The 144,179-nt window shown below is 39.2% G+C and overlaps 1 protein-coding gene, 1 long non-coding RNA gene and 1 other non-coding gene across 4 annotated transcripts; 1 reads left to right on the plus strand and 2 right to left on the minus strand.

Annotated features, from left to right (window-relative positions):
- Nucleotides 1–18,274: 18,274 nt before the first annotated feature.
- On the plus strand, nt 18,275–73,754 carry Rasef (RAS and EF-hand domain containing). Of its 2 annotated transcripts, none has more exons than XM_040757310.1 (17): nt 18,275–18,765; nt 34,051–34,197; nt 35,096–35,186; nt 43,514–43,609; nt 47,359–47,436; nt 50,780–50,895; nt 52,261–52,329; nt 53,795–53,879; nt 54,768–54,856; nt 55,544–55,778; nt 56,089–56,226; nt 56,308–56,452; nt 59,891–59,972; nt 61,257–61,371; nt 64,984–65,103; nt 67,735–67,811; nt 70,403–73,754. In XM_040757310.1, the coding sequence occupies exons 1-17, from the start codon at nt 18,425–18,427 to the stop codon at nt 70,506–70,508; spliced, it is 2,130 nt and encodes a 709-aa protein (XP_040613244.1). In that variant the 5' UTR covers nt 18,275–18,424; the 3' UTR covers nt 70,509–73,754. The 2 variants fall into 2 exon arrangements, with proteins under 2 accessions (XP_040613244.1, XP_040613245.1); XM_040757311.1 differs by lacking the exon at nt 18,275–18,765 and adding an exon at nt 30,638–30,747.
- Nucleotides 27,150–29,276, minus strand: LOC110341834. Its single transcript, XR_002383839.1, has 2 exons — nt 29,165–29,276; nt 27,150–27,478 (listed from the first exon to the last, which is right to left on the minus strand). It is a non-coding gene; the product is annotated as an uncharacterized LOC110341834 (long non-coding RNA).
- On the minus strand, nt 28,994–29,097 carry LOC121144231. The gene has a single exon (XR_005881549.1). It is a non-coding gene; the product is annotated as a U6 spliceosomal RNA (small nuclear RNA).
- Nucleotides 73,755–144,179: the final 70,425 nt, after the last annotated feature.

The following is a 144,179-nucleotide window of genomic DNA, read 5'->3' on the forward strand; positions in this document are numbered from 1 at the left end:
GTGTGCACGAAACCGACAGAGTGTAGAAAAGTTCATAGAGTGTAAGAGACAGACACGGAGCTTAGAGACGGCAGTGGAGAAAGCCGAGACAGGTTCAGGCACCAGAGTTTTTGTTGAGTGCTAAAGTGCACCGTTAATAGGGGGTTTGAGTTTTCTGGATGGAGGAAGAATTCTCAGTAACCAGTGGAGACCAGTGAGCAGAGGTAGAAAGACAGGGCATCTCCGTGAGACTCAAGAGACCAAAAGGAATGGTGGGTCATCACTCAGACCTAATCACAAAGAGAAAGGCACAGTTGACCCTTGAAATCCAGAACTGTCCACAGGATTTTTGAAGAGGGCAGCGCATCAGATATCTGTGCAGCCACCAAAAGCGAAAAGAAAGCATGCCAACTACACCAAACTGAATGGAGTGTGCTTATCAGAAGTGTGAGGATGTAGGGAGGTTAGAGGAAAACTTACCAATTAGCTGACGTTGGATGGAGAAGGGTGCTTCCTAAATGTCCAAATGTGCAAAAACTGGACTAAGCAGGAACCGGGGAGACCAGGGAGTGTGGTTAGGTCAAATATATGCCACAGAACCAAAGGAAGAATTGGTGTCTGCACAAGATAATCTGAGACCAACTTCTTAGCACAACGGAGATTTATTTGCTCTAGAGGGACAAAGGACAGGGAATATGAGACAAAACAGGAGATACAGGATGAGGGAGAAGGGGGGAAGGAATGAAAAAGAGAGACAGACAGAGAGAGATAGAGAGACAGAGGGAAACAGAGACAGAGAGAGAGGGACAAAGGACTGCCTCTGGACAGAGAAGAGACACATGTGGCCCATAGGCAAATGCTGGTTAATAAAGGTAAAAGGGGAAACCCGATGTTAGGATGAGGTGTTTATTCTAATTGGGCATGTTATCTATCTAGGGTAGCCACAAGGGGGCTCTGATAGCTAGACCATAGTAGTCAACCTGAGGGAAGAAGTGGCAAAATAAGGGGATAGACCTTTGTGGCTAACTTTAAGAACCTGATCTAATAGCTTGTTTTTTGTCATTGTTGTTGTTTGTTTGTTTTTGTTGTTTTTTGCAAAGATGGGAGAACAGGGGAAGGACATGACCCTCCAGAGCCATGTTTGCCAAGTGTGGGCCTGTTAGAGTTCCTTGAACTCCAGCAGGTGGTCTGATCGAATGCTGGGGATAAGACTTTGGGACTGGACTTGGAAGAGAGGAGAGAGAGGTGAAGATCGGCAGTTAGCTTACTTGCTAATCTTGAAGAGTGGTCTGCAGGTTTTCAGGGACCATCTGTCACAATTGTGAACTTGGATAATGCAGAGAGTCTGTGTGTGTGTGTGTGTGTGTGTGTGTGTGTGTGTGTGTGTGTGTAGGGGTTAGGAGGAAAAGATCTATGTGACACACTAGAGATGAGGGCCTGAGGAAGGGAGACCTCAGCAGGTGTTCTGCTCTAGTGGTCAGATTGGTTTTGGAGGAGCTGAAGGAGTGGCAAAGACCAGCAGTTAGCTTACCTGCTTCCCTAGCTGGAGTGTCCCTGCCTTTTTTCCATTGGAATCAGGTATCATGCCTTAGTTTAAAAAGGCCAGAGGGGAGCTGCCTGAGGCCTGCGGACTGTGCACTGGGAACCCATCCTAGCAGTTCAGCCCACCCAGAGACTGTGAGTGTCCTAGTGCCACCTCCACCTATGGGACAAGGAAAGCATGGGACTGTTTCTGGCTCACCTTCTATTGCTCTGCTTGGAGTTGCCTGAGGCCTGGGGACTGCACACTGGGAAACCCACCTCGGGGGTCCAGCACACCCAGAGACTGCCAAGGCCCTGGTACTATTCCCACCTCCACCCACAGGAAGAGGAGAGTCGTTGGAGTATTGGACCTGCTTGCACCCAACAGGAGAGGAAGACACTCTACCTGCACCCACTGGAAGAAGAGATGGGAAGAAGATAATATAAAAACACATTCAACAACAGAAAAAAACCAACATGACCCCACCAGAGTCTAGGGGCTCTACACTAGTAGGTCTTAAACATCTCAGTGCAGATGAAACAGAAGAGAAAGACCTTAAAAACAACTTCATGAAAATGATAGAGGCCCTCAAAGAGGACATGAGAAAATCCCCTAAAGAAGTGGAAGAAAAAAGAAACAAAAATACAAGAATTCTACAAATCTCTTAAAGAATGCCAAGAAAAAATAATCAAACAGATGAAGGAAACAGTTCAAAACTAGAAAACTGAAATAGATACAATAAAGAAAACACAAACTGAGGGAATGCTGGAAACAGAAAAGCTACTCAAACAGTCAGGAACTACAGATGCAAGCAAAACCAACAGAATACAAGAGACGGAAGAGAGAATCTCAGGTGTTGAAGATACATTAGGAGAAATAGATTCATCGAAAAAAGACAATCTTAAGTCCTAACACAGAACCCTAACACAAATCCCTAATACAGAATATCCAGGAAATATGGGACACTGTGAAAAGACCAAACCTAAGAGTAATAGGTATAGAAGAAGGTGAAGAAACCCACCTCAAAGATGCAGAAAAAATATTCAAGAAAATCATAGAAGAAAACTTTCCCAACCTAAAGAAAGACATGCCAATGAAGGTACAAGAAGGCTAAAGAACACCAAGTAGAGTGGACTACAAGAAAAGTTCACTCGCTACATAATAATCAAAGCCCCAAACAACAGAATAAAGAAAGGATATTAAGAACAGCTAAGGAAAAAGGCCAAGTAACATATAAAGGTAAACCTATTAGAATTACATCTGACTTCTCCATGGAAACTGTGAAAGCCAGAAGGTTTTGGATATTCTCCCAACAGTAAGATATCACAGATGCCAGCCCAGACTACTATAACCAGCAAAGCTTTCAATCACTATAGATGTAGGAAACAAGATATTCAATGACAAAACCAGATTTAAACAATACATATCAATTAACCCAGCCCCACAGAAATTTCTGGAAGGAAAACTCCAACCTAAGGGAGTTAACTACACTCACAAAAACATAGGCAATAGATAATGCTACTTTACCAGCAGCCAAAAGAAAAAAGGGTAGGAAATCCACACACAATTCCACCACCACCAAAACCAAATCCAAAAGAAACAAGAAAGAGCAACCAATGGTCATTAATATCCCTCAATATTAATGGTCTTAACTTGTCTATAAAAAGACACTGGCTAACAAAATGAATACGAAGACAGAACCCATCCATCTGCTGCATACAAGAAACACACCTCAGCTTCAAAGACAGATGTTACTTCACAGTTAAAGGTTGCAAAAAGATTTTCCAAACGAATGAACCCAAGAAACAAGCAGGGGTAGCAATCCTAGTAGCTAACAAATTAGATTTTAAACTAAAATCAATCAAAAGAGATGAAGGAGGTCATTTCATACTCATCACAGGAGAAATTCACAAATTGAAGTCTCAATTCTGAACGTCTATGCCCCAAATACAAAGGCATCCATGTTCATAAAAAAAAACTTTACTAAAACTCAAATCAGACATAAAACCTCACACATTTATAGTGGGAGACTTCAACACCCCATTCTCACCACTAGACAGGACCATCAGACAGAAACTTTACAAAGAAACAAAGGAACTAATAGAAGTTATGACTCAATTGGGTTTAACAGACATCTATAGAACATTCCACCCAAACACAAAGGGATATACCCTCTTCTCAGAGCCACATGGAACCTTCTCAAAAATTGACCACATACTTGGCAACATAGCAAACGTCAAAAATACAAAAAAATTAGAATAACTCCATGCATCTAATCAGACCACCATGCTTCAAAGTTAGAATTCAACAACAACATAAATTGCAGAAAACCTACAAGCTCATGGAAATTGAACAATGTGCATATCCACCATTCCTGGGTGAAGGAAGAAATAAAAAAGAAATTAAAAACTTGTTAGAATTCAATGAGAATGAAGACACAACATACCCAAACTTATGGAACACTTTGAATGCAGTACTAAGAGGTAAGTTCATATCACTAAGGGCCCACATGAAGAAACTTGTGAATAGTCACACAAGGGAGTTAATAGCACAACTGAAAGCTCTAGAACAAAAAGAAGCAAACTCACCCCAGAGGAGGAGACACCAGGAAATAATCAAATTGAGGACTGAAATCAACAATGTAGAAACTAGGAAAAAATATAAAGAATATATAATGAAGAGGTGGTTCTTTGACAAAATGAAAAAGATAAACAAAACTTTATCCAAACTTACAAAACAGGAGAGAGAGAGAACATGCAAATAAACAAAATCAGAAATGAAAAGAGGGATATAACAACAGACACTGAGGAAATCCAAAGAATCATCAGGTCATACTTTGAAAACTTGTACTCCACAAAATATGAAAATGTAAAGGAAAAGGACAATTTTCTGTATAGCTATCACCTATCAAAATTAAACCAAGAACAGATAAGTAATTTAAATAGATCTATAAACCCTAATGAAGTAGAAGCAGTCATCAAAAGGCTCCCAACCAAAAATTCCCAGGGCCAGATGATTTCAGTGAAGAATTTTACTAGAAATTCAATGAACAGCTAATATCATTTCTACTCAGAGAATTCTGCACAATTGAAGCAGCAGGGTCATTACAAAACTCTTTTTATGTGGCTTCAATAACCTTTGCACACAAGCCACACAATCTTACAACTAAGAAAAAGAACTACAGACCAATATCCCTCATGAACATCAATACAAAAATACTCAATAAAATGCTGGCAAATCGGATCCAAGTAAACATCAGAAAAATCATCTAACATGATCAAGTAGGCTTCATCCTAGGTATGCAGGAATGGTTCAACGTATGAAAATCCATCAATGCAATCTACCATACAAACAAAGTGAGAAAGAAAAATTACATGATCATCTCACTAGATGCTGAAAAGCATTTGACAAAATTCAACACCCCTTCATGATAAAGGTCTTGGAGAGATCAGGGATAACAGGAACACGCCTAAACATAATAAAAGCTATATACAGCAAACCAACAGTCAATGTCAAACTAAATGGACAGAAACTCAACACGATTCCCCTAAAATCAGGAACAAGACAAGGTTGTCCACTCTCTCCATACCTCTTCAATATTGTACTTGAAGTTCTAGCTAGAGCAATAAGACAAGAAAAGGAGATCAAGGGGATACAAATTGAAAAAGAATAAGCCAAACTTTCACTATTTATAGGTGATAATGTTAGTTTACATAAGTGACCCAAAAATTCTAGGAAGGAACTCCTACAGCTTGTAAACACCTTCAGCAAAGTGGCAGGGTAAAAGATAAACTAAAAAAAATCAATAGCACTATTATATACAGATGATAAATGGACTGAGAAAGAAAATCAGAGAAGCATTACCCCTTACAAGTGCCACAAACAGCATAAAATACCTCGGGCTAATGCTAACCAAACAAGTGAAAGACCTGTATCACAAGAACTTTGAGTCTTTAAAGAGAGAAATTAAAGAAGGTACAGGAAAATGGAAAGATCTCCCATACTCTTGGATAAGTAGAATTAACATATTAAAAATGGCAATCTTGCCAAAAGCAATCTACAGATTCAATGCAATCCCCATCAAAATCCTGGCACGATTTTTCACAGACCTTGAAAAACAACAATCAACTTTGTATGGTAAAACAAAAGACCCAGGGTGGCCAAAACGACCCTGTACAATAAAGGTACCTTTGGAGGCATCACCATCCCTGATTTCAAGTTCTATTATAGAGCTATAGTCCCCAAAATTGACAGGTAGACCAATGGAATTGAATTGAAGACCCTGATATGGACCAACAGGCCTAGGAACACCTTATTTTTGACAAAGGAGCTAAAATGGAAAAAAAGAAATCATCTTCATCAAATGGTGCTGGAAAAACTGGATGCTGGCATGTACAACACTGCAGATAGATCCTTATCTTCTTCCATGCACATAACATAAATCCAAAAATGGATCAAAGACCTCAACACAAATCCAGCCACACTCAACCTCTTAGAAGAGAAAGTAGGTGGTACCTTCAAATGAATTGGCACAGAGGACTGCTTCCTGAACATAACACCAGTAGCACAGACACTGAGACCCACAATTAATAAATGGAGCCTCCTGAAACTGAGAAGCTTCTGTAAGGCAAGGGACACAGTCATCAAGACAAAAATGCATCCCACAGAATGGGAAAAGATATTCACTAATCCCATGTGTGACAGAGGGCTGATTTCCAAAATATACAAAAAATTCAAGAAGCTAGTCACAAAACACCAAATAATCCAAGTAAAAAATAGGGTACAGTACTAAATAGAGAATTATCAGTAAAGGAATCTGAAATGGCTGAAAGACACATAAGAAAGTGCTCAACATCTTTAGCCATCAGGAAAATGCAAATCAAAACAACTGTGAGATACCATCTTAATCCTATCAGAATGGGCAAAATCAAAACACCAATGACAGTTTATGTTGAAGATGATGTGGAGAAAGGGGAACACTTCTCCACTGTTTGTGGGAGTGCCAACTTGCACAATCATTTTGAAAATCAGTATGGGGTTTCCTCAGGAAAATGAAATCAGTCTATTACAAGATCCAGCAATTCCACTCTTAGGCATATACCCAAAGTATGCACATTCACACAACAAGGACATCTGTTCTACTATGTTCATAGCAGCATTATTTGTAATAGCTATAACATGGAAGCAACCTAGACAGTCCTCAACTGAATAATGAATTGAGAAAATGTGGTATGGAGTGCTACTCAGTGGAAAAAAACAATGGAGTCTTGAAATTTGTAGGCAAATGGATGAAGCTAGAAGAAATCATCCTGAGTTATGTAACCCAGTCACAAAAAGACAAGTATGGTATATACTCACTCATTTATGGATTTTAAACATAGAGCAAAGGACTACCAGTCTACAACCTACACCGCCAGAGAAGCTAGGAAACAAGAAGGACCCTAAGAGAGACATACATGGTTCCTCGAATAGTGGGAAAGGGACAAGATCTGAGCAAATTGGGAGCATGAGGGGAGGGAGAGGGAGGTAGGAGAAAGGGAAGGGGAGAAGAGAAGAGAAGAGGAGGACATTAGGGAGCAGGAAGATCCAGTCAGGGAAAGAATAGAGAAGAGCAAGAAAAAAAATGTACCATAATAGAGGGAGGCATTATAGGTTTTAAGAGAAATCTGGTACTAGGGAAATGTCCAGAGATCTACAACGGTGACTCCACCTAACAATCTAATAGTCGAGAGGCTACCTTAAATTCCCTTCGCTGCTAAAGAGATTGATGACTACCTTATATGCCATCCTAGAGCCTTCATCCAGCAGCTGTTGTAAGCGGAAGCAGACACCCATAGCTAAACACTGGGCTGAACTCTGAAATCCAGTTTCAGAGAGGGAGGAGTGATGAGCAAAGGGGTCAAGACCAGGCTGCAGAAACCCACAGAAACAGCTGACCTGAGCAAGGGGGAACTCATGGACCCCACACTGATAGCTGGGAAGCCAACATAGGACTGTTCTAGACCCTCTCAACGTTGATGTTAGGTTTGGGGTCTAGTTAGTATATGGGGCCTCTGTTAGTGGATCAGTATTTATCCCTTGTACAGGAATGGACTTTGGGAGCCCACTCCACATAGAGGCATACTCCCTCAGCCTAGACACATGGGGGAGGGTCTAGGCCCTGCTCCAAATGATATGACACACCTTGATGATCCTCAATGGAATGCCTTACCCTCCTTGGTGAGCAGAAATGGGATGGGATAGGGGGTTTTTGTGGGGCAGTGGAGGTGGGGAGGGACATGGAACTGGAATTGACATGTAAAACAAGCTTTTTCTAATTTAAATAAAACTAGGTGTAAAATGAAAAGGCAACACAATCCCAGTATGGAAAAAGACTACAATAGGCCACCTCAACTGAGGAGCCACTGGAATTTTTGATAAGTGCTGAAAGAGAGTAAATCCATTTTCTTTAAAACTGTTATATCTGATAGGATGATCACACCCCAGTGGATGGGTCCATACCCAGGAGCAAGGAATACTTATATACAGCAGCATAAATTGGAGTTGGAAATTTATAAAAAGTAAAAAAGAAGACCTGAAGTTGAAGGAGTTGGAGATGTAGGTTTTAGATATAGAATTGAGGACATACAGACAAAAGGGACCTTGTGGAAGTTAAAAACCTCTGTTTAGCAAGGGAAATGATTGAGTAAAGAGGAAACAGAAATTGGCAGAGAATCTTTTTCATGTGTCTTAGTTACTGTTCTATTACTATGAAAAGACACCATGACCAAGTCAACTCTTATATAAAAGAAAGTATTCAACTGGGGGCTTGCTTACAGTTTCATAACTTTATTCCATTATCATCATGGCGGAGAGCAGTCAGACATGGTGCTGGAGCAGTGGCTGAGAGCTTTACATCTGATTCACAGGCCCAGGCAGAAAGAGAGAGAGAGAGTGAAACACTGGGCCTAAAGTGGTCTTTTGTGACTTCAAATCCCACCCACAGTGACATACCTTCTCCAATAAGGTCACACATCCTAATCCTTCCCAAAACAGATTATCAGCTAAGCACACAAATACATAAGCCTATATCGGGGCTATTCTGATTCAAACCATCAGTGCAAAGGAGAAAATAAAAAATATGAGGACTGGAACCAAAAAGATATCTATTTTATCTTTAGATGACATGACTGTATAAAGGAAATTTTCTGATACTGATTTTTCTTAGGATATAAGTATGTTATTATAAAGTAAGCAATTGAATTTTTATACACTAGCAACAGAAAATAAAGTTTCTTCCAAATGTTTAATGTGTCCTTTAATAGCATTAAGACACCAGATATAATTATGGATATATTTAACAAAACACATAGAAGGAGCAGGTCTACATTATAAGCTACAGAGAACTGGTATAGGGAAGTAAATAGTATGTAATGAACAAAATGTAGCATCCTCCTCACCAACTGGCAAAGTTAAGAGTCAGATAGCAATCTTCCAATCGATCTATAATATTTTGCACAACCAACAATACCAAGAAGATATGTTTCATATGAGTCAGCAAAACTTCACCTCAAAAATCAAATGCAAATACCCCGGGCCAGGAGTATTCAAAATCACATTATTCTCTGTGTACACTTCATTCTCTTCTGGTGTCCAGATCCGCTTTGAAACTCACTCAGTTTGCTGCTGTGCTGCAGTTGTAGGAGCAAGATTAGTTTTGATCACCAGTCTTAGAGCTCTGCTATCACATACCATTCCCTGATCTGAGCTGTGTGTCTTTCTTCTAACACAGGAGCTCTCTTCTGCTGAGTCAACAGAGTAAATGAATCTTCTGTAATCTAGTGAAATAACAGAAGTGAAATGAGGTCCATTTTCTTCCTACTGTGTTAAGTTTCTCTCCTTTTTCTATTCCATGATTCATCATGTGAAATACAAACTTCTGACCCAACTGAGAAGGATAGTGTGCCTAAGATGCAACTTTGCTAACTTGGGAAAAAATCGCACATCAATTCTGCTTTATTATCACAAGTAGCATAAGAAGTTTGAATGTACCACTCCTCCTGCTGTTCTTGTGACAAGTATCATGCTGCTGTGGTTGAGATGTGAAATGTTACTCAATACCGTTGGGAACATTGTGAAAATATCCGTCATTAAAATTTTTTATTTAAATTATTATTAGTCTATATTTGTGTCGGTAGAGGTAGACAAACCTATAGGCCACAGTACACATGTGGGGTCAGGGGACCTAATTCACTTTTTCCTTCCACTGTGGGATCTGGGGATAAAGAGATTTTACCTGTCATTTCACCATCCCAATATCTATGTTTTTTTTTATAATATCAAGAGGTTTACTAAAGTTTTGCAATTGCTAACACACTCACAATATTATATCAATTACAGAAATAAAATGCCATCAAATGGAAAGGTGTATAATGTTTTTATTTGAAAACTAGCCCAGAAGCAAATGTCACATAATGTTCACATTTGATAATTTTCAATAGGGGGTATATTAGTATCAATTTATTTTTCATGCTTTTAATCATATAATCATTCATTCTTCTTTGTAAATCTTCAACATCTTTTCTTTCAGTTCCTGGGAATGTTAAGTCATAAGTATATACTCCTGAGAAGTAAAACCCATACAGTAACTCAACTTTTGTGAGCATTCCTGAACTTACTGAGGAGTCCCTTGATGGTGTAGCATTTGTGGGATACTTAGTTCTGTCTTAATTGGCATATCAGATCTTTCTAGGACAGAGTAAGAACAGAATTAAGTCATTGTAGCCCCTTGTGCCTGATGGAAACTCTACACTGTAGATTACAATGCATTTCCATTAAAAGCTTTTCCCACTTACCAGTTTTATAAAAAGCAGGTTTCATGGATGGTGTTCCCTTCTGCTATGGGTAACTGGGCTAATGTACTACAATGAATCATTTATTGTGACTCCCTACTTTTACTAATGTAAAGTGTCACAAAATACATTTTAAGAATATTTATTCTACAGTCCATAACTCCAGAGAAGCTAGAAAACAAGGAGGGCCCTAGGAGAGACATACATGTGCCCCCCCCAAGGGGAAATGGACAAGATCTCCTGAGTAAATTGGGAACATGGGGTGGAGATGGGAGAAGGGAAGCGGGGAGGAAAATATGAGGGACCCAGAAGGTTGAGTTGGGGGAAGAACAGAGAAGGAGAGCAAGGAAAGCAATACTTTGATAGAGGGAGCCATTACGGGCTTAATGAGAAAATGGAACTAGTGAAATTCCCAGGAATCTATAAGGATCACCTCAACTAAGAATCTAAGGAATAGTGGAGAGGCTACCCTTCCCCTATAATGAGACTGATGACTACCTTAAATGCTATCATAGAGCCTTCATCCAGTAGCTGAAGGAAGCAGAAGCAGAGATTCACATCTGGGCACTGAGCCAAACTCCTGGAATCCAATTGTAGAGAGGGGGAAGTAATGAGTAAAGGGGTCAAGACCATGCAGGGGAAACCCACAGAAACACCTGACCTGAGCAAGTGGAAACTCACAGAGCCCAGATTGACAGCTGGGGAACCTGCACAAGACCAAATCAGGCTCCCTGAATGTGGGTGTCACCTGGGATGCCTGGGCAGTATTTATCCCTAGTGTATGAATGGGCTTTGGGAGCCTATTCCTTATGGAGGGATACTCTTTCAGCCTAGATACATGCGGGAGCACCTAGAACTTGCCCCACATGGTGTGATAGTCTTTGATAATTCCTTATGGAAGGCCTCACCCCCCTTGAGAATGGGGAGAGGGTGGGGGGCATGGGAAGATGGGAGGAAGAGGGTACTGGGATTGATATGTAACTAGGATTGATATGTAAATTAAGATTGTTTTTAATTTAAATAAAAATTAATTAAAAACCTATTTATTCTGTAGGAATTTATTTGAGTAAAGACCAAATCAAACTCCAAACTAAAGGTTTTGGTAATCAAATACAATTAGGAGTTATTAATAGTTTCATATCATTCCAGAAAGGATTCAGTAGAATTGCTTTCCAAATTCCTTTGTGTTTGCAGAATATCTGATCACAAAACTCTTGCGTTCTAAGGAAGTCTTTAAGAAACTTGCTCCAAGTTTATCTCTGATTTCTAAATTTCTCCAACAGCCAGGGAGCAAGCTGTCCCTAGAAGCCATGGTTCCGACTTTGGCTGTCAAAGGGTCCTGTGTTGTCTCCAATTCCTGGCTCGCAGTTTTTGTTTGTAATATATTAATAGAACCTCTGTGTCTTTCTTGGCTTTCCCACATAGCACTACTAGTAACCTTCCAAGGGTTCCTTCAGCCTGTTACATGATATGAGGAAAGAGTACGATAAACCTTGAACTTGTAAGAGACAGATTGCAATGAAACTGTGGGAAACTGGATCCTATTTCATTGGCACCGGTAAATGGTGTAACAGGTGAGAGAGAGAAAAACCCAGGTTTATGCCCAGATTCATCCTCATAATTAAGGGCTAATAATTTAGTTACATGATAAATATGGCTAAATGGAGAAAGATTTGGATTTCTATAATAGGACTTGGAATGTTCACCTGAACTGTTCCCTTGGGTCTCTCAAATTAAAACACAATGGAATCAGTTTTGAGTTAAGGTGCCTTTAAAAACTTTTGTACTATTAATATTTTCACCATATAATTTTATGATGGGTTCAGGTTAATCTGAGCATTACAGAATATTTAGAGCCTTACTGACCTATCTACTAGATTCTGGTATTATTTCCCTTCTCTCAAATTAAGGCAAATGTCAAAACTGGTTTCCAGGATAGTGCCAAATATGCCAGGAGGAATAAAAATGCTGCATGATTAGGCACCATTATCAATAAGAGTAACAAGTGCATAAAACTGGTAGCGTAATGATATAAAACCCAGCTGGAGAAGACGGAGGGTATGTAATAGCGATTGTCATGGTATCCTTGATATGAGCTGCTGTTCAGTTATTGGCTACTGAGTAACACGTATCTCAATATCCGTGACTTTGTGTGGTTCAATTTCACATTGACTTAGGTATTTCTTCCAGGACTTGTTCTGGTTTATGGAACAGCACCAACTATGATATATGCTGAAATTAAAACCAAACCAAACCAAACCAAAACACTAATGCATAGGGACTTAACTGTCTTGGAATACTGCCACCATGTGGGACAGCCAGTGCCAGCCTTCCAAAGGCATGGGCCAGCCACCACCAGCACCTCTCTTCACCTTACAGAAGCTTGGTAAATGACCAGAGACAACAAACACTAAAACCACCATGCTGAACCTTGCCCAAATGAGTGACAAAGAATTTATGTACAAACAAATGACTACTGTTTAAAATAACTGCATATTGGCTATGTTACTAGGAAATGGCAAAAACAAAGCAAAACAACTCATCTAGCTGTTCTAGAATAGGTTAATACTAGTGGAAATAAGGTTGTTTGCGCGCGCGCAGCATTTGTAATATGTATGTTTTGTGACGAATTTTTAAGGAAAAGGCTGGGGAGAGGGAAGAACAGGTAAAAGAAGACAGGAAATGCTGGGTGCTAATCAGCAAGTCTGAACAATCTGTAAGAAAACACTTCAACCTAAGTAGTGTAAAAACAGTTCCTTTGTCTTGAAAACACGTCCACTTCTATCTAACTACATGAGGTTGAGTTACAAAGATTCAGTTTAATTAGCATTGGTGTAGAACTTTAAAGGTATTACTGAGCTAAGTCACTTTTTATATTACTTTGAAAAAAATCAATCTTTAGAATAAACAGGAAAGTCCATTGCAGTAATTATAAAGCCAACTGGTGTATTAGCTTCTGATCACACATCGCTACATCCAGTAAGTAATGAAGCTGCTGAGACCAAACTTCTGTTTGAATGGCTGTCATAATTACTAGTTACATCTGTGCATGGCTGTATAGTTCTTACACCTCAGACCTTTCTGCAAGTGTGGCCACACTCAGGCTACCATTCAAGGAGGATTAATCCCTGTGAGTGTGGCCACACTCAGGGTGCCATTTAAGGAAGAGGACTATCTGGGAAGGTCAGCAATGGGCTTTATGTTTAATGGCCTTTGCCCAGAAGGAATTCAACAGGCAGACCCCTCCACAATCCCCATGTTTTAAAAACTCCAGTGATAAATAATAAACCAATCCACCCTGAATAAAAAGTGAAATGTTGAGTGTGATCATTAATACTGACAACTTGACAGAATCTAGATTCCTGAAGAGACAGGAATCGGTGAGGTCTTATCTCTGAGGGGTTATCTAGATTAGATTGAGATGAGAAGATCCGCTTTAAATATGGGTGGCAACATTCCATGGGCTGAAGTCCCACTTCTGTACTGAATGAAAAAGAGAAAGAGTCAGAGCACAAGCCTTCGTCTGTCCTTGCATCCTGACTGCAAAGGCACTATGAGCAGCTGCCTCACCCTCTTACTGCTGAGCCTTCTCTACCATGGTAGTCTGTGTCCCTTGGACCTTTAAGCCATGGTAAATCCTTCCTTCAGTGGATTTTGTAAGGCATTGTGTTGTGGCGGTGCTGTGTAGCGGTTTCCTCTGAGATAGAAGCATTGCATCCTGCAGGGAAGCTCCTTAACACAGAAAGTAAGCAACTCAAAATAACTCTGGGACATCTCTGAAACTGTTCAGGTTTGCTAGGAGCCTCCCTCTGAAGAGTAAACAACAAAGATTACTGAGAGTCATTGTCCTGCAAGTTAAGCCATAAAGAAGGAGCAGACACCAGGCTAGCCTCCAGGAAGAGGTATTGATAGTCGAGTGACCTGGTAGGGATACTGTCCAACCTGATGACAACTTGTAGGCTTTTCAATGTGCTCCAGGTTTCCAACTTTGGTGAGCTGTCACTAGTGCTGGAGTGGGCTTTGTTGATACAACTGACTTTGAGCCATTTCTGCTCTTGTAAGTAATCCATCATCCATTAATTGTCTTAGTCAGGGTTGCTATTGCTGTGAAGAGATACTATGATGATGGCAACTTGTATAAAGGAAAACATTTAATTGGGGCTAGGCTACAATTTAGAGGTTTAGTCCATTATCATCATGGAGGGTGCCATGCAGCCAGACATGGTGCTGGAGAAGGAGCTGAGAATTCTACATCTTTGATCCACAGGCAGCAGAAGCAACTGTGTGACACATTGAACATAGGAGATATCAAAGTCCTCCCTCACTGAGAAAGACTTCCTCCAACAAGGCCACACCTACCCCAACAAAGTCACACCTCTTAACAACACCACTCCCTTTGGGGGCCATTTTCTTTCAAATCACCACACCTATATTCCCGTAAATAACACCAATAAAACTTGCTAGTTCACCAAGTTGAACTTTGGTGGCATCAATATTTTGGTCTGTTATGGACTCCCTATCTGGGATGAGTAAATCAGTGAGTTGCATCTCCCCAGCAAAAGTCATTCAACAGGGAAAATAACCAGTAACTGAAAGAAACTGAAGATAATCAGTACTGTTGCTATTGATCAAGTTCAAAGGGCGTTGGCAATGGCTTCTTAGTTTAAATGGAAGAATTTAGAATTCTGGACTAAAAAAGCCCTTGAATACTGTGAGGTGAGCTTAATGGATATTCCGGTGAAAGGTTAGAAGACTAGAATGACAAGAGAACCACAGATAGTAAAAGCCCATCTCAGGATGTTTCAGAGGAAACAGATTCTATCAGGAACTGACCTAAGAGCCATTTGTGTAATATTCTGGCAAAATGCCTGGCTGCCTACTGCCTTTGCCTGGAGCACTTGATTGGAGAAGAATTTAAAGGCAAGAGACAAGTTGTTTGATGATGCCAAAGTTATTGCCCAACATTTTCAGATAAGAGGACAGCAAGAGAGCAAAAATGGAGAAAAAAAGATAAGAAAAATGTGAAGGTTGGAGTGGAAAGTTCTCTGAACGAGTTTAAAAGGGAGTGCAGACGACAAAGCATGTGGAGCATTGAAGAGGCCAGCCATTTCTGTAGCATTGAAGAGGCCAGCCATTTCTGTAGCATTGAAGAGGTCAGCCATTTCTGTAGCATTGAAGAGGTCAGCCATTTCTAAAGAGGAATCCTGGGCTCCACACTGGAGCAATAGGAAAGGTTCTGTGAGGGCCAGACCTTATCCAAGAAAGGTCCATATTGTAAAGGAGGAAACCTAAACTGAAACTATGGTTTGAAAGAGTCCCCTACTCACAAGTAGCCACCTAAGGAAGTGTTGCTCAGTGTTGGTTCACAGAAGCCCTCTGGCCTTAAGGAGCCAGGCTCCAACAAGAGCTGGTAATAGCACTTAGCAATATCATCCACATTGTAGGATTCTTTCATGTAGGCATGAAAGATGTAGGGTTGAGACTGAATCCAGGACTGAGTAGAAAGGAGAAAGCAAGCTAAGTAGAAGCATTTATCTTTGCTTCCTATCTGTGGATGCAACGTTATGAGACCCATCCTGCTCTTGCTGCTCTGCCTTCTCTGACATGGTGGAATGTATATGCAGACATTGTTAGGTAATACCGTTCTTTCCTTAAGAAGCTTTTGTAAGTCATGTTGCCATGGTAGCAGATAACTAATATACAGTGTCACAATGAAAAGAAATGCCAATACGTAAAATACCATCCCAGAGGTAGAGGAAATGAATTATATGTCTACTACGAAAGTAATCCAAATATTGTCTCAGAGTCCAGGAGCTTGACACAAAGAATCCTTTAAATAAGCTTTATGACAGACTAAAGGTTTCCTGAAAATAGAAACCCAGGGGGAGTTTTCTTTGTTAAATAATAACAATTATTATTATTTTGTTACATTATTGTTATGTTACTAGGTAGGTGTTTGTCTACAACCAAAACTTGCCTGAACTCATGGAAATCCTCCCTAGTCAGAATCCCTGGTGTTGGGATTAGAGGCTTGAGTAACTTCTTGTCTGGGCAAGAAGGAAATGGAACAGTTTTAAAGATGCTATGCATAAAGGAATTAGTGCCAGATAAACAATGTTGTCAGTAAAAATGTTTATAACTGAAAGAATATGCAATGTCCATATGTTTTGTTTAAAGAAAAAGACAACAAAAGCAAAATAGTTCTGCTTTTTGTTTAAAGAATATGGTCTGAACCCTGTGACTTGTACAGTTGTTATAGTCCTGGCTCAAATGTTAGGGGAGTAACCAGCCATCTTTTGATTGATTTTAATGACCACTTCCTGAGATGGAAGCCATACCTGACACTCCTAAATTGGCTTAGAACCTACACCATAGGCTTAGGGGAAAACTCACTACTCTTATTCTGCTAAAGGGCTTAGCAATACAATGACTACCAATGATATATTGCTATTCTTAGAGATCAGCTCCTTACTCAATCCTCAGAGCAGCTTCTGCTTGCAGTAGATGGTAGTAACTGAAAAGCACAGAGAGTGATTCTGCAAGCATTCAGCCCTAAATGGGCTGCCATTATCAAATCTGTCTCCTCGGGCTCTCTGGGGATCTATGTGGAAGAGATGGCACCAACATTGTTACGAGCCAGGAGCAGTAGATGACTGATTCCAAGGCAGCAGTGCGTTCCTGACACAACAGGAGGGATGCACAAATAAACTAAAGAGACTGGGTAGTACACACAATGTCTGTACATGTCCACACCTGACAAAATCGCAGCACTGTAAAAGGGAAGACGATGCAAAGTGTCCCATCCCCAATCAAGAAACTACATGCAGTTGCTAGCTGGTGGCAGAGGGAAAATCAATTTGCTCCAATGCAGTGTCACTGGGTTTATCCACATCCACCACACTCCAACACAGGATGTGTTCCCAGGAGCACTTGGCCAGCACAAAACAAACTCTATGCCTCTTGCCCTGCCCTGGTGCTTTTTGATGTGTGTGTGTGTGTGTGTGTTTGGATGTTTTGTTTGTTCACACACAGACACACAGACAGACAGACAGACAGACAGACAGAGAGAGAGAGAGAGAGAGAGAGAGAGAGAGAGAGAGAATGACAGAATAAAGCTGGGTGCAGAGGGAGGTGAGGAGGGGAGAAAGGGGAGAAGATGAGGCAGGGGAAAACATGATCAAGACTATCAAACATACTTTATATAAAAAGCTTGTCAACAATAAATTTAAAAGAAGCTGGGAGTGCTGGCCCATGCCTTTAATCCCAGAACTCAGGAGGCAGAGGCAGGTGGATCTTTTTGAGGCCACCTGTTCTACAAAGTGAGCTCCAGGGCATCTAGGACCTAGGACTGTTAACAGAGAAATACTTGGAAAGGCAAAAGCAAAAAAAAAAAAAAAAAAAAAAAAAGCTATCTCTAAATGATTTTGGTATTAGCTTTCTCTAAAGCTCAGGAGTCAGTCGCAGAGTGACAAAAATTGTTTTATTTAGGCATATGTGAGACCAATGGGACTGTGCCAATTTACATAAAACTAGAGAAAGGACTTCTGGAACTTTTTTCTCCGCTGTTTAAAAAATAAAGTTGTAGTTAGGCAAAGTTACCACGTGTCTGGAATTACGAGAGAATACAGTCCCAATAACTTTAGCCAATTTGGCATCTTAACCTCTCCCCATTTTTCCCCCTTTGTCAGCGAATTAGCACTCCATTTGCAGGCACAACCACCCATATCTAGGTTGCAGGAAAGGATAATTTGAATAACAGTCCTCTACAGATCCGGGCAGAGTGCCCTTAGTTCCTGCTCACTCTCCCAAAGCCAAACCGAAAAACCGCCCAGCTGCTGCAAATGAAAGCCTGGGAGCCTAGCGTCTTTGTCCCACAGTAGGGTGGAACCGACCCACTGGGAGGTGCCAAGTGACACTGGTGGCTCAGGGCAGCAGTCAGGCGGCTGCAGCTGGAGGCCAGTGCCTCATTCTGCCCGCGCCCCGCCTCATCCGGACATTCCCGCCCGCGGCAGGTGAGCCGGTGGCAGAACCGGCAGGACCTGCTCCACTGGCCGAGCCCGAGAGCGGGAGCTCCGCTGTGGCCGGCGGCGCCATGGAGGTGGACGCGGACCCCGGGGAGCTGGCGCGGCTGCGCTCGGTCTTTGCCGCCTACGACACGAAAGGCTCGGGGCGCCTGGAGCGTGCGGAGTTCGGCGCGCTGTGTGCGGAGCTGCACGTGCCCGAGGCCGAGGCGGAGGCGGTGTTCCTGGGGCTCGACACCGACTGCGATGGGGCCATCACCTTCCCGGAGTTCGCGCACGGCTTCCGCGGAGCCTTCGGCCGGGGCGGGGCGGAGACCCTGGGCGCCTGGGACGAGGCAGACTCGGAAAGCACGGGCCCGGCGTGGCGGGACTTCCATGCGCGCCTCGGAGACGAGGCTCAACTCATTCCCAGGTGCGTGGTCCGGCGAGCGCGGCAACCGTGCGCTGTGCAGCCGGGATACCCAGTCTGGGAGCGGCTTTTTTTTTTTTTTCCGCCCGACACCAGCCGGTGACTTTTCCTGAAAGGAAAAGCGATCTGGAGTTCCTGGTAGGGAAGACTTGGCCAAGTGAGGTTTGAGCACTTCCTGCAGGAACTGGGGTGACTGACACCTGTAGCCTCCCTCTGGAGCGGCCAGGGCTGGCACACTCCTGGTGGCTCACTGGGGCCTGTCGGGTCACCTACTGCTGCTTCTGTGCAGCATTAATTAAGAGGCTAGTCGAGGCAGTTTGCCAGGTGGGCATCCTGTATCATAGCTGTGCGTTTGATGTTTGTTGAGGCCGCAAACCAAGCTGCAGTATTACTGAATACACTCATTGATGTGCACTACATCTTTCGTTTTATTTAAGGATACCTTGGGAAGTAGGTTTGTCTGCTACTGACTGATCCTAGAAATTTAAATTCAGGAGCCCCAAGGGTCTGTCTCATTTAATTAAAAACAGAACATTGATCCCAGGTCTTCTATGTTGAAAAATTGTTTTTATTCAGTGAATAAAATGACACAGTCACAACATATATCCCCCGACTTTACAGATAGGAAAAGAATAACTTATTGTCAAGCTATTAACTTCATTCTTAATTGGAGGGGATTACGAAGGCTATTTCAGTCCTTTTACTCTCGCTGCATTTCCGCTTTTCTCTGGAACTTTTTCTGCGCTGTGGTTGTAATTTGGCTCCAGTTTTGTTGAGCACTGGCTGTTTTCATTAAGACCTGAAAGGCTTCATTTGAAGTGGCATTTTCTATATCTAAGACTTGGTTCTCAGAGAAGGGAAACGGTCCTGGGAGGTGTCAGGCTCCCTCAGATTGCTTCACAGCACATGCCTCGTCATCCTGCTTTCCACCTGCTGTTGGATAAGGGAATTCCGTGAGGGAGGTTGAGTGACTCACTGTGACACTGTTGAGAAACAGGGTGTGAGGGCTAATCCCTCCCATACACGTGGGGGAAAAACAAACCACACAGTTTCTCATCCAGGGAAGTAGAAAAATTTAAACACTGTTGCTGTAGGTGCTACGCCTTTTCTTGGAGCGAAATTTTAAACACTGTTGCTGTAGGCTAAGCTGTCTTTCCAGCACATCAAGTTATTATTTTTTAAATAAGATGTAAGAAAGAAGTAGGGAGAGATGCTGTGTGAGTTTGCTCCTTCTTTCTCTTTCCTGACTACATTTCAGCAGCAGACGTTTGATACTTAGCCCCTCAATCATTATATTGACTTTTCTAGACTCAGAGGACAAACCAGGACTTAACATAAGTAGTGGATGATTATCACCATATCTCTCCAAAGGCTGTCAAGGGTTATTGAAGGTATCGGTGTCACCTGATAGACTTCCGTCTTAACCTTCTTATGGGGAAGGTTAACAAGTACAATGTTTGCCTTTCTGTTTTGTTCAAGTGAAAAAGAACCAAACTTAGTTGACCCGCCTGATTGTTGCCATGGCAGCAATACACTGTTTTGGTAAGTTAGAGAGCTGGCACTCTGCTTCCTCAGACATCTGTTCACTTTTTCTTCCATCTAGACATGATTAAAAAAACACAACAAAGCAGAAGCCGCACAGCTTTTTGTTATTGACATTCTGCTGCATTAGTACAGGCAAATTCATCCTACACACTTTATTGAATGCCCCACAGATGCCTACTACTATCTTTGGCATTGTTCCACAACCCTTGGGGTAAAAGGAAAAGAAAGATAACAAGCTTAAACTGTGTCGGTTACATTTCTTTGATATTTCTTTAAGTAATATGTAAAGACTGGTGGGCTTTTTGTAGATTTGTAGAGATCACAATTTTTTTTTTACTGCTATAAATGAGAATTTTCTGTGTTGTCTTCAGGTTTTTTTTAAAAGACTTATTTTAATTATTTGTATCTCCCTTTGGGTATTTGCACCTGAGTGCAGGTCCACTCAGAGGCTTAAAGTGTGTTAGAGATAATTGTGAGTTGCCTGATGTGGGTTGTTTTGGTTTGGTTTTTGTTTGCGGTTTTGTTTGTTTGTTTGTTTGTTTAGCTGGTTAGTTGGGTTTATCACCTGCCAGGACAGCCTTCCACTGGAATACGAGTAACTCTCCAGTGGCTACATCATTGAACACAATGATGTCTTGTCTCCTTCTGCCCCTTCTCCGAAACCCTCAACTGCCATCGGCTCCCCTGGTCACAGTGAAGCCCTAGAAGCCTCTGTGAATCCCTATGCACCTATGACTGTATGTTTACTGGCCCAGTATTGTGTAGGAACTATGCAGGCAGCCACAGCTGCTGTGAATTTGAGAGCCACAACCATGTCATGTTCACAAAACACTACTCTATGGTCCATTTCCCTATAGTTAAACTTTTATTCTTTTGTCTTCTTTTAAGAAATGTGTACTGGACTTTGGAAAGGGAAATGTTGGTGTCTCCTTTAATGCTGAGTACTCAACATTCACTTTTCTCAGCACCTTGAACATGTATCTACATTAACAACTAGTCACTGCATAGAGACATCTTTAATCAAGGCTGAGGCCAGCACTAATCTATGGGTTTAAAGATAAATGTTTGAAAGGCAGTTTGACAATATGTCTACTTAGCAAAATGTATTTGCAATCTTGGTGGTTTGATTATGTTGTCCCCTATTATCATGGAAGCTGGATACTTGGTCCTTAGTTGGTGATGCTACTTGGGATGTTTAGGAAGTGTGGCCTTGTTGGAGAAGGTATGCCATTGGAGACAAGTTTTGAGAGTTTGAAAACCCTTGACATTTTGAGTTTACTCTCAAGGCTTCCTGCTCGGACTTCAAGATAGGAGATTTCAGTAGATTGTTCCAGCTGCCTTTCTGACTTCCTTGGCTCTGATATCGTGAACTTAACCCTCTGAAACCACATTCACAGATATACTCTTCCATCTATAAAATGCCTTGGCCATGGTGTTTTATTACAGCTATAGAAATGTAACAGGAATGGTCAGGATGTTTTTCAGGGGAAGGAGGAGGGCAATACTTAGGAAGAGAGGGAGGAAGATAACTGTATTGGTTACCTTTCTATTACACTGATAAAGCATCATGACAAAGGCAACTTTTATAATAAAGTGTGACTTGGACCAACAGGTTGTTCTTTAGTGACAAGTTCCTAAGGTGGAGGATGACAAAATGACGATAGGAAGGTTGTGACCATGAGATCTTGCATAAGTTGATGACTTATACCAAACTAATTTATTAAGAAATATAGCACCTTCGATACAGTTTTCAAGACAAAAGAATGGGACAGACTCACAGCAAGCTATTCAAGTAATGGTGCACAAAAGGAAGGCAGGATCTCAAGTGCGTCACCAAATCAGGAACACAGTGGTTTTGGTACTGATAACTTCATCATCGTTAGGGGGAAATTCAGGTTCCCAGGAATTGAACCTTTACTGCTTTGAGGCCCTGGCCCCAGGCCCATTCTAGACCTTGCCAAATCTGCTCCTGGGCAAAGACACAGAACTAGCATTCTCTTTGTGCTTTTGTCAAGACCTCTGAGAAGTAAGCATCTCTTGCAAGAAAGTTGGTATTCTAGAACACGGGGTTAATCTGGGGAAGACTATTGTTGTCTTTTATCCCCCCAGATACCAGAATAGTGACTTCCTACAGCATGAGGTTAGTTCTAGCATGGTGCCCCTGCATTCTGTGACCAACTGCGTGATATCCTCAGCAGTAGGATCTCCTAGTTACGGTGAGCAACCATTAGCAATGGCCATAACCTACAAAATTTGAGGGACCCCTGGGAAATCATATCTCATTAGCATCATCTATCTCTATGGAGGGGTGTGAAGTTTAGTACTGTAATAGGTCACCTTCAGAAAGTTTGGAGTGCCTTTGTTCGAATTGTTTGTTTTATTTCCTTCAACTGTTTGTTTTCACAGTCATCATTTAGGCATTTGCTCATATTGTCTTTCATATTATGGAACGTTGTTTTTTACCATTTCTCCTCCTCTTAACTTTTTTGAGAATTATGTTCATGCACTATATTTTGATCAGTTCCCCTTTGATAATTCCTCCCAGATCTTCCCCACCTTCCTACCTACCCAACTTTATCTCCCTCTTTAAAAACAGAAAAGAAACAAAACAGTAGGGAAAAAAAAACCCAAGAAATCAAAAACTCCACAAAATGAATAACAAAATAAAAAAACAAAAGACCCATAAGACAAAAAAATAATGTGAAAACAAAGCAAAATAAAACAAAAAGTCCACAAAAGTACCACTGAGTTTATTTTGTCTTGGCCAACTAACTACTCACAGACATGGTGTCTTTCTCTGAAGTATGGTTAATATAGTCAGGGAGAAAATTAATTTTCCTTTGTTAGGGGTAGGGCCCTGTGCCCGCTTACTTCTCTCAGTACTGGGACCCTGTCTAGCTTGAACCCTCTGCAGGTCTTGTGCACACTACCACAGTCTCTGAATTCGTGTGCACATCAGTCCTGTTGGGTTCAGAAGACACCGTTTGCTTGGCTCTTACTTCTGGCTCTTAATATCTTTCTGCCTCCTCTTCGTAGCTCCTTGAACCTTGAAGGGAGGGATTTGATAAAACCAAGCCATTTAGGACTGAATGTTTCAAAGTCACTCATCTGTATATTGTCTTGTGGCTCTCTGTGTTAATGTTCATCTACTGTAAGAAGAAGCTTCTCTGGTGTGGGTGAAGTGAGCCACCGATGTATGGGTCTAGCAGTTTGTCATTAGAGGTCATCTTATTGCTATGTATCTTTAACGGAGTGATTGTAGTAGTAAGTTTTCCACTGGGCCCCAATTACCTATCAAATTCTCAGATTCTTGGCCATTTTAGCAGTGTCAGGTATGGGGTCCTTCTTATGGAGTGGGCCTTAAGTCTATTAAAAAAGGGGTTGTGCCACCCATGTGCCAGCATATCTTGCAAGCAGGTCACTGTTGTTGGTCACAAGGCTTGTAGCTGGGTGGTGCTGACAATTACCTTTCCCCTCTGGTAACATGCAGTATATTGTTGTACCATGAATGCTAGTCATAGGGGTGATGCTTCTAGTTAGGCTCCAGTTTGAGCCTATGCCTTTGAACAGATTTATAGTCACTGTCTTGTAATAACTGTTGTAGAAGTAATAATTATCAAGAAGTTGCTTTACTCAGAGAATATTAAAATGGGGTTGCTAATCTCTGTAGTAGACACGTTGTCTTTGTTTAATCATTTTGTGTGACTTTTTGTGATGTGTCTTAGGCATCTAGAATTTGGTCATTGACATTGTTTTCTGGTCTGGATGTCTAGTCTCGCATTTGTTGAGTGCTTGCTTGGGTTCTTGTTTGCTCTTACTCCGTATTGTCAGTTTGTGGTTCATAAATGGGTGCTTGCTGCTCATTCCATGGGCCGTTGTGTATTGGTGTGGGATGGGGTGTCAGAAGTGGTCTCAGTGTGGTTAGGGACTGGTACAAAATCTTAGCCCAGTATTAAATCTTCTGTAGGCTTAGAAGATTTCTCTAAATATCTTTAGAAGTTCGTGTGGGGCTTATCAGATTTTGTGGGTGATTCTGGAGGTCATGATCTGGCTCCATGAAATGCTGATGGAGGGCAGGTGGTGGATAGGGGAGCGTGCATTGGACTTTCTCATTCTTAGGTAATGAGAGACTTAAACCAGACTCCAAGATAGGGGAGCTCCTTTTCTCAGTATTTTCCCCCTGGTGTTTTTTTCCCCCTACCTTTGCCTTGGGCTGTCTGTACACTTCTGTAACCAGAATACTCAAATAAACATTGACAATCTAAATGACAACACAATAAGAAGTCATGGTAGTTGCTTAAAATTCAAAATTCAATATTCTAAAAATCTTGTAGATATTTTAATAAAAATGAAAATATAGATTTTGCTGACCATTTTCTTTTTTCTTTAAGGTGAAGATAGATTGAAGGAAGGTGGTATTGAATTGTGGCTGCTTAGTCATGGCAAGTAGAAAACCAAGCTCAAGAGGTGTCATCCAGCGTGGCCTTCATCCATACACTACTACATATAGCTATATGTGGCCTGCCTTCTGTGGGTGCCACCCCAGGCATAAAGTCCTAATGTCCAGAATCTCCTCTCTCTCTCTCTCTCTCTCTCTCTCTCTCTCTCTCTCTCTCTCTCTCTCTCTCTCCCTCTCTCTCTCTCTCTCTCTCTCTCTCTCTCTCCCTCTCTCTCTCTCTCTCTCTCTCTCTCTCTCTCTCTCTCTCTCTCTCTCTCTCTCTCTCTCTCTCTCTCTCTCTCTCTCTCTCTCTCTCTCTCTCTCTCTCTCTCTCTCTCTCCCTCTCTCTCTCTCTCTCTCTCTCTCTCTCTCTCTCTCTCTCTCTCTCTCTCTCTCTCTCTCTCTCTCTCTCTCTCTCTCTCTCTCTCTCTCTCTCTCTCTCTCTCTCTCTCTCTCTCTCTCTCTCTCTCTCTCTCTCTCTCTCTCTCTCTCTCTCTCTCTCTCTCTCTCTCTCTCTCTCTCTCTCTCTCCCTCTCCCTCTCTCCCTCTCTCTCTCTCTCTCTCCCTCTCTCTCTCTCTCTCTCTCTCTCTCTCTCTCTCTCTCTCTCTCTCTCTCTCTCTCTCTCTCTCTCTCTCTCTCTCTCTCTCTCTCTCTCTCTCCCTCTCTCTCTCTCTCTCTCTCTCTCTCTCTCTCTCTCTCTCTCCCTCCCTCTCCCTCTCTCTCTCTCTCCCTCTCTCTCCCTCCCTCTCCCCCTCTCCGTGTGTTGCCCACTTCAGGCAGGAGTTAATTGATATCACAGGATCATGATTGAATGCATTAGGTCCTAAGATTGGATTAGACCCAGATGAGGTTTGAAGTTAGGCTAACAGACAGAATATTTGATTGATTCTGAGTGAAAATTTGAGGGTTTTGTGCTAATGTGAAAGGACAGGGCATCCGTCACATCTCTCTGGCAGGGGCGCAGTGAGGTGACTTTAGGTTTAAGGTTGCCAACCTGTTACCCGGTTGGTATAGTGACTAAAATTCAATTTATTAAAAAAAAAAGAGAGAGAGAAACTGGTGTTTTTTTTTTTTTCCAGTTCCTGTAGTTAATGGAACCATGCCCTGAGAAGCTGGTGAACTTGCTTAGTTAAGCCTTAGACAGCATGCAGTGACGTACACTACTTTACTATTAGAGTCTTTAGGGAGAAGCAGAACCTGTGTGTGAGTAAACAGACTTGTCTATGTTTCCTGTTCTGGCTTAGTGTGAGGAGTCTGGCTGAGTTTAAAGAACTCACTTGTTTTGGAGGCAGGTTCAAACTGCTTGAGGCTGGAAGCCAGAAGGAGACTCTGGGAGGAGTGAAGGTCAACAGTGTGATTCTGTCTTATCTGGAGGTCAGTATTGTGTACTAAAGGCTTTGGCTGCTTGGTGGAGCCCCACCTTCCCACCACTGGTGCAGAATCTGGTTTCTCCAAAATCTCCTGATCATGTGGTGCAGAAATAATGTCTACTTGCTGTCACTGTGGCAAGATACTGAAGATGAGGGTAGCTAACATATTTTAAATTACATGATTTTATTGGAATACTGTTTTCTAAACTGACAAATTACTTTTCTTATTAAAGGTAGTTTTATAAAATGGTTCTACCCAAAATGCGTAGTTATGATTACTACTGTTACTATGATTAATAAATTTGCAGACATTAGCAGCTGACTGTACTCTGTAGATGAGACTGTTTTGGGCTAAGAGTGCACTCCCGTTGAAGTGTAATTGCAGAAGGGATGAGCACCCTTTTAGCTTTTTTGCTCTTTTGGTCTGAAAACCAGTTCTTGCGTGGGGACCTGTAGTCGCCACTGCAGTAGTCATTGTTTCCCTTCAATGTTCTTTTTTGATAAAGACTTTATTTTACCTTCTGGAGGACAAGACCGATTAAAGAAAGTGTCTTCACTTATTATGCTTATGTTTTATCATACTTAGATTCTTCAAAATCTATTGACTTTTTAGGTTCATTCTATTCTGCCATGGAATATAACTGAATATAAATCAAATCAATGAAAAAATAGGAGGCCCATCAAAGCATTGGTTGAGATATATTCAATTTTAATGACTGGATTTTATAGTCAAATTTAGTCAACAAGGTTTCTTCATCAGTATGCTTAGCTCCTTACTGTTTTTTGCTTCCAATTTGCTCTGGCTTTTAAAATTGATAATGCTTGGGAGACTTTACAGAAATAGATGCTATTTGAACTGGCTTACTGGGTTATTCTTCAAGGATGCAAATAGCTACCAAGCAAAGAAAAAAAGAAGGGTCCTGCTTTGATCCTGTTATTGTGAGTAAAAACTTTGACAATCTGTGTCCTCATTGGGCAGAATATCTAGATTGCTTGGTTACAGGTTATACAATATCACCTCCAAGCACATTTCTACTGCATAGAGATCTTTTCTTTATTAGGAATTTTGTTAATTGGGTACATTTATTAGGTAAAGGCTGCTTAGTACACATAAGACATATATATATAGTATATAATGGTCAAATCAGGCAGTTAACAATTCAGTCTCCTTAAATATTAGAATTGATCAACACTCAGGTGTGATAATTTTAACATATGCCTGCAGTGTGCTGATCAATTTCCATCTTCTTGTCATTACTTTGTGTCTGGAACCTTCCATACCAGTTTGTTCTGAGCTGTGACCGCCTCTTTTGTGATGGAACATTAAAAACTTCCACTTCTTCTGACATCCGCTTTTTGCATCTGTTTGAAAATATAAGGATCCAGATAAAGACTGTGCTTCCTCATACATTTCTTAATTACTAAAAATATTTCATTTATTACCGTTATTGTTATTGTCATTATTACTGTGTATGTGTGTAGGTCAGAGGACAGCTGTGGGGGTCACTTCTCTTCTCTGAGCCATCTTGCCATCACTATAGCCTCGTGTCCCTCCTTGACCTAATGAACATCCGAACACTTTAATTCCATTCAGTGGATGGAAAAGATCAAATCTTTATTGGCATTAGCACACATGATCTTTTAAAGCATTTTCTTATGCCTCTAGGAAAGTAACTCATTTACTTCTGTGACGGAAGTTACTTCTCTTTCTGGAGAACACATTTGTAGTTTTCACCTTATTCTTCGAATTTGTACAAGATCATCTGAAATCAGAAATGCATGAAACCGAGAGAGGCAGTCCCTTGATTTTGTGGAATAGTCACACTTCACAGAGAGTTTAAATGAACCTCTAAGACTTAGATGATACCGCTTCTTCAGATTGAAATCTCTGCTTTTCATGTCATTAATTATACCACCACAGCACACTGTTGTAGATAAATTTTAACTGAGCTTTTGTTTTAAAATACACATCCCCATGCCCCAGGAGTCTTCAGACATAGTGAAAACATGGAGAGGGTAGTTTCCATGTAGCACATATGTGCTTTCCCTTCTATGATCCTGCTGGGGGTGATATGTTCCATTCATCTGTCTGCTATTACCAGCTAAGTCTGTAGTTTCTCTAGGTGTCTTCAGTGACCCTTCTTGGAGCCAACATTACCTCTATGATTTAGCTAATTGTTCTATTCTCTTCTTGATTATGACAGTAAAGTTTAAGAGCGGTTAGTACTTTATCAATTTTTTTTTAGCAAAACAGAAGTTTGATGCTTTTTTTCCTTTATTAAGAGATTGTGCTTTTTAAAAATTTAATCCACATATTTTAACTACTTGATTTCTTTCTAATAGACAGTTTTATGATGTTTGCATAAAACACTTTATTTGTACTGTTTCAGTCCAGGCAAAAATGAAGTAAATAACTAAAAAGACATTTCTGCAACCCCCCCTTTTTTTCAGATCAAAATTTAGCTTTGTCAATGTATAGGGAAATTACTTTTTGCCCTTTTTAAATAAAAAAGCTTTTACTTTTTGAATTCATTTTACATTCCAGCCACAGTTCTCCCTCCCACTCCTCCTCACCCCCTCCCCAGTCTACCCTCAGTCCTCTCCTCGTGGGTAAGGGCTCCCATGAGAGTCATCATAGTCTGGCACAATAGGGTGAAGCGGATTCGGGTCCCTCTCCCATGCGTTCAGAGTGAGCATGGCATCCCACCATAGCGAGTGGACTCCAACAAGCTGGTTCATGTGCCAGGTTTGTGTCATGGTCCTACTGCAGGGACCCTCAGCTAGTTCAAGCTTCACAACTGTCTCTCACATATGGTGGACTTAGTTTAGTCCCTTGGAGTCTCCACAGTTGTAGGTCTAAAGTAAATGAGTTTCCACAAAAGTACGGAATGCTTCACGAACTTGCATGCCATCATTGCTCAGGGACCTTGCTAATCTCTCTCTCATTCCAGTTTTAGTATGTGTGCTGCTGGAGTGAGCACTAATTAGGGTTTTTATTGCTGTGATGAACTACCATCACCCAAAGCAAGTTAGGGAGGAAAGGGTTACCTGGGCTTACACTTCAGCTTTGCTCTTCATCACTGACCGAGGCCATGGAGGGTGCTGCCTACTGACTTCTCTCCCATGGCTTGCTCAGCCACATTGTCATAGAACCCAGGACCACCAGCCCAGGGATGGCACCACCCACTATGGGCTGGACCCTTCCCCATTGATCACTAAATGAGAAAATGCCTCACAGCTGGATCTCAAGGAGGCATTTCCTCAGCTGAGGCTCCTTCCTCTGATGACTCAAACTTTAGTCAAGTTAAAACACAAAACCAGCCAATACAGAGATTAAACCTTTTGTTTGTTTTGGTTGGTCTGTTAGTGAAAGAAGGGTGTACTGCAGAATATAAATGAACTATCATTTAATTAAAATGTAACTTGTAAATATAAACAGTCTGAGAGCTGACTGAATTGCTGGAGGCAGAGGACTAAATCCTCAGGTGTTCAGGGTCAGGACAGCCTCTTCTGTCCTCTGTGCTTGCTGCCTACAATGCCCCAGCTTTTCTGGACACCATTTGAGCACAGAAAGAGTTGTCTGTCTCCTTTTTTTGTCTGAATCTTAATTATTTCACTAACCAGAAGCAGGAAACGGAGTATTTACACTGTGAACTTCAGCAAAGGTTTGACCGTACAGCACACAGAAGTGTCAGTTCCCCTGTTAAAGTCACTGTCCTGTTGGGTAGTTGCGGGAGCTGAAGAAAGGGAGATTAGATGTTGGCTCCTCCACGTAAAACTGTGGTGGTGCAGGAGGCATTTATGTCTGGCTGAGCTCTATTACTCACGACGCAAACTCTTCATCCATGACGTCAGAAGACACCTTTGTCTCCTCTGAACCTGTAACACCTTACCTTCTGTTCTTTGTGTGTTACTGTTTCCACTGGCAAACTCCCAATACTAAATGTCACTGGTTGTGAATAGGAAGTCATTTACAAACTGAATTCTTCCTATGTGAGTGAATCTAGATGAATTTCTCATCTTTCAGTAACTTTGCATATTAAAATTTTGGGGAGAATGAGACCCACATAAGTACTTAGGTAATTAAAATATGTTGAAACACACCTGGAGTTTTAACTGCCAGAGATGAATCTGGGCAGGCGACCCTGGATAAGACCTTGGTTTAATACTTGGAAGTGATCTTACTTTGATCATTTAGCAACAAAACAGAACCAGGGTAGCGCAGCTTCCTAGAGTGGCCCATCTTGTTGCCCCAAGTAGTTAGCGCTCTCTAGGTTTATATTTATTTCATCTTAAACCAGAACTTCGTGAAGATTGGTATGCTGGCTGATTTTGTGTCAACTTGAAACAAGCTAGAGTCATCAGAGAGGAAGGAGTCTCTGTTGAGAAAATGTCTCCATGAGATTCAGCTGTAAGGCATTTTCTCAATTAGTGATCAATGCGGGAGGGCCCAGCCTTGGTGGGTGGTACCATCCCTGGGCTGGTGATTCTGGGTTCTATAAGAGGACAGGCTTAACACATCAGGGGAAGCAGCTCCCTTCCATGACCTCTGCTTTTGCTCCTGCCTCTGAGATCCTCCCCTCTGTGAGCTCCGGTCCTGACTTCCTTCAGTGATGAACAGCAATGTGGAAGTATAAACCAAATAAACCCTTTCCTTCTTGACTTGCCTTTTGGCCATGGTGTTTTGTCTCAGCAAGAGAAACCCTAAGACAGTGGGATAGTTAAAGACTATTCTGATCATGCCATCTCTCCCAATGATTCTTTCAGTGGCTTCTGGTATTCCTAGAACTATCTTCCATCCCTGTCTTTCGAGTGCATTCTGTCCCAGTGTTCTCTGGTTCCTGCTAACTTCTCCATTCCTTATTTGATATGGAAGGTGTGATATTTCTCCTACCCCCACACTCTCTCCCTGAAGCATGGTCCTCCTACTCTTACCTAGATGCATCAGGTATTTTTTTTTTCTTGATGTGATGTAAAGACCTAGTTCCTGCCTGGAAAACAACGTGCTGGAGCCAAACAGACTGAGGTGAAAACTTTTCTTTATTTTTGAGACTATATCATATGTAATCTAGTCTGGTTCCCAACTAAGTATATAGCCCAAGATGCTTTGCCTTTTCTGAAGATTGAACCCATGATTTTGTATACCTTAGACAATTCTCTGACATAAGTAAGCTACTTGAAGATCCAAGACCATTCTGATATAATAGTTGGTTGTGTAGTGGATACTTGTAGTGGATATATTTTTAATAGTTAAATAAAGTGTATATCTTAATATAAATTACCTCTAGAACTTTGTGTGAGGCATGACCAAAAAAGAACCCAAGGGAATTCATGTCAATATAATTTGTTCTACTTCAGACATTTACAGAAAGTGAAGGACCTGTTAAGACTTCTGCAACTGAACGTTTCACTGTTGTGCAGTTAGCTGGTAAATAAGGACTCTAGGGAACGGTTTCTCTGACAGATTCCCATCACATAATATATTTTTAGATTTGGCACCTTGTTAGTCTAAATGATTGCAGTGAAGACATGAGTGGTCATGTTGTACATTGAAATTGCTTGTGACAATCTCATAGAAGAAACTTTTTTGTTGATTTATTATTGTCTAATAATATGGCTCATTCTTGCAAATATTATTTGTTCTGAGCTCTAATGGGAGGACTGATGACAGGTAGGAGTATCATAAATCATCATATAAAGTGACTTACTACCATGGGTTTATTAATAATACTTAAACATTTTTTAAGCATCATGATTAGCTTCTGAATAGATTCAGCAATTTATTTAGAAGAACAAGTCCCATGAAATTTAAAACAGGGACTCTTTTTTTGTCTATGTCTAATTAAGCAGCTTAGTTAATTTATAACTCATATAATTTAGTGTTTCAAAGTTCTGTCTATTAATTTTGAATTCCATTTCTTCTAGCAAAGTTCAGGCATTTAGCAGAGTTGAGAAGTGGTAGGATGTTAGTGGTTAATTATAAGGTCTCTAGCACAAAACAGAATTTCAGTTCTGACATTGAATCTTTGTGTTCTTGGGTCCTATGAGATGTCCAGCCATTTGCAGTATCAAGCACTGCAGTTAGTTAAAAGAACAGAACATTCTCATAATTGTAGATTTTAAAAACCTGACACCAGGGAAGCAGTAGGGTTAGTTTGTTCTGGGCTTGTAGCTGCTGTCTTCACATGCTCCTCTTTGTATATGTCTGTGTCTATAAAATCACTAGTAAGATTGGGTTAGAACTCACCATGATGATATCAACTTAATTACTTCTTTAAAGACTCTTAAGTATAGTTAGCTAGAGTCTGAGTTCCTGATGGTAGGGTTTCAATACGTGAACTTGGGGCATTGGGACCATGATTTACCTCATAACACATCCTTAGTTATGCTTGATTTGTAAAATGCGTTAATAGAAACACTTTCTGTTGTTGTTGTGAACATTACAATAGCCGGTTTGCTCAAGAGGTGAGGTGGTAAATTGGGGTCTGGCGAGTAGGCATGAAGAGAAGCACCACCCTCTGCACTACAGCTGCAGCTTCTCTTGATTGATGGGTTGCATCCTTTGACATCATTCCTCAGACACCATGCAGTTTGGCTTCCCTTCTGGCGCCAGTGGAGAGCCAGGCTTTCTGCTATTATCACAATATGTGGCCGTGGGGGACAGTAGCAGAGTACATTGTTTTTTCAAAGCAAAGAGCACTTATTCTAATTTTTCCTGCTTGCCTTCCTACCTTGCTACATTCCTGCCTGGTGTAGATAATGGTGGCTTTGTAGAAAGAAAGCTGAGATGAATTACCCCATAGTTAAGCTTTGTTAGAAGAATTATAGCATCACAGCCTGTAGCGGTAAGGACAAGCATTCAGGTGCAGATAAGGGCTTCATTATGAGAAACAGTTGTCAAGGATAGTGTTGATGGGGTCCTGAAGGGACAGAGCCTTCATTTCTCCTCAGGTCTGAAGGACCAGGAAAAATACAGCACAATGGGATCTTGCAAGCGAAGGTAGACCTTCAGTTTTGAAGAAAAAAAACGTGATTTCTTTCTCTCACATGATTTCAAGGACAGGTGGATAAGTTCCATGCCATGTAACTCAGCCTAGATTTAAAAGTCATAAGACCCTGATAAAGCAAAGCAATAATTCAAGCTTGTCTTGGGTCTAGGAGCAGATGGTCTGTCTGCAGCTGCCAGAGGGGGAGAGTGAACTCTGTGAGAACTGTAAGGTCACTGAACACCTTCTTCTCAGCTCTTTCTAGGGAGAGAGTCTGTAACCTGACCCAGGCTTCCTCCCCTGCCCCCCATCAACCTTTAGTCCTTGTCCTTCTTTTGTTTCTTTTTTAACTAAAATAATAATAATAATAATAATAATGATGATGATGATGATGATGATGATGATAATTTATAATTTAGCTAGAATGGCCTTGATTGAAATCATGGTTCTCCTGCATTAACTTCCAATGTTCTTCTTCTGACCTCTGTGAGCATCAGGCATGCAAGGGATACACAGACATACATAGAACAAATCTCTCACTCATATATATATTATATATATATAATAAATACAACTAAACCAAACATAAGTACATCCATTCTTCTAAGTTCAAAGATTAACACACATCTTGCTAGGGATTGGAAAAACACAGAATATAATTAGTTTGCTATTCCCCGAAGTTCTTTACTATTTCAGTTTTTAGCAAGTAAAACGAATACTCCTTCACTCTAAGTTCATGTCCTTGAACTTGCACTGGCTTTCCCGGTTGCCATCTCCTCCTGACAGGAGAACACATAGGCTCTCTCTACCTTCTTTTTATCTTTATTACAGACCAATCTAGGGATTTTTAAAATCCTTCTTGTTTCTTATTTAGTTATTTTTCTCATCCCTATACATTTTCTGGTTTACTTTTAAACTGACATCATTTAATTTTAATATTTTTGGCAGAAAAGAACAAGTTAGTACCCTGTACCAGAACATCAATCTTGTGGAACCAAGACTAATCCAGCCATATGAACATGTGATAAGAAACTTTCTCCGAGAGATCAAACTCCAGAGCACAGAAATGGAAAACTTGGCCATTGCAGTGAAGAGGTATCATTCTGCTTCCTTTCTGAGAACATGTAGGGTTCTTCTACTTGTTTTGTGACCAGGGGGTGAAAAGGGACTGAATAGCACAGCCATGTTATGATAAAAGTAGACTTCTTGAACTTTTGGAATACAGAACATTCTAGAATATTTCACACAGGATAAGTTGTGTCAGGTCGCAATTGCAGGGTCAAACAGCAATCTGTTGGTTGGCCACCCTATGTTGTCACATCCTCCAATCTGACAATTCCATCCTGAAAAATTCAGAATGTTTCTTCTCCCCACCCACTTGAAAAAAAAAAACAGGAAAATTCTAGAGAGGTAGGTAGACTCTGAAGCCAAGCCAGGTAAAATCTCAGAGGAATGGAGATGCACCCTTTGAGGCCATGAGTTCCAGTACATGACGCTTGGGTAGAGTAGAAGATGTTTTCTAACAGATATTTTGTCTCTGGAACTTTAGGAGACTGATTAGAAACAGTTGCTGAAATAGATCTTTCTGGCTTTAACTTTAACATATACAATTGTGAAGTTTATATAATAGAATTTAAAAATTATATCTAACTGTCTATTGCCATAAAGCTCTTTTCTTTATTTTGGTTTGTCACTCAGTTGTGTTGTGGCAACAAGATGTTCCCATTTGCTGACAGTTTCCCAGAAATTTGCTGTCTTTAGCTATTGTTTGCCTCAGGCTAATAGGTAATATATTTCAGTTGTTTAATGCCGTTTTACATCCAAATAGTCATGTTAGAAGGATTGGGAAATACCCTGTAGGGTAGTATCCTCACCTATATAATGGAAAGCCTGAAGCTGATGAGCTTTGAGTTTCTCCTCACATTTTTCAGTCCAAGTATACAGTGTTTTTTTTGTTTGTTAGTTTGTTTGCTTGTTTTTTTTTTAATTTCAGAGCCCAGGACAAGGCAGCCATTCAGCTTAGTGAGTTGGAAGAGGAAATGGATCAGAGGATTCATGCAGTGGAAAACGAGACGCGAAAAGATGTGAGTTTGTGGATTGGCCTTTCATTTGTTCCGCAGATCGTCAGGGAGCTCATTTTACTGTGGCACTCTGAGCACTTCTCTTGGTACCAATCAAAGCTTGGGGATATTAGACTTCACTACATAGTACCTTCTAGATTTTGAACAGAGAAAGGATTTTTATAACTAGGGGTGTTTTGTGTTCATGACTTGAAGAGAAACAGGCTGTAATCAAGTAAATTGAGTTTGTATGTCTCCAGTACTGGTAAGTGTAGCATAAGCCTCATGTGAGTGGGATAGGGGTCAGTTTGCATGGGAGAGCAGAGGTCTCTTTGAAAGGCATGACAGGGAGTGGAGGACTAGAGTCACTTTTGGTGAAAGATGGCTGAACATCTACCTCCATGTTGATCTCATTACCCAACTTTAAATCTTCATTGCAGTTAATTTAAAATCCCGTCTCCTAACTGTGGTTTTTATGATGGAATCTTATTTTCCTAAGTACTCTAAGTGGAAAGTTCATGCTCTCTAGTGATTTCCTCAAGGAAAGTTTGTTTTTCAGTATGAGATGTATTTGGCCAGTTGATGTTTATGTGAAAGCAGACAATATGCACTTTTTTGAGTAGGTAACATTAGGGTGTAAAAATTGGATTTTGGTGTTGATGGACAATAAAAGTGCAGACCCCAGTGCTGGCATTGAAGAGACCTAAGTTTATGTCCTGACTTGTCCCTCACCAAGGCTAGGGGGTACTAGAGAAGTAATCTCTCTTGTGAGTCTGTGCCCTGTCACCTACCAGCGTCAAGTAGTATTAATAATGGTAATGTATGTAAGGTTCTGAGAGGTGTTGCCTATGATAGGCACTACCATGGCTGTTACTCTCTTTTTCTCTGCTTTCTTTGTTTCCTTCCAGATGGTTTATCTTATTGTCTTTACCACACACATTGATCCCTTTGGGTATCTTTTTTGTCATATCTCTTTAATAATATTTTTATTAATTCTTTGAGAATTTCTTTTTTTATAAAAATTTACTTTACATAACAATCCCAGTTCCCTCTCCCTCCCATCCTCTCATGGCTCCCACCAACCTCCCCCTCCATCCCATCTCCCATCCACTCCACAGGGTGGGTGAGACCTTCCATGAGGGATCATCAAAGTCTGTCAAGTCATTTGGGACAGGACCTAGGCCCTCCCCATGTATCTAGGCTGAGACAGTATCTCTCATGGGGAATGTGCTCCTGAAGTCTGTTCGTGCACTATGGATAAATACTAGTTCCATTGCCAGAGGCCCTATAGATGACTCGGGCCTCCCAACTAACACCCACATTCAGGGGTCCTGGTTTGGTCCTATGTAGGTTCCCCAGCTGTCATAGTGGGGTCCGTGAGCTCCCACTTGTTCAGGTCAGCTGTTTCTGTGGGATTCCCCAGCATGGTCTTGACCCCTTTGTTCATCACTTCTCCGTGTGCACAACTGGATTCTAGGAGTTCAGCTCAGTGCTTAGCTGTGGATCTCTACTGGATGAAGGCTCTAGGATGGCATTTAAGGTTGTCATCGATCTCATTATTGGGGAAAGGCATTCAAGATAGCCTCTCCACTATTGCATAGATTCTTAATTGGGGTCATCCTTGTGGATCTTCGGGCATTTCCCTAGTGTCACATTTCTCTTTAAACCTATACCTCTATTAAGGTATCTCTTATCTTGCTCTCCTCTCTTCTTCCCCCAATTCAGTCTTCCTGATCCCTTATGTTCTCCCCTTCTCTTCTCCTACCCCCCTCCCAATTTGTTCATGAGCTCTTGTCCCTTTTCCCTTCTCCAGGGGACCATGTATGTCTCTCTCCGTGTCCTCCTTGTTTCCTAGCTTCTCTGGAGGTGTACATTCATACAATGTTTTTTGTTTATATTCACCACTCCTTAGCTCTTCCCAGATCTACTGATTTTTCTCTATCTACCCAACTGCCTGTTCTTTTTGTTTTCTTTTAATCCTGTCTTTGTCCAGTTTATGCTACCCTATCTCTTGCTAGGCCAGTTGTTATATTGTTATTGTAGCTCACCGGGTTCACACATGGGTGAAATTGATGAATACTTTTCAAGTCTGACAGAGTTCATAGCACCTTCCACACCATGAAAGCTCGCTGATAAAACTGAAGCTTCCATGTCAGTTCTTGTCTGATTTCTCCGTGTTTTGTAGCTCAAATATGCAGTGTCTTTAGCAGCAGATTCTTACCATCATGCTCTGGAGAGTAGCCAAGAGCGTGTAATAGCATGCAATGTGTGTGGGTTCTCTAGCAACTGCAAACCCCTGGTAATAGCATGTGATATGTGTGGGCCCTAGAGGAGTCTACTGGTCAGCAACTGAAAAGAGATAATCCATTCTCGGTATGGGGGTTCTTATTTACTAGTATTGTTGGCTTATTGGGGTATTGTCCCTTTGTTATAGGGTAACTCCATTTAAAATTTTAGAAGATGAAATAATAGGGATGGAAACTTCTACAGTAGCAGCTTTGTCCTATCTCCTAAAAAAAAGTGTAAAAATCTCTATGGATGTTTTATTTAACTTGTAGCTGGTTCTGGGTACATGGCCCAGCATTGGTGCAAATGGTTTTTTCTTTTACCCTTTTTACAGCACAATCCTCTTGTGCATAGAAACAGTAAATTCATTTTTAGCTCTCTTTAAAACTTTATAGCACTGTTTAATCTGTTCTTCCATTCATTGATCAAATAGTTCTCATATACAAATGCTGAACTGTGACCAACTCTCATTGCTTTCAGTGCTGCCCAGATCAGTTGTGGGTACCTCTTATAATTTCATGCTTTGCTAATGATAATCTTCTCTTATTTTCCTGGCTTTAGTCTAGAAGTAAAAAAGTAACCTACAGCTTATTTTCTGTAGTCTACTTGTGGCCAGTTGGCTTCTGTGCCTATGTACCCTGAGACCTCAGCATGCCTGTCAAGACTTTACTGACAGCTGAGCATTTGGGCACTGGGAGGAACCCTGTCTGCCAACCCTTCCCAATGCCAGCTCATACCTTTAATCATGCTTTCTCTGGAATCACACATGATGGATGGTTAATTAGGGACATTCTCTAGCTTCCTTCAGTCACCATCAGCTTCCTGGGCTCTTCATCCCGTATACTATTTCTCCAGGGGCACCACCTCATGGCTTTTGAGTCTGATTTAAAGTCCAAATGTTTTCTTTGCCATGGTGATTTTTTTTTTACCAGATCTCTTTCTTACTTTCCTCAGTTTTGCAAAGTTGAGTCTCCAATTTACATTAATATTCTCACCTAGTTCTCTAACCCGAGGAGTTCCGCCCATGACGCTTATATGGTAAGTGTATGTGTATATATATACACATACATACATGCTATCATTACAACTCTTTACAACTGTGACACTGGACTCTTCTTTCATGCCCATTTGCTATCTTTGTCTGGTAGACGACCACTTTTCCATGTTTTTGTCACTATTTTTTTGTCACAGATTTATTTCATGTTTTAAAAACTGTATATAAATGGAATACTGCAGTGTGCCCTTTTTATTCCCTGGCTGCTTTTGCTCAGCATACTTACTGTTAGATTTAGCCATGTGTCAGTACTCACTTACCTTATAGTAATGCAGACTTCCATTGTGTAATATGAAGCATGGTGTGTGCTCATGCATCTGTTGACACTTGAGTTCCATCAGTTTTCAACCATGCAAGATGGTATGAGTATTCGTGTATGAAAATTTATGTATTCTTATGGATTCTAGCCAGTTTTCTGGGTTGATAATAACAAAATGTATAAAGATAATTTTACTTCTCTTCCTGATGATGTTTTCTTGTCTTACTGGCTATGATATATTATATTCCATCTGTAATGATGAATTCAGTTTGCTAAATTTTTATTCTATCTATGTCTGTGGATGCATAATTACAGCTCATTGGAGAGATAATTATTTAGGTTTTATGGTGCTTGGAATGACCTACCAAGAAACAGTTGTAAACATATCTATTAGAGCAGCACTGACCATTTTTATGGGGTCATATTTGGGTATACAGGAGATAAGCAGCTCACTGGCCACTTAGGCAGTATTTTACAACACAATTTGTCTTTGCTGGGACTGATAGTTTATTGTGAGGCCCAGGGATCAGTCACAGTTAGGGATTATTTTTTTATAAAAGTCATTACAAGTTGTTGGGTCAGATGCCTATCAGTTAGGGCCTGGGAGTGGGAGATTCTGCTGCCTATATTTTTGCTTTTTTCAGTGACATTATTATTGTTATTATGATAATATGAAAAGATAGTAAAGAAGCAATTATTTTCTATCATTGAATAATGGATTGATTGTTTCTTCAGTGTACTTCAGTATTTTCTGAGATTCTCTTCATTAAACATCAATAATTTTATCACTTTAAAAAGTCTGGAATATAATTATATCATATACCCCTTTCTTTTTTTTCCCTGTCAAACTCCTACCATATTCCAACCCCCTCATTTCCTCTCAAATTCATGGACCCGCTTTCTTTGTTACTGTTACATGTATGTGCATTAATATATAAATCCAGCATGCTGAGTCTGCTTCATGTTGTTTGTATGTACACAAACTTGTATGTATGTATACAGGTTTCTGGGCTGACTACTTGGTATTAGATAAACAGTTTAAGGTCTCATCCCTGAGGAAGACTAATGTCTCCATTATTGTTTAGTAGTTTTTTTTTTTGTCTTGAGGTGGGGTCCCATGAAGTTTCCCCCTTTCATCTTAGCATGCTTTTTGGTGCTGTCCTTGTTCCAGTATTCTGCAGGTCATGATGGTGTTGAGATACCATAGGTGTAGCTTCCCTGTGTTTCCAGGAGATACACTCTCTCAGAAGATTTACTAGTCTTCTGTCTTTTACAATATTTCTTCTCTCTATTTCATGATGATCCCTGAGATGTACATTCACAAGTTGTCTTTTATCCATCGTGACTGGGCACCCCATAATCAATTGTTCTCTGTATTTTGACCAGTTGTGGTTTTCCATACTGCTCTTCAGCTGCAAAGAGATGATGCTCCTTTGAGGCAGGGTTGTGGGCTTGGGGTGTAGGGGAGGCAGTAGCTACATAGATTTTTGGTTATTAGAGAATTTAGAATGCAATTAGGAATTATGCTGGTTTAGTAACGTGTTAGTAGTAGGTTCTCCTCTAAGGTCCGTGACCTCACTAGCCCTGGGTAATTGAATCAGTCTCCAATACAAAACCTGATTTTCCTATTGATGAGTGGTCCTTAAGTACAATTTAATGTGCCATAATTGTACCCTTAGGTATATCATGCACTGCTGCTGGTCACTGTGGATTATAAGCACACACTTGAGTAGGACTTTGGTTGCTTCTATTCCTTGGCAGCTTACATAGCACTATCTGGTACTATAAAAGCTATTCCCCAGGGAAGAAATATTTGGAGTATAGTCCTGTCCAAAGTGTATGGTATCTTCAGCAATAGGGACTTACATAAAATTGGGCAACCAAGGGCAACACAAAAACCTATATTCTTTTTGGAATCATCTTGGACTCCCTTGACATAAAAAAAGAATTTTCATTCCTGGTATTGGGGATTTTTTTAATCTATGGCTCTTGTGGAGAACATTGTCAGCCCAAGTGACATATTGAAGATTTAAGTTTTATATGTATATGTGTTACATATATGTGTATATATATATATATATATATATATATATATATATATATACTTTTTGATAAATAATGAGTATTTATTCCTTATGTTTTTTCCCAAAAAGTCATAGTGTTATTTTGTCCCCCATCCTCCCTACTGTATTGATTTCCTTTCTCTTTTCTATTTAAAACCTCCACCATTTCCCCCATTTTCCCCTTTGTGTCACATGTAGACTGCTTTTCTCTCTCTAGCACCAACTTCTTTCCTCTTGTTATATTTTTATATTCCTAGTTTCTGTGATTATGCCCGGCTTAATACTCACATCTGAAGATTTGGATCTCAGAATCTCAGATGAGAGAGAACATGCACATTTCTCTTTCTGTGTCTGGGTTACCTCACTCAATATAATCTTTTTTGCTTTCATATGCTTACCTGCAGATTTCATGATTTCAGTTTTTATTACACTTGAATAGTATTCCATCATGTATATGAACCACATTTTCATTATCCATTTATCAACTGAAGGGCATTTATGTTGCTTCCTTTTCCTACTTATTGTGAGTAGAGCATCAACACACGTGTCTGAACAAGTATTTGTGGGGTCAAGTCTTTTAGGCACATGACCAGGGATGGTATGGGTTATGTGGTAGAATTATTTTGTCTTTTGGTTAATTTTCCATACTGATTTCCACAGAGGCTACACCAGTTTGCAATCCCAACAGCAATGAATGAAGGCTCCCTTTTCTTTAACCCTCTCTAGATTTGTCGTTAGTTGTTTGTTGTGTTTATCTTAGCTATTGTGACTGGGGTCTAATGAAATCTCAAAGTTGTTCTCAATTGCTCTTTCCTAATTTCTAAAGATGCTGAACATTTTTGAATACTTTTATTAGTTATTGTTATTATATGTATTTTTCAGGTTTTGAATGTCTTCTTTTGATTCTTTGTTTTTTGAGCCTGTACCAATCTCTTGATGTTTGAAGCAACAAAGGGGTCCTTATTGTCTCCTGAGCTGACTTTTTGTGGTATTGTAGATAGGTGAACCTTTACTCACGCACCATCTGACTGCTTTGGGACCTGCATGTTGATCTAGTAGTCCTTTACCCTTAACTTTGGTATTTAATTCATCTTTCTTTAGTGAAGCTAATTGCAGTGCAAAGAGGTTTTAAAAAAGATTTACTTTTTATTTTGTGTGTATAAATGACTTGCTTGCATGCATTTCTGTGCACTGTGTGCTTGCCTATGGAGGACAGAAGAGAGCATCAGATTTTCTGGAAGTGGAGGTACATATGGTTGTGAGCTACCATGTGGATGTTGGGAACCAAACTCAGGTCCTCTGCAAAAGCAGTCAGTGTCCTTAACTGCTGAGCCATCTCTCTAGCCCCAAGTACCTAGATTATTGATTTCTCATCATCTGGGGACTTACAAAAACAAAAGCAAAGAAACCCTTACTATATTGAGCCAAATCAGCACCTCAGCTGTTTTTGCCCTTTTTCTATGTTAGTGTCTCTTTCTGCAGAATTGCGTATTATTAAAAACTGCCTTGTTGTCCCTAGAGTCTTGAATCTGTATTGTATTCCCAACAAGTTATGATCCAGTCTGACCTGGCCTTTACCTGCTGGCCACAGACCATAAATTTATCTTGTAGTTTCAGGGGGGAGGGGCTGCAAGGTCACAGGACAGCTAATCAGCCTGTCTTGCAAGGACACTGCGGGGGGGGGTGAGGGGGACTGGCTTGTTTTTCTTCTGTGGCTGCAGGTGTTTGCCTGTCAGTTCTTTGTCATAAGGGACAGACTGCAAGGGGACTGCTTTTTGGGACAGAGAAAGACAGCTGATGGATCTGTAATATAAAAGTCCTGTTCCAAAAGAGAGAGAGAGAGCATCCCTATTGCCTTTTATAGATCCCATATATATTGCTCAGTTTTTTTTTTTTTCACAGATTCTGTTTACTAGCATGTAGCCAACAGCTTGGAAAGTTTCCAGTCTTCTACCATCACCTTCTTATAAATTAATCCAGGACTTTCTTCCCTAAACCCATTCCTCCTTCTGCCTCACTAGAGATTTCTGCGTAGCAGTCCGTGCGCCCTCTGGTGTGCCTTTTTGTCACTGTCTTCTACAGGAAACTTAATCGAACACATCATAGTGTGAAACATATAGCCACAAGCTGTGTAATGAACAGTGTCTCCACTTCATGTATTTCAGTGGTTCCATCATTAATGCCTGGGGATGTTGTAGCCACCTTACTTGGTATAAATGCATTTCATTATGTTGACTCAAGGAGAAAAATCACTATTCTAATAACATTTCTAAGACTGTACACCTATTAGCAACTCTCCGGGCCTATCACAGTTGCTGTACACTCTGCATAGACATTTGTAAGGTAATGTAAGGTAAAATGAAAACGATAGGACAACAGGTCACTGGCTGTGCCTTCCTGTATGTGTTCACCGGGTCCCCTAGGTTTGCCATATCTTTTGACATCAATGGTTAACTGATTCACTGGTGTGCTGTGGTATTATCACAGGGTTACAGTGTGAATCGTGACATTTGCAGTTTTTCCATTTTCTAAAACGTCCTGGTGTTCTTCTGTCATCTAGTCTCACCCTTCCTGTTTAGGAACATTTTTGTCACCTTAGCGTGACATTAAATGCTTCATGTCTGTGAAAATTTGAAGGCTGTTTAAGAGGAAGAAATTACCTAAATGGTGTCTTTTATTTTGCCTGTAGGAAAAACGCAAAGCGGAAGAAGCCCTCAGTGACCTCCGACGTCAGTATGAAACAGAAGTAGGAGACCTACAGGTGACCATTAAAAAGTTAAAAAGGGTATGTATATGGCACATATATGTATATATATGTATAGTCTAGAAATAGCTTTAGTGTCTCACTGTGTTTAAGACATTGAAAATGAAAAACATTTAGAATTATTTTGAAGAGGAGAGAGAACGACTTTGCTAAGTCAGTTCAACTCCTTGAGAGACTCTTGTTTTTAAAGGCCCCTAGTTCTTCTAGTTCCTGGTCCATCTAACTTATAACATTAGAATAATAAAATCTTATGCTTGAACAGTTCATCAAACCTATTTCGTTAGTTTTCATTCACCAAGTGCTTTGAGTGGATCCCCTGTATCCAGAAGAAAGTGTGTTCCTTATCAAAGCTTATCTGACTAGATCAGGTGTCCCTGTATTCCTGTTATTTGATTAATTCAAATATTAAGTGAAATAAAAATTGTTTTTAAGTAGAAAGTTCCAGGTCTAGCAATAACCTGATCCATGAGAAGTAAAAAGAAATTGTGGAAACATGAGCAAAAGTGTGTTTGAGTACCGGTATTCTCTTTCTTGGTTCCAATGAACAGGAGTATTGTACTCTGAGATTTGCATGCACTTGTTAATAAGTGACTCTGGAGGGCAGCAGTGAGGCAGGGGAGTTTTGTAGCCCTTGCCAGCTTCAATGATGCAGATACTTGTAGTGTTACGTAGTGATATCATGCTATCAAATTGACATCTCCATATGAAGAAATAAACTCTCACCTGTCACTGTAAGATGATTCTATCCCCGAATTAAGCTCACATCTTACATGGTTGTTTCTATAAGTGGTGGAATAGCTCAAGTAAACAAAACTGAAAATTAAATATTTCAGTAGTATTGGAGGGCCATTAAGGGAAAGCCATTTCCTTCTGGTCAAGAGCATATAATCTATTTAACCTGTGTAGAAGCCTACCATTCCAGGCTACCCAAAACATAAGAGTTAATCCAACTAGGCCAGACAATGTTGTGGTTTAAGGAGTTACCCTTCAGGAAGATAAATTCACCTAAAGCTATCCTAAAGATATGGGAGGAATAATAATTAACTCTTTAATAAGATAATGCAGTTATCATTCCCAGAAATTCTTTCTTCTGTGCAGTTGCTTACTGAGTATAATTTAGGGAGCTTCCTTTACCCTACCCGCTTTTTAATTACTCAGAGAAGCATAGCTTTTCATTTTTTTTCTATTTCTGTTCAAGGCATGCTTTCCCCAATGGAGATTAAGTGCTTCTGGCTCTTTCTCTCAACTCCTCCCCACCACTGTTTTGGCCACGTGACTCTTGCCTACATTTTGGCTGAATCTGTCAGTCTTAACTCAAAGGGCATGCCTTTCTTTTCAACATCTTCCTCTCCTGGGCACCTGCCAAGATTAAAACTTACCTGTCTAAGATTTTTTTCCTTTAAATTACAGCAGAGTTGTCCTTTTGTTTTCTTTTGAGTGTTTTATTTAAATTCAATTGCTTTTTTGAGACTAAGACCCTCTTGAGAGGAGCCCAGTTTCCCCAGTAACATATGGAACCCACCTGAGGCTGCCCATAACATAGGCATCACTAGCAGCTCAGGAAAGTTAAGCTACAGTTAAGCTGTCGTTGTCACCCATGATCATCTCAATCTCTGGCAATGGCTGAGAATCATCTAGAAGCCCTCTATAAAATGTTTCTCTAAGATGATTTATGTGTAGTTTACCATCATATTGTGAATAGATTCCAGAATGATGTATCAGCTTATCCATCGAGTCTTCTAGTAATTGACTTCATTCATTTCTGTGAGTTTCCTTCTTACATTGCAAGGATGCTGACAGTGTGACCTGATGTAACATATGATGAGGTCCTAACAGTGAGAGGTCATAAGTGAGGATGATGAGGCCTGAATCTTCATTGAAATTATACCAACTTTTCCTTATAACACATAGAGGTGTTTTCTTAATATTTCTAATCTTTAGCTTGTCATTTAAAACATAGTTTTAATAATGAAGTATCCTGCCTAACCACATACTAAATATGAACTCATTTTTGAAGACTAAGTTCCAGGGAGGGCAAATGATTTGCTCAAAATTATAGAGCTGGTAAGCAATAGAGTCTGCGTTTCTTGCCTGTTCTAGACTTCTTGCCCACCTTCTATATTTGCTATATAAAACAGTAAAAATATTTATAGGAGAGGATGTAAAGGGCTCTTAAAAATGATAAAAATACTTTTAAGATCATTGTGACTGCCATTATTTTTAACAACTGATTGTATTAGGTTTTTTTCCTTCATAATTTCCTTCTGTGAAGTCATAATGCATTTCCCTTTTTACAAGAAGATGATAACTAATTTTAAGTTCAAGTTATACTACACAAGCTTAGTACCAAAAACAGAACAGAAGTGGAATATTGAAGGGCTCACATATCAATGGACTAAAGTACCTGGAAATAGATCCACAAAGCTATAGCCATCTGATTCTCATAAAGGCGCTAATCTGGAGAATCAACAGCCTTTCTTAGAAAGTGGTGCTAAGTAAATGAGCCCCAAGATCTGTCTCTTGTCCTATAGGAAAGGCAACTCAAATGGTATATGTAAAGAAGCAACCTAGCAGAAGCAAAGCCTGGAAAATGGGACAGTCTTCACCAGACAACAAACATAGTTAATATACATCTATCCATCACAATGAGTCATGTGCAAGTCATGTCACGTGATAGCTTCTGGCAAAATAGAGAATGCTCATAGTTAATGAACATGAGCACGATGAAACCTGGTAAAGATTGGCTAGTGCAGACGCCCTCTGTTTGAGGACATCTGCAAGGAACCTTTCATGGATCTGGGATGTTAACTTCTTTGTAGTCAGGTCTTTTTGTTTTGTTTGTGCTGCTAGAGTTTGAATGTAAGGTCTTACACATGCTAAGAAAATGTTATAATTTGGGTCGTTTTTTTTGACATTTCTTTTTGAGAAATCATCTTGATCTATTTCTCGTGATTTTGCATACCACCACATCTGACTCGTGGGAAAGTTATTTTTGTTTTAGACATTCTGAACTCTGGTATGAATGTATCAGTCAGCAAGGAGACCTCATGTATGCACACTTATAGTTTATTCTCTCTGTGCATATCTAGCTTTACATCATAATTATGTGCTTAGATATTAGTAATTTCAGTTATTATTATAAACAGTTTTAAATGCACTATGAAGAAAACAGGAGACTCTGACATTAACAATCCTCTTAATTGTTTTTTTTTTTAATTTCTAGCTGACTGTGGTAACGAACATCTTTCTTTCTAGCACCCATCTATATTACTGTCCTTGATAGATAGGATGGCCAGGTGTTGAAAGCCAGCCTCAGCAACTAAGAAAAATTGAGACCAGCCTATATGGTATTAGACTATCTCAAACAACAACAACAATAATAAAAACATTTACTCTAACAGAAGGCAAGACTATTACAAAGTAAAACAGAAAGTGTTAAGCATATAAGATGAAAAAGAATGCCCACAGTCTTTTAGCAAATAAAGAAAACAAGGATTAGGTTGTTTTATTATTGAGGGATTTCCAAAGGACTTTTGCAGTGTTTAGAAGCAAATACATTTAATAATAAAAGTCCTTCTGCAGTTTTTTGCATTATTTAAAAACAAATGTTTAAATATATATTTTATGTCATTTAGTTATTCAGAAAGTCATGAGATATTAAAAATTGAACACTGCTAGAATTCTCACATTCATATTCAAGAATATTTCTAATCATCACCAAAATGCTTCCGAATGAGTTTCAAATACCTAACTTTTGTTTGTTCTTTCAGCTCGAAGAACAGTCAAGACACATAACTCAAAAACAAGATGTGACAGCATTAAAGAAACAAATTTATGATTTAACAATGGTAAGAGTCATCCTTCACTGGAAGAAATGTATTTCCTGTTAGATAGTGTCTTCGTTACTTTCTATAAGTATGATAAAACACCATAACCAAAAGCAACTTGGGGAGGATAGTGTATTCCATCTTATAGTTCTAAAGAGACAGTCCATCGCCAGGGGAAGCCAGGGATGGAAGAGAAGCAAAAGCCAAGGGGGAACACTCCTTGTTGGTTTGTATCCATGGCTTTCTTTCTTACATAACCTAGGACCATGTGCCCAGGGATGTCACCAAGCACAGTGGGCCCATCCACATCAATCATTAATCAAGAAAATGCCCAAAGACTTGCCTACACCCAGTCTTATGGAGATGTTTTCTCAAATAAGATTTCCTCTTACCAAATGACTCTTTAACTTGTATCAAGATGATAAAAAACCAACCAACACATACAACACATGCACGTTTGTGGTATTTATTGTTTCTGTGATTCTGGGATAAAAGCTTAAAGACAAAACTGATATTAAAATTACAGAAAATATCTGAAATATATTGGAGTAGCTGTATTAAAAGAGGGGTTTTCTTTCAATTAAATACCACTTATTAATAGTTCTATTTTTAAAAGTTTATTTATTGAAAGTAATGCACACATGGTGTTGAGTGCTGTCTTACCGTGGTTAATGCCAAGCTTTTAGAAACATCTCTGCTTTTTTATTTTCTGGTCTTTTCTATGTGTTCCTGTTTTGTCTTGTTTTCTCTGTTACAAAGATCAATAACGCTTACCTCTGATAAGTAATCTTATTTAGTTTTATTTTAGATGACTCTCAAATATTAAATGTATTTTCCTTACTCTGGCTGTTGTGTAGCTTCCTATCTAGCCAGTTATCTTTTTCCCACTTAAGAGAGAATTTTCCTAGTCTCGCAGCCTCAGCCATTCCTAATATTGCTGTATCGTAGTTGCCCTTATATTTGGATCTTGACTTTCAGGAAGAATTGCTTGCTCTCTTGGATTTTCTGATTCTGTTCTTGGTTTCCTGTTTTAAAAGATTTCTTAGTTAGAGTTATTATTGCTGTGAGGAAATATCATGACCAAAAGTGACTTGGGAAGGTTTATTTCACACACTGTCCCATATAACATTTCATCAAGAACAGTGAGAGAAGGCACTCAAGCAGGGTGGGAACCTGGAAGCAGGATCTGATGCCGAGGTCATAGGGGAGTGCTGATTACTGGTTTGCTTCCTCTGTGGCCCTCAGCTTGCTTTACAAAATAGGGCTGGGCACTACAGCCCATGGGTAAGCCCACCCATAATGGTCTCTGCCCTCCCATATCAATCTCCAATTAAGAAAATGTCTGGATAGGCTTGCCTACAGCCAGATGCAGTTACTGTAGTTTCTGTAAAGTTGTTATAAACCTAGGCAGCACAAAGATATCCAACCATCTTTGTCTTGCCACCACTACTGTAAAATTCTTTATTTCCCTTGAAAATATTAATTTTGAAGGTCATGAAATGACACTTTTTATTGGATTGTTTTGATCTTGCTATACATACATACATATATATATATGAATACTTTTTTACTTCATTATAACTAATATTCCCTTGAATAAATGAACCTTGAGCGTCATTAGACTCAGTGTTTCTTGATTCTGGGAAAAATGAAACAGCACATAATATAGGTCTGACACGCTTATCTTTTCCTGTTCTTCAAATCTTCTTGTTCAAGGAACCAATTATTGATTCAACTATTGTACATTATTAAATTTAAAAAATTAAATTCTTAACATCATTCTTTATTTTTGTGTGTAGCATTTGTTACCAAACTATGATAGACAGGAGCTGGTCACTGTGCCTTTAATACGTTATTAGAGACAGACAGACAGACAGACAGACAGACAGACAGACACACACACACACACACACACACACACACACTTCCTTGCAAGTTTGTCTCATTGTCTAGGTGAGTATAGAAATTGTTTCTACATAAATTAGGCTAGTCTCACCAGATTCACCTGTCTCTGCTTCCTCTGTGTTGGGGTTAAAGACAAGTGCTATCATACCCAGCTCATTTTAATTTATTTTCCCTGACTCCTCCTTTAAAAATATTTATTTTTACTTTATGTATATGGGTGTTTTGCCTGGATATATGTCTCTTCACTGTATATGTGCCTGTTGTCTATAAAGGGATAAAGAGGCGATTGGATCTCCTGGAAGTTACTGATGGTTGTAAGTCACCATGTAGGTTCTGAGACTAGAACCCAGGTTCTCTGGAAGAACAAGTAACCTTTACTCTTGAACTACCTCTCTAGGCTCCTAGCTCCACTTCTCATTCTGTCTTCTGTTGTTTGACTGGGCTACTTGGCCTCTTCTGTGTTCTCCAGCAGGACCTGCTAAGCATTTTGTTTTAGAGTGCTGCCTTGGTGCATTTTATTATTGAAACTAAATACTGGAGGCAGGCTAACTTTGTAAGGAAAGGGTTTTATTTAGATCACGGTTGTAGCAATTCAAGAACATGGGGCAGCATCAGCTTGTCTTTGCTGAGAACCTTGTGGTAGACAGCTGGGGTATGGGCCAGAAGGGTAAACGGGAAACAGCAATTGACCTCCAAAGATCACTTCCATGGACAGCACCCTAACTGACCTAAGGAACAATCACCTTGCCTTACCTTCTAGAAGGTTCCATGCCACTTCTACACCTGGAAATTGGGGAAAAGCTTTGTGGTGGTTTGCCAATTGTCTTCTCCCCAACTCTCTCCTTTGGGTTGGCACACATCATCTAGTTTCCATTTTCTAGAAATGTGTTTAAGTCACTTGACTATTCATGGGCCCCTCTTCCATTCTGTTAACTGTAAATGGTTTGTTTCCATTGTAATTTCATATTTTTGAGGTTCTCTGGGAAGGGAAAATAGACTGTCTATTTGCACAGTCAACTATTTGAACTACAACTGTACAGTGATTTCTTTTTTAAAGAAAAATGTAAAATTTCATAGTTATCCATGTCTATTATTGATTACATTTTTAAACAGAAAAGTAATTATATGGTGGTGTTTATTATTAGAAGCAACCAGTGTAAGTAATTTTGGGAAGATGTTCATATATTTCATCTTGGTTAATTTTCCAATAACATGAGTGCATTATTATCAGTCCTTGTTTGTTATAGTTTGGGACAGATGTGAAGTACAAAATAAAAAAAACTTTAAACTTTGGTAGTGTATGATATTTGAGTATATAATTGGTTCCCTAAACTTGAAGATGTGAAGAACTGAAAAATAGGCAAGAGTTCGATTTTGTGGGGTTACACTATATATTACTTCTTTTGTCTAGAACCAAGAAACGCTGAGTCTAATGCTCATCCTGGTTCATTTTCTTTAGGAAAATCAAAAACTCAAGACAGAGCTTTTGGAAGCACAGACAAATGTAGCATTTCTTCAGAGTGAGCTAGATGCTTTGAAAAGTGATTATGCTGACCAGAGTCTGAATTCTGAACGGTATGAAACTATTCACAATAGAGGGTCATTCATTAAATTTGGTAAAAATTAATATATATATGTATATATATATTTCGAAAGATGGTACCTTTAGTGACAGATTTCCTTCTCTGTCTCTGTCTCTCTGTCTCTCTCTGCCTCCTTTCCCTCTCCCTCTCTCCCTCTCTCCCTCTCTCCCTCTCTCCCTCTCTCCCTCTCTCCCTCTCTCTCTTTCTCTCTCTCTCTCTCTCTCTCTCTCTCTCTCTCTCTCTCTCTCTCTCTCTCTGTATGCCTGTTAATCTCTTTAAAAGAGTAATTATTTCACTTATTTGCCTCTTAGGACAGCGCAGGGCTTAAAAAATGTTTGATTTAAGCGGCCATGGGAAGAAACTACTGTGTAATAACAATCTTCTGTTAAATCTGTTAAACATGCTTGACAGATAGGAATACTGACCTAAAACATAAGAATGAGAGTTATTAATTATTCAGTTCATTGGGTTTGAGGTGTTGGTATTAATGACTTAGAACCTCATATAGTGAAAGTCAGGCATTCTTACATAAGAGATACAGTTGTATGCGTATACACAGGTAAATTTGGGCATTTGGGGAAATATTTATTTTCAAACTTCAATCAGAATTACTCATTGTAGCATTAAATAATGCTACAACTTTTACTGGCTATGTTCTGTCTGGATCATTACAGACAACGCGTTGTGAGTTCAGCATATTTAAAATCAAAGAAACACATGCCTCTGTCCTTTAAAATTTTCAAGCTCCCTTGGGAAAGCCAAGACAAAAAGTTAAGCAGCATGCACTGAGGACCAGTAGTAATGCCATTAGCAGCATCACGGGTGGGTAACTGCCTTCTTCCAGCCTATGTTAAGGAGAGGAAAGGTCAGCTTGCGTTGAGTCAGGGAAAAGAGGACCCAGTGATGGAATTATTCACTGAAGCAAGTAGCATTGCCATCAACCAGTAACATCCGTGTTTTTATGCCTTCACCCACAGACTACCCTAACTCGCAGGTACCTTTGTTATCGTCAGTTCACTACAAATATTGTAGGTAAGGGGAAAATCAGAGAAACAACATATAAGAGACTGGTTTGGGGAGCAGTGATCAGACTGTTGGACAAAAAGATGGTTTAAATAGGAAACAAGCTTTTGCTGATAAGCTAGTTCATAGACATTATCAAAGGGCCAGAATTTTTTGCTAGGAAACTTAGATTGCTGTATGCAGTTGGGTTTTAACTCAGCAGCAAAGGACAGGTTTCTACGACTGAGGCTGGGTAGCTTGCAAGGAAGTAAGCTAGGGATGAGCTTGACTGTGCCTCATGCTCACGCCTGTTGTCTCTTCTCTCCTCACTGAAACATTACATATAATTTTGCAGGGATCTGGAAATAATCCGAGAGTATACAGAAGATCGCAGTAGTCTTGAGAGGCAAATTGAAATCCTCCAGTAAGTTCTCAGATGAAATGCTCATTGCATGTTAGCTAATGTTTATTAATAAAACATGTGCCACAGGTATCACAACCTGCCATGACCAGTGTTCAGGTCACTGTTTCTGGTCACTGAAGTATATTTGGCATGCCTGCTTCACTTTCTGACTCATCTGCCTGTAAATAAATTACTCCAGTGCAGTTCAGTTCTCAAGGTCCTTCCAGGTCTGTGTGGTGCCTCTGTAATGATGCAGCCTTCACCCTCATTGTTTTCTACCTCACATCTGGAGAGCTCCCAGGTCCTCACATGATGTGGCCATAGGATAGTGTTTGGCCATTCTTTTTCATTTTATACTGACTCTATAGCTTTTGTTTCTTTTTTAATAAACAATTTCCTAAGAATTTTTATCCTAATCTATCAACTTGACTACTAAGTTTTAGTAATTCCATCTTCTAAGGATCTTTGTTAAGAAACCTTGACATCCCCGCATTTGTTTCACTTACACAGTATAGTCTTTGTTTTTCAGTCTACTAAATGAAATAATGTTGGGCTCAGCAAATGTTTCCAGTTTTTATTGTTCATTGACTCTCTGCTGTGGCAACTGCGGAGGTCACTTTTTATATAGTGTTATTCATTCGCTCATTAACTCATTGGGTAGATTTCTCCGTTAATATCTTTCATGGCTGAGGTACCCTTGGAACTGAGGATAGGACACTGAGTAGCAAAAAATAATCTCTCTTTTTGTGAGTCTAGTCTAGGGAGGAAACTGGTTACTCATAGAAATAAATATGACGTACATTACTAAATGAGAGAAGCATAACCAGGGAAAAGTACGTGTCCCCCGTGAATAACTATGGAAGTTCAATAAAGTGCCCCTGGTGGAAGTGATACAAAACTTACTATGAAGGATGAAGTGCTTACAAACAAGAAAATCAGATGCTCCATGGGACAGGGGCTCCGTGATCCTCATTTCTTAGCCAAGGGAAGTGGATGATGAATGACTTTTATGCTATGCCATGAAGTAATTGCTGAAGTTCATGTTCACATCCCAATCAGTCTGAGGTCAGTGACCAAGTATATGATTGATACAGAAACCCCATCATGGTGGAAAGAGGATGTGATGCAGGAATCGTCAGCATGATGTAGCATGCTGCATCAGTGCCTGGGGCTGAGCTGTGTGAACAGGAGGACAGAGACCTGCACTAAGCCCACTGACACAGGAGTTATCTAAGGGAAGAGCGAGAGCCACAGCCTCGCAAATTTATTCTTAAGCTGCACCCAGACCATCAGGACGGAGAACTAATCAATTCAGTCATGGCACTTTGTATCTGTTTCCAATTCTGTTTCTGACTTTTAAATGGAGACAAGTTTATAAAAGTGTGACATATCTGTACATTACAAATAGCACTGCCTTAAGACAGAGTGGGAGCATTGGTCCCTTAGTACTTCCTGTTTCTTTTTGCTGACTTCTTTTCCTATACAGAACAGCTAACCGGAAGCTGCATGATAGTAATGATGGCCTCAGGAGTGCACTGGAAAACACTTACAGCAAACTCAACAGATCCTTGGTATGTGATGTCATCTTACAAGATGTTCTTTCTCTTGATCAAACATTTTGGCATAAGAAAACCATATGATGTTTTAGAATAACTTCATGTTGATCTTATAGTGAGACGCTTTTTATATATATGATAAGTTTTCTAAATTAAAGTTATGCTTTTCCCATTTGTAAAATTTAATGCAATGATGTTAACCAAACTCTTAAATTTTATATATGTATATATTTTATATTTATATTCTAAGAAGCTAGAGAAAGATGTGGAACATGTAATGTTTTAGCCTTGGAGGGTTTAATAATATAAGAGCTAGTTGGAAGGACAGCAAAATATAAGAAAAAGTGAAAAATCCTGTGGTCTTAATAACAAACAGTATTTTCAGTCAAGAGGAGGCCTCTATGCTTCTGGCTTGCTTATGTTCCCTATGTCACACTCTTTGAGAGAATGTAGACCTTGGGTTTTGGGTTTTAAACCCTCCAGTAAGAAAGAAGTTTCCCCAGATTGCATTTGTGATGAAGCCTCTCATTCCACTTTTGAGGCTCAGTTTTAGGCAGGAGTGTCTAGTGCCGTATTAGGATGCCAAATCATTACTCAACAAGATTTCCAAAACAAACAAATCCAAGGAAGCCAATGTTGTGGGGTCCTGGCATATCTGAGGAGCCAGCAGACTCTTGTGGAGACTGTAGTAGAGCCATGTCAGAGCTAAGGTTGTTCAGGAAGAGAAACCATGTCTGCTATCTTTGCTGAAACTTTCCAAATGATATTTTTCATGTTTATATTTGTTCATGTGGGTTCATTGACTTTTTATTTGTATTGGGAGTTAAATCAAGTGGGTTTGCATAAACATATATCTGTGGTATAGAAAATGCCTACATACTAAACAAGTATTGTGTGTTACAGCGTATAAATAACATATCACCAGGGAATACAATTAGTAGAAGCAGCCCCAAATTTAATCACCAGTCTTCTCAAGCACTGGCCTATGATAGGTATGTAGCACTTGCTTCTTTTCTTATCTGGGTTGTACATCAAGGTTGAATGTAAGAAAAATTAACTTAGAGCTGAATTAAAACAAAGGCATATGTTTAAATCATAAGTTACATTTATTATGATCTTACTTTAATGCTCAGAAATGTGAAAATGGTGAACTAGTAAGGTGAACTTCGGTGAAATTGAATTTTGTTTAGTAGTTGGGACTTTGAATGAGTGTAGGCTTTTCCTAATTGTCCCTCCTTACCCCCAAGGGGAAAATTTCCCAATATCCTGTCTTGAAAACAAATGAAACAAACAAACAAAGGGACTAACTAAATAGAAACGACTTACAATCTGGAAATAGGCAAACTATTCCAAACGTGGTTTAACTGTACTATAGTAAAAAAGCTCTTATGTTCTAGGGATATTTTATTAAAGTAGTGCAAGACTGTATCTGTATCTAGGGTCCTCTTTGTATCAGGAAATAGATCAATTAAAAGGATTAGGTGTGTGAGGTTTCTCATTTGAGGACTGTTGTCTTCATAGCTTATTGCAGAGAATGAACTCACTGCACTTTACACTTCCTCTCCATGCTATGGGGGCATCATGTATCTCCTGGCAAGCGACAGCGTTGTCAGTCTGTCCCTTTGTGCTCTTACCCACTGGGAACTCCTCGGTAACCTTGTCTCCTCTTTTCTCACAAGGTCATTCCATTCTTCATATGCAGATGAGGACTGTGACTCCTTGGCTCTCTGTGATCCTCTGCAGAAGATGAATTATGAAGTTGACAGCCTGCCTGAGAGTTGTTTTGACAGTGGGTTGTCTACTCTGAGAGACCCCAATGAGTGTGACTCTGAGGTGGACTATAAGCACCAGAGAGGATTTCAGAGTTTGCATGGAACACAGGAGAGCCTCGGGGGAGATGCATCAGACACAGATGTAAGCCAGAAATGTGGCACTCTGATACCTTCCTTTGACTAAAATCTTCCAGCATGTTTTATAAGAATCTGTCTTAACAGCACATAACTTAGGCTGTTATCACCATAAATGGATGCTTAGTCATTAGAATGGATTTTTTCCCCTACCAAATAGGGAAGAATTCTCAAAAGATTTGCCTTGAAGAGGTTTGTTTGTTCAATAATCACACTTATAGTAGAGTCAGCATTATAGCATTATGTTTTTTTTTTTAAATTTGGTCTGTGATGTATACTTGAGGGATTTTGTTCATAATTGTTGATTTTTTTGATAGGTTCCTGACATAAGGGATGAAGAAACATTTGATTCTGAAAGTGTGGCCTCAGTCTTACACGGGAAGCCACCAGGGTCTGTTGGTGAAGGCAGCATTGCTAGTTCCTCCAGAAAACCCATCTCGGCTCTTTCACCTCAAGTAGGTAGCTTTCAAGACTCTTCTGTTACTTAAGATGAAAAATGGGCCCTGTCGTCACCTATGTGACTATTTTCCCTGTAGACAGACATGGCGGACAATAACTCCAAAGCCACATCTCAGAAGGCTTACAAGATTGTGCTTGCTGGAGATGCTGCTGTGGGCAAGTCCAGCTTCCTCTTGAGACTCTGCAAGAATGAATTTCAGGGGAACACGAGTGCAACCCTAGGTATGACTCTTACTTCCATTGATAACAGGACAATTACCACTTCTAGCTTGATTTCTTTCCTTTCGGGATTATATACACAGTTTCACAGATTTAAAAATCTTATGTATTCATTCATGTACACAGACATTGTGTGTGTTTATGTGTATGCCCTTGTGGTAAAATAATCCTTTATTTTGACTAAAGACAGAAATAGAAGGGCGATGGGAATCTTTGTAGATAGTGAGATCAAACCATAGGAGAAACTGTCAGCCAGAGTATTGCCCTGCCCAGGTGCCCAGGCCAGCCAGCATGAGCATGTACAAGGCACTTCCTCCCTGAGCCAAGCCTGCCTCTACACCCAGAGACTGCTGACAAAGAGATACCTGATCAGAGACATCGATGAGAAAGGACAGCCATCTGAGTCATTAGGACCTTGGGAGGGGGTATAAAGGCAGGCCTAACTTCCTGTTACTCATTGACTCCCAGTGCCTGAGTCATGGGTGCTGCATCTTCTCAGCCCCCCTTCCCCCCACATGCCAAGGGGTGTCCAAGCAGGGTCACCTGCAATATCAAACAAACCCTGCCTAGACATAGTCGATTCTTTTTTCCATACATATTTTTAAATTTTTTAAAATTCATTTTACATACCAACCACAGTTTCCTCTTGCTGCCCTCCTCCTGCTCCCCACCCGTTCAGAAGCCACTCCCCAGAAAGTATAAGGCCTCCCATGGGAAGTCAACATAGCTTGGCACATCAAGTTGAGGCAGGACCAAGTCCCTCCCCCATGCATCAAGGTTGAGCAAGATATGCCATCATAGGTAAAGGGCTACAAAAACTGATCCCACTTCCAGGTGCCCCACAAACAGACCAAGTCACACAACTGCCACCCACATGCAAAAAGCCTAGTTAGGTTCCATATAGGCTCCCCAGTTGTTGGTCCAGAGTCCATGGTGTCCCATGAGCTCAGGTTAGCTGTCTCGGTGGGTTTCCCCTTCATGATCTTGACCCCCTGGTTCATAATTCCTCCTCCTCCCTTTGCCTGAACTCCTGAAGCTCTTCCCTGTGCTTGGCTGTGGATCTCTGTATATGCTTCGATCAGTTACTGGATAAAGGTTCTATGATAACAATTAGGGTATTCACTAATCTGGTTACAGGAGAAGGCCAGTTCAGGCATCCTCTCCACTATTGCTAAGAGTCTTAGCTGGGGTCATTCTTGTGGATTCCTGGGAATTTCCCCAGTGCCCGGTTTTTCCCTAACCCCATAATGGCTTCCTCTATGAAGATATCTCTTTTCTTGCTCTCCACTTCATCCCCCCTCCCCAGTTCAATCATCTCATGTTCTCATCCCCCACCCTCTCTTCTCTACTGCCCCTCCACCCCAAGTTTACCTAGATGATCTCATCTATTTCCCCTTCTTAGGGTGATCCATGTATCCCTCTTAGGTTCCTCCTTGTTACCTAGCTTCTCAGGAGCTCTGAATTATGTTCTGGTCATCCTTTGATTTACACTAGTATCCACTTATGAGTACTTTCAATTTCTGTGAAGAGTTGTATTGGAATATTAATAAGGATTGCATTTAATGCATAGATAACTTTTGGTAGAGTGACCTTTCTCACAATATTATTACCATCCATACATGAAAGTCAGAGGTATTTCCATTTTCTGATGCCTTCCTTAATTTCTTTCTTCAATATCTTAAAGTTTTTATTGTACAAATCTCTTAGTCTTTCACTTGTTTACTTAAAGTTGTCCCAAGATTTTTTCTTTAATTTTTGAGGTAATGGTGAAAGGTACTATTTTCCCTGATTTCTCTCTCAATCTGTTTTTCATTAGGATATAGGATATAGGCTACTGATGTGTGTGTGTGTGTGTGTGTGTGTCTGTGTGTCTGTGTGTGTGTATGTGTTTGTCTGTTAATTCTGTGTCTTGTTTCTTTGCTTCTTAGCTATATGAATTTCCTTGTGGAATCCTAAGGGTAATTTATATACTCTATCATAACAACTGCAATAAAGATGCTCTGACTTCTTTTCTTATTTGAATCTCCTTAAGTTGTATTAGATAAAAGTACTATATTAAAAGTCCTGTATTAAATGTATAAAAAGTTAGTGGACATCCTTGCTTGTTTCTGATTTTAGTGGAAATTCTTTGTCTTTTTCACTGTTCAGGATGTCAGTTTGATGTAAATTTCCATTATTATGTTGAGAAATGTCTCTTTTATCTCTAATCTCTCCAAGACTTTTACTCCAGGTAGAAGTATCATTTCAAAGGCTTTTTCTGCAGCAAATGAGATGATCATTTTGTTTTTTGAACCATCTTGAATCTTAGGGATGATGCCAACATAATCATGACGAGCAGCTAATCATTTTGCTGTGTTCTTGAATTCAGTTTGCAAGTATTTTCTTGAGAAGTTTTGCATTTAGGTTCACAGTAGATAATGATGTATTTCAGTCTGAAGAGGGTAACTACACCCAAGAGATCAACTGAATAAATGTTCCCTGAACAGTATATCAAGGTAGAAGAGGGGAGACGTGCAGCACTTCTCAACAGATATAAGAAAATTTTAATAACATCTTTCATCCTCTCTGACCATCATGTCGTAAAGTTGAATACTCACAATGATAGTAACAGCAGAATGTACACAAACTGATGGAAACTCAACAAATCAGAATTGAATGAAAAATTGAATGAAGACATAAATCAAGAGAGAAAGACTTTAGAATTGAATGAAAATAAACACACAACATACCTAAATCTCTGGGACATGATAAAGGGGTTCTGAATATTATTTGTTTTCCTTTGTCATCTAAAGAGTTACTTAGACAATCAGAAATGATAAAGAAAATTGGTTCCCTTCACCACACTGGGCATATCTGTAAATTTATAGTTCCCTGATAAACACCTCAAGAAAACAAACCTGGAAGTTCACTTCAATTTGGTTCATTAAAGAACCGAAGTAGTGCTTTGCTTACTAGAGAACATGACACACATATGCATGTGTGCTTGTGTGTCTTGTGTGTGTGATAAACAAATCCATCTGAACACACACACGAACACACAAATATACATGTGTATGTGGGTGTAATAGTCATATGTGAGCATCCATGTGCATATACATGTAATGTCATATGCATATATATACTTATGTTACATAAACAGCATGTATATACTATATATATGTATGTATATATATACATGTACATACACATACATTCTTACAGTTTTGCATGCACATGGCATATAGGACTGAATTCAGTCATCTAGGAAAAAAGAACTGAACTTACTTTATTCCATAGAGTCAGGTGTACCTTAGGTCAGCAAGGCTGCAGATAGTGCATCCATATTTATCTACATAAGTGAATTGACTTATTTGAAGCTTATTCTTTGATGTCCAAGTGCATTTTTTTCTACTTTGGCTTCGGCCAAAACTTGCAGAATTATCTGTGGGATTTCTATTTCAGGAGTTGATTTCCAGATGAAAACACTGATTGTAGATGGTGAACGAACAGTTCTTCAGCTCTGGGATACAGCTGGCCAAGAGAGGCAAGTGCTTTTCATAGTGTTTTGGATTAAGGAATACAAATGCAAGCCTCATAGGGTTGGCTATACTATTTATATTCATCATATACCACTGTACTTTAAGATACTGCATTTGTACTTATAAGGTATGTGTAATCCCCAAAAAGCTCACCTTCCCAACATCTCCTCCCATACATTTGCATCATTTGTATGAAAAGAGGATCTTTGAGCTTCTTTTGAGCTGATGCTTGGTTGTGTCAGTACACTTTGCTGTGGAGAGAAGGCAACACTTCTGAATGCAGTGTCACTGTGAGGGGTACTTAGTTTTGAAGTGGTACACGATGGGTAAAGAGACTCTATCAAATAACCTTGATTGAAGGGCAACAGCAAAGAAAAGTAGCAGATATACTTCTGGTGATTCCATATGTTAGTGCTCTTGACAATGACCAGAAATATGAAGCATAAATTTGAATTTTATCTAGCTCTCTGTGGGTAAAAATTTACTCAAGTATGCAGTGACATGAGGTCCTGGGTCCGTAGTATTCATTGCACTAAGATTCAGTGATGACCATGGAGACACAGTCTGCCCTTGGTCACTGCAAATATTACCTCATTGCTTTCCCCTCTTTTGGTCTTGGAGATTAGGCCACGGGCAAGAAACAGCATACATAGCATACATCCACTTTCCTCTGTACCTACTTCTTAATATCTTAATATCTCTTTTCATTTAAAAAACAAGCAAGCAAGCAAGCAAACAAACAAACAAACAAACACAAAGACCTACTCCTGCCTCTTAGAATAAAATTCTCCAGAAAACTGGGAGTTCCACCATTTGTGTCTTTGCATATATATATGTATATATGCAAATTATATATATAATATATGTGTGTATATATGCATATATATATTATATATATATGCAAAAGGACGCATGTGCCTGTGAAGGGCATAGGCCAATATCAGATGTCTTTTCAGTCACTCACTGCCTTGTTTTTGAGACAGGTATTTCCATATGTTTGTTTGCTGGTTTCTGGGATTGAACTTGTTTTCATTGTACTTTCACCATTGTTGGGACTAAAGTTTGAGGTTAGGATGCAGTCTTGGAATTATCTGATGGAGAAAAGGATGAGTTTTCTCAATGATCACTAGACCTCTCTTAAAGAAGCTTATCAGTAGTGTTTGCTGCTAAGACTTTTATTTGTCGGAACTGGTCATAGAAAGTAAAAGCTGAAGGGCATAATAGAGATGAAGTGTAAGGCAAGGACCAGATGACAGGTTGATGATGAGCTTTTGCTTTGTCTTTTCCAGATTCAGAAGTATTGCCAAATCTTACTTTAGAAAAGCAGATGGTGTCTTACTGCTGTATGATGTTACTTGTGAAAAAAGCTTTCTTAATGTACGGGAATGGGTGGATATGGTTGAGGTAAGGACTATAATGAAGGAATTGAAAACTATGGGAGGGAGTCATGGACTGTCTTAAGAAATGCCATTTTTATTTTTTTTCTGGGGTGAACATGATTAGGAGCCACTGATCTGTGCTGTCAGGAAGATTGACAGTTTCCAGTGCAATTGGCAGCCTTGTCTCTTCCCAGGATCATTTCTCAAATCGAAGATACTTCTGCAAGTAGCTCCTGGAAACAACTTCTCGATTCTATGCTAGATAAAACATAGGAAACTTGTATAATGAAATGGAAACACGGGTAGCCACAAAAGCAATTTTTGCCAATATGATAGTGTTTGCATGGCATGTACAGTGTGGCAGGAATTTTAGAAACAGCTGAGACAAGTTAAACTTATTTTAGTTGTGATGTAGGAATATTTACATATCACAAGATGGCTTGGAAACATGAATTTGAACTTTTGACATGTGGCGTGGGTGACATCTATGTTAAGATGTTCATATCTCCACTTAAGGGTCTCTCATATTATTTGGTTTCACAGTCAGAATTTTTAAAAGTACTGGGTTTGCTGCCAGTTGTTACCAACAAGCATAAAAACAACAGGGTACTCTCTAGAAAATATAAACTACTGGTAAATATAGCTTCCCAAGTAAATAATATCATCTGTATTTTAAACATATTGTTACAGATGTGACTAAACAACTAGTGTTGTCTGATCTTAAGTGTGCCTGTGGATTAAATGTTTGCTTCGTGACTACAGACTTTATTGGAAAAGATGCTGTGTCATTGGAATAATTATTTGATGGTAAAATATAAATATACCTTGTCTTACCAAAGCACAATATCTTTTTTTGTTGTTTGTTTTTTACGAGACAGGGTTTTTCTGTATTGTTTTCGAGGCAGTCGGACCAGCCCGGCCTCGAACTCATAGATATCCACCTACCTCTGCCTCCTGAGTGCTGGGATTAAAGGTGTGTGCCACCCCCGCCCGGCCAAAGCACAATATCTTAAAGTCACTATAAATGAAATTAAAATTATTCACATTTCTGTAATATTTACCTGATAAAATTACTCATATATTACCTTTACTTCTCTAACATTCAAAAATAAGAGAGAAAAAAGTGATTTTTTTTTTTTACATATTGTGAGACCCCTAGAGTATAGAAAGCGTATGGAACTTGCTTGTGTTCACAATACTACTATGTAGGGATAGAATGGAGTCATAACCTCTTGACTCAACATTGTTCATTACTTTGGTAAAGTTGATTAGTGAGTTACAAATGAATAGCAGTTGCTTTGAAACTAAAGGAGGAACCCTAAGGAGCTTGTCTCTGCGAGAGAGCCTTCTACTATGGAATAGAACTCAGTGGGCTGTAACCCTGAGTCCTGTGTCAAACATCTTATCATTAATATTTGGGGCTTAGTCTCCATTTTCAGGCATTATGTATGCTACAAAAAATGCCCAGAAAATGGCAATTCAAAAGGCAAGGTCAACTGATGAGGAAAATGTCCTTACATTAAGTGAGGCACTGCAGATGCATTTTACGAGTGAACTTTTCAGCCAACCATATCACTTTCTCATGGGATCAGAAAACTGCATGCAAGATGATTTCTTGGAGTTCTTATGAGGGAGAAAGTAGGTGTCACATTACATTTGAATTTCACTATAGAAAAATACTAGCTAGAAAGAGACTTCCCCATGGCTCTTTCCAAGATGAGGCACTGAAATTACACAGTCCCTATTAACTGGCTTACAAAGAGTGGCACCATTGCTAGTGGCAGACATGGAGATGACAGTAAGCTAAGGAAAATTTACATCAAGGAAATGGTATACAGGAAGTGGCAGGTATTACAGAAGAGTAAGGAAGGGGGAAGGCTTATGATGAGGCGGAAGGACCAAGGGGTCCTCATAGAGAAAGTAGTGTTTAAGTCTGTACTTCAAGGGAGGCTACATTCTATTTGCCATACTTTAGAAGTCAGCTAGACACTCGGCTACTTGGCTAGTGTGATTATTTGTTTGTCTTCACCATGAATCCTGAAGAGATCACCAAAGAACATAGCTCATGAGCATCTGAATGTGTGGGACAAGCACCGAGGAGGCCTGTGTGCTCCTTGCTCCTCTTTGCATTAAGTGCACTTTTATGCCTTAAGTCAAAGGCAAATGCTAAATATAGTCTCATGTTTGTCCTTATGTCTTGGCCCTGTATGAGGAACATCTCAAACTGAATGAGTGTGCCATATAAACACTTCAAAGTTTAACTTCCAAGTGTTTGTTGTGGGATGGCCACTTATCCTAGCCAGGAACCAGAAACGTATGTTTCTGTTCTGTCACACATATCACATCTGTTATTTACATCACAGCTTTACAAAGTGAAATATTCCCTTTGAGATTCTTAATCCAGACATGGGCTCCTGGTCGCACTAGGGATTCTAAGATCCTATAGAAGTCTGTAGACATTAATTGGGTGGTTTTGGAATCTACAACTTAAGAAGATTGGTATTTAGGATTTGCCTATTTAGCTTTGTTGTAAACTAGTGATTATGAGCCTACACCCTAGTTTTGTACTAGTAAAAATAACGAGTGATCTATACTTTGCATCTGACATGCAGCAGTTGATGAAGGATGAACATTGTTTTAAGGAGAAGCTGTTACCCAGCATCCTGTGGACATTCCAACTGAACAGAATTTTGTGGTCATGTCACTGGGTTGAGTAGTGATTGTAGTACACTGTAAACAGTATAGACAGATGACTAGTCTCATACCCTTCACCTTCTTTATTATCTAAGAATGAAACATTGTCTATGTGGGGCAATACAGTAATTTTAGACCCCAGGCTTCAGCTTTACATGTTCTTACTTCAATTATCTAAATCTCAGACTTCTCACTTGCAAATGCAGAAGAAGGGTGATTGTACTTCAAGACATGTTGATTTTTAAAAACTAGTATCTTAAATGTAAGTAATTTAATTGTTGCAATTATCACTAAGACATTGTAGTATGAATAAGGAAAACACAGAGACAGATACTGGGGTTCAAGTTGAAGCTCCTAAAAGCAAAGCAGCCAAGCCACTAGAGAGTTTTTACTCTTCTAAGGCTAAGACCAAAGAGAGGAGATCCTGTCCTCAGTGTGCCTGCAGAGACTGCAATGCTCTCCACCAAACCTCAGACTGAACTGAGTTCCCCTGCCTTATACTCTTCTCTAGTGCTGGGATCAAAGCTGTGAGATCTCTTTCTTTTAGACTGATTCACTCCCATGTAGCCCAGGATAGCCTTGAACTCACAGAGACCCATCTGCCTCTTTCTCCTGAGTCCTGGGAGTAAAGGTGTGGACACCACTGCCCGTCCTCTATGGCTTAGGTGTGTGGTTAACTAGTGGCTTAGAATGCATGTGGCTAACTAGTGGCTTAGCTCTTCATTCTGATCTTCAGGCAAGGTTTATTTGTTAGATGACAAAGAATCACTATAGACACAGAATGGAAACAGCTGTGTATTCTATTCTACACCTATAAATGATTATGAATACTAAATTTGTCACCTTTAGAAAACTGGACAATGGCAGCAACTGGTACCATTGTCACAGCACTATAGTTGGTTCAGAGTTTAATGTTATATCTACTTCTTTTCCTTCCTGGTAGGATGGAGCCCACAGAACTGTTCCTATCATGTTAGTAGGAAACAAGGCTGATCTTCGTGATGCTGCTAATGCAGAGAAACAAAAGTGTATCTCAGCGTATCTTGGAGAAAAACTGGCCATGGTAAGAATGGGGGGTATCCAAAATGAGGCAATATTGTGGTAGGCCATTGTTCTCAGAATTGGGGGCAGTCCTTATCCTGGGTACTTCTCTGTGCTGACACAGTCCTCGCCCTGTGTTGTACCTCACTCTGTATTGCACACTGTGTTGGAGACAGTCCTTGTGCCTGTGTAGTTCATTGTTTTCTATACAACCCTTACTCCTGTGTACTTTACTGTGCTGGACATATTCTTCACCTCTACGTCTTACACTTTCTTAGAGATAAATTCTTACCTTTAGTAGTTTAGTGTTACACACAGACCTCACATTGTGCAGTTGGCTCTTTTGGGGATAGTTCATATCTCTTTACTTCACTGAGTTGAGAGAGTTATCCTCTCCTCTCTAGTTCCTTGTATTTCCCCTGTGTAGTTCATTGTGTTGAGGATGTTTTGTTTTTGTTTTTAGCCCTGTGTTGTTAACAGGTTTGGACACAGAACTTATCACTATGTAGTTCATTGTATTGGAGACATTTCTCCCCTTGTTTATTGCACGTTTTGGAAACAGTCCTCATCCATGTTTTGTAGTTTACTATGGTGGACACAGTTCATATCCCTGTGTTGAAGACTTTCTGCAGCTTGTGTAGTTCCTGTGTTGAAGACAATCTTTACTCCTATTTGTTTCAGTGTTTTGGAGGCATTCTCCATCCTGCATAGTTGACTGTGTTATGAACCATCCTTATCTTGTGTTGAACCAGTCCTTACTTTGAATAAATGACTGTGTTTGATACAGTCCTCAGCCTGTGTATTAATATACAGTAGTGGAAAACAGTATCCAACACAGTGTGTTGGACCCTATGTCTTACCCTTGTCTTATACTTTGTTGGAGATAGTTTTCACCTTGAGTACTTGCCTGTGTTACACACAGCCCTCACATTGTGTGGTTGGCTGTTTTAGGGACAGTTCCTACCTGTCTATTTTATACTTTACTCCTTGTAGTTCACTATGTTGTACTTTTCACCACTGTGTATACACTGTGTTAAAGATTGAGTCTGTAGCTGATGGTGTTGGACACCGTCCTCATCCTGTGTAGTTGAATGTTTCTGGGGCAGTTCTCATTTTGTGTAGTTCATTGTGTTGAAGATAGTCCTGCTCCCTCTCTTCAGTGTGGCTGGAGAATCCTGAGACTGACTACTGAAGACCCTGCTCCTATCTTTTATACGTCTCTAGATCTGGGATTGAAGAAATGAGCTCTGTTACTATTTTAGACTGATTCAATCTCATGTAGCCCTGGGGGTCCTTGTGTCAGAGAGATCCATCTGTCTTTGTCTCCTGAGTCCTGGGATTAAAGGTGTGTACCATCACTGCCTGACTTCTATGGCTAACTAGTGTGGCTGCTTTGCTATTTTGATCTCCAGCGGCTTTAACAAATCATAAACAATGTATCACCACAGAAGCTGAGGTGAGATAGGCAACCTAGCTATTAGAAAGAGCAAGTGTAAACATCTTGATCAGGTGGAATTTAGGACCCTGAAGAAATACAGGGAAGGGCCAGGTACCTGGAGATTTATGGAGTAAAGATAGGATGTAAGGTAAAGCAGGAAGATTACCTCAATGTGACGTTAAGCAGGGTGTGGTTGTCTGTGGAAAAGCATTTGAGCATTACCTCAGAAAGGATGAAAATCATTTCAAGGGTAGAAGCAGGGGAGCAATACAAGCAACTATGCAAGGGCAGCCAATGGTGGTTGTCTATGCACTGGAACATTTCACTTCAGCAACACAGGAGCTCTGTACTCTGATGGGAGAAGCCGAGAGCATAGGAGGAAGCCTTAGCCATGGGACCATGCACACACTCCCTCCCACCCACTGAGGGTCTTGCTATATAGTCAAGGCTTTCGTAGGACTTACAAGTGCCCTGATACTACAAACATGTTTTATAGATATATAATTCCTAAGTGGGTACCTTAAACTATTATTTTCATCTGCCTCAAATTATTTGAAGATAATATGTGGTATTATGTGCTTGATTACTATAAATGGAATTTTGTATTTTTTAAATATAAAATGAAAATCTTCTGATGAGGAACTATTCCTAGTATTACTGTGTTTACTCTGGTTTGTTTTGTTTGCTTCTTTAGAGTGGGGACTCATGTAACAGGCTGAATTTGAAAGTTTGCTTCCAGCTGTTTAGTGCTGATATTCTGGGCACACTTCACTACACCTGGACAGTCAGAATGGTTTTGTTTCTGTTGTTGTTTATAAGCCTTGAAACTCTGATTTTACTTTTCTTAGTTGTCACTCTTACCATTCTCTCTCTCTCTCTCTCTCCGTCTCTGTCTCTGACTCTCTCTCTTTATATATATATATATACACATACATATGTACACACACATACACATATATATCTACATACAGACATATAGACATACACACACACAGTTGTTTTTCTAAGCAGGGTAGCCTTGGCTGTCCTGAAACTCACTCTGCATACCAGGCTGGCCTCAAACTCTGAGATTAACCTGCTATTGCCTCCAAAGTGCTGGGACTAAAGGTGTGTGCTACCATATTTGGCTAGGAAAAATGTTTTTAATTTAATAACTTAAACATCAGGAAATCTAATCAAAGCCTTCACTGAATTGTATTTAATTTTTTCCTACAGACCTATGGGGCATTATTCTGTGAAACAAGTGCCAAAGATGGCTCCAATGTGGTTGAAGCTGTTCTCCATCTTGCTCGGTAAAGTTGGCTTGTGTTTAGAAAAATCAAATTTTCACTTACCTAATGGATATGCCAAATTCTCTCATCATAGTTAGAATATCATCATAGTTAGAATATCTGCTGCAGAACATAATTTTGTCTTTCATGGTAAGGAAAGCAGTACATGTATCTATTATAAAGTCTAATAATTCTGTTTGTTTATTGTGGACAATGACTAAATATTTTTACTACCAAACAAAAGAGATGTAGCTGAAGAATTTTTGAACATTTTTCAAAGTATCACTATGAAATATAATAGTTGACTTATAGTATCATCTCCAGAAAAAAATTTAAGCATAATAGGTTATTATTAACATAACTGTCTACTATGAAATTTTGCTGGTCAAATAGGGTATACAGAACAACAACAACAAAAAAGCAAATTGCATATCATACCAGTTAGAATAATTGTCTGAAATGCTCACTTTGTAATTATTAAAAGAGGACAGTGGTGTGGAGAATACATAGCATTTCACACATGGATTAGAATAAAATTCATCTCTAGAAGATTTGCATAAAAACATGCATGTCAGTTCTTCAAGTATTGCTGGACATGACAGAACTATCTCCCTGATTTTTATTTTCTGTGTGGTTGTTTCTTGGTTACAGTTTTCTTAACTTGACACAAACTATCACCACTTGAATAGGGAGAACCTCAACTGAGACAGTACTCCAACCAGATTGGTCTGTGGGCAAACCTCTGGGCCATTTTCTTTCTTAGTGTTTGATTTGGTACCACTGTGCATGCTACCACCCCTGGCCATTTGGCTCCCCTGGCCATGTGGTCCTGGGTTATATAAGGAAGCAAGCTGAGCAAGCCCATGAGGGGAAACCACTGGTATCTGCTTCCATTTCTGCCTCCGGGTCACTGTCCTGTCTCCCTGACGGTCTGTGGTGTGGAACTACAAGTTCAAATACATTCTTTCCTCCTCAGGTTCCTTTTGGTCATGCTGATTTATCACAGTGATAGTAACCCCAAGATAGAAATCTGTACCAAAGGGTGGATTAGTGCTAGGACAAATCTAACCACATTGTTTTGGGGCGGATCGTGAAAGGACTGTGGAACTGAACTTTAGGCTGGAAAAACCTTTGATATTCAAAACTTAATGAGCTATTCTGTGGGAGTCTGGAAGAGAAAATTGAGAAATATGAAAAAAATACAAGGGATAGGGGCTTGGTTTATAGTTTCATAGGGAAATTTTGGAGTTCTTCAGACTTTATTGGGACTCTTCATGTGATATTTTGAAGTGAGAATGTGTAGTTCTTGTCAGCTGGGACTGAATCAGCTGTGTTTGAGAGGAGACCAGAAGCACTCAAATGGAACCTTCTCTTTTCTGACGCTATCAACAATGGTCATCTGGAGCTGATAAATTAGTGATGGCTAATAAGAGACAAGTACTATTAAGGTGAAATCCTTTTATTTGTTCAGGGTCAGCACACAAAGCTCTGATCTATAGTTGGGGTGAGGTTGTATTTCACACTGTCAGCCAAACTTGGTGATGTCTCCAGGTGGTACTGGTTTCTAAGGCATGAAAGGGTCATGGAGAGTAGTGGAGGTTTGCAGTTGTGAGAGGCCAAGTGAGGACATTGTGAAGATGCACTCTCAGTTGCAGTAGAATCCCCAGGATGGAAGGGGTCAAGGAAAGAAATTGAAGTTTGGTACCTTGTGGCGGGGCAAAGTCCCTGAAGGAAGTCCAGGAAGTCTGTTGATGAAAATACAGCCCAGGTGCCACAGAGACTCAGCATTTGGAGATGCTAGTACCATGGGATGGCCATCCAAGGCAGAAGCAGCTTCAGCCTGTAGCTGGCCTTAGACTCAGAGTCCCACTGTGTATGCGATAGAGGGTAGACTGGGCCCATGCCTTTGAGGCCCAGATAAATGGGTCTTATAAATAAAGCACTGAATTTTTCATACTGTTGAACTGTGGTTTTGCTTGATCTGATTGTGACTGCCCTGGCTCTTCCATGTTGGAGTAGGAAACTATGTTAATTCGCTTTTAGTTTACAGGATACCACAGTTAAGAGACTTTAGAACGTAAAGAGACTTTGGGTGTTTTAGGGAAACTTTGAAATTTATGTTAGAGAGACTTAACTTTAGAAGCGTTTAAATTTAAAGATTTCAGAATTTTAAAAGTTGGAATGTTTTCTATTGTGATACTAACATTGAGATCCTGGAGATGAACAAAAAATGAAAGGTTATGATTTAATAGTAGTGTTTGTGTTTCAAGTTAACAATGGGTTAGCCGTCCCCACCTTACACATGGTGATGGCTTTTTATAACAGCAATAGAAACCTTAACTAAGACAGTCTGCCGTTGATGGAAGCATGATTCATTGCAATAATAAAGGAATTATGTATCTACTTAAAGGGGACAATGTTCTCTAATCACAGAAAAACATACTATCTCAAGATGAAGTGCTCTAGGCAGTCAGTGGCTTTTGTTTAATGGTAGAATTATCAAGACTTTGTGTTTAGAAACTGTTAATTTTATATTGTCCCTATAATTAATCTCCACAGGGAAGCAAACAGGACATTTACTTTTGTTATAATCCTTTTCTCTCATCTTCTAGGGAAGTGAAGAAAAGGTCAGAGGATGATGACAGCAGATCCATTACCAGTCTAGCTGGGTCCACGTCCAGAAAGTCACTGCAAATGAAGAACTGTTGCAACGGCTAAACCCCAACTGTCTTCAGTTCCTAAAGTCCTTGTTTCTACAACACTGACTGTGGGACACTGTTTCTCAATGGAGTGTGTGTCATACAACGCTGGCCTATGAAGAAACACAACCTGAGCTGTGCTTCCATTCTCAGAAACCTCAGGCTTTCTCTGTTTTTTCTTAGTGAGCTATTTGGGATGTTTGACCCATGTAAATCACTAAGAAAAAAAAGTGTGAATGTTTTTGATATGATATGGTAAAATAAAATTATGTTCTCAGATCAAAACTATTTAGAGCCCACTGATAAAGTTGCTTCATAAGAAAACTGACTTTGTAGTTAACCTGTGGCAGTGTTTACTTAAAATTTAGAAACAAGAGCATAATACTTTGTTTTATGCAATACAGTGCTTTTGTATTAAAGAACAATGAGACTGGCAGTATATTATGTATTACAGCTTTAAACCATGGGTGGTATAAGATGGCATGGTTATTTTCATTTGGTAAATCAGCTTTGTGGCTCCTTAGCCCGATAATGTTGGGCAGTCCAGGCAACATTATATCTCTTCCCCTCTGCAAAATAAGGAAGTTAGCCTCCAGTGCCTCTTGGATTCTGGTACTTTTTAAGGAGCATGAAGGGCACAGTGATTCATAGTAACTGAGGACCCTGTGAGGCATAACTTTTGTTACTAAGGTATTGGTTTGTTAAAGTTCTGAAGTAAGAATAGAATTTGAGGAAATGGGAATATTTTAGACTCCCATTATATAAAAAATATTTTTTTGAAGACAGAAGGTGTGCTTGAAGAAATGCATATTTTAAGAGAACACAATTTCAGGAGTACTTGTGAAATCTGTGGTTTAAGTTGTATGTGAAAATTTTAGTGAAGATGTGTATAACACATTCTACAATACCACAAAACTATATTATACCTAATGGTTGCCAGATGCTGAGGGGACTTAGCACTAACGGTCAGTGGGGGCATGTGCCTTCTTAGGAGAATGGACACAATCTACTGAAATTAGTTTCCAGTAGTAGTAGAATAATTTTGAATTTGGTGAAAGCCACCAAACTTTTGATTTGGAAAGGATAAGTTTTATGAATGTGAGTATGTCTCAGAAAATAGAGTGGTGCCGAAAGTAACTTAATATTTTAACAAAAGCATATATTGTTGCTATTTCACATTGACCTGTGATTTAGAGCATTACCTGTAGCATAATGCCAATTCCTCAGCTCCTAACTTCAAGTGTTAGCTTCCTCCTTAATGAACAATGGGAGATTGTTATTAGGCATAGCTTTAGAAAGTACCGTATTTAGAAGAAGTTTGCCTTTAAAATGGTGAATCTGTCTTTTAGATAATGTGACTTATGACTACTCAATGCCTCCCACTCCTCCCGACCAAAATGTCTTTAAGGAGCAAAGGCCTCATTATGTGATCCAGGATCGGCCAGCAAAAACAGGTTTCCCGTAGCCTGAACCAATTAGATTATTCTTGGCAAGAGACTTAAATATCTTGATTGATACAGATCTAGGCTTTGAATACTTACCTAGAACATAAATAATACTGGTTACTTATATAAATTGTATTATATATGTCCTAACATTTCTTTTTGATGAATTAAAACAATTCTTTGGGCTGGCAAGGTGTCTCACAAAGTAAAAGTTCTTGTTGTCCAAGCTTCCCAACCCAAACTCCGTGTATGAACTTGCAGTGGAAGGAGAGAATGGACTCCCAAATGTGGTTCCCTGACCTTCACACATAGGCCATACTGGCCAGGTGATACATGTACACACGTACAAAGGGCAGTAAATACTTCTTTTTAAATGATACTTCCTTTTAACAATGCCTTTTGTGCTTTTGATTTTTGTTATCAAACTTGAAATTTCTTGTGCTTCATTTTTTTTTTTCCTAACTGAGAATTGAATTGTTACAGTTATACACAAAAGTCAAGTGCCTTATCCCAACTGAAGGTTTCTGGGATTGAAGCAAGAAAACTGAATCTTCAGTAACTCAGTACGAATGGCTACTTTATGTCTAATGGTTTGCAGCCCCAGTTAATAAAGAATACTTTGTGAGAAATTGACACAGATGTCAGGGAAGAGTAGTGATGAGTTTTGTAACTTGTGGCACAGTTAAAAGTTTGCCATTAGTGTTTGCCTTACAAAATGGAGATCCCAGACAAGGCTGACTCTTACATATTAATAGATGGCACATGTGTGGTACTCATGGAATAGACTGTTAGCATGCATGTTACCATGTTCTCATGTCATTTTCCTCATTTGTTGTTTTGTCCTCTACACTCTGTTAAAACACAACAAAACAAAACCAAAAACGTGTATTGTTAATGCAGAAGTTCTGTGGGGGTTTTGCCTCTAGTTGTGGGGTCAGAATAGCTGTGTTGACCAGAAAGTTGTCTAAGTAACTTGAATGACAAGCTAACATTTTCAGTGATCTGAATATAAAATATTCAAATTAGAGGTTTCTATCTCTGCTTAAGAAAAAGCTAATTAAAACTATTTTTATCTGACTTGCTGGTAGACTATATTTTGATTTCTCAAAAGTGCCCCTTAATTTAAAGAATATTTTAAATAAGGAAAAATAATGTTTTCAGTTTCAGCTTACTTTGATATGTTCACACCTTTCTTTTGCTAAAGCTTACGTTGATATCTTCACACATTTCTTTCAAGTAACTGATCTTGCATCCATTTTTCCTTAGACAACTTTTAAAATCACAATGATGCTATATACACCTTTTAAATGCACTTTAATACATTGGATAATATTTTAATTTCATTATGGAAAATAATATTGGAAAGTAGGCATTTTTCACTGTTACCTTTTAGGCCTGTTCATTTTCATAATTTATTTTTCTACTTTTTGCTTTATATGATATTATATAACATTTGATTATTTAATACTAGGTGCAATTTGAATGAATACAGACTGTCCTCCCTCCTCTAAAGTTGAGGTTAAGGGTAAAGATTTATTTTCATATTTATATAGTGACTAGCCTCAGAATATTGTTTTTTAACCTTTTGTTGTATATATGTGTAAGAAATTATGTACATATTTGGCAAATAAGCATCTGAGAACTGAGTCACTGTTATATGATTTATATGGTTTATATTTTTCAAAGTTTGAGCTGTTTATATATTTTCAAACCATTGATAATGGTATGACAAAGTATGATTGAATAGTCATGCAAACATCTGAGAAACTATAAAATATGTGTCTTGTAAATGCAATAAAGTGTTCTTATTTTGGCCCTGAGCTTTGCTGTGGGTATTGTGAAGCAGCTGATTCCACAGTGTCTGAAGGAGACACTTCTTCGGCAGCAGCAGAACTGCCATTCTTGCAGTGGGAGAAACAATGAATGAGTGTGTGGCAGTTGGTGCTTCTGTAGAGGGCAGCATGGAGTCCATTGATGATGCTAGGAGACCAGTAGCGGGACTTTTGCAATGGCATTACTGCATGTGCTGTATCCATTCTTTTTAAAACAAACTTGGAGAACTTCATATGTTTGCACTGTATTTACATTTCTACTCCAACTCTCTTCCCTCTGACCCATGCCCCCATGCCCTTTCCACTTCCTGTTGACTTTTATACACTCTTTTACTTTGATTTTTAGATAATTTAAAAACATTTATTTATTTAAATTAGAAACAAGCTTGCTTCCCATGTCAATCCCAGTTCCCTCTCCCTCCCCTTCTTCCCCACTCCCACTAACCCCCCAATACCTCACCCAATCCTCACTCCACTATCCAGGGAGGGTGAAGCCCTCCATGGGGGATATCTAAAGTCTATCATTTCACCCAGGGCAGGGCCTAGGTCCTCCCCCATGTGTCCAGGATGAGAGAGCATCCCTCCATGTGTAATGGGCACCCAAAATCCATTTGTATGCCAGGGATAAATACTGATCTACTCCCCAAGGCCCCAGATTGCTGAGGCCTCCTCACTGACACGCCAATTTAGTGAGTCTGGGTAAATCCCATGGTGACCTCTAAGTCATCAGTCTGGGTTCCATGAGCTCCCACTTCTTCAGGGAAGCTGTCTCTGTGGGTGTCACCAGCCTGTTCTTGGCCTGGTTGCTCATCACTCCTCCCTCTCTGAAACTGGGATCAAGGAGTTCAGTTCAGTGTTTAGCTGTGGGTGTCTGCCTCTGCTTCCATCAGCCACTGGATTAAGGCTCTAGGCTGGCATATAAATTGGACATCAATCTCATTATTGGAAAAGGGCATTTAGGGTAGCTTCTCCACTATTGCTTAGCTTGCAAGTTGGTGTCATCCTTGTAGATCATTGGAAATCTCATTAGTGCCAGATATCCTCTCAAACCTAGAATTACTCCCTCTATTATGGTATCACTCATCCCACTCTCTATTCTTCCCCCTGCTCCCCTATATCCTCCTCTCTCCTCCTCTTCTCCCTCTCCTTCTCCCTCTCTGCTCCAAATCCTCTCAAGAGATCCTGTCCCATTTCCCTTTTCAGGGTACCATTCATATCTCTCTTAGGGTCTTCCCTGTTTCCCAGACTCTCTGGCAATGGGATTGTAAGTTGACACTACCCTGCTTCACATATAAAACCCATATATGAGTGAATACATACCATGTTTGTCTTTTTGTGACTGGGTTACCTCACTCAGGATGGTTTCTTCTAGTGCCATCTATTTGCCTGCAAATTTCAAGATCTCATTTTTTTTTCCTGCTGAGTAGTACTCCATTGTGTAAGTGTACCACATTTTTTCTATCCACTCTTCAGTTGAGGGGCATCTAGGTTGCTTCCAGGTTCTGGCTATTACATATAATGCTGCTATGAACATAGTTGAGCAGATGTCCTTATTGTATAAGTATACATCATTTGGGTATATGCCTAAGAGTGAAATTGCTGGGTCTTGTGGTAGACTGAATTCCATTTTCCTGAGGAATTTCCATACTGATATCCAAAGTGGCTGCACAAGTTGGTATTCCCACTAGCAGTGGAGTGTTTCCCTTTCTCCACACGCTCTCCAGCATAAATTGTCAATAGAGTTTTTGATTTTAGCCATTCTGACAGGAGTGAGATAGTATCTCAGAGGTGTTTTGATTTGCATTTCCCTGATGGCTAAGGATGTTGAGCCCTTTCTCGAGTGCCTCTCAGCCATTTTAGACTCCTCTATTTAGAATTCTCTATTTAGTTCTGTACCCCATTTTTAATTGGATCCTTAAGTGTTTTGGAGAATTGCTTCTTGAGTTCTTTGTAAATTTTGGAGATCAGCCCTGTCAGATGTAGGGCTAATGAATACTTTGCCCACTCTGGGCTGCCTTTTTGTCTTGTTGACTGTGTTCATTGCCTTACAGAAGCTTCTCAGTTTCAGGAGGTCCCATTTATTAATTGTCAATCTCAATGTCTGTGCTACTAGTGTTATGTTCAGGAAGTAGTCTTCTGTACCAATTGGTTCCTCCCACTTTCTCTTCTATGAGTTTCAGTGTGGCTGGATTTATGTTGAGGTCTTTGATCCTTTTGGACTTAAGTGTTGTGCATGGTGATAGACTTGGATCTATGTGCAGTCTTCTACATGCCAGCATCCAGTTATGCCGGCAGCATTTGCTGAAGATGCTTTTTTTCCATTGTATAATTTTAACTTCTTTGTCAAAAATCAATGTTCATAGGTGTGTGGGTCAATACCAGGTTTCAATTCCATTCCATTAGTCTACCTGTCTATTTTTGTGCCAATACCAAGCTGTCTTTAAGACTATAACTCTATAATAGAGCTTGAAGTCGTGGATGGTTGTTTTGGCTATCCTGGGTCTTTTGATTTTCCATATAAAGTTGATTATTGTTCTTCCAAGGTTTGTGAAGAATTATGTCAGTATTTTGATTGGGATCACTCATCCCACTCTCTTTCTTTCTTTAAAGACTCAAAGTTCTTGCTATACAGGTCTTTCACTTGTTTGGTTAGCATTACCTTAAGACATTTTATGTTGTTTGTGGCAGTTGTAAAGAACTCTCATTTCTTTCCCAGCCCATTTATCATCTATACAGTAGGGCTACTGATTTCTTTGAGTTAATCATGTATCCTGCCACTTTGCTGAATGTATTTATTAGCTGTAGGAGTTCCCTGGTAGAGTTTTTCAGGTCACTTATGTAAACTATCATATCATCTGCAAATAGTGAAAGTTTGACTTCTTCCTTTCCAATTTGTATCCCCTTTTGTTTTCTTATTGCTCTAGCTAGATCTCCAAGTACAATATTGAAGAGATATAGAGAGAATGGACAGCCTTGTCTTGTTCCTGATTTTAGAGGAATCATGTTGAGTTTTTCTCTATTTAGTTTGATGTTGGCTGTTGGTTTACTGTATATTGCTTTTATTATGTTAAGGTATGTTCCTGTTATTCATGATCTCTCCAGGACCTTTATCATGAAGGGATGTTGGATTCTGTCAAAGACTTTTTCATTATCTAGTGAGATGATTATGTGGTTTTTCTTTTGCAGTTTGTTTATATGATGGATTATATTGATAGATTTTTCCTATTTTGAACCATCCCTGCATCCCTGGGATGAAGCCTACTTGATCATGGTGGGTGATTTTTCTGATGTATTCTTGGATTTGATTTGCCAGTATTTAATTGAGGATTTTTGCATCAATATTCATTAGTAATATTGGTCTGAAGTTCTCTTTCTTAGTTGTGTCTTTGTGTGACTTGGGTACCAACATAATTGTGTCTTGTAAAAAGTTTGGCAATGAACCTTCTGCTTCTATTGTGTGGAACACTTTGTGGAGAATAGGTATAAGTTGTTCTTTGAATTTCTGGTAGAATTCTGCACTGAAGCTATCTGGGCCTGGGCTTTTTTTTTTGGTTGGGAGACTGCTTTTATTTCATTAGGGGTTATAGTTTTGTTTAAATTGCTTAAGTGTTCTTGATGTAAGTTTGGTAAGCAATATCTATCCAGAAAGTTGTTTATTTCCTTTAGACTTTCGAATTTTGTGGAGCACAGGTTCTCACATATGAGCTGGAGATTCTGTGGATTTCCTCATTGTCCATTGTTATGTTCCCTTTTTCATTCCTGATTTTGTTAATTTGCATGTCCTCTCTCTGCCTTTTGGCTAGTTTGGATAAAGGTTTGTCTATATTGTTGATTTCCTGAAAGAACCAACTCTTTGTTACATTGATTCTTTGCATTGTTTTTTTTTTTTTGTTGTTATTATTTTGACTTTATTGATTTCAGCCCTCAGTTTGGTTATTTCCTGATGTCTACTCCTCCGGGGTGAGTTTTCAGTTGTGTTGTTAATTCTGTATTGTGACTATTCTCCAGTTTCTTCATGTGGGCATTTAGTACTCTGAACTTTCCTCTTAGTACTGCTTTTAAAGGGTCCCATAAGTTTGGGTATGTTGTATCTTCATTTTCATTGAATTTTAGGAAGTCTTTACTTTCTTTCTTGCTCTGTAGACCAGGCTGGCCTCAAACTCACAGAGACCTGCCTGTCTCTGCCTCCCGAGTGCTGGGATTAAGGGCGTGTGCCACCAACGCCCTTAATTTCTTTCTTCTTTCTTGACCCAGGAATGGTGCAATTGCGTGTTCTTCAATTTACATGAGTTTGTAGGGTTTCTGCAATTTGTGTCATTGTTGAATTCTAACTTTGACCATGGTGATCAGATAGCATTATTTTGTATCTGTTGAGGTTTGCTCTGTTGCCTAGTATGTGGTTGATTTTAGAGAAGATTCAATGTGGTGCTGAGAAGAAGGTATATACATGTCTGTTAATCCCAATTGGGTCATAACTTCTGTTAGTTCCTTTGTTTCTTTGTTAAGTTTCTGTCTGTTGGTCCTGTCCAGTGGTGAGTGTGGAGTGTTGATGTCTGCCACTATATGTGGTGATTAATGTGTGATTTGAGTTTTAGTCATATTTCCTTTATGAATGTGGGTACCTTTGTATTTGGTGCATCAATGTTCAGAATTGAGACTGCATCTTGATGGATTTATTGTTCCTGTGATGAATATGAAATGACCTTCTTCATCTCTCTTGATTAATTTTAGTTTGAAGTCTAATTGTTAGATATTAGGATAGCTACATCTGCTTGCTTCTTAGGGCCATTTGATTGGAAAATATTTTCCTAACCCTTGAATCGGAGGTAATGTCTGTCTTTGAAGGATTTGGTCTGCTTTTTGTATGCAACAGAAGGATGGATTCTGTCTTTGTATCCATTCTGCTAGCCTGTGTGTTTTTATTGGTGGGTTAAGACCATTGATATTGATGAATATTTTTGACCATTGATTGCTGATTCTTGATTTTTGGATTTGTTTTTGGTGATGGTATTATGTGTGAGTCTATTTCTGGCTTTTGGTAAAGTGAGATTATCTATTTCCTATGTTTTTCTGAGTGTGGTTGACTTCCTTAGGTTAGAGTTTTCCTTCCAGAACTATCTGTACTGCTGAATTTGTTAATATGCTTCATGTAAATCTGGTTTTGTCATGGAATATCTTGTGTTCTCCATCTATAGTGATTGAGAGTTTTACTGAGTATAGTAGTTTGGGCTGGCATCCATGGTATTTTTATGCTTGTTGAATGTCTATCCAGGACCTTCTCACTTTCAAGATTTCCATGAAAAATTCGGCTATAATTCTGATAGGCCTGCTTTTTATGTTACTTGGCCCTTTTCCTTTGCTGCTCGTAATATTCTTTCTTTATTCTGTACGTTTTGTGGTTTGATTTTTATGTGGCGAGGGAACTTTTTTTTTTTTTTTTGGTCCAGTCTATTTGGTTTTCAGTAAGCTTCTTGTACTTTCATATGCATGTCCTTCTTCAGGTTGGGAAAGTTTTCTTCTATGATTTTTTTCAGTATGTTTTCTGAACTGGGCTTCTTCGCCTTCTTCTATATCTATTATTCTTAGGTTTGGTCTTTTCACGGTGTCCCATATTTCCTGGATATTTTGTGTTAAGGATTTGTTGGATTTTTAGATTTCCTTTGGTTGATGAATCTATTTCCTCTATTTTATGTTCAGTGCCTGAGATTCTCTCTTCCATCTCTTGTATCCTGTTGCTGATTCTTGTGTCTCTAGTTCCTGATCATTTACTCAGCTTTTCTATTTCCTGCACTCCTTCAGTTTGTGTTTTCTTTATTGTCTATATTTCCGTTTTCAGGTCTTGTACTGTTTGAATTGTTCTCCACTTGTTTGATTGTTTTTTCTTGGCTTTCTTTAAGAGATTTGCTGATGTCTTGTATTTTTTTTGGTTTGTTTTTTTCTTCCATTTATTTAAGGGATTTTCTTATATCCTCTTTGAGGGAGTCTATTATTTTCATGAAGTTGTTTTTAAGGTCATTCTCTTCTGTTTCATCTTTGTTGGGATGTTCAGGTCTTTGTGGTGTAGAGTCCCTAGACTCTGGTGGTGTCATATTAGACTTTCTGATTTTGTCTGTGTTCTTATACTATCGCCTTCCTATCCCTTCTTCCAGTGGGTATAGGTGGGGTATTTCCCTCTTCTGGTGGGTATGGGTTCAAGGGTCTATCCTCTCCTCTCTCCTGGATGCACTTGCTCTACCGGAGAGTTGAGGGTGAGGCAGGAATGGCAACTGATCCTGGATGCTTTGGGCTACCTCCAGGTCCCTCTGCAGGGTTCATTGGCAGGAAGAGTCTAGGACCCTCCTCAGGTCAGAGAACTCAAAGAGGGAGAAATTGGCTAGAAGAGACCCTGGCATTCACCACTCTGCTGGAGGATGGAGGGGAAAGTCACAGATTGGGGCCTCCAGGTCCTTCTGTGGGGATTCAGTGGCAGGAAGGGTCTAGTGGCTTCCATGGGTCAGGGGACTCAAAGAGGAAGAGGTTGGCTGGAGCAGACCCTGGCACTCACCGGTCTACTGGAGGGAGGAGGGGGAAGGCAGAGTAAAGGCGATTTATTACAGTGTCTTATAGCCTGCTGTCTAACTTGTTCAACAATAGCTGTCTACCAGCAGAAAGTCTTAGAATTCAATACTTGCTCATTCCATGAGATTGGACATCACAGCTGATCTTCACTTTGTGGCTGCAGAGTTAGGCTTAATGCCAGCGAATGTATGCACTTTCCAGAAAGAGCAAGAACAAGCAGGCAAATAATGAAAACTCCCTGCTTCTACACCATTTATATAGGCTACCACAAGAAGGTATGGCCCAAATTAAAGGTGGATTTTCCTACCTCAAAATGTCTGGATTAAAGGTGTATTTTCCCACATCAAAAAAACTCAGATTACAAGTGAATCTTTTCACTTCAAATGATTTAATTAAGAGGATATCCTTCACAGGAGTACTTAGCCACTTAAATTTTAGTTTATTCGAGATGTACTCAAGTTAACAAGAAAGAATAGAAATGACATGATTATATATTTGTAAATATGACCTACTCAGGCATTATAATGTTCCTTGCTACCTATTTGGTATTGGATAACAAATTGCTCTATTCTCCCCTGAGAAAGATTATTCCTCCTATTCTCAGCATAATTTAGTTGTCTGTAATTATTTGTGTAGGGCTAAGGCCTTGTGGAGTTTCTCCTGTCTGCTTTGACATGTCTGCTGGTGGTGTTATTGTTCAGCTTATCTTTTAGGCAATCATGTTAATGATATTTTTATGAATGTAGATTCTGATACTACTAGGAGACACAGTCTCATGGCAAACACCCTGATCCTCTGGCTCTTAAAACTTTTACTCACACTCTCCTATAATGTTCCCTGAGCCTTAGGTATGGGAATGCTTTACAGGTATATCCACTGGGACTGGACTCCTTAACTCTGCCTTCTATTGTTGGTGCTTTTCTGTAGTGTTCTCCATCTTTTGCAAAGAGAAGTTTCTTTGATGAAGTGTAAGTACATTTACCAGTGGGTATAAAGACAACTATTTAGAGGATAGTTAGGAATTATACTAGCTCAGTGCTTGTAGGTTTTCTAAAACCTATGACTTCACTAGCACTAAATACTTAACTAGGTTTCCATTACCAGTCATGGTTTCCCTATTGTGGAATAGGTCCAAATAGAGATCTGTAGGTTACCACCCAGCTATATGTCTTAGTGTTTGTGAAGAGACACCATGGCCACAGAAGTTGTTATAAAAGAAAGCATTAATTGAGACTTTGCTACTGTTAGAGATTTTGTCCATTATCATCTTGATAGGAAATATGGTGGCCTGCAGTCAGACATGGTGCTGGAAAAGTAGCTGAGAGCTCTACTGATTATCAGCAGCAAGAAGGAACTCTGGGCTTAGCCTGGGTGTTTGAAGCCTCAAAGTCCACTTTCAGTAACATACTTCCTCCAACACAGCTACACCTTCTAATTCTTTTAATCTGTTCAAGTAATACCACTCCCTGGTATAGGTGCATTTTTTCTGTCCCACCTGCCAGACTTACTATTAATTATGAAAGCTGAGCCAATAGCTTAGGCTTGTTTCTAGCTAGCTCTTATAACTTACATTAACCCATTACTATTAAGTTACTTTCTGTCTTACAGCTTTATTACTTTTATTCTGTACTACCCATGATGCTTTCCTGCTTCCTCTGTGCCTGGCTGCTGATTCAACCTTCTTCTTCCCAGCATTCTCTCTGCCTAGCTATTGGCCATTCAGCTTTTTATTAAAGTAATCACAGTGACATATCTACACAGGGTGTAAAGGAAATGACAGTCACTGGAGATCAACCACGGAGGGCCTCACCCTCCCTGGAGATGGGAGTGGAGATTGGGTGGGTGACTGGAGGACCTGGTGGGGAGGGCGTGGGAGGAGGGGAGGGAGAGGGAGCTGGGATTGACATGTGAAACAAGATTGTTTCTAACCTAAATAAAAAATAATAATTATTTAAAAAAAGAAAAATAGAACTGGGAGCTTCAAATGAGAGAAAACATGCAATGCTTGTTTTGGGGGTCTGATTTATCCAAGCAATATGATCTTTTCTAGTTACACCCATTTGATTGTTTCTTTAGCTGAGCAGAACATTTTAGTATTATGTAGTTTCACTTGTCATTTGTTGACCTGAGGTCCTGGGCAATTGGAGTCCTATTCCAAAAGTCTTCTCCTATACCTGTATCATGTAGGGTTCTGCCTATATTTTCTTCTAGTAATTTCAGTATTTCAGGTTTCATGCTTAGTCTTTGATGCATTGGAGTTATGTTTGTACAAAGTGGTAGGTAAAGATTTAACTTCATTTTCCATCATGTGGACATCTGGTTTTGCTAGCATCCATTGCTTGATGTGTTAACTATGACTACCTGTGTCTATAGCAGCTTAGCTAGTTAGAGCCTCCCATGTGGTGGCCATGCTTGTCAGGTTAACAGAACCATGGCTGGCACAGTCTCAGAAACTATCTGGGTATCCAGTTGGCCTTAGCATAGGCACATAAGCAGGAATGTCAGCAGCAGCACATTACTTTTGTTGGCCTTAGAGGACTTGTTTTCTTTATTCACTCTTTGTCTCCATTCACCAATTTGTTGATTCTTTTGTTCATTTATTCATTCAATTCTTCTAAATAAGAGAAACAAAGCCTGTAGTTCAATAGACTTCAGTATTAAGAATGGACCTAGAAGTTTCATACACCTCCACTTTTTTTCTGCATTTCTACATAGTTTAGCTCATTATTATATCCACATAACCTGAGGTTTAATAATTAATGTTTCCAGGAGAATAAACAGTGGCAATTCAGGGGGCTGGGTGATTTACAGTGAGGTCTTATTCACATTCACCTTCCAGAATGTTTGACAGGTACAACAGATATTTAGTTTAACAACCATTGCAGATAAGTTTTGTTTCCCCTGGCTGTGGGCTTTTTCTTTTGTATTAGGAAGATTATCATTATTGAGGTATTTCAGACTTCTTATCTTCTCAGAAGACATCCTGTGGATGTCTTGGGGGAGGTAATAAATCCTACCCAGAACCTCACCAATTTAAAAAAAGTGTTTGATTTGATCATGTCTCAGAAACACCTTCAATTATAATATGTAAATATTTATTGAATATATATTCCAGATATGAGATAGTAATTGACTTCAGAAAACTCTTTTTTTGTATATACACAGTAAGGAAAGGTACACTTAACAGTGGTAAGAGAAAGAATCATATTTGGAAATGACTGAGATATGACCGATGATTCCAATTCCAATCAGAGAGCAATCTGGGAGAAAAAGCTTCTGGGTCCCAGAACAGTAATGATGGTTTATGACCATCATTAAAAGATGTGCAATCTCATTTTATTGGTCATCCAAGTAAAGAAAGGACAGGCAGCAGTGACCGTGATGCCATATCGAATAGGGCAACAGACAAATTATTGTTACTTGGATTGTACCATGGGTAATGTTCTTTTATGAGACACAGTTAAACTTGAAGTTTGTAAGAGTCAGACAATGTAGATTTGGACCCAAACTATTTCTCTCTGTGTCTCACAAGTGGTGACATAACCGTATCCATCACTGAGCTAGGTTGAAACTGAGTCAAGCCCTAACATACAGACGTATAATACAAATTATAAAACAGGAGCAGTTATCTTAGTGGTAGTTAAGTTTTTCTCATTCTCAAGCATCCACATTCCCCAGGATTAGGACTGTCAACTTATTTAATTTTGAGTTCTGTACTTGTGTGGGCAGTAAGATTTTATTTTATAGAATAAGACATGATTCAAACAAAGGGAAACTACCTAGCATGCATGTGTTCCCAGATTCAAACAGGAGTCCATCATCATTTGGCTTACAATGTGATAGGTTTTCTATACTGTAAGTAGTCCTCTTAAAAATTCATCACAATTTTTCATTTCTTATCTCAGATATAGTTAATAATTTTATTCCCAAATGCTGTTCAAATGGTCTTCCTCAGGCCAGTGTTCATTGTATTAAAAGTTTTGAAAAAATGCATGTTACAAGTGTATACTGTAATCTCATGTTTACTAAAATTCCTGCCTCTGTGTGAAAGTAACACTGAGTGAATAATTTCCATTCTGGATGGAAGCCACTGGTTTCATTTCATGTAATGCAAGACTACATCCTCTATGAAAGCTCCTTGCAAGGTCTTTCCTAGTAACACTAGGTGGCAGTGCAGCATAAAGATGATGTTCCTTAGGATTTTGTGGGTTTCCTTTTCCTCTCATTGTTGGCAGCTTGGGATAGATTGGCATAGGGAAGATAATCTTTAAAAATAAATGCAATAATCCTAATATCTAACATATTAGACTTTATACAAAAATTAATCAAAAGAGATGAAGGAGGTCACTTTAAACTCATCACAGGAGAAAACCACCAAGATGAAGTCTCAATTCTGAACATGTATGCTCCAAAAACAAAGGCACTCACATCCGTAAAAGAAACATTGCTAAAACTCAAATCACACATAAAACCTCACACACTTATAGTGGGAGACTTCAACACCCCACTCTCACCACTGGACAGGACTACCAGACAAAAGCTTAAGAAAGAAACAAAAGAACTGATAGAAGTTAAGATCCAATTGGGTTTAACATTCCACCCAAACACAAAAGAATATTCCTTCTTCTCAGTGCCATATGGAACCTTCTCAAAAATCTACCACAATATTGGCAACATAGCAAACAACAGGTACAAAAAAAATTGGAATAGCTCCATGTATCTTGTCAGACCACCAGGCTTTAAAGTTACAATTCAACAACAACAAAAATTGCAGAAACCCTACAAACTAATGGAAATTGAATAATGTGCTACAGCACCATTCCTGGGTCAAAGAAGAAACAAAAAAAGAAATTAAGGACTTCTTAGAATTCAGTGAAATGAAGACGTAACATACCCAAACTTAAGGGACACTTTGAAAGCAGTACTAAGAGGAAAGTTCATAGCACTAAGTGCCCACATGAAGAAAGTGGAAAATAACCACACTATAGAATTAACAGCACAATCAAAAGCTGTAGAACAAAAGGAAGAAACTCACCCTGGAGGAATAGACTTCAGGAAATAATCAATTTGAGGACTGAAATTAATAAAGCAGAAACTAGGAAAAATACAAAGAATCAATGAAACAAAGAGTTGGTTCTCCGATAAAGTCAACAAGATAGACAAACCTTTATCCAAACTTACCAAATGGCAGAGTGTGACCATGCAAATTAACAAAATCAGAAATGAAAAGGAAAACATAACAACAAACACTGAGTAAATCCAGAAAATCACCAGGTCATACTTTGAAAACCTGTACTACACAAAATTCAAAACCCTAAAGGATATGGACAATTTTCTGGATAGATGTCACTTACCAAAATTAAATCAAGAACAGATAAGCAATTTAAATAGACCTATAACCCCTAGTGAAATATAAGCAGGCATCAAAAGTCTCCCAACCAAAAAAAAAAAAGTCCAGGGCCAGATGTTTTTAGTACAGAATTCTACCAGAAATTCAAAGAACAGCTAATACCAATTCTCCTCAAAGTATTCCACGCAATAGAAGCATAATGGTCATTGCCAAACTCTTTAAGAGACTTCAGTAACCTTGATACACAAATCACACAAAGACACAACTAAGAAAGGAAACTTCAGACCAATATCCGTCATGAACATTGATGCAAGACACCTCAGTACTACTGGCAATTAAAACCCAAGAACACATCAGAAAAATCATCCATCATGATCAAGTAGTCTTCATCCCAAGAATGCATGGATGGTTCAACTTACAAAAATCTATCAATGTAATCCACCCCATAAACAAGCTGAGAAACAAAATCACATGATCACATCAATAGATGCTGAAAAAGCCTTCGACAAAATCCAACACCCCTTCATGAAAAAGGGCCTGGAGAGATGAGGGATAACAGGATATACCTAAACATAGTAAAAGCAAACCAACAGCCAACATCAAACTGAATGGAGAGAAACTCAATGCGATTCCTCTAAAATCAGGAAGAAGACAAGGCTGTCCCCTCTCTCCATTCCTCTTCAATATTGTACTTGAAGTTCTAGCCAGAGCCATACGACAACAAAAGGAGATCAAGGGGATACAAATGTGAAAGGAAGAGCTCAAACTTTCACTATTTGCCGATGATGTGATAGTTTACATAAGTGACCCGAAAAACTCTACCAGGGAACTCCTACAGCTGATAAACACCTTCAGCAAAGTGGCAGGATACAAGATAAACTAAAAAAAAATTAGTAGCCTTACTATATGCAGAAAATGAAAGGACTGAGAAAGAAATCAGAGAAATATCACCCTTTACAATTGCCACAAACAACATAAAATACCTTCGGGTAACACTAACCAAGCGAGTGAAAGACCTGCATAGCAAGAACTTTGAATCTTTAAAGAAAGAAATTCAAGAAGATACTAGAAAAGGGAAAGATCCCATGCTCTTGGATAGGTAGGATCAACATAGTAAAAATGGCAATCTTGCCAAAAGTAATCTACAGATTCGGTTCAGTCCCCATCAAAATCCCAGCACAATTATTCATAGACCTTGAAAGAACAATTCTCAACATCATATGGAAAAACAAAACACCCAGCATAGCCAAAACAACCCAATACAATACAGGAACTTCTGGAGGCATCACCATCCCTGACTTCAAACTCTATTATAGAGTTATAGTCCTGAAAACAGCTTGGTATTGGCACAAAAATAGACAGGTAGACTAATGGAGCCAAATTTAAAACCCTTATATTAATCCACACACCTACAAACACCTTATTTTTGACAAAGAAGCTAAAATATACAATGAAAAAAGAAAGCATCTTCAACAATTGGTGCTGGCATAACTGGATGCTGGCATGTAGAAGACTGCACATAGATCCAAGTCTATCACCATGCACAAAAGTTAAGTCCAAATGGATCAAAGACCACAACATAAATCTAGGCACAATGAACCTCTTAGAAGAGAAAGTTGGAGGTACCTGGAACCAACTGGCATAGGAGACTGCTTCCTGAACATGAACCCAGTAGCACAAGCACTAGATCAACAGTTAATAAATGGGACCTCCTGAAACTGAGAAGCTTCTGTAAGGCAAAGGACACAGTCAACAAGACAAAAAGGCAGTCCACAGAATGGGAAAAGATATTCACTAATTCCACAGCTGACAGAGGGCTGATCTCCAAAATTTACAAAGAACTCAAGAAGCAAGTCTCCAAAACATCAATTAAAAATGGGGTACAGAACTAAATAGAGAATTCTCAATAGTGGAGTCTAAAATGGCTGATAGACACTTAAGGAAGTGCTCAAAATCTTTAGGGGAATGCAAAACAAAGCAACTCTGAGATATCATCTTACTCATGTCAGAATGGCTATAATCAGAAACAATTTATGATGCAGAGGATGTGGAGGGAGGGGAACACTCCTCCACTGCTGGTGGGAGTCAATTCATACAGCCACTTTGGTCAGTATGGAGATTCCTCAGGAAAATAGGAGTCAGCCTACCACAAGACCCAGTAATTCCACTCTTAGGCATATACCCAAAAGATGCAAATTCATACAACAAGGATGTCTGCTTCATTATGTTCAAAGCAACATTAATTGCAATAGTCAGCACCTGAATCAACCTAGATGTCCCTCAACTGAAGAGTGGAAAGAGTGGATAGAGAAAATGTGGTACATTTACACAATAGAGTACTACTCAGCGAAAAAAAAAAACAGTGGAATCTTGGAATTTTCAGGCAAATGGATGGCATTAGAAGAAACCATCCTGAGTGAGGTAACCCAGTCACAAAAGACAAACATATTATGTACTCACTCATATATGGATGTCAATATGAATCAGGGAGTGCCAGCCTACAATCCCACTGCCAGAGAGTCTGGAAACCTGGGAGGACCCTTAGAGATATATACATGGTACCCCAAAGAAGATAAACGGGGCAAAATCTCCTGAGTCAACTGGGATCATGGGGGCAGGGGAGGGGGAGCTGGGAAAAAGAGATGGGGAGAAGAGAACAGGAGAGGAGGACATGGGGTAGCAGGAAGTTTGAGTCTGGGTAAGAATAGGAGAGAGCAGGATGAGAGATACTATAACAGAGGGAGTCATTGTAGGTTTGAGGAGAGATCTGACACTAGTGAGATTTCCAGTGATCTACAAGGATGACACCAACTGGCAAACTAACCAATAATGGAGAGGCTACCTTAAATACTCTTCTCTGATAATGAGTTTGATGACTACCTCATATACCATCGTAGAGCCTTTATCTAGTGGCTGTTGGAAGCAGAGGCAGATACCCACAGCTAAATACTGAGTTGAACTCCTGGTACCCAGTTTTAGAGGGGGAGGAGTGATGAGCAAAGGGTTCAAGACTGGGCTGGTGAAACCCACAAAGACAGCTGATATGAACAAGGGGGAGTTCTTGAACCCCTGACGGATGACTGAGAGACCAGTGTTGGACTGATCCAGACACCCTAAATTTGGGTGTCAGTGAGGAGGCCTTGGCAATCTATGGGTCCTTGGGTATACAGTATACATTCCTGGCATACAAATGGACTTTGGGAGCCCATTCTACACCAGTCTGGACACCTGTGGGATTGCCTAGGCCCTGTGCTGGATGAAATGACAGACTCTGGAGATCCCCCATAGAGGGCATCACCCTCCCTGGGGAGAGGAGTGGGAATTGGGTGGGGGTTGGGGAGGTTGGTGGTGGGCAGAGCTGGAGGGGAGGGAGAGGGAACTGGGATTGCTATGGGAGGCAAGCTTGTTTGTGATTTAAATAAAAAGATAAATAAAAAATAAATGCAATAAAAAGAAGTAGGTTAGTATAGTGGTGTACCAGAATTGCTTCAGTTAGAAGTACATCAATTTCCCATTAAACGTTGATTGGGCTGAGTTTGCTACTAGGCTGCAAACTTTTGTTAAAGGTTAAAAACTTTTTTTCTTACTATTTTTTAAGTAAACATTATTTAAATTAGAAGCAATCTCATTTTACATATCAATCCCAGTTCCCTCTTCCTCCCATCCTTCCATACTCCCACTGACCCCCTATCCCATTCCTTATCAACTGCACATGGAGGGTGAGGCCTTCAATGAGGGATCATCAAAGTCTATCAAACCACTTGAGCTCTGAGGATAAAAATATGAGAACTTCAATTTAGACTCTTTATCCTTATGGGTGGCTGTGGGTCACTGCATCTGTTCCCATCTGCTGCTAGAGGAAGCCTCTCTGACAATAACAGGGTAGGTCACTGATCTACTAGTATAGCAGAACATCACCAGAATTTATTTATTTAGTTAGTTATTTATGCCTGGTTTTACTCCAGGTCTTTGAGATATAGAGTCTTTGTACTTGGTTACCCAAGTAGTGTCAGGAATGGATTCCTTCTTGTGGAGTGGGGCTTAGGTCAATTCAGGCAGTGGTTGCCTACTCCCACAGGTTCTGTGCCACCATTGCCAAGGCATATTTTGCAGACGGGACAGACTGTAGCTGTAGCTCAAAGGTTTTCTGGATGGGTTCCTGTTTATGTTTCATTTTCAGTAGCCTGCCAAGTCCCCTCCAGTGCCACACAGAATAGAATGTAGAGGTGAAAGCTCCATGTAGGCACCAGCTCAGCTTCTCCACGTTCAATGAGTTGTGTGGATATTGTCCTTGGCAATGGGGCCTCCACTGTCAGTTTTCAAAGAGCAGCCCTTTGTTCTATCATCTGTCTGGATTGTTTGGGGATTTCCATAGGACGTGCTTGACCAACAACTCAATTAAATACAACCCAGTCCCTCCACTCTAAGTCTTGCCTGGTGACAAGAAACAATCAGTTGAGACTTGGTGTCCCTCAATAATAGGAGTCTTCAATACAATAACTTTCATAGATTTCAGGAAGTTTCCACTGCACTAGATTTCCATACCATCCTGGAAAATAAAGACAGTAAAAAATAATCAAGCTGAGGGCTGAAATCAATAAAATAGAAACATAACAATACAAAGAATCAATGAAACAAAAAAGTTCATTTGTTCTTTGAGAAAAACAACAAGATAGATGAACCCTTATCCAAACTAACTAAAATATGGAGAGAGCATATCAAAATTAACAAAATTAGAAATGAAAGGGGAGGCATAATAGTAGGCACGAAGGAAATCAAGAGAATCAAGAGGACTTACTTTAAAATTGTATACCACTTACCCAATTTAAATTAAGACTAAATAAACAATTTAAATAGACCTATACCCTCTATTGAAATAAATAGAAACAGTTCTCAGTATTCATCCAACAACAATAAAAAAAAGTCAGGGGCCAGATGGTTTTAATGCAGAAGTCTATCAGAGTTTCAAAGAAGAGTTAACAGCAATACTTCTCAAGTTATTACATAAAATAGAAACAGATGGAGCATTGCCCAATTTATTTTATGAGGCCACAGTTACCCTGATTCCATACTTCTTCTATAAATATATTTTCTCCCACTGACAGTGAGAAGCCATTTTCTGAGGACATGAATACCCGTGCATCAAGGCAGTCTGAATTTGGTGTGAAAATGACAGATTCACCTCAATAGTATGGATCTCTCACATAACACTTGTGATTGGGACCTCAAGAGCAGTGCTTTATGATGTCACCGAAAACTTAGTAGGCAAAGCTGTACCTGTAGTATGTGTTCTTTGACTTTCTGTCATATGCTCAGTCTGGAACAGAGTCACTGAGTTATTAATTTTACGGCCTCCTTCATCTCACACAAACACCCCCACCCTCCAACCCTGCCCACCACCAAATCATTAAGAGATAATTACAAAGCCCTATATCTTTGCAAAAAAGTGCGAGGATTCAGGTACACACCACAACTTCTGTCTAAGTTATTTTAGCTCTGTATTCTAAGATTGTGTGGTTGGAGGTGGGTGTAGTCTCTTTCCCTATTGAATGACCTCACAGATAATATCAAATGCATGTTAACTCCTTAGAAACTAAACTGATCAGACAGGTTATGACACCCAGACTTCCATCAAAACAGAACCTTGTATATTTTTTCTATGTATCCTTTCTCTTTTTTTATATGTTAAATGGATTGCTTCTCATCTCTGCTTTGGATGAGCTCTGCTCACACTGATGGGTTTTTGAGGATCACGGAGAGATTTGTTGTCTTTACTTCCTCTGATACAGAACACCCTCCTTGCCAAGAAGATTATATTGTGTTTTTTCATGAAGTCAAAAATACTATGTGAGGCAGGATGAAAAGACAGAAAACAGCATACGTGGGAGAATTTGGCTTGACTTTCCTGCTGATAGTCACAGAACTGAGAAACATCAAAGATGATTGATAGGGAAACTTCCTACAGAGACTATAGGCTGTCTTCATCCACTTGAGGCCAAAATAACAAGAATTATTGAATTCTATCACTCTGCACAGATTCCTAAAGCCATCTATGCTGACCTAGGCCCAGAATAACTTGCAGCTACGCATTTTGACACTTCTCTTGCCTTATGTCAATTTTGACAACCTTTTCAGAATACTGTACTCTTGGAAAGTATACTGTTTGAACATTGTGAAAAAAGACAAGGAGCTCTTAAAAATCATTAGAGGAGCAACTAGAGATTCACGAAAATCATATATATGCCTATGGATAAGGCAATTAAGGGCAACTCTCTCTTAAGAAACCCACAGTTACACTTGGATGTGTCTTATTCTCTTGGGCATCTCTTTGTATTTAGCACCATGATTAAGATATGCATTTAAAGTGTCTTTTAATAAACTTGAACTCAGCTTCATCTTAACTGGTAATGCCATTCTTTTCTGTGGCAAAGAAATCCTGGTTTTGCCTGAGTGGAGCTTCCAAAGAAGAAAGAAACTTACCTAGAGCACAGTGATGACACCATGAAATTGTATCTCTGACCCTGCTACTGTTGACAGTACATATTGTGTAAAATAATAAATTGATAGGAAAAGTTAACCTATAAAAATACTCATAGAAATAGTATTTAAGATAGACCTGGGTTCTAGCCTCAACTTTAAACTAATGACGACATAAAAATAAAGCAAATACCTTAGCATATATAAGGTAATCAACACCTTGTGACTTTTGATTCCTGTGTTCAATATTCTGTGAGGCTGGTAGATGAGGTTGTTTTGAACAGGAATCAAATAACTTTCTCTTTCTGTTGCTATTGTTTTTATTTTACTTTTAAACAGTATCTTCTTATATAGCACGGGCTTGTCATGAACTCATGGTCCTCACTCATTGACATCCACAAAACTATGATTACAAGATGTACCATGGGTCCATATTAGCTTCCTAAAATCTTGTGATTTCCTTCCAGTCCTTTTTGAAGAGTTGTACATGTGGACTGATGTCCTGAAGTGCCATTAATCCTGATTGGGAGATTTTTAAATATATATAAGGAAAACTAATTTGAAGTAAAATTGTGGCAACTGGGCATGGTGATACATGACTTTAATTTCAGCACTCTGGAGGCAGAGGCAGGTGGATCTCTGAGTTTGGGGAAAGTCTAGCCCACAAAACGGATTCCAGGACAGTCAGGGCTGCTATATAGAAAAGCCCTGTCTTGAAAAGTAAAACAAAAATAGATATATAGATAAATGCAAATATGGAGCTGGAGAGATGGCTTTACGTTTAAGAGTGCTGGCTATTCTTCTAAAAGACCTGGGTGTGATTCCTAACACCCACATGGCAGCTCATGACTGTAATTCTTCTTCCAAGGGATATGATGTCTTCTTCTGGCCTCTGAATGCACAAGTGGCACACAGACATATTCAGTCAAAATATCCATACACATAAAATAAAATAAAAATGTGATTGAAAGAAACATTTACTCTGCAAAGGATTGCCAACTTTGAGTGAAGATAGCTGTGGATAGTAGGAGATTTGGATCCTAATTCTGCAAATTTTATAATTTTGAATGAGACTTGCCATGTTTATGAGCCCAAATCTAAGATCTGTAAGTAGAGAGCAGACCTGATTATTGCTTTTTGGCATTTTATTGCATACTTGATATCTTACTGAAATACAGTTAACTTATTATCTCCAGATCCTTCAGTCCTGTAATTTTTTTCCAGCTAATGTTTTGGTGCTGGTCCATGAAGCACATTTGTTTCTTCCTTTTTTAATTTTAAGTTTTTTCATTTAAATTAGAAACAAGCTTGTTTTACATGACAATCCCAGTTCCCTCTGCCTTCCCTCTTCCCCTGCCCCCCACCTACCTCCTATCCCATGCCCTGTCTGCTCTCCAGGGAGGGTGAGGCCTTACACAGGGGAATCTTTAGAATCTGTCATATCATTTGGAGCAGGGACTAGGCCCTCCCCTGTGTATCTAGGCTGACAGAATATCCCTCTATGTGCAACGGGCTTGCAAAGTTCATCTGTATACTAAGGATAAATACTGATCCACTCCTAGAGGCCCCATAGATTGCCCAGGTCTCCTAACTGACACCCACATTCAGGGGGATCTGGAACAGTTTTATGCTGGTGTCCTAACTCTTAGTCTGGGGCCCATGAGCTCCGCCTTGTTCAGGTCAGCTGTTTCTGTGGGTTTCTCCAGCCTTATTTTGACCCCTTTGCTCATCACTCTTCCCTCTCTGCAAGTGGTTTCCAGTAGTTCAGCTCAGTGTTTAGCTGTGGGTGTCTGCATGAAGCACATTTTACATTGTTAGAAACTACATGATTACTTATGCTGTCTGATTTTGTAGTTTATAAATCTTGAAGTATTTAATCTCAATAATCAAAAGAAAATATAAAATAATTGGTGCTGTTATCTGAATATATTATGCGATCATTTGCCCAACATCTATTCTCTCATTATCAACCAACCTCTCTGAACTTCTCTGGACATTTTTTAGAGCCTTTATCCTAGTGAAATGCAAGTGTCAATGCTTGAAATATTTGGTTACAGCAACTGGTTCAAGGAATGTTTAGGGGTTCAATTCTGGGAAATATGCAACCGAATGTATTCCTGGAATTTAGGGACAAAATAACATTTTCTTGGTGAACTTGAACTCAAAATGGTTAGAATTGCATTGGCCAAAGCAAAGACTTTCTGAACCAGACAGCAGCAGCACATGGACTAAGAACAACAATTAATAAACGGGGTCTCAAGAAACTGAAAGCTTCTGTATGGCAAAGGACACCATCATCTAGACAAAACAATAGGCTTCAAAGTGCAAGTATTTTTGTTTCATAGATAAGTCACACAATACTAGCAGCTTCCTCCTGGTTTCCACAAGCATGTTTTTGTATTGGGTGGCTTTTCACCATGGCAGGGATGTCTCCTCTCAGAATTTAGCAAAACTATCAAGTAAGAACTGTTATCAGTCAGTCTAGGCACCCTCATGTGTAGGTGTCTGTGTGTCAGCCTAGAGGAAAGACAAATGCAGGTCTGCCCACACACTCAGCAGCAAAGAACATTTCTGAAGCTGAAGTACGCCTTCATTCCATTGGTTTGCAGTTTGAGGCTTGAATTATTTTGTCTCTGTATTTTGTTGGTGTTTGGTGGTTTGTTTTTTGTTTTGTTTTGGTTTTGGTCTAGGGTTTGTTGTTTTGTTGTTAATTTGTTAATTTTTAATTTGTTAATCTGTTTCTCTTAAACATTTTGGCTGAGTGCATTAAGCACATATTGAGTTTAAATCAGTCTTTTGTTCTAATCAGGAAGATCACCTTATAAACCATCACAGAGCTCTGTTAGTGATATTAGTTCTATAACCTTGTTAATATGCTCAAGCAAAACCTTAAAACACTGTATTTTAACACAGATCAGATACTATCTAAAAGTACTCTTTATATGTTAAATTCTGATAATTTGAAGATTAAATGATGAACTACAAGCTGTCCTCTAATTCGAAGTTTTAAATCATCATAGTCTAAAAATAAAATAAAAAAGGAATTTCCTCTGTGAAAAAAATGCAAGTATTTTTTTAATCAACTATACATCTCATATCTAATGAGGCTAATATCTAAAATATATAAAAACTAAAAAATCTGGAATCATTAAAACAAATAACCAAATCTAAAAATGGTGTAGAGATTTAAACAGATAGTTTTTAATAGAAGAAATGCAAATGGCTGAGAAACACTTGAAGAAATGGTTAAATTTCCCTTTATCATTAGGGAAATGAAAATCGAACTATTCTGAGACTTCATCTTACACTTGTCAGAATAGTCACTATCTATAAAACAAATGATAGCTCATGCTGGCAAGTATGTAACGTTAGTAAGTACACTCATCCATTGATGGTGGAGTATAAACGTGTATTCATTCTAGAAATCAGTATGTTTGTTCCTGAGGAAGCAGGGGATAGTACTATTTCAAGATCAGCTATATGGGTGACCCAGACTCCAAAATACAAATGTGGTATGTATTTGCTTGTATGTAGCTGTTAAGCCCTCAACAGGCAAAACCAGAAGATAGGTACAGAGTAAGGGAGTAGGCCTGAGTGGTGAATTTTTCTAGAAGGGAAAATAGAAGAAGTAGTTATGAATTGATGAGAAGACTGCATTAAGAGTCTAAAGTTTGGAGAAGAGTGGAAGAGTGAGTAAATGAAGGAATAGGGTTTATGGGGAGGAACATCTAAAGCTAAGGAACAGTTAAGGGGTGTATGGAAACCCAATAGAGTATAAGGTTCCTAAAGTATATACATATATGAAGGCAATATAAATGAAATTACCAAGTAACAGGGGAATTGGAACCCTACAAAAGACATCTTTTATCACCAAATGTAACTTTCTGTTCTAAGCATGGGTTACAGCTAATTGAATTTTGTTCAATGGGGCCACATAGGTACCCACAAGCAACACAGGCTCTTGCCATGTCTATTGCTTGCTCTCCCCCAAACTGAAATTAAGGCTTTCTTTCTAAAGATAACACCTATAAAACTCACTGAACATAGAAAAGTTGAGGTGGTGCTTACTTAGAGCCTTCATTCCTGCTGACTAGTGTTCATCGTACTAAAAGACACTGCAATAATGGTACAAACCTTGTGGGGAGAATAACCAACTACTATCTCATTGAACTTAAGGTCCATTCAATGCGATGGAACTAATCCTCAATACTGTTTGGGTGGTCAAGATCCTGATACTAGATAGTATAGGGATCTAGGGGCAAACCAATAACTATTGTAATGCTAAAATAATGTAGCAATAAAATGACTCCTAATGACACACTGGTATACTCAAAGACCCAGATGACATGGAGAATACCAAGGAACAAGGCCATCTAAACACAGCAGGACTGATATATATATATATGTGTGTGTGTGTGTGTGTGTGTGTGTGTCACAGAGACTGAAAGCATGCACAGGGTCTTTATAGGCCTGGAACAGATGGGGTTCCAGCACTTAGTGTGAATGGGAAGGAGATACAAGCCTACATCCCTAATCTAGAAGTTATATCCAATTGATACCATTCACAAGTGAAAATTTTTTCCAACTGTTTCTAACTGGGTTTATAGACCACTCTTAAGGGCAACCCCCATGCCCTACCATAGATGCCCAACACAGAATGCTCTTAATGGCATCTTTGGAGTTTCTTTGTCTCATAATGCTTTGCCAGGGCTTTCTTTTTGTTTATACTTTTTATTTATTTATTTTTGCCTTAGAGGCCTTTTGTGTATGTGTTACTTTTCCTGGCTAGTTTTATGTCAACTTCAGTAAAGCTAAAGTCGTCTAAAATGAGAGTCTTGATTGAGAAAATGCCTCCATGTGATCAGTTTCTTTATTAGTGATTTATGGGAGAAGGTCCAACCCATTGTGGGTACTGCCGTCCCTTGGCAGTGGTTCTGGGTTCTATAAGAAACCAAGCTGAGCAAGCCAGTAAGCAGCACACTTCCACGACCTCTGCATCGGCTCCTGCCTCTAGGTTCCTGCGTGTGTTTGAGTTCCTGCTCTGACATCCTTTGCTGATGATGGGATTTGAAAGTGAAAGATAAACAAACCCTTTGCTCCCCAATCTACTTTTGATCATGGTATTTCATCACAGCAATAGAAATCCTTAGACATTATGGTTTTCAGTTTTTTAAAAATAGGATTTCTGTGTTGTGAATATTTCTCTGTGTCTGTCTGTATTTCCTTCTCTCATTTTCTTGTTTCTTTTTTGTTGTTGTGTCATATTCCAGCTTGTTTGTTTTGTTGTGCTTATATTATTATTTTAGATGCCTTTTTGTTTTCTAAAGAGAGAGATAGACTATGGGGATTCAGATGGGAAAGGAAGTGGGTAAGACCTGGGAGGAATTGAAGAGGAATCTGTAATCAGAATGTACTGTAGAGGAACAATATATCTTTAGTAAAAGAAAAATAGAAAAATAAATGAATAGAATTACATAGTTATTATGCCCGACTGTCATGGCTGTGGGAAGTACCCACTGATAGAATTGAACCAAGGGATGAATGTAGAGAAGGAACTATTGGGCAAATCTTTTGCTTTTCTTGTAAAAATTCTCAGTCATATTTGGTGAGATAAATTTGTTGGTATATGTGTGGTTTTGTTTTTTGCTTGTGTTTGTGTATGTGCGTATGTGTTTGTGTGCATACTTCAAATGTGTGATAAACCAATTTACTACTTACCACCCTTGCGTTAAGAGCCTTGGGACATGGGATCCATGATCAACAATGCATAATAGACAGAAATGAAAATTCATGTCAGAATCCCAAGTGGACCATCACTAAAGGTCAAATAGAAACACGAAATAGCTCGGAAGTCTAAAAGCTACAGAATCACATCATATCAAAGGTCACAGACTGAGAACTTGAAGGGCAAGAATAGGAATCACAAAGAGGCCTTAAACTACCTGGTGGTGACTTGGGGTCTCTTTTACATGGTAATTCTGAACACTGTAGCAGGTGAGGAAATAATCATAAATTGTGACAATCCAACAGGATACAGGAGTCTGAACTGTCCACCCTGGCCATCACAAGCCATAGAGACATAAAAGAAAATTTGATACTGGTTATGTTTTGGAAACTGTTTCCACCACCCCTCGTAATTATTGCCATGTCTGTATCTGGTTCCTTATTTGTTGTCCTGACAGAAGCAGTAATCACAAGTTGCCACTTAAGGCTGGAACGTTATTATGCATGTCAGAGATGAATTCTTTTTTAGGACAAAAGACTTCACTTTGACCTGAAGCAAAAGCTATTCACATTTTATTAAGGAAGCAGACAAACTACCCCATTAGACATTTGTGTGATCAAAAGGAAATCACCCTATAAAAGTATTGGTTACACATGTTCATTAAATGGCTTCCCAATGGTTTTATAACTCCTTAAAGGTAAGGAGCATAACAACTCTGTATTTATGGGAATCACCTCCAAACATTAAAATGGATTTTCTAGAATGCCGTGAGATCTGTTTTTCCCACTGTGAACAAGCCACTTGCCCCCACCCCACCCAACCCACCACATAAGGGTACTTCCGTACATTCTGAAATCCATGTTCTTATGACTGCTTTTTGTCATGCTTCGGTGACTCTGGAGAATTTATCCATGTCATAGCATGGCCTTCTGCTCCACTGTTTAGATAGCCCTCACGCTTCAGTGAGTTTGCTTGATGGGATGCAGACAAATTGCTGCTTAGTATACTTTATGTTTTTAAATGAATATTTATAGCACACAAGAGAGCAGGCATTTAAAGAATCATGTAATCATTTTGAGGCAGAGAGCAAACCAAGTATTCATAGTCTAACATGACTTGTATTGTATGCCCCACCATCGATCTGACTCTGACTATGTGGTGTGCTATACTATATTAATATATTAAACACCCCATGCGTATTAATATATTGATTTATTGTTAAAGGAAAATATACCATCAACCATAATTCCAAATTTTCCATGTTAATTTTTATTCTTATACTTTATATACATTACCAGTTTCTCCTACCCAACTCCTCCCAGCCTCCCACCTGCCTTCTCACTTAGATCAATTTTTGCTTCATTTTCCTGTCTCCCAAAAGCGCAGATATTCAAGGAATATCAACTGAACAAGGCATAACAAATTACAATAAGACTAGGCACAAACTCTCAGATCATAAAAAATTTCCATATAATTTTATTTGAAAATTTATTTTATGGTTACAAACACGATATGAAGGTTTATAAGGGAGTGAAGCTTGGTGTGTATAGCAATGATTTCAGCTTATCACTCATTAAGTACCTGTCACCAAAATGTGAATTACAGATAAAAATTCAATACTATTTATTGTTGTTTATGGGGGGAAATAATGGAAATAATCATGATAGAAATCTGTGAATAGAGGTGTGGTGGGTCATGTACAGACAACCATTTGAAGGTGGGGAAAGTTAAAGATCGGCAAGGTTCAGGTATTTATTTCTGCAGCCCACGGAGATGGAAGAGATCCTCTAGGAAGAGGAACAGGATGAATCCAAGGCCCTACCCAGCCTTTTCACATGTGGGCCTGCTTTATAGATTAAGGCTTATAACACTCAAATCTTGAAACAAGGCTGTCACTACTTTGGAAAACTAAATTGTGCTTTAACTTAATGTTAACTAAAACACCCTGAAATACCTCTGTCTTCACTGCTCAAATCTATGACAATACAGGATGATTTTACTGTGGGTATGACTGTGCAATGTGATCCTGGTGTAGTTGTGACTGTACAGTGAGATCCTGGTATGGGTGTGACTGTCCAATGTAATATTAATGTAAGTTTTATTGTGCAGTATGATTGGATTGTGGGGGTAACTTCTACAGTGAGTTCCCCAATGTGTGTGTGTGTGTGTGTGTGTGTGTGTGTGTGTGTTGTGTGTGTTTTACCGGTTTTATCACACACACATACACACATGCACACAAAAACAAACCAAAACCAAAACCAAAAACCCCAAGCCCCAACAAGTCTCACCTTAAAAGGAATAAAAGATCGTTTATTCTACATCTAAATTTGAGTAACAGTGGTACAAAAATACATATTTAGGATACCCCCTTTCTAATTTGGAGTTTCTATTGTTATAATAAAACATGATGAGCAAAATAATTTTGTGGAGAGAAGGGTTTATTTCATATTATAATTTATAATCCATCATCCAGGGAAGTCAGCAAATTGTATTGCTGTAGTTGGTGTAATAAAAAGATGAAGAACCAATACCTAGGTAGGAGGTAGAGATGGGACTTTCAGTAGAGGGAGGAAGTAGTGGTACAGAGGAGATGTCAAGGAGACATGGAGGAAGTCAGACATACAGAATGAAAAAAAAAAGTAAAAAGCCACATGGCAGAATGTATATGAATGAAAGCAGGCTAATTTAGGTTATAAGATCTAGTGGGACATGCCTAATCTAAGGCCCAGCTTTCATAATTAATAATAAGCTTCTAGTACCTTTTTAGGTTTGTCCTTCTTTAGTTGGGAATATTTTCTTCTATGTTTTTGTTGAATATATTTTCTGTCCCTTTGAGCTAGGATTTTTCCCCTTCTTCTACCTCAGTCATTCTTACATTTTAATGGTGTTCTAGATTTCCTGAAAGCTTTGTGTTAAGACTTTATTGAATTTGACATTTTTTTCAGCCAATGAATCTCTTTTCTATCTCTTGTATTCTGTTGGTAATGCTTGCCTCTGTAGTTCCTGTTGGCTTACAGAAATTTACCATTTCCAGAATTCCCTTGGTTTTTCTTATTGCTTCTATTTCAATTTTCAAGTCTTGTACCATCTCTGATTGATTGTTTTTCCCTTGGCTTTCTTATTGGATTTATTGATTTCCTCCAATTTTTTGTTTGTGTTTTCCTCAATTTCTTTAGGGAAAATTTTCATTTTCTCTTTAAGGGCCTCCATCATCTTCATAATTATTTTTAAGGTCAGTTTTTCTTCTTCACTTGCATTAGAATATTCAGGTTTTGCTATATAGGATCACTAGATTCTGGTGGAGTTATGTTGCCCTTTCTGTTGTTGAATGTATTCTTACACTGGTGTTTACTCGTCTCTTCTTCCAAATGGTATGGTTTGTGCCTGAGCCTATGTAGTCTGATGGGGTTGTGAGGGAGGACTGGACATGGGTAGGATATTCAGGTGTGTGGTGTTAGGCAGCAGAGTGGATTTTGGAAAGACGGAGTCCAGTGAGTGGTGGTGGTCCAGACTGGAGGCAGTTCCAGAGCGGTGAGTTCTGGAGCCTGAACCAGAACAGTGGAGTTCTACCAGACCTACCATCTGGCTGATGGCCCCGGGTTTAGAGTCTGGAATTTGGAACAGATCAGCTGGGAAGCCAGTCACTCACCTGGTCTTCTGACTGGTGTGGGTTGTTTCTGTGTCTATGTAGTCTGCCGGAGTTTTGCGGGAGGGATGGCCACAGAGAGGATGTTTAGGTGAGTTGGGTTGGAATCAGAGTGGGTCTTTGGGGACAGAGTACAGTCAGTGGGTTTTTTTGCAGTGGTGGTTCAGCCTGGAGGCAGGTCTCTATCCTGCTTACAGACAGCTGGGGAATTCACAAGAGCAGAGGGGTTTCACCAGAGTGGGGGACAGGGCCTAGCTGCCTTGTTAGTGATGTGATGGAAGGGGCGGGGCACAGTATGTACCCTGGAGTTTAGGGTATGGACTTTAGGGTGGTCCAGCTGGGAGGCCAGTCACTCATCTGTTCTTCTAACTGGTGTGGGTTGTGCCTGTTGTGTGTTGACTACTAGGGATTTCAGGGGAGGCCTGGCCATAGGAACGATGTTTATGTATGTGGGGATATGTGACAGAGTGGGTCTTGGGGAGACAGAGTCCAGTGGGTGGCATCAGGCTGGCTGGGAATGCCCCAATATCACCTGCTTGCTGGCTGCTGGGAATACTCCGACTGATGAAAACTGTAACTGTAATCTGGCCACAAATGTTTGCAATTTTTATGCTTAAATATTTCTTTCAACTGATTTCAGGGTCACAGTTCAGCTCCTTAGAACATTCTGCTGCTCTGATTGGTCAGCCCCCACCCCTTCCCCCTTCTTTTGTGATTCTCTGCATTAAATCTAGCCTTGCAGTAACTTCTGGTGTCTTCTGGAGTTGTTTTGTCCTGTTTTATCTGTATGAGCTACATAAAATTTGATATTTGATATCTTTGCTAAATTTTGCTAGTTTTTTTTTCTATTTCCATTCTTGCCTCATGTGACAAGATATCTTTGCCACTTATTGGTCAGTTAGTGATTTTCTGTAGGTAGATGTTTCTCTTCCACCTGCCAGTTCCCAATAACTGCTCAGAGGCTTAATATTACTTATAAATGCTCAGTCAATAGCTCAGGAATGGTGCCAGCTAGTTCTTACATTTAAATTGACCCATATTTCTCATCTATGCTTTGCCTCCTGGCTCATGGCTTGTTACCTCATTTTCTACACATCCTGATTCCTTGGCAGCTGGTTGGCGTCTCTGCTGACTCTGCCCCTCTTCATCCCAGTATCCTTAGTTTGACTCTCCCACCTAACTTTATCCTGCCTTGCTATAGGCCAATCAGCTTTTTAATTAACCAATAAGAGTAATACGTATTCACAGTGTACATAATGATTATTTCACAACAGTTTTCTGTTTTGATGACCATATAGCTATACCTTTGCACATGCACCATGAATCAGAGAAGATACAGATTTTCTTTTTGCCTTCCCTAACTGTTTGTCTTATAGTCAATAGTGATGCTATTGCTTCAGTGTGTTGTGCTGACTTAGCAATACCTCTCTCAGTAAACACCTTTCCATCCCCAGTCTATACGCTGCTGCTTTCCATTAGTTTTGGTTCCATCAGTGGTGGTGAACCGTCAGGAAATATTGAGTTAACTGACTGCATGAACAGTCACCCATGGTTCATCTGAAATATTAGGGCATTCATCTTCAGGATATAAACATAAGATATCTGATAAAATTTTCTGAGAAGCAGAAATTTTGAAGGACTGTCCTACCTCATCTTGGCAAAGTTTGACAGTTGACTTCCTTTGAGTCCGGCTTGTCCAGTTTGGCCAGCATACTGTCACTAGCTGAGGCAAGAGCAGTTTCTTTCCCAGTGGCTAGCTTTACCACATTTGAACTAATTTCCATATGGAGGTTCTTTGATGACCATTAACTTCTTTGAAGTAGATTTGTGCTGTCATGAACAGATTTGTCTCATTATCATGAAAAGCCTTTTGTTATTAAAATATTTTAAATGACATATTTGGTAATTCTCTGAAGTGTTTGAAGACCACATAGCTAACTAAAATGTATCTCTGCTTAACCTTGAAAGCATACCTAACATTACTACAAGTTTGGTTTAGGTGACTAACTATTAACCAGCATCTCTTAATTATCTCAAACAGTTTGTAATAGTTGCTTTCAAGGACTAGAACTTTACATTATACTTTGAAATGAGGTGTACAAAATTTGTAGCAACATATAAAAATCCATATCAATGTAATATGTATTGGTTCTTTAGTTTAAAAGTAGATTCAATAATCTTTCATTTTATCCTATCATTCCTATATCTCCTATTTCTTTCTTTTCATACTATATCTTCCTTTTCCTCCAAACATTTGATAGGAAAAAAGAAGGGTAAAAGAACAAAAATAAAAGAAAGAAAGAAATTGTTTAATCTAACTTCCTTTTTTTAGTTTCCTCCCTGACCATGACCAATAACAATGTGTAACCAACCTCCCTGAACAACAAACATCCATACCCAACTGATCATCCAAAAACCACATTTACCACCTCTTGGGAATGTGGGCATTGTGTTATTAAAAATGGTTCCCCTTAGCTGGAGGTGATGGCATCGCTAGGGGATCCTGAGAAAATTGTGATAATGGTCCAGTCCTGGGAGATGTACCTGTATCATTTGTTGCCCAGTCTCTATGTGATGGGAAAGTTCGGGGTGTAGATGAAGTAATGGCTGGATTAGTCTGTGAGACTGAACCATTTTAGTTGCTGTGCAGAGGTTTCCCTGAGCATTTTGTAGTTCAAAGTTGTTCTTAGAGTGGCGTTTGTCAGTTTAAGGGCATAAACATAATCCAGGTGAATCTATCATTTCAGGGCCATCTCAATTTGTTGGAGACTTCAAAGGTTATTGTTAGGCATTGTCATGGTTTATAGTAGAAAACTTAAACATTTTAAATGCCATATTCAGGAGATCTCTAACAGGTGAAAGGACAACAATCTATTAAGTACACCCAGGTACACAAACTTCGTTTCTAGTGACCTGTTTCACAATCAAATGTGAAAACACCTACAGAAAGTCAGATTATGCTTATTTCTAGACTTAATACTCTGAATGATGTCTAATACCCCAATAGTAAGTTTATATATGCAAAATAGTCTTCTAGATTTTGAAATATTTATACCTTAAGACAAGTTTTAAAGAGCTAAAATAAATCCAAAGCATTATGAGATTAGTACCTTGAAAGTGAACCCTTAATTTTGTTTTTTTTTTAGGCCTACACCTGGTGACTCTTCTGACATCAGACATAGATTTTAGATCTTTCTTTATCAAATGTACATAGGTTTAGAGGAGAGAGCCACACTCCAACTCCAAAGCAATCTTATTGAATTGTGACCACAGAAAGACCATTTACTTTTATGATTGCAAAGGGCAGCAAAAACAAGCATTTGGGAAGATTTATGAAATTCTACCCTGTTGGAGGTAAGCTATACCACTAGGCCAATTTACTCTTTTTCTTGGACATTTTCTCTTGATGATATGTCTTTGTATTTCAGATGTCTTCCTTGTTCAGTGGTCACCTGATTCTTTGTTGGATGCTTTTATTCTTCTGGAAAGAAAAAAAACAAAACCCTACCCCAACCCTAAATTTGGGAATTACCTTTTTGGCCGGTTATATCTTTGTAAATGCAAAATGTTTTTTGGCAACAGAGAAAGTATTGTTTTTTAATTTAAAAAATTCATACCTGATCAAAGGAAATGCATTTGTTAACTTTGTGGGTTAATTCGGATTGAATGACCAATTTGTTTGATGAATTTTCACCTCTCCTAATCTTGCTTTCAAATCTAATCTTTATCAATCTTGATGGTATCCAAAGATTTTCTTCTCCTGTGTAAACAAAAGCAAAACCTTTCCTCAATATAACACATATCCTCTATTCTGAGGTTAACTGGAGCAAATCTTTCAGTGTCCCTCCAGCCTGTTCTCAAATCAAATATCCCACAACAACTCACACCCTGGGCCAATCTACTGTGGTCTCAACTCTTCAATAGCTTTTGTGAAAACTCACAGGAAGGATCGTTTGTCTTCTTCTATCTATCTATCTATCTATCTATCTATCTATCTATCTATTTATTTTGAGTTCCAGCTTTCAGGTTTTGGCCTTGAGTTCCTGCTCTCACTTCCCCGGATCATTGACTACAAGCCATAAGAACAAATACACCTTCTCCTCCACTAGTTGATAGAAGTCATGATGTTTTATTACAGCAACAAAGCCTTAAAACTAAAACAACTACTGATTCCAGCTTATTAATATATATACACGGTAAAAGGTCTAGATGAGATTGATGATATATTTCTGAGAAAAATAACCACAGGACAGTGTTTCTTTCTAATACAGAGCACAATTTGTCATATTCAGCTCACACTAGCTGAAATCACTTAATATAACTTACCTGAGACTTTTAAGAAAACAAACACTGCTTTGGAACTACATTGAGGTTTACTCCTTTTGTGTGTGCGTGTGGGGGTGGGGTACTTGTTGCTTACTTGACAACTTGACAAGTTGAAGTTGTCAGGGCTGGCAGTCAATCTGCTTTATATTTGTTTGTACTGACTGGAAAGTGAGCTCTTTGGAGTATGAAAGATGTGCAGAATCTCAAGGCCTGTGATATTGGAGGAGGGTTGCTCCTCTGTTGGTTTTCTCTTGTTTAAGGGAATTTGTTATTTTAAATTGGAAGACTGTAGTGAAATTTCAAACTGGTTTCAGACTCTAGTGAACAGCTCAAAAGGCCTTAACTATGGAACATGATGCTATAATGAAGCTTATGTGGGCCTTGAATGTAAGCATCAGTTTTTCCTTCCATACATTTATCTGGGACTTTTCTGCCTACCAATGTTTCTTTCATTATAAGTGTTGGAAGATTTACATGTAATTAAATTTTCTCCTCTGGAAGAATTTATGTGCCACATGACAGCATCATCTCATAATGAACTAGGAATAAAGGGATGAGAAATTATGTTCCCGTACAAAGCAGAAATAAATCGCTAACTTATAATAAAGTTCTGCTCTTACCAAATGTAGCCATTTGGGCATGCCATGTAGAGGTATTTCTAGGTATTGGGGGATGACACAAAGGAATAAAGATGGGCTGAAAGGGCTTTGTGAGAAACTCTATAAGAGGGTGGAAAGCTAGGTCCACATCAAGGTTCAGAGGAGTCCCAGGGAAATGAAGCTTATTCTGCTTAATTAATTAAAACCCTCCGTTATACATAGGAATCTAGCAAGTTCTTCAGATTTTAGGAGGCTTTTTGTTCGGACAACTTGATAGGGACAATAGTGCATATTTGCTTTCCCTCTCTGTTTTGCCAAACTTATGGCTCTTTTTTCTGATAAACTTCCATTTGTTGTCACACCTTGTTTTATATATATATATATATATATATATATATGTAATTTTTATTTTTAAATTTAAATAAGAAACAAGGTTGCTTCACATGTCAGTTCCAGGTCCCTCTCCATTTCCTTCCCCTGCTCCCGTGCCCTTCCACCAACCTTCCCAATATCCCCTCATTTCCCCAGGGAGGGTGAGACCCTCCATGGGGGTGTCCATGGTCTGTCATTTCATCCAGGGCAGGACCTAGACCCTCCCCCAAGAGTTCAGGATGAGAGTGTATCTCTCATTGTTGGATGAGAGTCCAAAGTCCATTTTTATACCCGGGATAAATACTGATCTACTACCCAAGGCTCAATAGATTACCTAGGCCTCTTCACTGACACTCCCTTCAGGAGGTCTTGATCAGTCCCATGCTGGATTCCCAGGCATCAGTCTGGGATTCAAGAGCTAACCCTTGTCAGGTCAGCTGTTTCTGGGGTTAAACCAGCCCAGTCTTAATCCCTTTGGTCATCAGTCCTCCCTCTCTGTCACTGGATTTCTTAAGTTCAGCTCAGTGCTTATCCGTGGGAGTCTGCCTCTGCTTCCATCAGCCACTGAATGAAGGTTCTGTTTCCCAGACTCTCTGGCCATGGGATTGTAGGCTGGCACTCCCCAGATCTATGTATAAAATCCATATATGAGAGAAACATGCCATGTTTCTCTTTTTGTGACCGGGTTACCTCTCTCAGGATGGTTTCTTTTAGTGCCATCCATTTGCCTGCAAATTTCAGGATTCCATTTTTTTTCTGCTGAATAGTACTCCATTGTGTAAATGTACCACATTTTCTCTATCCACTCTCCAGTTGAGGGGCATCTAGGCTGATTCCAAGTTCTGGCTATTACAAATAATGCTGCTATGAACATAGTGGAACAGACATCCTTGTTGTATGAATGGGCATCTTTTGGATATATGCCTAAGAGTGGAGTTGCTGGGTCTTGTGGTAGGTTTATTCCTTTTTTTCTGAGGAATCTCCATACTGATTTCTAAAGTGGCTGTACAAGTTGATACTCCTACCAGCAATGGAGGAGTGTTCCCCTTTCACTACACCCTCTCCAGCATAAATTGTCATTGCACACTTTGGTTTTACTCTCATTGCTGCCACAGATTTTTTTTTAAAGATGATGTGGCAAATGTCTAATTTCTACCCCTGTCTTTTGATATTTCATGAAAACACTTGGGTCATATCTTTGTAAAATGTTGATTTTACTTTATTTATTTATTCATCTATTTATTTACTTATTTCTTGGCATTGTTAGCATTTACAATCTTGTTGGAATGATTCTTTGGTGTGAAGCATTTTTAATTCAATAATTTGTTAGACAAGATTTGAGGCTTTGCCTTAGAATTTAACCAGTTTCTTCATTTAAAAAGTTTGAGTAGATTGTAACTTCTTCATGTAACTATTTGAAATAAGAATGTTGTCAGTGCAGTTCTAACAAACCCAAGAATGTTGGAATAAAGTCATTTTGAGTATTATTATTTTACTGTGTCACTTTGGTAATATTTCAAATGTATTTCAATTGTAGATTTCTACTTCTGCCATAGAAAACAGAACTTTACACTCTTGAGATCTAGAATGTTTCAGAGAAAAGTTATAGTAAATAAACCTTTAAAGTATCATTATCACCAACACCTTTTTCTAGAAGCATAAACCATGCTGTTTCTTAAGTACTCACTAAAACAATGGGATGTACTTGGTACTTGTATGTCAACTGGATATGAGCAAGAGCCATTTGAGGAGCAGGATTCTTTTATTTTCATTTTTTATACAATTCTTAATTTAAATTAGAAATAATCTTGTTTTACATGTCAATCCCAGTTCCCTCCCCCTTCCTCCACTCCTGCCCCCCAACCCACCCCTATCTCATCCTCTTTCTGCTACCCAGGGAGGGTGAGGTCTTCCACGGGAGATCTTCAAAGTCTGTCATATTATTTGGAGCAGGGCCTAGGCCCTCTCCAGTGTTTCTAGGCTGAGAAAGTATCCCTCTATGTGCAGTGGTCTCCCAAAGTCCATTTGTACACTAGGGATAAATACTGATTCACTGCTAGAAGCCTGTAAAGGGAAGCTTATTCCTTGAGAGAAGCCTTCCTGCCAGCCTGGTTCCAGAGCTGTATCAGTCCCAAATAAATACACAGGAGGCTATATTAATTATGAAGCTGTTGGCCTTGCTTGTTTCTTACTGGTTAGCTCTGACTTAAGTAATTACCCCATAATTGTTAATCTAAGTATTTCTCTTACCGGAGAATAGTTCCGGGCTTCCTACCCCATGGCGTTACCTCTTGACTCTCTGTGTTTCTCCTTCCCAGAGTCCTACTGGACTCCTAGTCCCACTTATCTTGGTTCTCTATAGGCCAACAGTGCTTTATTGACATAATCACAGGACTTCCCCCAACAGAAGCCTCATAGACTGATCAGTTCTCCTAACAGACACCCACGTTCAGGGGGTCTGGGTTGGTCCTATGCTGGTTTCCCAGCTATCAGTCTGGGGTCCATGAGCTCCCCCATGTTCGGGTAAGCTGTTTCTGTTAGTTTGACTAGCCTGGTCTTGACCCCTTTGCTCATCACTCTTCCATCTCTGCAATTGGATGCTAGGAGTTCGGCTCAGTGTTTATCTGTGGGTGTCTGCTTCAGCTTCCATCAGCTACTGGATGAAGGCTCTAGGATGGCATACAAGGTAGTAACCATTCTCATTATAGGGGAAGGGCATTTAAGGTAGCCTCTTTGCTATTGCTTAGATTCTTAGTTGGGGTCATCCTTGTAGATCTCTGCACACTTTCCTAGTGCCAGATTTCTCTTTAAACGTATAAAGGCCCCCATCTAGTATGGTGTCTCTTTTCTTGCTCTCCTCTATTCTTCCTCCGATTCAATCTTCCTGCTCTCACATGTCCTCCCCTCCCCTCCTCTTCTCCCCTTTTCTTTCTCATAATTCCCTCTTCCCTCCCACTGGCTCCCAATTAGCTCAGGAGATCTTGTCCCTTTCCCATCCCCTGGGGGAACATGTATGTCCCTCTTGGAGTCCTCCTTGTTTCCTAGTATTCTCTGGCTGTGTGAATTGTGGGCTGGTAATCCTTTGCTCTATGTCTAAAATCTATATATGAGTGAGTACATACCATGTTTGTCTTTTTGTAACTGGGTTACCCCACTCAGGATGGTTTCTTCTAGTTTCATCCATTGCCTGAGAATTTCAAGGTTCCATTGTTTTTTTTTTTCCCACTGAGTTGCACTCCATTGTGCAAATGAACCACATTTTCTTTATCCATTCTTTAGTTGAGGGGCATCTAGGTTGCTTCCAGGTTTTGGCTATTAGAAATAATGCTGCTAAGATCATAGTTGAACAGATGTCCTTATTGTATGAATGTGCATACTTTGGGTACATTCCTAAGAGTGGAATTGCTGGGTCTTGTGGTAGACTGATTCCCATTTTCCTGAGGAATCTCCATACTGATTTCCAAAGTGGTTGTATGAGTTGGCACTCCCACCAGAAGTGGAGGAGTTTTCCCCTTCCTCCACATCCTCTCCAGCATAAACTCCTGTCCTTGGAGTTTTTTATTTTAACCATTCTGAAGGAGCAAGATGGTTATCTCAGAGTTGTTTTGATTTGCATTTCTCTGATGTCTAAGGATGTTGAGCACTTATGTGTCTTTCAGCCTTTTTAGATTCCTCTGTTGAGAAGGCTCTATTTAGTTAAAAATGCCACTTTTTAATTGGCATTTTTTGGTGTTTTGGTGACTAGTTTCTTTAAAGGATTTTTTCATTTCCTCTTTTAGGGTCTCTATCATCTTCATGAAGTTGTTTTTAAGGTCATTCCTTTCTGCTTCATCTATGTTGAGATGTTCTGGTCTTACTGGTGGAGAGTCCTTGGGCTCTGGTGGCATCGTATTGGTTTTTGTGTTGTTTAACGTGTTTTTTTTCCAGACAGGGTATCTTTGTATTGTTTTGGAGGCTGTCCTGGAACTTGCTCTGAAGACCAGGCTGGCCTCGATCTCACAGAGATCTGCCTGCCTCTGCTTCCTGAGTGCTTGGATTAAAGGCATGTGCCACCAACACCCGGCAAAAGAAGCAGGATTCTTTTTTTATTATTTTAATTTTAAATAGCTTGTTTCACATATCATTCCCAGTTCCCACTCCATCCCTTCCTCCCGCAATCCCTCCATCCTCTCCAGCCTCTCACTTATCGCCACTTCCAGGCTGAGAGAGCATCCCTCTTTGTGTTATGGACACACGAAGTCTGTTTGTATGCCAGGGATAAACACGGATCGACTGCCCAGAGCCCCATAGGTTGCCCAGGCTTCCTTACTGACTCTCACACTCAGGGGGTCTGGATCAGTCCCATGCTGGCCTCCAAGCTGTCGGTCTGGGGTCCAAGAGCTCTTCCCTTTTCAGATCAGCTGTCTCTGCTGGTTTTGCCAGCCCATTCTTTGCCAATTTGCTCATCGTTCCTCTCTCTCTGTCACTGGGTTCCATCAGTTCAGTTCAGTGTTTAACTGTGGGTGTTTGCCTCTCCTTCCATCAGTCACTGGATGAAGGCTCCAGGATGGTTATAGACATCAAGCTCATTATCAGGAATGGGCATTCGAGTTGGTCTCTCTACTATTGCTTTGCTTGCCAGTTGGTGTCATCCCTTTAGATCACTAGAGGTCTCACTGGTGCCAGATCTATCTTCTAACCTATGGTTCCCTCTTCCCCCTATTCTACCCCCAATTCAACCTTCCTGTTCCCCCATGACCTACTCTCTCTTCCTCTTCTCCCCCTCTCTTCTTCTCAGCTCCCACTTCCCCCCATCCCTTGCTATGTTCTCAATCTGTTCAGAAGATCTTGCCTCATTCCTCTTCTCTGGGGTACCATGCATATCTCTCTTAGGAAGAATCAGGATTTTTAACTGAGAAAATGCCTCCCTAAATTTGGTCTGCAGTCAAGACTGTGGGGATATTGTCTTATTTTATTATTGACGTGGCAGTATCCAACTCATTATGGGCAGTGTGATTCCTTGGCTGGTGACACTAGGTTTTATAGGAAACATGCTGAGGATCAAGCCCTTAAGCAGTGTCAGTGATCTTCCATGAAGTCTGCCTCACTTCCTGTTCTTACTGGCTTCAATGATGGACTATGATGCAATCTGCATTAGCCCTTTCTACCCACAAGCTGCTTTTGCTCATGGTGTCTTATCGCATTCATAGGACCCCAGCTAAGGTAGTACCTCAGTGCTTAAGACTTGAAGTACCGTGACCTGCTTTATGCTGAGGTTACTGAAAGCACTTTGAGCTCTCAAATAGAGACATCATTTCACCATTTCTGATTTTAGTAGAACTTCTGAAATGCCAAGGGTGCCTGTCATTTCCAAAGCAGGGCCATACAAACCAGTTGTTGGGAGGGAGATTTTTGCCTTTGAATGATGCTAGCACAAAGGGTTACCTTTATAGCATGTAGATCTGAAAAAAGTATTCCTATTCTTAACTAAAAGATACTTTCTCTATCACTACCTGGGACTGAGGGCATGGGGAGTTTGCCTATCTCACAGGGGTACCTGGAAGAGTCATTATCAATCATATTGTATTAGAAGTGAAAGATTGTAGACAATGATTAAAGCCCTAGTGGCTGCCTTTGCAAATGAACTTTGAGAGAAAAAGTAGTTTGAGTGGAAATGTGGTTAGTCTTCATATTGGATGTTGGGACCTGATGATATTAAAGGCAATGCCTGGGAATATAAACTAATGTTGAATCTTCTTTTATTAAAACTGAGCTACAATAAAGAATAGGAATTTGTCAGGTGCAGTAATTACTTTGATACTTTAGAGATCCAAGCTCCCTTAAGAAAAGCTCTCTTCCTGTCTATTTTCAATTTCCACTGAGTTCTACTTTTACCTGCTAGAGAAGAATAAACACAAGCCAAAACTTACAGCCCATTGTTTTATGGACTTACTATTTCTAAGATTGATGCATTCTTTCATTTGCCCTGAATCGCTATCTTAAAAAGCTTTCTAGATTATCTTGTCCCCCCAAAAGAAAAGAAAAACCATGGAAGTCTCATGTTTCAGAGACCATAAAAGTAAGAAAATCCAAAGTTTCATAGGAAAACATTGGTCATATATTAGAGGTTTATAACCCAGATGAAAAGGAAGAAGAGAATATTAAAGAATTCATATTTGGAATAATCAGCTAAAAAGGAAAAAAATCTGTCATGACATTGCTACTCAGACTAATCTTTAAAACAGAAGGAGCATCTTCCAAGAGCTTGTCAGAAATGCAGGCTCCATGTGCTGTCTATGAGTCCCCAGTAAGTCTTGGCGGAAACAGACAATTGAATGAACACATATCCTGACTGGAGAATTAGAAACAAATGGAGATAAGAGTCATTCCTATATATGCTTTTAGAATTAAGATAACAACATTCTCCTTCAAAAGCCATCTGTACAGGTATTATAAAGGAGTTAGTACTCTTTGCCACCAAATATTAGCTACAAAATGACTGTCTGAAGAATTGTGACATGGATAAATAATAGGTATACAGCTAATTACAGATGATGCACAACTGACCATGTAAGATGACAATAGTGTCATTCAAACTATCGGTAGTTTGTACCTCTAATGCAAGCTTACTGAGTGCAGTAATAATAAAACCATGCCATGCTTAACAATGTTAATTTAACGTTCATTGTATATCCTAATCTATTTGTGTATGTTAGATAACTGTACTAAAATCTACACAATTCAGCCACAACTTTGTTTTATTTCTGCATTAATATAAGCTTAATTCACAGTTCCACTCTATCTTAACCCCTCTTATGCAAGTTTTTCAGGGGAAGAGTGAAAACAGCCAAGTATTTAAACCCAGTAATTGACTTGAGAACTGTATACACAAGTTCTGGCTATTTCCTTAGAAGAATGTCTGAACACAGGACTAGATGCTTCCTTTGTATGACTAGTATTAATAAAACCCAAGGTTCAAATGATGTAGTCATGTATTTCAAGTAGAGGAGTAAGAGACATGAGGATATAGATCAGAACCAGCCATCGTGAGGGCATAGAGAACAGAGGTTTCATTGCAGGAAGGTGTGTCCTGGAAGTGCCTATGGCATGGGGAGGAGAGGCCACTCTGGTAGGATCATTATCTTTACCTTAAATGTAAACATTTTTAAAACTCTAAGTAGCCTTAAGTGAAGTTAATTGTTTTTTTACATAGTCAAGAAATTAACTCCTTGAAATTGAAAAACCGTTACTCATCTTTGCATTCAGAAATCATATTCATGTTCTTTGATTATTTTTAATTCTTACTTATTTTGAAAACCAAGTGCACATTAGGAGTTTCTGTATGAATAGCCACAGTCAACAGTAGGGTGACCAAATTTAATTCTTTAAAAATTGATGAAAAAATTGAGAATTATTTTGTAGCTTCATGAATTTCATCCCATACATGGAAAATACTAGGATAAAAAGCAGATACGCTAAAGCTATAAAATATCTATTGTCAAGTAGATCTTCAGGAAAAGAAAGCTTATTGTTTAAAATAGCTTTTATTAGTTTTTTTCTCTTAGAGTAGATTTTATTGCTCAGTTTGAGAGATTTTCCTTTATTCCTTACAGTCATATTTATTCTTGATGCCTATCTTTATCCTTCCTTGATGTAATTTCTTCATGAAATGTCAGTACATACACAAATTGATGAAGTCAATAATCTCCAAAAGCAATGTTTTCCATGGTTGTCCTTGAGGATGCAGGACAAACACAAGAAAAGAAGTAAGCTTGATTCATACTGTAGGCTAGCATCTAACAAGCTTCCTTCTTAGAAATCTTCTCTGAAATTATTTTGTTTTAAAACAAGTCATTTTGCCTTTCTTGTCCTCTTATGTAAAACCAAACATTAAACCAAATCTCTACTCCCAGACCTTGTGACTAAGACACTTCAGAAAAGAGTTTGAAAAGGACTTGTGATGCATTAATTTAATTTCACTGAGCTTAATTGAAGGATTGTGTGACACTAGATCAAACTGTCTAAAAATTATTTCTTAGGATACGTACTTTAAAAATTGTTATGATTTAGTTTGGAGTTACTAAAGTGAACTGTCTACTTTCACAGGGAAGCAGAAAACAATGATAATAAAAAATGAGAAGAAACATCATAGGACAATAAGCACTGCTAATGCTTTGAAATATGAACATGGGGATTTGTTGAGTGTTCCATAAATATTTAATATGGGAATGAAATATACAAAAGTAATTCTTATTCATATTTATGTCTACCAAGATCTGAGGAAGCAACCTATTTTCTTACATTTGGCATGACATTCAATTATTTCACATTTCAAACTTAAAAAGTAGCACATTCTCATTACACATCTCTGAGAATAACTAAAACAGCCACAGTGAAAACAGACACTGAAAATCTCATTATACACCCATAAGAATGACTAGCACAAAAACAATATAAAATGACTCTGAGAACATAAAGTGCTGATGGGATGTGTTGGTGCTAGAATGCTCATCTTCTGCTGGTGGAAATGCAAAACTATGTAACAACTCTGGAAATCAATATAGTGATTTTATATAAAGTTGAATATATGCTTATGCCCATGAAGCACATGCCTAAGCATTTTTCCTTAAGAAATGAATATCTGTGATCTCAAGAAACCTATACATAAGAGCTTACAGCATCTCTATTCACATCAAACCCAAAATGTGAAACAGCTCAAATAACCTTCAGTGGGTGAATAGATAAATCTCAGAGGCATAATAGTAAGTGAAATAAGAAAATCCCCAAAATTGGAATGACAGGAATTCTCAAAATGCAAAAAAAGCAAAATGAAACCAACCAACCAACCAACCAACCAACCAACCAACCAACCAACCAAACAAACAAAAAACCTATTGTGTTTGTCAAGGCCTTGGCAATTGGGCTTCTGAAGTAATATTCTGAGAATAACAGGCGGTGTCTTCAGTTCAAAGATGATAACATGAATCCATAAAAATGTTACAACATCTCAACCCTGCCTCCCAAGCCAAAAATGACAATTTTATTTCATTTACAAAGTCAAGAAGGCTACAACAGAGAATTTACATACCAACTACAGTTTACTATCCTTTTTCTAATTCCTTCCCTATACCTCCCTTCTAACCCCCTCTATTCCTTCCCCATTTCTACTCAGAAAGGGGCAGGACCAAGCACTGGGCTGAGCTCCAGGATTCTTATTGAAGAGGGGGGGAGGGATTGCATGATTCAGAGGGGTCAAGGTCATGACTGGGGAACCAACAGAGACAGCTGATCTGAGCTCCTGGGAGCTCACAGACTCTGGACCAAGAGCTAGGGAGCATTCATGGTAATGACCTAGGCTCTCTGCATGCGTTTGACATTTTTTAGAGACATTTTCTCATTTTTATTAATTTTACATACCGACAACTATTTCCCCTCCCTCTTTGCCTTCCATTGCCTCCTGCTACCTCTCTCTCTTTTTAAGTTAGAAACAAGCTTGCTTCACATGCCAATCCCAGTTCCCTCTCCTTCCTCTCCTCCCCTGTCCTCCCCATCAGGTCCCCCAATACCACACCCAATCACCACTCCAATCCCTAGGGAGGGTGAGGCCCTCCATGGTGGATCTCCATGGCTTTCATCCATAGCAGGGCCTAGGCCCTCCCCCAAAAGTCCCAGCTGAGAGAGCATCCCATATTGTGGCATGGGTGCTCAAAGTCTATTTGTACACCAGGGATAAATACTATCCAAGGCCCCATAGATTACCTAGGCCTCTTCACTGACACCAGACATTCAGGGGGTCTGGGTCAGTTCTATGCTATCCATACAGCCATCAATTTGGGGGCCAAGAGCTCCTCCTTGTTCAGGTCAACTGTTTCTGTGGATTAAACCAGGCAAGTCTTAACTTCTTTTCCCATTAGTTCTCCCATTCTGAAACTGGATTCCAGAAGTTCAGTTCAGTGTTTATCTGTGGGTATCTGCCTCTGCTTTCATCAGTTGCTGGATGAAGGTTCTGTTTCCCAGACTCCCTGTCAGTAGAATTGTATGCTGGCACTCCCCTGATTCATGTGTAAAATCCAATGAGTGAGTACATACCATGTTTCTCTTTTTGTGACTGGGTTACCTCACTCAGGATGGTCTCTTCTTGTGTCATCCATTTCCCTGCAAATTTCAAGATTCCATTGTTTTTTTTCTGCTAAATAGTACTCCATTGTATAAATATAACCACATTTTCTCTATCCACTCTTCAGCTGAGGGGCATCTAGGTTGCTTATATGTTCTGGCTATTACAAACAATGCTGCTATGAACATAGTGGAACAGACATCCTTGTATGAATGTGTGTCTTTTGGGTATATGCCTAATAGTGGAATTGCTGAGTCTTTTGGTAGACTGATTTCCATTTGCCTGAGGAATCTCTAAACTGATTTCCAAAGTGGCTATATAAGTCAGCATTCCCACCAGCAGTGAAGGAGTGTTCCATTTTCTCCACATCCTCTCTAGCATAAACTGTCATTGGAGTTTTTGATTTTAGCCATTCTGACAAGAGTGAGATGATATCTCAGTGTTGTTGTGATTTGCATTTCCAGGATGGCTAGGGATGTTGAGCACTTTCTTAAGTGTCTCTCAGTCATTTTAGACTCCTCTACTGAGAATTATCTATTCAGTTCTGTATCCTACTTTTTGATTGGATCCGTTGGTGTTTTGGAGTCTTGCTTCTTGAGTTCTTTGTAAATTTTGGAGATCAGCCCTCTGTCAGATGTGGGGTTAGTGATTATCTTTTCCCAATCTGTGGGTTGCCTTTTTGTCTTGTTGACTGTGTCCTTTGCCTTACAGAAGCTTCTCAGCTTCAGGAGGTCTCATTTATTAATTGTTAATCTTAGTGTCTGTGTTACTAGAGTTATATTCAGGAAGCAGTCTCCTGTACCAATTTGTTCAAGGGTAATCCTACTTTCTCTTCTAAAAGGTTCAGTGTGGCTGGATTTATGTTGAGGTCTTTGATCCATTTGGATGTAAGTTTTGTGCATGGTGATAGACATGGATCTATCTTAGTGTTATACATGCCAGGATCCAGTTATGCCAGCACCATTTGTTGAAGATGCTTTCTTTTTTCCATTGTATAATTTTAGCTTCTTTGTCAAAGATCGGGTGTTCATATGTGCATGGGTTAATGTCAGGGTGTTCAATTCAATTCCATTGGTCTATGTGTCTATTTTTGTGCCAATACCAAGCTGTTTTCAGGACTATAGCTCTGTAATGGGGCTTGAAGTCGGGGATAGTGATGCCTCGAGATTTTCGCCTTGTTGAACAGGGTTGTTTTGGCTATCCTGGGACTTTTGTTTTTCCATATAAAGTTGATTATTGTTCTTTCAAGGTCTGTGAAGAATTGTTTTGGGATTTTAATGGGGATTGCATTAAATCTGCATATTGTTTTTGGTAAGATTGCCATTTTCACTATGTTGATCCTACCTATCCAAGAGCATTGGAGATCTTTCCATCTCCTGGTGTCTTCTTTAATTTCTTTCTTTCAAGACTCAAATTTCTTGTGATACAAGTCTTTCACTTGTTTGGTTAGCATTAACCCAAGGTACTTTACATTGTTTGTACTATTGTAAAGGGCAATGTTTCTCTGATTTCTTTCTCAGCCCCTTTATCATCTGTATATAGTATGGCTAATGACTTTCTTGTGTTGATCTTGTATCCTGTGACTTTGCTGAAAGTTCTTATATCAGCTGCAGGAGTTCCCTAGTAGAGTTTTTCGATCACTTATGTAAACTATCATATCATCTGGAAATAGTGAAAGCTTGACCTATTCCTTTCAAATTTGTATCCCCTTGATCTCGTTTATTGTCATATTGCTCTAGCTAGAACTTCAAGTACAATATTCATTCTCTCTGCTTTCTGCTTTCAGCTTAAGATATAAGCTTCAAGCTCCAGCTGCCTGACTGTCTTGCCATCATGGACTCTTATCATAATGAAACAAACTATAAACCCTCTATAACAGATGTTCTCAACCTGTGGGTCACAACCTCTTTGGTTGAAATATCCTTTCACAGAGCTCACATAAGACCATTGGAAAACCATGGATATTCATATTATGATTCATAAGCATAGAAAAATTATCGTTATAATGAATAATTTTGTGGTTGGGAGTCACTACAATGTGAGGAAGTGTATTAAAGGGTTGAAACATTAGGAAATTTGAGAATTAGTATTCTATAAGCTATATTGTTCATGATGTTTTATCCCAGCAATAGAAAACTAATTAATACAGGGGATAAAGCATATCCTAAAATAAATTGTATTTAGGCTCTGGTCCTGCAACTTCTCCCCATCTTTGGAATCTAATCAATAAGTCAGCCTTTGCTGACATAGCTTCCTAGAGAGACTCTTATTTACACTTAGCATTCATTATCTATGAATTATATTATATGACATTATAAATTACATATTTAATACATTTATTGTTCAAGTACAATAATGATTACTCATTAACATGTTTACCAATGTGAATATCTGCCATTAAGTTCTTACTGACAAAGATGCAGCTTGTGAGATTATTTCTTTAACTTTTTGAGATTTTAATATAATTACACCATCCTATACACCCTTCCTTGCTCTTTTATAAATGCATGCCCAATTCATGGCATCTATTTTTACACACACACACACACACACACACACACACACACACACACACTTATATCCACACAAGAGCATACATATACACTAATATAAATACAGGCTGTTCAGTATGTTATTTGCATGTATGTTTTCAGGACTAGCCATTTGATATTGAATGACCAGTTCATGTGCTCTTTCTTTAGGAAGACTATTTCCTTTGCTCTCAAATTTGCTTAATTGTCTGTAGTTTTATTATTTTGTTTAGACCTGAGGCCTCCTGGTTATTTTCCCTCCACCTATGTTTCCCATCTGTTGCTGTCATTAATCAGTTCATGTTTGGGACGTTATGTTAGTGAGACTTTATGGATACAGTTTCTGACATTCTATGTGGTGGCATTTTGTTTATGCTGTAACAAATAAAGCCTGCCTGAAGATCAAAGTACAGAGCTAAGCTACTAGTTAGCCATAGAGGCCAGGCAGTGGTGGCACACATTTAAATTCCACTCAGGAGACAGAGGCAGATGGATATCTGTGAGTTCAAGGACACCCTGGGCCACATGAGATTGAATCTGTCTACAAGAAAAACAGCTCACACAAAGTTGATACCAGCACTTGGGATCATATGCCTTTAATCCCAGCACTATGGAGGTGGAGACAGGAATGAAATGGCTGGGCAGAGAAAAGAATATAAGGCAGCAGACAGGAGCTCAGAGCAGCTGAGGATTTGGATAGACGGACGCAGTCTGAGGATTTAGTCTGAGCTTTCAGTCTGAGGATTCCTAGGGACAGGATCACCCCTCTGATCTGAGCTTTGTTGGAGATAAGAATTCTAGTGGTTGGTCACTCTGCTTCTCTGATCCTTCAGTTTTTATCCCCTAATAGCTGACTTTGAGTTTTTATTATTAAGACCCATTAGAATTCTTGCTACAATTCTAAAATTACAATCTCACCCCTTGTCTTCAGGTTCTTACAGTCATTCTACTCCCTCCTCTTCCAAAATGATCCCTGAATTTTAGATATGGGAGTTATAGTGTGTATGCATCTATTGGGTTTGCACTCTATAACTTTTCATTTGATTTGTTGTGATTTTCTGTATGACCTCTATTTTCTGCAAAGAGAAATTGCCTTGGTGAGGGATGAGGATTATACTTCACTGTGGGTATAAGAGACATGATTTAGAATGAAGTTAGGGATTATACTGGTTAAATAATGTGGTTGTTTGTCCTCAAAGTTACATGATTTTACTAATCCTGGGTAGGTGGTTAGGTTTCCACTGACTCCTAGGGGCAATACTAACATTTTCTAATTTTTTTCCAGATAGATATCAATTTTATTCATGGCATCTCTGGAGACACTTCATATAGCTCTCTCTCTTATAAAGAAGAAAAGAAAAAAATTGTATGCATCAAGAGAAAAAACATAGCTCTCATCTGAAAGAGAGTAAGAAATAGTTTATTTTGGAGTTGTTTTTAGTGACCTTTGTCATGGAGAAACAAGTTAGGTTACTCCCCATTCCATATTCAAACATCGAAGTAATTTCAAGAAGTTTTCATGGTTTTACAGAACAAATAAAGCAATGAATTAAAGCAAGTTAAAATACAATAGCGGGTACATCAGAGAGGCAGGTACAGAGAGATGAGGGGAGCTTTGTTATAGGCCTAAGATGGTATCTGATGATGTTACTAGTTTGGGGCCTGGTAGAAGCTAGTGTTCTGCTAAATTACTAGATTCCAAAAGGGCCTTTTGTCTATTGTCACAAAGCGTTAGTTCTGACACAGAAGGGAGTACAGGATGGCTGTTCTGGAGGACTAGAATTGTGCCCAATAAAAGTTAATTAACCCCTGAACCTGCATCATTCCAATCTCTCCACAGTACTTCCAATCCAATTAGGCAATCAGTCTCTGCAGACACAGCTTCTTTTCTTGAGTATTTGTTTACAGCTGTAACATGAGATTTGTGTGTTTGTGTGTGTGTGTGTGTGTGTGTGTCTGTCTGTCTGTCTGTCTGTCTGTGTCTGTATCTGTGTAAAATACTAAAACAATCAATTACTTTCTTTCCTTGGAAAAATTTACAGCTACACTTGAGTTCATTTTACTTCCCCCTGCTTTGTCTTGGGAATGTTCCTACTCTCAGTTTGTTTGGTCTTCTGAACATGCCTTTGTATTTGAACTCATGCTTAATCTGTGTATAAAATGTCACTAAGAAAATTTCCAATCCAGCTTCACTATACAGGTTAGTTCTCAAATTCTTTTTAGCACCAAAATCATGAATTCTGGTTTGGCCTGAGTGTAGTTTTTAAAACTTTAGAAGTCTTCAGGTTTGTGGAGGTGTCAGGGTGAAGCTGTTCACTGGGCCCTTGCCAGTGACAAAATGTACTTCTAATTCTGTAATGCCTATGTTTCCAAGTGAGCAAAGGGGATGAAATAATTTGCCAATGAGCAGCCTTGAAGGAAGAAAGAGAATTTGTTGAACTTGTGTTTTTATATTTCAAATTACAGCTACACAAGGGGATGGGAGCAGGTACTCTGCGTGAGCTGGGGACATACCCAGACATGTATGGAGATGATACACCAGTTTCATGGCAAGTACTTGTGTTCCTGTATGACAGATTCATGGACCCCGGAAGGTCCTTACAGAACTGTGTTAGAGAGGGCTGTCTGTTTCTGTAGTAATAAGGCACTGACTGCTCTGGGCCTAGCCCAGCTCTAGAAGAGAAGGCAGCCCTGGCAGATGGTGGCACTGTTGGATGCACAGTGGTGGGTCTGTCAGTGCTGGAGAGCTCTGCTGTTGTCATTCAGAAGTTGCTCTGACAACATTCCTCTCCTGGCTGCCATGTCCTCTCTGTTCCAGTCTTGTGCAAGCAAATGGCTTTTCTGCAGCCTCTCTGACATGCTGTTGTACGCTGGGGTGGTAGAGGACTGCTACATATCTGTATCCATTCATTTTATCCATTTAAAGCTTTCCATAACTTTCTCTAGATTTCATAGCCCCATCCTTTCCATAGGGGTTTCTTTGGGTTGTATGAAGGACATTTGCTTTCTGTAGTCAGCAATGTAGTTATTAAAAAATGCAGGAAGAAATCTTTACTTCTCTAAATGTTTGAGCACAGAGCAAATAGACAATCAAACTAATGTACACCCTCTAAACTACTGGATGTATTCTTCAGTGTGGCACTAACCAGCTTTATTAGGACACAAGGCTGTTGAATTCTAAATCACATCTTTTCAATCCCTCTGTCTCCTGTATTGATTTTCTCTGCCCTCTAAGTTCTGATCTAGCCTGTTCTCTCATGTGTTTTATTATATGATATGGCCAATGCTCTGTGACTTCAGACCAATCATTCTGAGTTCTGGTGGCACATTAGACTCACTTGGAAATATAATTTTAGGCTTGTTGTGTCCTATATAATCATTCATTTAAAATATCTCAAGTGTTTTATAACTAAATGTTGTTATGAAATAGTAAATTGTATCAATTCTTTTCTTTTTTCACCCAGATAATCTAGCCTTTTCCTCTTCCTGTAATTTTCCAAGAAGAAATTCAGCATTCCAAATAAAAGGTTAACTGCTTTACAGTCTAATCTAGAAGTAGCTTGCTGCTCTGTCTGGGAGTTGGGTAGTCTACTTTGTGGGTTCACAGGCATTTTTCAGGTTACAGAATATACATGAGATACAATGATCTATTTTCTTTTCTTTAAAAATGCAGCTTGATTAAGATATACCTGGCATATACAGCCCTTCATATATTTAGTAGTTATAATTTGATAAATTTGGCCATAAGAATCACCACAATGAAAGTCAGAGATACAGCCATATTCTTTAAATATGTTCTGTGTATTTTGTTTTTTGTTGTTTTTCTCTTCTGTGTGATTAAGAGAATTTAACTTATCTCAAATGGGATTTATCAGCTTGATGTTTTAAGTCTGTGATATTATATTGCTAACTGTAATCTATGCTGTGTAGCACATTTCTAGAACATATTCATCTTATATAATTGAAACTATGCTCTTTGCTACAGTTTTGATTGAAGGGTTGTACTGGTGCTCACACATGGTGAAGACTTATTTCTCAGAACTAGTAAGAGTAGTATAGGTAGGACCTAGTAGAAAGATATTAAGTCACTGCAAATGTGACCTGGAATGGGATGATAAGACTGAAGATACTTCTTATCTCTTCCCTTCTTTTTAAGTTGATTAGCGTGGCATTGTCACAACAGTAAAAATATGACAAGTTTATCAATTAAACAGTAGCTCCCATCTATCACTCAATTGTAAAGCAGCAGGTTGATTGTTGGTTAACATTTCTTGATTGAATGGAGAAAGAAAATGAATTCTAACTGTAGCTAATTGTCTAGAAGGAATATTTGTTTTAACAATTGTAAATTATAGTACTCATAATGTAGGAAATGTAATATGATTTTCATGATCTGTTGATTGGCTTTTTCAAATTACTTAGGACATCTTAGCAATAAAGGTATAAAACATTATGTAGAACTTATATGTTTAAGCTCATGGTAAGTATCATAAACTGTATTTCTCATGTCCACCTCTTGCCAGGTGTTGAGACAACTCTTTTCTTTTTGCCTAAGCACATGTGTTTGGACTGATTCAGCAGTAATTAATCTCTAGGCTAATTATGAGCTCTGTTGTCATTTTACTAGATATAATTAAACTGCATAGCTGGAGAAAGTTTGGAAACTAGGGCTTCCAAGAAAAGTCTTCCCTGCAATCTGGCAAAGAGCTCAAGAGTGACAACATAATCAGCCCTTTAGTTGCAAGCTAGATGCTGGATGTCCTTCAGGATGAGTCCACAGGAGGAAGACAAATGTGTGTTCACATGGAGCACCTGCTGTTTCGCTGCTGTCTTGTTGGAAAGAGTACGGAGTCTTCTAGAGGTTTCCTTTCATTAATCCTTTTGATAGCTTTATTAAACAGGAAACAGGGTAAGCACCGTGGTCTCTTTCAAATAGGTTAAATGATTAACACCACAGAAGCCAACTGTCTTGTCAAGGGCCACAGGGACCAAGGGTCAGAAGATTCACCATTATATCTCCTTACAAAATGTGATGTTTGTCTACATAGAGTCCTAGAACAACCCTAGCTAGGCAAGACAGTCACACAAGAGTGAAGATGTGCATATTTTCTTTTGTAAGCACAATCTTCAGTGAAATTTCAAGAGGCAGAGGTTGTATTTCAGTTTTTAGTCCCCAAGAGGAAGAGGCATACATTATCTAATAGCTGTAGGATAATGTAGGATAAATGTTCCTGGATTGCACTGAATTTGGCCATTTTCTGCAGGTACATGGTTTCCTAAAGAATATATCAGCATGTGTAAACACCACCAGCTATGCTCAAGTATTCAGTATGAATATGTATGAACTTAAAGTATTAAAATTGCTACACACGTTTTATAGTTATCTTTTTTTTACTCTATGGCTTTCCATTAATACTTACAAACTCCATTGAAAGAAGTTTACTTTAGTGATATAACTTGTGTTGTTCAGTTAGTAAGAAAGTTGGTGTGTAAGCAGAATATAGGTCATGAGATTGCACATGAATGAAGGAAGTATGTGGAGCAGGAATCCCATCCATCATCATCTCTTCTTAAGAAATATGCTTTCACGTAGATCAATTCCCATTTTCCTGAGAAACCACCATACTGATTTCCAAAGTGACTGTACAAGTTTGCACTCCCACCAGCAATGGAGTAGTGTTCCCCTTTCTCTATATCCTCTGTAGGTGTAAGATGGTATCTCAGAGTTGTTTTGATTTGCAGTTCCCTGTTGACTAATGATGTTGGCCAATTTCGGAAGTGCCTTTCATCGATTTGAGATTCCTTTACTGAGAATTCTCAACTTAGATCTGTACCCCATTTACTAATCAGAATATTTGGTGTTTTGTTGACTAGTTTCTTGAATTCTCTATGTATTTTGGAAATCAGCCCTCTGTAAGATGTGGGGTTGGTGAAGATCTTTTCCCATTCTGTAGGCTGCTATTTTGTCATATTGACTACGTTCTTTGCCTTATAGAAACTTCTCAGTTTCAGGAGGTCTATTTATTAATTGTCCATCTTAGAATCTGTGTGACCGGTGTTATATTCAGGAAGTGAGTCCAGAATGACAGCTGGGGAACCAGCATAAAACCAAACAGATCCCCTGAATGTGGGTGATGTTTCTCTGATTTTTTCTCTACCCTTTCATTGTCTGTATCTAGTAGGGCTACTGATTTTTTTTAGTTAATTTTGTATCCCACCACTTTGATGAATGTGCTTATTAGCTGTAGGAGTTCCCTGGTAGAGATTTTTGCATCATTTATGTAAATTATCATATCATCTGCAAATAATGAATGTTTGTCTTCTTCCAATTTGTATCCCTTTGGTCTCCTTTTTTTGTCTTATTGCTGTCGCTAGAACTTCAAATACAATATTGAAGAATATGGAGAAAGTGGACAACCTTGTCTTGTTCCTGATTTTAGAGGGATTGCCTTGAGTTTCTCTCAATTTAGTTTGATGCTGCATGTTGGTTTGCTGTACATTGCTTTTATCATGTTTTCCCTGATTTTCCCAAGACCTTTATCATGAAGGGATGTTGTATTTTGTCAGAATGAGATGATCACGTGATTTTTATTTCTCAGTTTGTTTATATGGCAGAGTACATTGTGGGATTTTTGTATGTTGAACTATCTCTGCATCACAGGGATGAAGTCTACTTGATCGTGGTGGATGATTTCTCTGATGTGTTCTTGGATTCAATTTGCCAGTATTTTATTGAGTAATTTACATCAATGTTCATGAGGGATATTGATCTGTAGTTCTCTTTCTTAGTGTTGTCTTTGTGTGGCTTGGGTACCAAGGTTATTGAAGTCTTGTAAAAAAGAGTTTGGCAATGACCCTTCTGCTTCTATTGTGTGGAATATTTTTTAATTGAACCAAAAATACAAATGGTGTTGTTCCATAAAGGAAGTCTGTTACAGACAAATAATATTAACCTGCCATATCTGGTACCCAACTAAAGAAGCCACTTCTTATATATGATGTTGTTGACCAATAAGAAAAACTAAGAATAAAATAACATCAGGAACAGTGTGAACCAAGAAACTTGGTAAAAATAGTGGTTTTGAATCATGCAATTGGCATTCCATTCTGGCCATGCAGATCAATAGCCTATCTGCCAATATAAGTTGATTTAAAGGCTAAATCTTTCTTTTTCCTCAAGGAATAATTTTCAAGCCTTGTGTTTTAGTGTGACTTTCATGTCATATAATACTTCAAATTTGTCTTACAGAGCAAGAAGAATGCTTTTTAATTACATGTATTAAAGTACTATTTATAGTGATCAAAATTCATATTTCATCATACATAGTAGGACTTTAGCAAGCAGATTAATTGTACAGCTGCTATCATAATCAAGATTAGGTAAACTGTAGCTTTTCAAGCTTCCAGGACCATTTGTATGTTTCATGTACTTACTACTTTTGTTAGCTCCAAAAGTTATGCAACAGTAACCAGAGGCTATATGTAAAGGTTGAAGTTTGCTTCACTTACATAAGATAGGGCATTTGAGATTTGTTCATGTCTCCGTTTATCAGTAACCCAAGAAATATGGATTGGGAAGTATCTCTTTTAAGACTTTCTTACTTTCTAAATCAAGAGTCAATATATGGAACTCCAATCTCTGGTTACTGTAACCTCTGTCAGAGATAGATGAGGAAAGAAGAGAAGTAAACCTATTCTGGTAGTCTACATTCTACAGAAGATCATAAACAGGGATTATTACAAACCACAAACATTTGTTCTTGAGTTGTGTTTATTTTTTAAGTGATTGGACACTATAATTAATTATCAGCCATTAGGCAAGGTTTGAGTATGCTTTTAACTTATGTTTTCATTACTACAATAGTGATATCCACCCTTATGACTTGAGTATATAACATTGGTTTACTTTTCTGACTGATATTTCAGAAAATATTTAATTACCATTCTGGTACCATAATCAAGAAGGCAGATCTCTTTTTTAATTAATTTTAAAAATTTAAATTAAAAACCAAATCAGAGAAACATCACTCTTTATAATAGCCACGAACAACATAAAATATCTTGGGATGATGCCAACCAAACAGGGGAAAGGACTATATAGAAAGGACTTTGTGTCTTTAAAGAAAATGGAAAGAACTCCTGTGCTTTTGGATGGGTAGGATCAACATAGTAAAAATGGCAATCTTGCCAAAAGCATTCCACAGATGCAATGCAATCCTCAAACAATTCTTCACAGACCTTGAAAGAACAATAATCAACTTTATATGGAAAAACAAAAGACCCAGGATAGCCAAAACAACCCTGTACAATAAAGGAGTATCTGGAGGCATCGCCATTGCTGACTTTAAGCTCTATTATTGAATTATAGTCCTGAAAACAACTTGGTATTGGCACAAAAACAGATAGGTAGACCAATGGAAGGCAACTGAAAACCCTGATATTAACCCACACACCTATGGACACCTGATTTTTGACAAAGAAGCTAAAATTATACAATGGAAAACAGAAACCATTTTCAACAAATGGTGCTGGCATAACTGGATGCTGGCATGTAGAAGACTGCAAATAGATCCATATCTGTCTGTCGTCATGCACAAAACTTAAGTCCAAATGTATCAAGGACCTCAACATAGATGCGGCCACACTGAACCTCTTAGAAGAGAAAGTCAGAAGTTCTCTTGAGTTAATTGGTATAGGAGACTGCTTCCTGAACATAACACCAGTAGCACAGAAACTGAGATTGACAATTAATAAATGGGACCACCTGAACTGAGAAGCTTCTGTAAGGCAAAGGACACAATCAACAAGACAAAAAGGCAGCCCACAGAATGGGAAAAGATATTCACCAACTCTACATCTGACAGAGGGCTGATTTCCAAAATATACAAATAAACAAGAATCTAGCCACCAAATCCCCCAAATAATCCAATTAAAAAGTGAGGTACAGAACTATATAGAGAATTCTCAATAGAGTAATCTAAAATGGCTAAAAGATAGATAAGAAACTGCTCATCATCCTTAGCCATCAGGGAAAGGCAAATCAAAGTAACTCTGAGATACTACATCTTATTACTTTCCGAATGGCTAAAATCAAAAACAGCAATGAGAGTTTATGCTGGAGAGGATATGGAGAAAGGGGAACATTCCTCTACTGCTGGTGGGAGTACAAACTTGAACATTCACTTTGGAAATCAATATGGAGGTTCCTCAGGAAAATGTGAATCAGTCTACCACAAGATAGATACCAGCAATTCCACTCTCAGGTATATACCCAAAATGTGCACATTTACAACAAGGACATCTGTTAAACCATATTCATAGCACCATTATTTGTAATAGCCAGAACCTGGAAGCAACCAAAATGTCCCTCAACTGAAGAATGGATGGAAAAAAATGTGATACATGCACACAACGGATTACTATTCAGTGGAAAAAATTAATGGAATCTTGAAATTCACAGGCAAGTGGATGGAACTGGAAGAAACCAGCCTGAGTGAGGTAATCCAGTCACAAAAAGAGAAACATACCATGTATTCACTCATATATGGATTTTAGAATAGAGTAAAGGTTTACCAGCCTACAATTCACACTGCCAGAGAAGCTATGAAACAGGGAGGACCCTTAGAGAGACATGCAATGTCCCCCTGAGAAGGGAAAAGGACAAGGTCTCCTGAGCTAATTGGGAGCATGGGGGTAGGGAAGAGGGAGCTAGGAGAAAGTGAAGGTGTTAAGAGGAAGTTAGAGGAGGACATGAGAGAGCAGGAAATTTGAGTCAGGGGAAGAATAGAGGAGAGCAAGAAAATCGATACCATAATAGAGGGAACCATTATAGGATTAAAGAGAAATCTGTCTCTCAGGAAATATCCAGAGACCTACAAGGTTGGCTCCAACTAAGAATCTAAGCAATAGTCTATAGGCTATCTTAAACAACCTTCGCTGATAATGAGATTGATGACTAACTTATATATCCTAGACTATTGTTTATAATTTAAATAAAAATAATGAGTAAAAATAAGAAAGTGTGATCTTTTAGTGATAGTATATCCAGATTTACTGAGAATGGCCAATTTCTTTGATAGTGTGGTCAGGTATTAGTCATGATTTATTTGACCAGTGTGTGAGATGCTAATTTATGAATGTGCAGTGGTGTGATAAGACAAATTTTCTTAGAGTCACATGCTTCCATGTATAGGCTTCTTGAAATACATGCTGCAGCCTTCTGTTTTGGCTAAATTGCAAATTTTTAAAACTATAGTGAAACTGATAAAATCAAAGGACCACATATTCTAAAATTAATCTAGGCAAATTTCTATGTAAAGAAAATATTATTCCTGGTAACATTAAGATGATGTAGCTAACATAAGACATTCAGTGTTCCTGAAATAACTTTGAAGGTATAATGCATGCAGTTACTTTAGGACTATTTGTAACATAAACTTCCATATTTTGAGAATATATTGGTGTCTATAAATTAATGGATGATAATGCTGTAGCTCTCCTACTAGATAACTTCACAAATCAATGAAGCATTATTTGGGTATTATTCCAATAATTTTGGATGAATTCTTCTTTGGGGATTAAACATATATTGAGAAGTAGGTGGCTACAAGCAACTGATGCAGGTTAAACCAAGGAGTCTTCTTGCTAATTTTGACTCACTTCTAATCTTTGTCAAATATATACACTTGAGAGAAGAGGACGACATAAATGACCAAACTAATGTTGACACAAGAAGCCATCTTTCAAGTAATAGACTTATTTTTGTATTGTGTAAGAATATTCAAGCTTTCTAGAAAACCTTTGCTAATCTCCACGTTCAATGCATATTTTAGATGCTTGCCTTATATAGTGTTTGCATCTAAAATTCTATGAAATTGTGTGCTTTAGTTATATTTCTGTTTCTGTGATAAAATAACATGAACACGGAAACTTCCAGAAGGAAGAGTTCATTCATCTTATAATAAGTTCCAGAGACATAACAGTCCATCATGGTCATGGTGAGAAGTCTTGGTTGAAAGTGGCAGGAATGGTGCCAAGAGTAAGAAGTTGAGAGATAATTTCTCAACTTCAAGTAGGATGCAGAGATAAGGAACTGGAAATAGTATGAGCCTATATATTCTGAAAGCCAGCCCCAAGTGGCATACACTTCCTTCAGCAAGGCTGTACCTCCTAGAATTCCCCAAACAGCACCAATAACTGGGGACCAACATTCAAATGCCTGAGCCTATGGGGACATTTCTCATGTAAACCATTACAGTGTGTACGAACATCTTTATTTTGTGCTAGGAGTAATGGTAACAATTTTAACAATGTTAACTAGTCTTATGGGAAGATATTCCTTCTTCCCTGATTTGGAATACTTACTGGATCCTAATGTTTTCCATGAGAACTTACAAATGTGAAAGACTAGGCTTGATTATTTACACCATTGTGTTCCATTTGCCAGTTAAAAATAGACACAAATGGACGTCCTTTAAGTGGCTGATAGTGGGAATGGCAGAATGGAAGTTTGGTATACAGAAGTCATCTAGGTGAATTGGCATGTGACCTCTAGAATTGGCCTTAAAATAATCTTCTCCATTCATAGCCACAACATGTTCAACTCATTGCAAAGATAAAAACCTTTCCCTGATGTTTTGTAATAATTCCTGAGACTCCTTGGGAATCATGTGAGCAGAAATGTTTTGCTTGTTGTAAAGCTTTGTGTACTTATGAGGTACGGATGTTGTAGTGGGAAGCTCCCTGAGGGCTTATACTTTTCATAAACCTTTTCCAGCTGCTGACTTCAATCCCCAAACATCCATTCTTTGGCTCTCTTGCCTTTTTGTTATAATTACATCCAGGAGGAAGGCTCCATTAGGAATTAATGAGTTTTCCTACCTTAATTTACCACCTGCTTCACCCTTTCTCTCTCCTTAACAAATGAAGGTGTGTGTCTCAGTCTGAAGACCTTATGTTGGCAGTAGACAGGCAGATGGGAGTGATTTAGATGAAAAGGGGTCTTTTATATGATAGGAAGGTCATATCTGAATTTGGTGTTGCTGGTTTTAGAAACCAGATGGTAAGTGGAAGTCCTCTCTGTTTAGAGATTTAATTCTTGACCCCACTGGTGCTCATTCACTCAGAACTGTAGTTATTAATTTATTGTGTCTGTTATGCAACAGTTTCAGTGTTCTCTGTTAGGAATGTAAAACTGAAAAACAAAAAAACTGCTCTTTTTTCTTGAACTGCTCACAGTATAGCAGAAATACCGCTAGCCCAATAATTAAAATGGCTTGATATGCTATACAGTGATACAACATTTGGCCTACTTTTAAAGAAGATTTGAGATACTCTCAGAACTTGGGGTTTTTAGAGATATTAGAGATCAATGTCTCCTAACAAAATAAATTATACGTAGACCAGCATTTGGCTGGCATACCTAATTCTGTATCTTTTTTCATTTGTATAAGCTATGTCCAGATTAATGCAGCATTGGAGGTTTTCTAATTAAATTATCTGTCATCTACATATCTATGTATCTATGTATCTATCTAATTGGAGGTTTTCTAATTATCTGTCCTCATCTATCTATCTATCTATCTATCTATCTATCTATCTGTCAATCATCTATATACCTATGTATCTCTATATATGTCATCTATTTTACATATATATGAAATTTAACACACACACATATATATATATGAATTTATTTCCCCGTATATCTAATATCTATATCTATCATCTATACCTATGTATCTAATATCTTTCTATCTATCTACCTATCTATATCTATCTATCTGTTTATATCTACATCTATATGGAGACCAAGTGCACAAATCCCCCAGTGGTACCCATTTATAGTGGCTACATGCTGTTTCTTGTCATGTGGTAGTGGTTCTGAAAATCAAGAATAAGAAAAACAAAAATATTGCTACATAGACTAACTCATGTCCATGAATTTCTGTGATATCCATACTGTAGCCTCTTTTTTCCCCCTTACATCATATTAGAATTCTACCCCTTTGGATGATATGCTTCCTGACTTCAAGACAAAGAATCAAGAGCAATTCAAAAAGACCATGCACACTGTACATGGAGCTTCTTTCATTCATTTGTTTTTTAAACAGAAGCTCTGCTGATTCTATAGTAGCAATATTAAAAGCTGTTTTCCCACAAAAGCCTCAGAATCCACAACAGTCAAAAATAGAATATGTTGACTCTGGGGTATAATAAATAAGCACAGAGAACTCTACAAAGTGTGATTGCAAGTCTTATGCAAATGATTGATAAGGGATACAATATACTGTCATCTGAGCCAACAAGTTCTGTGTCCAAGGGGAACAAATAACAAGTAGTAGATTTCTTAATTTTGTTCTTGAGCCGAGAAAAAGAGCATCTTACAAAATATCCCCCTTGAAAATTGCAGAAGCTGTTTAGTAGAACAGTAGCCAGCACTAAACAACTGTTTAGCAAGTAGACAGGCAGAGCGAATATATCCCGACTCACATTCCCCTTCCCTCCTCTGTTATTCTCCATTGTTCACATGATTGTCCATTGACCAATTATTTTAGTAAATAAGGGGCAAACAGACTTATCTTAATCTTTTCCTGTTGGTGTGACAAAGTATCCAGTGTCTCTTTTATAAATAAAAGATAATATTTGGCTCAGAAGTTTGGTGAAAGGAAGATCCTTGCATCATGAAGAGACATAGTAAGGTTAACCTTCACTGTATCACAATTTGGTGAAACTATAGAAAAAGGAATGAACAATGCTCAGATGTGGGCTCATTGTTAGATAAAAACAAGAGACTGGAAAGGAGAAGTTTGCTTAGTGTTTTGATAGGAACCATTTCTTATGGAAGCCAATCTGCTAGCAACCCAATCCTCTTCTGAAGGCTGGCATTAATGTAGTAATGGATGTGAAACCCCAGGACTTAAACACCTCCTAGTATGCTCCATCTATTAAAAGATCTGTCACCTCAGTCCTTCCTTATTAGGGGACTAAGCCTCTAGTTCAAGTGAGTAAGCCATTCAACACTTTATTACAGAATATCACCACCAATGGAGATCAGGTAACTCAGTTGAATGAGAATACAGATTTATACCCCAGAGAAAATCATGATACACACATACAAATGTAATCAGCATGTAAGTATATGTATATGTTTTGTTTGAATGCACATTCTATATGTTCACATGTATATGCACGCATACATGCGTATGCTTTTTGTGAAAAAAAATAGCAGAAACTTTTTGGTCCTGGGGAATCAAACTTAGGGCCTTGAAGTTGCTAGGAAATTGCTCTACCCCTGAACTACCCCGTAAGTCACACATTCAAGTTTTGCACAACTGTTGCTTTTTTACCTAAGTGATGGAAAAACTGTACATCATATATCAAATAATACAACTAGCTTCTTATCTCTCATTATGTACAGATATCAACTCCATGTGGGTCAAAGAAAACTCTGAAAATGCCTGAACAGAATGTAGGTAGTATTTTTCAACATATTAGCACTTTCTAAACAGGTTTTAGTTTTGCTGTTGTATTATTGACCCAAGTTTTACTGTGAGTTGGAAGACATTATGGATCTTCCAGGTTACTTGAAATCTATTCCACACAACCTTCCTCAAAACAGCTACTTCTTTATTAAGTCAGCAAAGATAATCTCTGATACAAGTACAGCCCTGAAGTCATCCATTTAAAATAATTACCTTTTTGATTTACTGACATTCAATTGATTTGTGTCTTGACATCTTTGTAAGAAGCCTTCACCTTTCCCATAACTGATTAAAGCTACAGTTTGGTTTTAATGGGAAAGAAACGACTCTCTGTGACTACAGTCCCATCACCTGTTTCTTTCTAAAATCAAGGCCATAGTATGTCTTGTTTTGTTTAAGGATCAAACTAATATTGTTAGGTCATGGAGACTGGGAGGTTTATTTGTCCCCACCCCCCCCCCAATTTGTAAGGGGTAAGTATGAGAGATGTAGGTACCTGGCTTTTATAGACAGTCAACAAATGTTTTATTGTGATGCACAAAGCCCAGGTTAGAGTTAAGCTCTGAGTTTTGTTCTCAAACAAGACTTTTTGATTATATGATCAACTGAGATTGTAAGCTTCTGCTTAGGGTACAGACTTAATGACCAGAAACACTCAGAGGTTATGTTTAGTTTCTACTCTTGAGTATGATACCCAGGGCATAAATAAAGGGAGTTATAGAGTACGCTACCGGCTACTGTCACACTGCAGCTCACTGGCACAGAAGACCATGTCCTTTGTGCTGGATCTTTTTGGTTGCAGCTAGGGAGAAAGTACCCTACAGGAGGTTAGAGCCTAATGGCAAGTGAAAGAGCAGTTAACACATGCTACAACTAGCCAAATGCAAGTTTCATCAGCTGTGGATGGAAGGCCTTTCTCCATTCCCAATATTAATCTTACTGATGGAGAACAAGACCATTAGCACAGTTTTAACCAAATTTCCAGCAAGCTTTAATTAAATACTGTCCAGGTGGATGGGCTTTGGCCAGGTCCATATCCAGGTTCCTGGGAAATGTCCCAGAATCAAGAATGGAAGACCTTGAGAGCCTGCAGATCGCCTGGGAACTGCACAGAGCTCCCAATCCCAGCGGGAGCATCAGGTAAACAGGCCAGCTTCCCGGCCTGTGTTCCAGAGCCTGCAGATCTCCTGGGAACTGCACAGAGCTCCCAATCCCGGCGGGAGCCAAGCACCCCAGACTCCAGATCTTCTCTCCCACCAACGAGACTAGGAAACTAGAGGAGGCTGGGAGTACAGGGAAGTAGCTGTCCCTCTGGCAGCATCAGGTAAACAGGCCAGCTTCCTGGCCTGTGTTCCAGAGCCTGCAGATCTCCTGGGAACTGCACAGAGCTCCCAATCCCGGCGGGAGCCAAGCACCCCAGACTCCAGATCTTCTCTCCCACCAACGAGACTAGGAAACTAGAGGAGGCTGGGAGTACAGGGAAGTAGCTGTCCCTCTGGCAGCATCAGGTAAACAGGCCAGCTTCCCGGCCTGTGTTCCAGAGCCTGCAGATCGCCTGGGAACTGCACAGAGCTCCCAATCCCGGCGGGAGCCAAGCACCCCAGACTCCAGATCTTCTCTCCCACCAAAGAGACCAGGAAACTACAGGAGCCAGGGAGACCAGGAGAGTAGCTGTTCCGGATCAGGTACAACAGGACCCAGCATAGGGTCCAGGGGTCCAGGTAGGAGGCTAAGCGCCCCAGATTCCTGTTCTTCTTCTCTACCCACGGACCAGCATTTGGACAAGATATAGAAGAACCACCAGATTACTGGACTTACTAGCACCCACCAAAAGGGAACTCTGGTCCCCAGACCAGGAAGGGGCTCTTTCTGCACCCACTAGAAGAAGAGATGGGAAAGAGACAATACAAAAACACAGTCAGCAACAGAAAAACAAATATGACACCGCCAGATTCTAGAGACTCCACACCAGCAAGACCCCAATATTCCAACGTGAAGGAAGCAGAAGAAAACGACCTTAAAAGCACTTTCATGAAAATGATAGAGGCCCTAAAAGAGGACATTGCAAAATCTCTCAAAGAAATGGAAGAAAAAACAAACCAAAAAATGCAAGAAATGGAAGAAAAAACAAAACAAAAAATGCAAGAATTGGAAGAAAAAACAAACCAAAAAAGGCACGAAATGGAAGAAGAAATGAAGCAAAAACTGCAAGAAATGGAAGAAAAAGCAAAGCAAAAAATGCAAGAATTAGAAGAAGAAACATACCAAAAAAGGCAGGAAATGGAAGAAGAAACAAAGCAAAAAATGCAAGAAATGGTAGAAAAAACAAAGCAAAAAATGAAAAAAATGGAGGAAGAAACAAACCAAAAAAGGCAGGAAATGGAAGAAGAAACAAAGCACAAAATCCAAGAAATGGAACAAAAAGCAAACCAAAAAATGCAAGAAATGGAAGAAAGAACAAACTAAAAAATTAATAAAAGGCAACAAATGGACGAACAGATAAACAGAAAATTGCAAGAAGCAATGCAAACGCTGCAAGGGTTGAAAACTGAAATAGAGACACTAAAAAAAACACAATCTGAAGAAAGGCAGAAAATAGAAAAGCTGGACACACAGTCAGGCACTACCAATACAAGCATTACCAACAGAATAGAAGAGATGGAAGAGAGAATCTCATGTGTTGAAGATACATTAGGAGAAATGGATTTATCAACCAAAGAAAACCTTAAATCCAACAAATCCTTAACACAAAACATCCAGGAATTATGGGACACCATGAAAAGACCAAACCTAAGAATAATAGGTATAGAAGAAGGAGAAGAAACCCACCTCAAAGGGGCAGAAGGCATATTCAACAAAATCATAGAAGAAAACTTTCCCAACCTTAAGAAAGACATGCCAATGAAGGTACAAGAAGCCTACAGAACACCAAATAGAGTGGACCACAAAAAAAATCCCTCGCCACATAATAATCAAGACCCCAAACATACAGAATAAAGAAAGAATATTAAGAGCAGCTAAGGAAAAAGGTCAAGTAACATATAAAGGCAGACCTATCAGAATCACACCTGATTTCTCCATGGAAACTCTGAAAGCCAGAAGGTCCTGGATAGATATTCTACCTACACTAAGAGACATGGATGCCAGCCCAGACTACTATAGCCGGCAAAGCTCTCAATCACTATAGACGGAGAAAACAAGATATTCCATGACAAAACTAGATTCAACCAATATGTGTCCACTAACCCAGCCCTACAGAAAATTTTGGAAGGAAAACTCCAACCCAAGGAAGCTAACTACAACCAGAAAAACATAAGCATTAGAGAATCCCTCTCTACCAACAGCCAAAAGAACAAAGGGGTGAAATTCCACCCATAATTCCACCAACAACAACCATCGCAAATCGAAGAAGGATGAGCAATCAATGGTCATTAATATCCCTCAATATTAACGGCCTTAACTCACCCATAAAAAGAAACAGACTAGCAGAATGGATTCGAAGACAGAACCCTTCCTTCTGCTGCATACAAGAAACACACCTCACCCTCAAAGACAGACATTACTTGAGAGTTAATGGTTGGGAAAAAATTTTTCAATCAAATGGACCCAAGAAACAAGCAGGGGTAGCAATCCTAATATCTAACAAACTAGACTTTAAAATAAAATCAATCAAAAGAGATGAAGGAGGTCATTACATAATCATCACAGGTGAAACCCACCAAGATGAAGTGTCTATCCTGAACATCTATGCCCCCAATACAAAGGCATCCACATTCGTTAAAGAAACATTATTAGAACTTAAGTCTCATCTAAAGCCCCACACAGTTATAGTGGGAGATTTCAACACACCACTCTCACCACTAGACAAGAATACCAGACAGAAACTCAACAAAGAAGCAAAGGGTCTAATAGAAGTAATGACCCAACTGGGATTAACAGATATCTATAGAACATTTCATCCACATAAAAAAGAATATACCTTCTTCTCACCACCAGATGGAACCTTCTCAAAAATCGACCACATACTTGGCAACATATCAAACCTCAGCAGCTACAAAAAAATTGGAATAACTCCATGCATCTTATCAGACCACCATGCCTTAAAATTAGAATTCAACAACAACACAAATTGCAGAAAACCTACAACCTCATGGAAATTGAATAATGCTCAACTGCACCATCCCTGGGTCAAAGAGGAAATAAAAAAGAAATTAAAGACTTCCTCGAATTCAATGAGAATGAAGACACAACATACCCAAACCTATGGGACACTTTGAAAGCAGTGCTACGGGGGAAGTTCATAGCACTAAGTGCTCACATGAAGAAACAGGAGAACAGTTATACCAGAGAATTAACATCACAGCTGAAAGCTCTAGAACACAAAGAAGCAAACTCCCCCAGGAGGAGTAGACGCCAGGAAATAATCAAATTGAGGGCTGAAATCAACAAAGTAGAAACCAGGAAAACAATACAAAGAATCAATGCAACGAAGAGTTGGTTCTTTGAGAAAATCAACAAGATAGACAAACCTTTGTCCAAACTTACCAAACAGCAGAGAGTGAACACGCAAATTAACAAAATCAGAAATGAAAAGGGGGACATAACAACAGACTCTGAGGAAATCCAGAGAATCATTAGGTCATACTTTGAAAACCTGTACTCCACAAAATTCGAAAATTTAAAGGAAATGGATGACTTCCTGGACAGCTATCATTTGCCAAAACTAAATCAAGAACAGATAAGCAATTTAAATAGACCTATAACCCCTATGGAAATAGAAGCTGTCATCAAAAGTCTCCCAACCAAAAAAAGTCCAGGTCCAGATGGCCTCAGTGCAGAATTCTACCACAAATTCAAAGAACAGCTTATACCAATTCTTCTCAAAGTGTTCCACACAATAGAAGCAGAAGGGTCTTTGCCAAACTCTTTCTATGAGGCTTCAATAACCTTGATCCCCAAGCCACACAAAGATACAACCAAGAAAGAGAACTTCAGACCAATATCCCTCATGAACATTGATGCAAAAATACTCAATAAAATACTGGCAAATCAGATCCAAGAACACATCAAAACAATCATTCACCACGATCAAGTAGGTTTCATCCCAGGGATGCAGGGATGGTTCAACATACGAAAATCCATCAACGTAATCCACCATATAAACAAGCTGAAAAACAAAAATCACATGATCATCTCACTAGATGCTGAAAAAGCCTTTGACAAATCCAACACCCCTTCATGATAAAGGTCTTGGAGAGATCTGGGATAACAGGGACATACTTAAACATAATAAAAGCCATATACAGTAAACCAACAGCCAACATCAAACTAAATGGACAGAAACTCAACGCAATTCCTCTAAAATCAGGAACAAAACAAGGCTGTCCACTCTCTCCATACCTTTTCAACATGGTACTTGAAGTTCTAGCTATTGCCATACGACAACAAAGGGGGATCAAGGGGATACAAATTGGGAAGGAAGAAGTCAAACTTTCACTGTTTGCAGACGATATGATGGTTTACATCAATGACCCAAAGAACTCTACCAGGGAACTCTTACAGCTGATTAACACCTTCAGCAAAGTGGCAGGTTACAAGATCAACTCAAGAAAGTCAGTAGCCCTACTATATACAGATGATAAAAGGGCTGAAAGAGAAATCAGAGAAACATCACCCTTTACAATTGCCACAAACAACATAAAATACCTTGGGGTAATGCTAACCAAACAAGTGAAAGACTTGTATCATAAGAACTTTGAATCTTTAAAGAAAGAAATTAAAGAAGCCCTCAGAAAATGGAAAGATCTCCCATGCTCTTGGATAGGTAGGATCAATGTAGTAAAAATGGCAATCCTGCCAAAAGCAATCTACAGATTCAATGCTATCCCCATTAAAATCCCAGCACAATTCTTCATAGACCTTGAAAGAACAATAATCAATTTTGTATGAAAAACAAAAGACCCAGGATAGCCAAAACAACCCTGTTCAACAAGGCAACGTCCGGAGGCATCACTATCCCTGACCTCAAGCTCTATTATAGAGCTATAGTCCTGAAAACAGCTTGGTATTGGCACAAAAATAGACAGGCAGACCAATGGAATCGAATTGAAAATCCGGGTATTAACCCACACACGTACGAACATCTGATCTTTGACAAAGAAGCTAAAAATATACAATGGAATAAAGAAAGCATCTTCAACAAATGGTGCTGGCATAATTGGAGACTGGCATGTAGAAGAATGCGGATCGATCCATGTTTATCGCCATGCACAAAACTTAAGTCCAAATGGATCAAAGACCTCAACATAAATCCAGCCACACTGGACCTCTTAGAAGAGAAAGTGGGTGGTACCCTTGAACGAATTGGTACAGGAGACAGCTTCCTGAACATAACACCAGTAGCACAGACAGTGAGATCAACAATTAATAAATGGGACCTACTGAAACTGAGAAGCTTCTGTAAGGCAAAGGACACAGTCAGCAAGACAAAAAGGCAGCCCACAGAATGGGAAAAAATATTCACTAATCCCACATCTGACAGAGGGTTGATCTCCAAAATTTACAAAGAACTCAAGAAGCAAGTCTCCAAAACAGCAAAGGACCCAATTAAGAAGTGGGCTGCAGAACTAAATAGAGAGTTTTCAATAGAGGAGTCTAAAATGGCTGAGAGGCACTTGAGAAAGTGCTCAACATCCTTAGCCACCTGGGAAATGCAAATCAAAGCAACTCTGAGATACCATCTCACTCCTGTCAGAATGGCTAAAATCAAAAACACCAATGACAATTTATGCTGGAGAGGATGTGGTGAAAGGGGGACACTCCTCCATTGCTGGTGGGAGTGCCAACTGGTTCAGCCACTTTGGAAAGCAGTATGGAGATTCCTCAGAAAAATGGGAATAAACCTACCACAAGACCCAGCAACTGCACTCTTAGGCATATATCCAAAAGATGCCCATTCATATAACAAAGATGTCTGTTCCACTATGTTCATAGCAGCTTTATTTGTAATAGCCAGAACTTGGAAGCAACCTAGATGTCCCTCACCCGAAGAGTGGATAGAGAAAATGTGGTACATCTACACAATGGAGTACTATTCAGCAGAAAAAAATAATGGAATCATGAGATTCGCAGGCAAATGGATGACACTAGAAGAAACCATCCTGAGTGAGGTAACCCAGTCACCAAAAGAGAAACATGGCATGTACTCTCTCATATATGGATTTTAGACATAGATCTGGGGAGTGTCAGCCTACAGTCCTATGGCCAGAGAGTCTGGGAAACAGAAACTTCATTTACTGTCTGGTTAAGTACTGAGCTGAACTCAAGAAAGCCAGTATCAGAGAGGGAGGACTGATGATCAAAGGGATTAAGACTGGGCTGGTTGAACCCCCAGTAACAGCTGACCAGACAAAGGTTAACTCTTGAATCCCAGGCATCAGCTTGGGAATCCATCATGGGACTGATCAAGACCCCCTGACTGGGGGTGTCAGTGAGGAGGCCTAGGTAATCTATTGAGCCTTGGACAGCAGATCAGTACCCATCCCAAGTATACACACGGTCTCTGGACTCCCATAGAACAATGTGAGGTGCACTCTCACCCTGAACTCTTGGGGAAGGGTCTAGGCCCTGCCCTATATGAAATGACAGACTATGGACACCCCCATGGAGGGCCTCACCCTCCCTGGGGGAATGAGGGGATAACGGGGGGGATGGGGGAAGGCACGGGAGGAGGGGAGGGAAAGGGAGAGGGACCTCGTACTGACTTGTGAAGCAACCTTGTTTCTTATCTAAATTTAAAATGGAAAATAAAAAAAAATTAATAAAAAAAAAGAATGGAAGACCTTAAAAAGGAACCCCATAATTCATTGTCCCATTTGTCCAATCAGGTGCAAGCACATATCCTGTCATATTTCCTGCCTACATTATTCCTGCCCACGTGTGATCAAGTATATCTGCTGTAGATGAGTCACACTTGCTTTGGGGAGTGAAAACATGTGGCTTGTTATCTTCTATAAACAATAGCCTTCAGGAACTATCTGTCCTTGAGCAAGAGGTTTGCATATCAGAGATATTTTTGTTTTATGAATCCCTAAGGCATCATAATTAAAACTTAAAATGCAATTTTGGCTCTCACACTCCTCTCTTGAATTGCATTCTGAGTCAAAACCTTGATGGTAACCTGTTTGTCTTGGGATCTAATAACCATCAGCTTAATGGTACCAGACAGAAATTATCAATTAATTAAGGTGTCAATGATGGAAGAGCCAACCACAATTACCAGAACCAGAAGAGCCAAAGGTCCTGTGATGGCTGGTACCAGAATTACTATCTAGAAGGAACCTGGAAATGAGAATGGGGACGGGTTATTTACTTCTTCTCAGGTCCCTGCTTTGTCTTTGCGAATTTTTTCTAGTATAGCCACATTATTTCTAATATATTCTGAATGGTTTATTTAGTAATGACAATTTTCTCTTACAGATATATAGTAACCACTCTGTTTTGCATATTGCAAGTTGAGTGCCCTATCACACCATAGAACAATTTCACCTAATGAATCTACCTGTTGAGAGATCTGAGTTTATTTGGTGTTAACAAGGTTAACAGGTACCTTTGTGGTATGCTAATAGGCACTATAGGTAGTTATTTTGTCCCCTATGTGAGGGAGTTTCCTTTTGATCAAACATTCCAGCCTCTGGGGAGATAAGGAGTAATGTTCTCTCTTCTGTAAGTACTTCCTGCTGAAGCTAGAATGTTGTAGTCAGGGCTTGCGAAAGCTAAGATGCTAGTGAAAGTAAGGAGGGAATTCAAGGAATGGGACATTCACCAGAAGCATCTGCTTCCCTGGCCCAGATTAAGAAACTGGGAGATTTACCTGGGCTGGACTGGTTCACATAATCTTTCAGCAAGTCCAGGGCTTACAATAATTTGGAGCATGTTGTAGTTAGCAGCTGATGCTTGGATGTATCTGACAGCCAAGTGCAAAATTTCTAAGACAGATATACACTAGGGACAGAAGTTAAAATTTTGGAACTTAAAGGGAAATCTTATATTTGTAACTTTCAGGCTCATTAATCTTTGTAGTTGGGGGAGGGGAGGTGGCCCAAGACCAGGAGAAAGATTCCATCCTCAGGAATTGACAGGACAGGAAACTGAGGCTATGCTTATCTGGAGACCTTTTGACCTGTGAGAAGTGGATCTGAGTCTTAATCCTCCCTAGAGCATTAAGGAAATTTAAATCTTCAGCTTATTACTAAATAGTAACTAATCATTGCTCTACCAGTTTGTTAGAACTCCATTGATTAGTATTAAAACTCTAACATAGCATAGAAAGGGAAAGGAAATCTGAAACACTTCCCCTTTTTATATACCTTAAATCTTTATATTTGCATTTACATCTTAAATCATTTTCTGAGACCCTCAAAACTGAAGCTTTCACATCCACGCAGATCTTCATGTATCTTAGATTCTTAGAATTTACACAGACTCTCAAATCCTCAGACATTTATATACCTTAGAACATTTTCTTAGCCCCTCATAACTTGCATAAATTTCAACACTCTATTTTTCTTTCTTAAAAAGGCTTTGTGTTTAAAAAATTTAGGCTGTATTTATTTAATCTTATGTGTTCAAGTGTTTGCCTGAATGTATGCATGCACACTATATGCATGAGTGGTGTTCAAGGAAGCCAGAGAGGGACTGGATCTTCTGAGACTGAAGTCACAGATGTTGTGAAGCAGATGTTAGTGCTATAAAAAGAGCCCAGAGACCCAGAGAAAGCAAGTATTCTTAACCACTGAGTTCTTTCCAACACCTTCCTTTTTTTGAGACATGTTTTTATGGACTGGAGAAATAGTCAGCAGTTAAGAGACATATAACGCAGGCTGGCCTCAAACTGGATGTGTAGTCAAAAGGGCCTTGAACTCCTGATCCACCTGCATCTACCACCTGTGTGCTGAGATGACTAGTGTTCCCCGCTGTGCTCAGCAAGAGATATTTCACAGGATGAAAGGCTGTGGAGATGCCTTGGGGGTTAAAAGTACTTACTCTCCAAACATGAGGACCAGAGTTCTAATCTTAGCATGCATGCAAGAAGCCAGGTGTCTCCTGTAACCCCATAACTGCTTTTATTTCTAATTAGTAAAAACAAAAACACTGAAGGGCAACAGAATAATGCAAACCACACTTCATGTGACTCCCAGCAATGCTGAGAAAACAAACAGTCCAGGTGCAAAAAGAGCTCCTGCCTCCAA

The sequence above is a fragment of the Mesocricetus auratus genome, unplaced genomic scaffold, assembly GCF_017639785.1.
Source record: "Mesocricetus auratus isolate SY011 unplaced genomic scaffold, BCM_Maur_2.0 Super-Scaffold_100014, whole genome shotgun sequence".
In the NCBI taxonomy this organism is placed as follows: domain Eukaryota; kingdom Metazoa; phylum Chordata; class Mammalia; order Rodentia; family Cricetidae; genus Mesocricetus; species Mesocricetus auratus.

Coding starts and splice junctions, on each gene's coding strand:
- Rasef (XM_040757310.1), top strand. CDS start 18,425: ATGGAGGTGGACGCGGACCCCGGGGAGCTGGCGCGGCTGCGCTCGGTC. Junction 50,896..52,260: donor CAGAGTCTGAATTCTGAACG/GTATGAAACTAT, acceptor ATAATTTTGCAG/GGATCTGGAAATAATCCGAG. Junction 53,880..54,767: donor GCAAACTCAACAGATCCTTG/GTATGTGATGTC, acceptor TGTGTGTTACAG/CGTATAAATAACATATCACC.